Source organism: Toxotes jaculatrix, chromosome 3 (genome assembly GCF_017976425.1).
Source record: "Toxotes jaculatrix isolate fToxJac2 chromosome 3, fToxJac2.pri, whole genome shotgun sequence".
Taxonomy (NCBI): domain Eukaryota; kingdom Metazoa; phylum Chordata; class Actinopteri; family Toxotidae; genus Toxotes; species Toxotes jaculatrix.
In genome coordinates this window covers 9,570,766-9,696,070 of record NC_054396.1, presented here as the reverse complement: position 1 = coordinate 9,696,070, position 125,305 = coordinate 9,570,766, and the positions used below count along the sequence as shown (strand labels likewise).

Genomic DNA, 125,305 nt, shown 5'->3' with positions numbered 1-125,305 from the left:
GCCAGCTGAACCCCCCATCCTACCTTTTACATTTGTTCAACATTTGTGCTGCTCTCTCGCCTTCTTATCGTAAGACTCACATTGCCTTCCCAGGGAGACTAGCCTCTGTACAGGCACATCAGCGGCCAGGGCCGAGTCCCACCAGCTGTACTCTGGTGACAGCACACAGGTCGGCCTGTGGTCGATCAGGTAGCGGTTCAGGTAGCTCTCCTCAAGGCCCCTTGCCACTACTCCATTGGCCTGGTCCTCCAGAATGAGCAAAGAGCAGGCGCGAGCCAGTCTGTACATATCAGAAACCAACCCACCATACAACTCTGAGGTGTAGTAGTAGTCTCCTTCATCTTCCTCCACACAAGCAGATGAGACTTCTTCAACTTCATAAGGAAATGTATTTCGTGGCATCCCATAGAGCTCAGGGTGTAACGTGGCCACCAGGTCTCCTAGGATTTCCTGTCCCACAGGGGCCACAAACTCCTGGTCAACGTCAGCGCAGAAAATGTATTCAACCTCGCTGCTGATTGGCTCTTTGATGGCATCAGCAAGCAGGGCCATACGACGATGGGCCAGTCTGTCCCACCCAGGCAGCTCTGCGACAGGAACCACCTTCAGCTCTCGTTCTGGCCCCAACTCGATGGGGGGATCCAGAGAATGGGGACTGTCTGTGAGAATGTAGTAGGTTACCATCTGACCTGGGAGAAAGTAGGTTTCAGCTGAAGAGAGGAAGCGTCGGACAAAGTGGCTGTAAGTTCCCACAACGAGGGTCAGCAGACCTGTACGGATTCCCTGTTGTGCGAATTTAGCTCTGCGCCAGGCCGAGTTGCGGGTGCCACCCCACACTAAAGGAGCACCCCATGGTGTCTCCATAGGAGTTTGTGGTACCGCTGGCTTGACAACTGTCATTTCTCCTCCCCTATCCATTCCCAAGGCATGAAAGATAGGGTGAGGTGACTTCCCACTGGCAGTGCCTTTACGTCCATGGAGAAAGTCTGAGGAGGCAAAACATGATTTTTTTTTTTTCTTTTTATCTCAACATCAGACTGGTTTCTCTTCAGGAGAAATAGCAGGAAGTGATACTTTTTGTGAAGTACACTTTTGAGAAGCTGGAGAAAAAATATTTCCAGTTCAGTCAAATTGAGCACAACTGACCTTATTTAAACTACATTTTAACTTTCACCACATGTCTGTGCCTGGAACATTTAGAAAAGATATTACATGTTTTATAATAATCTGTCACAATCAAGACAAAATATAAAGAACAGACCTTTCTGAACATGACAGGATGGGAACTGCTTAGCATGCAGTCCAAACAAAAGGGTTCTGTTTTATATTTACTGGGCCACAAGATTTTTTTTTCAAAGTGCATTTAGTCCTGGGACAAAGTGTTAGAGTAGAAGAAATTCTTCTGTACACTTACATATGATAAGACACAGGAGGAAACAATACAGGACTAGCTGTATTCTGGTCACTCTGACAGATCCTGTGTGAAGGACAAACACACACATCTCAATTTAATGTAACCAGTACCAGTTGCTGTACTCCCCCAGTGAGCATGTGATAATTATTAATGTCATTTTAAGCCCTGATAGGTAAAAAAAAGCCTGATCTCACAGGAAAGAAAAGGAATGCACCGCTAAAGAAACATTTCTCTTTGGAAAGGTAGCAACCTGTGATTGCTCAAATAATGTAATCTCTGAAGTAAATGAAATACTTATGTGCTTTACACTGTAGCCCATTTAATGGAACAATCACAGTACAAAGTCCTGTTCTGAATTTGAGAAAGTTTAGGAAAAAGACACAAAACATGTAACAACTCAAATAAACAAGCAGTTGCAACTGGGATTTACAACATAGTAAAATCTTGTCGTCTAAGTGAGCAAAAAAAAAAAAAAAGAAAAGAAAGAGTTATGACGAGAGACTGGTTCAGAACCAAAAGTTACCCATAATTGCATGAGAGAGAATATAAGCAGAGGCTTAAGTAAGTGAGTGTAGAAGTTTATCTTCATGTTCTCCTGTGATATGCATGCTCTTCCTAAAAAGATTTAGGGGAAAGACACAGGAGTTCTTGAAATAATTTTCTTGCCTTTTTTTTCCTTCCTGGACCTATTTTAAGCATCAGGTCGCTCACAGAAAACCTCTAACAGCTTTAACAATCTTTGGCGTTTGCACTTAATCCTTGCTGGCTCAATCCAAAATCTGCTTGTCTCAAAAGCAACCAAGCTTTCACTGAGCATGTACAAGTACAGCAGTCACAAATCAATGACAAGTGAGGGGAAAACAACCACTTGTGGCATGAGCAGAAGAGGTGGAGCAGTGGCTGAGGTTATACTGACCTGTGGGCGTCTTGCAGAACGGAAACAACGCCATACTGTGACCTGTTGATGGATAAACACAGAAACCTTTGTCTGAGGCTACTATTTTTGCTACTATTAAAAAAAAATCTCTGCCTCTCTCTCTGTTCCTCTCCTGCTCACTCTGTCTATTCCTGGAAATTTGCTGTTTAACTCACTGCTTTCCGTCAGTGATTAGTTTCTTACCTTGCCCCCTCTTTCTCTCTGTTCTTGTTGCTTTTATAATATTTTCCGCTCACTTTTCTTCACATATCTTCGTTCTTGCTCCCCCCCCTTCACTCTCCCCCCTCAGGCTTTTGCAGTATTCAGTTCTGGAGCAAACCCAAAGCAACCAGATGTGTGGGGAATCTGGGCGAATGGGAGGAGTTGAGAAGTGGAGGATAAGACACAAACAGGGAGAGAAAAGATTTAAAATGTTATACTGTCAGCAAAGAGAGAAGTGGACTAACATTCTTTCCTCCTACGCATGTTGGAAGCATGACAATGAACTGTGGGCTATGAAGGGACAATAAAAAAAACTCTGGAAGAACGTCAGAACCCTCCAGGACATTAAGTAGGAAGTAGAAAGACTGTGTATTAAACCAACCTCAGTTCATATCAGCAGGGTGTTGTACTCTCGCTGTCCACAAGGTGGAGGCATTCAACAGGAAACACAATTGAAGAGGCTCCTGCATGTCAACAGTCAAGATAAAGAGACAGTATACTTTAAAGTGCTTGTAATATCTTTTGTGAAGCAATGAGTCTAGTCAAGGCCCAGAAATACTGCATGCTGCCAGGGACTCAGACGGACTCAAGAGGTCACTTTGCAGTTTATTACGTTAAATCTCATTGTTTTTTTTTTTTTTTGTACATCCATACAGAAATTGCAACATAATATTGGTTTGTGTAAACAGCTTTGGACTGAAGCATCAGTCAAAAACAAAAACATAAAGAAAACAGCACAGGCTACTCTAAAGAATGGATAAATTACAGGGTGTATGTAAAGCGTTGTCCCAAACATTTTCTTTTTCCCTTTGTCACTCTGTTGGCAGAGAAGCGGGGCAGGCAGCTCTGAGCTGGAGGATAAAGACTCTGCATAGAGGCTTCATACCTATTCGTGTCATAAACACTTGGACTAGCATCTATAAGTTGATCTACACCATGTGGAGATGAGTACACACATTTATTATAGCATATATTAAGGCGTTTAAGATGAATCTGATTGAAGATTGCAGTGCAGAGCCCCTATACTACAGATTTTCCGGTCAGCTGTGATAGGTCCTTTAATACCAAATAAATAATACCAGAGAAGTGGTACAGCTGAAAACAATGAAGCAATAATCTGTCAAGGATTTAAAGAACTGTTTGTGGTTGTCATGTTACCGGTGATGAACAAACAACATGTTAGCCATTTGCACAACCACTGAATACACCGAAGCTTTTCCACAGCAAAAAATTTTGGCAGTGTTTATTGGTAGTTATGATAACTACGCTGACTTTGCAGTTAATGAGAGAACTGCACCACGAGAAAATAAACCGTTCACGGGTTTGATACTGTATATATTATTTCCATAAACTATGAGGATCCTTAGAAAAATATTTCATTTAATGCAGCATTGTACTTATACAAAATTAAACAAATTGCACAAGAAGAAGATCAATCTGTTATTTTCTTCATTTTGAATGTGTCTCCACCTGAAAGACTTTCCAGTGCTCCTTCTGTCATTCATTATTAGCAAAGTCGAGGTTTTTATAGTATATTGGTACAACTGTCTCATCTGCATACTTTTGTAGTAAATAATCTTTCACAATAAATATATTTCTCTTAATACTTACAGCCCAGAATACAATTCTTCTGCTCTCTTTAGTGTTGTTGACACCCTGAGATTAAATCTTTTGTCAACACGTTTAAACTTTTAAAAAATTTGGTCAATTTAAATTTTTTATTTTGTTTTGAATGTATGCTGATTCTAATTTAATGACTTCATGTCTGTTTCTTAAGAATCAATTTGTCATCTGAAGTGAATAAAGTGTGTAGGTGTCTGATACAAGAGTGAAACATTTTGAAAGAAAAAAGAAAAACATGAAAAAGCAAAACTATAAATAGAAACTGGATTTTTGAAAGTGGAGATTTTAGATGTCAAGTGTTTTCGAAACCATATTACAATCATTGTCTTTGTATAATATATAATTAATATATAGAGACTAATACAAAACTTATATTCTAAAGGCGGCATGCTTGAGCAGGCAGTGAAGAGAAGAGACACAAGGCTTTCCCTGACTTTTCTTACAATTTAAATGCTTTCACTTTTACTACATGGAGATAGAGTTTGTAGCAGAGAGGCTCAACAACAAATCCATGTTTTGAATCATATGTAGACTCTGTAAATCTCCCGAGACTGAATGAAAGGAATAATTAATGAATGGTGATTGGCAGATGAATGTGAAGAGAACAGATGTGCAGCATTTTGGGGGAAAACTGAAAACTGAGTGGAAGAGTAGGAGTTTTCTTTCCTGTGTTTCTTCTCTTCTCCTAAACTCCAACGCCTCATCCCATCCCTTTGCTTTCTCTCTTCTCTTTGCCTTGTTCCTCTGCTCCCCAACCAACACATAACCATGCTTCTCCCTTATCTTATATATGTCTCCTCTGTTCTCCTCTCCTCTCCTCTCTTCTCTTCTCTTCTCTTCTCCTCTCCTCTCCTCTCGTCTTCACTTGCGGTCATCATCTAACATTTCAAACAGGGCCTGCAGCAGTCGGTCATCTCTGTGCCTGTATGGCTTGGTGCTGTAGAAGCCATCGCTGTAGTCACTGTAGACACTGTCCTCAGGGCCCTGGTACTTGTTGATCAAGTCCAGAGCCTGGTACAGCTTCTGAGCGGGGAGTTTTGTTGTAGGTGGAGAGAGACTCCTGTCCAGCTGTTGCTGATTTCTCCAGATGGAGGAGGAGGATCTGGCTATGGCCGGGGGCTGCGCCTGGACTGGAATCTGCCTGTTGAAGGCTGTCTGCAGGAGGCGCAGAAGGGCCAGAGAGGGGGAGTAGGGTGAATTCAGAGGCTTTTTGGGCTCCTTTTCTGGGTCGGAAGAGGGAGAAGCATGTGCAGTTTCTGTCTTAGGAGGTGGATGGGCCTGTGTGGGCTCCTGAATCAGCAGACAGACAGAGAGGAGACATGTTAGTGGTGCGTGACGCACACTGTGAGACAAAAATGATCCTCAGCATGTGCATCTAAATATAGGCCACAGAACAGTGTTCCAATTTGTTTAGCTCCAAGAGAGATTGTACATTAGCTTGGAATTACAGTTTCACAATTTGTGTTTAAAAAAATCACTTGGACTTTGAAGTGTGTGTTGGCTCTGTACTCCAGCATGACAGATCTGGAATTAAACGTAGACTCTTCTTGTACTCTTGCACTGTGATAAAATTGCTGGGATAAAAGGAGTTGTGTTTTATGTCCTCTTAGACAGCTTTGCTTTGGGTTTTCAAGAGAAACTTCAGACACTACAATCAGCCTAACACTTGCACTCATCCCTTTCCTTTAACATCCATCTTCGTAGACATTCACATGTAGCTTTGCACTCACCTCCATCATGTCGTCCATATGTTCCACACCACGCCTGTCATTCTGCACAGCGTTGTAGGGAATGTACACTCTAGGTTTCTTCATGTGCTCTGGCTTCTCTGACGTTCCATGAAGAATCAACTTCCAATTCAAGATACGGCCCTCGTTCTCCATACGACCAGACTGAGAGAAAATGATCTTTAAATCTCAGAAAAACTAACACAAACTCAGCACATTGCTTATAGTAATACTTACATGCAGCATAAACAAGATGTTTATCCTTATGGACATTTTTTTGCAAGCTTAAATACTTAATTTAAATGTTTATCACTGCATTTGTATGCAATAGTTTAATTCTTGCTTCAGCTGCATGCAGAAATATGAAGCTAGTTTAAAATTACAGCTGAGAAACGGTGTTTCATCTCTAAATCATGTCTGTAACTCACAGTGTCTGTGATCTTCAGCGTCCATGTACCAGCAGGGTCTTCTCCCCATGTATGAACAGACATGAAGTCCCAGTTTCTGAAGCCGTTAGAGGACGTGTCCCTCTCTCGCTCAGCCAGAAGCACTGTATTGGTACCTGAGGGAAAATCAGATGTGTCCAAACAGATAGATCAATTGAGGGCTTTGTTATTGCACTCGCACATGCATGATTGTGTGTGCGTGTGTGTGTGTGTGTGTGTGTACACATCTCTAACCGGCAGGGGAGGTGAGTGTGATGTGAAGATCTCCTCTCCTGGTGTATTCAATGCTGGCCTCCACCTGCACATGCTCCAATGAGCGGACTGTGTTCTCCTGCCCCGCACAGGCTTTGGTTGGAATCTCTATAGTGATCTCCCCTGCTGCTTTCAGCTCCCTGTGGGATGTATTAAAATAGCAGGGAATGAGACAAACAAACAGCTCTCCATGACAACAGAAGTCTATCATATGTGCCATGTAGTTCCCTGACATGTTCTCATTACTGCACGTAGGTCTGGGAAACTGCAGCAGGATGGAAAAAACACCTAACAGCTGCACGTACTGCAGGCAACACATATTATCCTGTGATAATTCGACAACAATCCCAAATTTGGGAAATATTTTGTTCATCACACACATACATAAGATGCATTGACAGATTTGGATGCCTTTGGTCATTCATTTGCAAAAACAGTTAATCCCCATCTCTCCCAGACATGAATGAAAGGATTTCCGTGTTCAAGCTGGCATACAGCTGGAGGGGGTTGTAGACCACTAAGCAGTGACGGAAATGCAGAGCCAAATCCTCTGGATTAAACAGGGATGTAGCAAGGTGATGGGGAAACTGGGTGTCAGTGCTATTGAGTCCCGTAATCCAAAGCAAATGGCAAAATGGACACTTGAAGGAACTCAGACCTCAGCTGGCCTTAGCTGCTGGCCTCAGCTGCTGGCCTTAGCTGCTGGCCTTAGCTGCTGGCCTTAGCTGCTGGCGGTGGTACAATATGAAGAGGAAAAAGTTTTTTTTCAAGTTCAGAGTACAGCAACTAATCTTTATCCCTCGATTTTCTTGAGTTGTTAATCCAAAAAGGAACACAAAACAAAACATCTGGTTAGACAACAGCTGGAGGTATTCTTTCCTCTGAGTTTCAGTCCGCGCTTGGCGGATTTCTATTTGGATATTTAATCCCATTTTTTTTTAGAAATTAGTAAACAAATCACAAACTGTCAATAGTTGATGACTGACCTCAAATTTCAATGATCACATCTGTCATGGTGAAAAAAACAAGCTCTTTTTAATTAATTTCGATTCATTTTCATGGCTCTGAAAGCCCTCCCAAGCTTAGGATTTGTTGTTGTCACCACCCCACTCGAATAAAGCAACAGATGCGTCTTTAATAACACAGATGGTTTTATCTGTTTGCTTGTCATGACATTAGCAAATCTAACTCTCTCCCTCTTTCTCTTACTTGAATTAGATACTTTGCCAAAATGTCATGTCGTCTACCACAGTGATCTTTTAGACAGTATAGAGCAGCTAGGGTTGTCACAAACTCTGTGCCACTGGCAAAGCAAAAAACAGAAACTACAGAGATAACATGCTAAACAAAAAGCAAAAGGTAAATGAGAGATAGAGATACCTGGGCTGGAAAGAATCATCCCTGACGATACATTGCTTCTTTTCAGGCACATGCTTCCAGGTGGCCGGGTCAGCGAGGTCCACCAGGGCTTTAGCATTCAGGAGGCCAAAGCCAAAGCGGCTGTTGACCATCAGTCCTGCTCCGTTCCTTTTCCAACCTGGATTATTGGCCAAAGGATCGAACTCAGATGTCCAGACTACGATGTGCTGCAGGTCTCTCCAGGTTAGGTCTGGGCTAAAAGCAGGGAATGTGGACAAGGAGGCAGACCAGTGAGTATTTACTGATGTGTGTATATATGTATATATAAAAATGCCAAATGACTTGGAACGTTGTATTAAAATATCATATACAGATTGTGTCAGTAACAGATGTGTCATTTGCAGTAATGCATACTTTTGTTCCAGTGCCAGGGCAAATATTCCAGCGGCCAGCGGGGCAGAGGCCGACGTTCCAGTGTGAGTCTGAGTGCACTCATTGTGTAGATCAGCACTTGTCTGAAAGTAAGTGGCCAATGTGTAACATGGAAAATAAATTCATAGATTAACATGACATATCCATTGAACAAACATTAACTACCATGAATATAACGTGACACAACACTGCAAAGGTGGTTACTTACGATCCTCTGGTCGGTGTAGTCTCCACTGCTGTACGCTGTAGCCAGAGTGGAGGAGCACTTCTCAGCGTACCAAGGGGACAGGCCCTGCTGGGAGGCACTGCTGATTGAGATTGTGTAGATGCTGTCCGTGTAGCCGTCACAGTCACAGTTATCTCCCTGACGGCCACCATTACCTGATGCCCAAACAAAGATAGAGCCTTTCCCACCACGGCCCTGCAGAAGGCACGACAGAGAAAAGAAATGCTAGATGCGTTGTGCTATCTGATCTGGCCTTGTTGCTTACACTGCAAACACATTTTATATACCAAACATGCTATAATGCTGTATAGAAATTATCATACTTTAACCTATTTTAAACTGAAATAGAAACATAAATGTTTTCTGACAACTATGACCAATAGCATGTTGTCATTAGAAGCTTTATTCCCAGCAGCAGACAACATTGTCCTTATTGATTCTGTTCTATCTGATTCCCGTCACTGCTGCAGATAATAGCTCCCACTAGGAACCTCAGTCTGAGTTCACACCAGCTGACTGTGAGTGAAAACTGCCCGTCTTATCATTTACCTTCTGGATACCGTATTCAAAAGCCTTCTGGGCCAGGCGGCCAGGGCCCTCCACTGTCTTGCCATCATCATTGGGTCCCCAGCTGGCACTGTAGATGTCCACATGGTCTGGATTGAACCCAATAGAACTGGCCTCGATGGCATCAGTCACAATCCCATCCAGCATGCGAATCCCTAAGCAGAGAGAGAGGAACGGGGAAATTTTAGGACAGGATATTCAAAGGTAGAAAACAAAGAAAGTATCACATTTCACTCCCTAATCCCTAAATAAACAAAAATATTAGAAAGAAAAAATATCAAGTCCTTTACTTAATTTAATGTTATGAATACAATGCTTTGATTTCAAGGCAATGAACTGTATCATGTTCTCATTTCAAGATTTAGGTACCTCTGGGGCACTATAAGAACCCACTGACCACCCTGGCCCCTCAGATGTTGCAGCCCTAATATGCAAACCATTGTTTAGGTGGATTGGAGCTGAGTAATTTTAGAGAGTGACATTACGCAACCATCTGGTATAAAAATCAGGTCTCCAACAGGAAATCTTCCCTCCCTGCTGGCTATAAATAAAATAAATAAAAATCCATGTTTGCAGCCATGGTACCTAAAGGTGAAATGATGTCGTCAATTAATGCTCTTCATGTCCTGAACTTTACTGTCTTGTTAAACAAGCATGGTTACACCTACCAGACATGTCCTTACTGTATTCAAGAATAACATATGAATACTATCATCTACTTTTTATAGAATAATTTCTGATTATTTCTGAACTGATAAAATCACTATCATTTACATTAAATCCCACAAAAGCTGCAGAGACAGCAACAACAACCAGAGCTGTAAAAAGGTTTTACCTCCAACCTTGGAGTTAAATGCTACTCCAACCCCACATTTATTGTTGTCTGCCTGCATAGCAATTTCCCCAGCACACCTGGTCCCATGCCTGCGAAGAAAAAACAGATTTAATATACATTTAATTTAAACACTCACTTGTGTTTTTGTAAAATTTAAAAAATAACACGTTACAGGACAGGACATTGACAGGAATTTCACTGCATTATTTTTCCCTAATGGTTGTTTTCAACTGTATTACCTGCCCTTATTACTTGAGAGAATGCAAAACTTATTACAGGAGGCCACTTGACCGCTTGGTTACATAACATTCTCTCTTAAAATGTCATGTTTAGAGCAGAAAATAATGATCGTGAGGAGAGGGTCATTTGCGTCATCTGAAAATGGAGGACCTCTGTATGTACAGCCCTGCAATTATTCATCTGCTTTGAACTGTGGAGTATTCTGATAACAAAAGAGCACAATGTTGTTGGCGGAGAGAAGTGTGTGTGTGTGTGTGTGTGTGTGTGTGTGTGTGTGTGTGTGTGTGTGTGTGTGTGTGTGTGTGTGTGTGTGTGTGTGTGTGTGTGTGTGCGTGTGTGCGTGCGTGAGACAGCTGGCACACGGTAAGCCATTAACTTCAGGTATGGTCTGAGAAACACTTGCAGAGGAAAAGCAGGGGAGGAAGTAAACTGAATCCAGTGAAACAAGTGTCTTCCCACCCTCTGGCAGAGTCTGCTTTCAGTATGTTCAGCCAGTTCTTGCCTACTTTATGTTTATTTATTATTAGATTAGGATGCAACTTGTAATAATCAGTCTTCCCATGAGAACAGTTCACTGAAGTCAAAGAAACCAAAGGAAGAGGTCTCACCAAACTAGGGACAAGCTTGTTCCAGTTTCATAAAATTAAGAAAGGTATAGTAATTTTAGTCTCAGCAGTGAACTCACTTGTTTTCATTAGTGGAGTCGTATCTGGGGAAGGGGTCGGGGTCATTGTCATTGAAATCGTAGCTGGCCGCTGGATCCTTTAAAAACAGAAACAGACAGAAAACAATCAGACTCGTCTTTTTAAAAGCAGGGATGACGTCAGTGTGCATCAGTGACGGAGGCTTGTCCGGACCACTCTGCTGTTATGGAGACGTGTATGATTTGATGACAAGTGGAGAGAGTGATGTGAGCAAATAGTGAAACAACACATATTGAAAGACTCCGCAGATGAAGGAGTACGTGGCAACAGCTATCTGCTATTTGCTGAAACCTTCTGACTGCTTGACAATGCTGCTCCTGCCTGAGGGGTGTGTCATGGGTCGACAAACTGCAGTTTAAACGCTACACTGTGTGTGGTATAAGTCATGTCTGTTTTTCTCTTTACTGTCATTCAAGTACAATTTGTGCATATAATAAAATGCAAAAATTGTATTCTTATTAAATAGGAAATTAAACCGATTTGTTATTTTAAAGCTTCCTCACAGCAACAGGTTTAATATTTAATAAGATTTCTATCAGATGCCTGCGCCTGTCATTTTAAAATTACTGCTATTAAGTTATGCAAATGCACCCCGCTCATATGCCTTGATTGTTAAGGATGAGCGTCTCGGTTGATTGAGACTCTTTGATTAATCTGCGTTAACTTAATTACAGTGGGAGTTGTTTCCATCAGCCCTCTTGTCATACATCATTTCTTTCTCTCCCTCCCTCAGTCCCTCTCTTTCCCTCTCGTTCTGTGCAGTGGTGAGGAAGTGGCGGCTGGCTTCTGAGACTGACAGCACTGTTTGAAACCAAACCACAGATGGGGCTTTTTAAGGCTTTTAGAGTTCCTGTCAACAGGAGGAACTATGCCAAAATGAAACCCCACTGAGCTCCAATTCAGTCACGCTTGCTTTCATTGGCTTGCAATTATCATCATCAACGCGCAGGCTGTCAAAACATTACTGGAGGAATTAAGATTATTTTCAAATTCTCCATCCCTAAATACAAGGAGCACAGTCATTCACTTCAGTATCACCATTACAGAATCCAGACAATAAAACCCCAAAAGCTCCTTGGAGGTAGACATTATCATATAGAAGACTTATTACTGTCTTCATGATTTGCCTTGTAAGGTGTCACCAGCTGCGTTGCTACGGCAACGGCAGACCCAGACGACAGAGGCTGTCTCCATGGAAACGGTGTCTTACGTAGTTGGAGTAGATGTCTGTGTGGTTCCACTCCAGCCCGTCATCCAGAACGGTGATGACCACTCCTTTTCCTGTGATGCCTTTCTGCCACACGGGGATCACGTGCAGGTCCAGCTTCGGCAGCGAGGAGGACGTCCGTGTATCTTGCTGGAAGACAGGGACAGGGGGTTATTTGTTATGGTGTGAACATTTTGCATCATGTGTTACAAATAGGGCTGCTGTTGACTGTTGGGCGGCTGCTGTTTGTTTTGCAAAATGACACATCTCTAATTCACACTAAATTGAAATGATCATTTCATCTAAACAGGCTCTTAAAGTGTTCCGTTGTTAAAAAGGTCAACTAAAGTAGAGTCTGCCAGCTCTCTGAGTCTGCCTGTTCTTCCACTGACCTTTGCAGAAATTCATCACTGGATTGTTGGCTTTTCCTTTATCGGGGCTTGAGTCCAGTTCTGTAATATGGCCACTTGTAGGCAGATTGCTCCCAGAGGGTCATGATGAGGCTTTTGTGTTGTCCAAGCTCTACTGATTAATTTAACCCTTAAGATGCCTCACAGCATCAAGAGATGTGCTGTATCTGAAGCCACACTTCTTCTGGCTCGACTCACAGTCAATCCCCCAGTCGGATTATTTTAGAAATCCATCTCTGAGGCAATGTAATATCACACAGTGTGAGGGTGTGTGTTTTAAATGGAAAATCAGCAGGGAATGGGGGAAGAGAGAGCTGGACCCATGCCTGCCTGCCTGCCTGCCTGCCTGCCTGCCCGGGGAAGAGTATGATTCAGAGCTGGAGACAGCTAAGACTAAAAAAAGAACTCACATTGCTCTTTCGCTCTTTGCGCATTATGCACAGACACTGCAGAACGCCACCCCAAGATGTGACTCATCCCTGTGATGTATCGCCTTTTTTCTCTCCCTCTTTGATTCCCTGTTTTCACCCCATCCTCTCACTAGGAACTCTTTACTGTACCTTTCTGTCTTTGGACAGCATCAGAATCAGCTGACAGTGAATAGAGGAACTCAAATCTCAATGTAAATACACAGCAGATGTCCTACTTACACACAATGTGTTTTTTCTTTTTATAGTAATTTGCTCACAAGGCTTTTTACTCCCGACCAGCTCATATCTACAGTTTGCTTGTTTTGGTGTAACACCAAATGACTCACTTGTTGATGCTGGTAGCAGCTGAGGGGGCTGTCAGTGGCCAGCCATGCACACACTTTAATGGTACACAGCAAATACACACAGTAGCTTATAAAACGAGTGAGTGGACACGCACACGCCAGAGATCGCACAAAGAGATCCCTCCATGCACGAGTAACACAGACTGACAGTGGCTCAGCCATGGATGCACACACTCCCTCTCTCTCTTACTTTCTTGCTCTCTCTGTCACACACACACAGCCATGCAGGCAAGAGGAATTTCAAGCTACAAGTATGAGTCACTCCCTGATTAAATTATCAGGCAGTCACCCACTCTTGAAAGATAAAGACACTCATCCGCTTCCCAGGCCCAGCTCTCCCCCTCTGCCAGCACATCAACCTCTACCCTCGTCACACAGCTCCGCCCTCACTAATGCCAGTAATCATCAGGTCTGTCTTTGACCATCTCATTATCATATGTGTTTCTTCATTTGCAAAAAAAAAAAAAAAAAAAGACATTATAGCATAGTGGGTGATGTAAAGAATGACACCTGAAACCCTTTCTCTTTCCACTGTTTTACCTATTCCTGCATAGCTTTGTCCTTTGCTGAATGGACGAGGTGAATGAATCACGATGCATCAGACGGAGTGTAACGTGGCCCTTGCAGTGACACAGACATGGGCTCATGTGGAAATACACTAAGTGGCACTTTAAGGCCAATTCCATTAGAGTCATCATCCCTGATCGGCAAAAATGATTCGTCTCAATTTATTTCCTTATTCCCTGTAAGCGTGTGAGTCATGCTCAGTTAGTGCAGGTGTGGAGAAGTGGAAGCTGAGGAAAGGTAATATGAATCCCTGCTCTTCTCTCTCTCTCTCTCTCTCTCTCTCTTTATCTCTGAAAAGCAAACGCAAACACTGATGCAACACACATTAACATACACTTCCTTGTTTTCTGGCAAAGCAGGGACAAACAAATGATGGCGACTGAGCTAAAGATGATTCAGTGACTTGGTCATCTTGGACTTTTTGAATTGTAATGGTCATTTTTTTGTACTGTTTTCTCATGTTTTATAGACAAAATGATTAATCAGTCAACATGGAAAATAATTGATCAATTGATCATAAAATAATTGTTAGCTGCAGCCCTAACCAAGTAACTAGTTAATGCATTCGGTGGTTTGACCTGGATGATTCCCTCCCAGGCCCCATTCAACCACTGTTACACCTTCATATGTGCTGTGGTCAGTGGGACAATTCATTCTAATCTTATGGATCAAAATAAGCAAAGATGTCTTCACAGAGGTGATGTGGGGGTCAGCCTGCGGTCAGGATAAAGTCAGCGTGTCGGTAATGGTTAGGGAAGGGGATGCACAGCTGTGACAATCTCGTGTTCACTGCTGCTACTTGGCCTCAATGGGCTAAAACATCCCATTCAGGGTAAATGCATGGTGCTCTACTCTACTCCATCCTGCTGGATTATAGTCTCTCCACCCCTCTCATCTCCACATGGACTGTGTTACCAATTAAGCAAATGGCTCTTTTGGTTAGAACTGCTTGATAACATGCTATTATTTCATTGTTTTCATGTTTTTTCCCCTCTGTTTTTTTTTTTTTTTTTTGGACACTGTTTATGGGAAAGCACTGATTGTTCACTGTTTGTATCTTTTGCATTCACGCAAGCCACATTCATGCCCACGAGCAAACGTGTATGTACACACACATACACACTGCACACATACACTCAATAACCTTCTGCCATAAGCAAGAGGGCCCTGTGAGGACAGAGGGCAGTCCACAGTGTGGAGCTGTCCAGCACCCGCAAGGCTTCAGTACGTCTCTGGGGGACGATCAGACCATCTGAATGCGAACAGACATCCCAACCAGACGCAAAGTGCACAACACATGACCAGCAGGATGGCTGTCAACCTAGTTCTGTGGTTTATGGGGCACTGGGAAGCACACAGCGTTCAGATATTTTCAGCATGAACTGGATGAATTGTTAACTCACTTGCTTGAATTTCTCATTTGCATTTTCTCAACCAGAGCTGTGGCAGACAAGCTTAATTCACTCTTGTGTGTGTTTTCGTGTGATGTTCAAGCCCGACTGGAGACTCACCAGGTACCACTGCTGATTCCACATGGGATCATCAAACAGCTTATCCACGGGGCAATCCCTGCAACCCCCGAGGGACGCTCGCTTGCTGCGACGTTTCTTGTACTGCTGTTCTGCCCAAAGCACCTATACGCAGACAGGTGGAGACGTTTGGTCTATTCAGTCTGTTAAAACGGGGACACGGTGATCTTGAGCTGACGGGGACAAGATAGCAGCTAAAAGAGACCACTCACCCGATCATCCTCAGACAGCTGCCTGGTGATGTGGCTGGCGCTCCGTTTCATTCTGCTAGGATGACTGCGGTGTTTGAACAAGAAATGGTCTTGCAGGGCCCCAATCTGCAGAGAGCAAGACATGACATGAGACAAGATGAATATTTTATAGGAAATGACATAATACCTGCCATCTGGTCGCTGAAGCCTGTCGTGCAGGTGTAGAAACATTATTATCTCTCAACAAAAGCCTCAGGAATTCAGTTTTGGGGGAAAACAAGCTGAAAACTGTTTCCTCATCCAGATAGTAAATGATTTAAAACACGACTCTGGTGCTACATCTCAATTTCTGCCCTTCATTTTGTCTGTGTTACAGAGTCATTTTCTCACCCACAGGTGTGTCTGCTTTTCTGTGGCTGCATTGCATGGATCTGTAGGGACACCAAGGCATGTAATATCCTCATTAATGTCAATGACTGATGTTTAATGCTTTGAGTAAAGTCATAAAATGTTAGTCCATTCCACAGTTGACATCTGGCGCTTATTTCTATGGAGGTTGAACGCATGTGTTTTTAACATCTCTGGACAAACATGTCCTCTAAATGAATATAATGTTGTATAAAGAAGAAGACAGACAAGCATACAGTGTGTCTCAGTATCCATGACACATGAAAGCTCAGTTAATCATTGACCAGCATTACTCAGGGCTACAGGTTTCATATGCATTGATGAACCGGCTTAATAAGTCCGACTAGACCGAATGTTTCTGGATTGTAGAAGACAGCATTAGTCAGTCTGACATACTGGGAAAGACGGGGATGTACTGAGCTGGGAAATGAAAACCTGAGTCCCCCGTTGTGGGTTATCAGAAATGTGTAAACAGTGAGTCATAAATCAATTGAAATCCTCCTCCTTTAATTTAGCAGCGTTCTGAAAATGCAATGTGTGCTTTTGGGCTATCATAAAAGCAATGAGTTTCCAGTCTAATGGCCTTATCATGCAAAGCAGAATAACTGATACAGCTGTTACAACACAGTCCACAGCTTATACTGTAGGCTGCAGGCTTAATTAACATCCCGTGATTCATCAGGCTTTTATGGTTCCTGTTTGGTGGCTGTTAAACTAGACGTTTGATATTAAAATGGGATTGCATTAGAGCTTTAATGTCACGCCAAATAAATAACAGCCACTAAAAGCAGCCAGCGCACGCCTCATTTTTTAGAGTGATTTGATTCCTTATGTGTAAACTAGCGTTTCGCTCCGGGGCGTTGGTGCCTACCTGTCGGACCAGTTCGTAGTCCAGCTCCCTGGCGATCGCCTCCGCAGCGGCCAGTCCGCCTGGGATCTCCACTGCCCACTCGTTCAGGTACTGTCTGTCCACGTAAGACGACCCCAGCGACCGGGGAACCACAGCGCAGAGGATGGCAAAAACACAACACATCACCGCTGGACGACATCTCACTTCCATCTCAGAGGAAATTCAACCAGATGAGAAAAAAAAAACGTGTGCGCGTGTGTAGATATATAAATATATATGTATACAAACAGCTTAGATCCTCCCAATAAAAGCAGCCAAAACTCCAAGATGTATAAATCTAGTGTAGTGATAATAAAGCAACGTCCTTGTTTTCTGTTAATTCCTCGGCACGGTATTTGTCCGTCAAGGAGTGGAGATACTGGTGATTGGGAGGGCTGGTTTGTGCGCTGTGAGCGTTTGGGGGGGCGGGTAGTGGGGTGTGGGGGGGCGGTGTTCACACGTCAAATTACGGGTGCTCTGACGTCAGTTTGGCGTCTACCTTTGGTAAGATGTGAGTTCGAGTCCCTGAAGGAGAAAGTCTGAACGGGAGGAGTGTGTGTGTGTGTGTGTGTGTGTGTGTGTGTGTGTGTGTGTGTGTGTGTGCGTGTGTGTCTCAGGGTGGGGGATCCGACTAAAAATATCCCACTGTTTGTCCCCCGAAGGGAGAGGAGGGGGAGGATGAGGAGACATGGAGAAGAAACATATATGAAACGTATATAAATCTATAAAACAATAAATGGTACATGAGCCTATAAGCGTGCTCATACATGTTTATCGTCATGAGGCGGACATCGTGCAGCATCTATCTCCCGCATCCTCCATTCTCTGTTAATCCGTGAGTGAGACAATACGTATGACATTATCATGTTTCACCAAACCAAGGAGCGATCGGGCTTTTCTTCTAAAAAGGTTATCGATAAAAGAAATCTGTCTCAAACGATAAACCATCTCTTTGTCTGTCCTCAAGCTGTGGTCACGTCACCCGGAGACAGAGAGACAGAGGTGGATGGAGAGGTTTCAGCACCGCGGACAGCTCCTCGTCCACACCGCAGATTCCCATCAGGACATGGGATGGAACTGAAACCAGACACAGGGGTGTGTGTCTCCAGCAGCTGAGGACACTATTACAACATCACGTTTAGACGAAAAACAACACACACACACACACACACACACACACACACACACACACACACACACACACACACACACACACACACACACACACACACACACAGATTCAAAATGTGACTTAGTATTATTCTCTGTATCAGATATAAAACAGCCTATTGTGCAGCAGAATGATCCCTGTTCATGTGAAATTTGTGAAATCATACATCATATTTTATAAACTGACCATTTGTCATTTATGACAAATTTGAAACAACACATCTGTCTTAAAATAATGTAAAATAATAGTCAGGTGCCCACATGAACACAAGCAGAAGCAGGTTTTGCTCGCTGTAACCATTTCTCCCATTCATTCTGGCCCCAAAGGCTTCCCCACCCAATGTGCTTTCAGTGCGAGTGACCGGGGACACAATCCCCTCTCCTGGCTCTTTGATGTGAAGCTTCAGCAGTCTGAATTAGATAAATCAAGTGTGCATCTTCCAAAAGGACGTGTTTTTTTTTCCTGTGCTGAGCTGCAGTGAAAATATGGGAGGATTTTGTACTAGAAAGATTGGAAGGCTGGAACTGTGGCATTTGATTTGTCAAACTCAGACTGCTGAAGCCTCATATCAGCTTTAGATCAAACGTAGATTGTGTTTTTACACAGACTGTGGATTCCAAAGATTTTCCAGTTTGGCCTGTTCTTTTGGTAAGACTCACTGATATGATCACATGGCTTCATAAGACGTATGGTTCATTGCTGTAAAATTATCAGCTGTATTCATAGTTCTAGTATTGAGACACATCTACAACATCTGTGGCTGCTCTTATACAATATGTTGAACTGTTTCCATAGTTTAAATCAGAGGAAAGAAGCATGCAGGTAAGTATGCCAACAAGCTAACAATGTTTCTTGATAAACAGATATGTTTACTGAAGTCTTTTTTTTTTTTTTTTTTGCAATTGCGGTTCACATTATCAGATGTATCAGATGGGTGTGACACACTGCATGAATACAAAAATATGTAATATTTCCTGATGTAAAATATAATTTACAAGTGAAATGGTATTCAAAACAGAAATGTGGCAAATTGAAGACAAAATACGCAGAGATGACACACTCATTCACTTTCTCATGTAAGTTGCTGTGCTAAAAATATTCATCTACTGAGTGTGAAATGAGAGTGATAATTATAAGCCAAGGATAATATTAACACAGGGTTTTTAAAGAGGGAATCACGCAGCACTGGGTGTTGTGGATCATGGTTTTTGGTGTCTCCTGGACTGTTACCAAAATCATACAAAGCTCCTTTAATCTGCACTGTGTCCTGAATGAATGCTGTTGTGTCCAACTGATGCTCAGAATGAATTAAAAAAAAAAAAAAAAAAACTAAATGAAAACTGACTCCAGACTAAAATAGTGGCAGTAACCACATCTCCTGTGATATCTAGTTAAACAACACCAGGGTTGGCAGATTTACAAGGGACATGAACTTACCAGCTTTATAAAACTATACTATTTCCACACATGCTGGTAAATAATAATAAAACTTATTTTACATTACATTATATGGATTTGGAAATGTTGTCCTTCATCCAGAAACATTATTTCTATTTAAGAAATGATTGTGTTTTGTAATTTTTCTTGCTCTGTCAAACAGCGTTTGCAGGAAGTTATTCTTGACATTGCCTACCTGAGGTACGGGTCAAGTTGTTTACTGATGGAAACAGTGGATGTACACTGATCAAGAGATAAGGGTGTTATAAGTAACACAATGGTGGTTATGTAGGTACAGTTCATGTAGGACAGACTGTTTAAATTAAGAGCAAGCGCTATTATGCACAATGACTGTTTTTATTCAGATGTACAGTGTTTGTATAAAACTAGAACAGGCTTGTTAGTCATTGTGAGTTAACTGATGATGACTGATACCTTGGTTCATCAGGCTGTGTGCAAACAGGTCTGCACCTGATCTGCAGTATAATCCACCTTTACCTAGCAACAGCTGTTTGCTCTGACCAAAGCCCTCACTGAGCGACACAGAGACACACACACAGGCTGAAGAGCCGCGAAATATTAGCAAGATGGACAGTTAGTTTCAGGCGGTCATCGTTTCAATACAGAGATCTGAACCTTTGACGGTTTTCATTGATTCTCAACATCCTCTGTCCTTGTGTCTGAGCTGTGTGGGTGTGTGTGTTTCACCACAGTGACCTGAGATCACTCATCCGGTCTTCCTTATTGCACTGAGAGAACACACACATACACACACACACACACACACACCAGCAACACAAAGCCAATACACACCAATCACACCATGAGTTTCGTTGAATGAGGTCAGAAGTCTAACCGTGTTTCGTCAGCTAATTATTTTTCCAGCTCCAGAGACACACAGTAAAGGAAAGCAACTGCTTTTAGCTGGAGGATGACGCAGATGAAGCCGAAGTGACTGCTGAGAGCAACCTCAACAGGCAGTAATTCAACCAAAATCAATTAGGTGTGGCAAATAGATGCGAAGACTTCAGCTGCACTTCCTACTCATCTCAGAGTACAGTTTATGGATCAGTGACATTTTGTGGTATCACGTGGCTTTTTTTTGGGTACAATTTTCACAGTTGTGTACAGAGAAGTTATTGTCTGATTTTGTGTGTTTATGATACAGCATATACTTTTTGAAGACACAATGCATCCCATTAAAATGGTTTGAAATTAAAATCTAAAGTATATTGACCGGAAGTCTGTCATGCAGCACAACACTGTAGTCTAATACAATCATGAGACACACCATTGTGAAGCGAAAGAGACTCATTATACCCGTGCACAGGATCAATATACTCCCATGTCATTCAGTGGGCCTGAGAAATCTGCAGCCTGTAGTCAACATAGGCTGATAGTCAACATCCCAAAGATTATGAAACGTTATTAATTATCATTATGAATTTTGTGGAGATGTACAGAACAAGGAATTCTATTACATATGAATCATACAAAATATATTTATAAATATGTTTACATCACAAACACATCATAATTTAATACCTCATTATTTCTGTCTAAAGCCTATTTATTGCTCTGATAGTTTTACTTTACTGAACAGCTGTGAGCTGTAACAGTGGATTTTGTTGTGAAAAATCAGCAGAAGCTAATCCAGTCTGCAACACTTCATTGTGTGTAGAATAACTCAGTGTATGAAAGGTTGAGAATCTGTTTCATTCATTCATGTCACCAAAGCTCAGCCAACGTTGTACAAATGTCACCTGTTATCAGAGGATGCTGTAAAAATGTCCATCCGGTGTCAGCCAGATTGGCATCACTCTGCAGGTGATAGACTGAGGAAACAGTTCACTGATGTGGGGGACGTTCATACTGTTATCGGGAATCGTGAATGTCACACGGACTTTGTCTCTGAAGGGCATCAGAGTGATGGGCACCGCTGGCGCTCAGACATGCAAGTCATCACTTCTTCCACCCTGTATCGCTGACATCAAGGCCGACCAGCACTAAAAAACAGACACAAATGACTGTGGAACAGCCTGTGTGTTCACAGGAGGCAGATCAGACAGGGAACACATGTCAGTGATTAATTCATTTTGGTTTTGTGTCTCCTTTTTGTCAACCCACAATGATATGTTTTCATGTCATTCAAATCAGTGTTGTTGTTCTGACAGTTTCTTGTAAAAACCATTGTTTGTCTTCGTATATTGTGGCAGGATTACTGTTGCATGGCTGTGAAGAGCATCTTTATCTTACCATCCCTTAACCTAATGCACATGAATGTACATGCTATCTTGCACTTTTTAGCATGATGTGTCATTTTTATCATCATCAGTATCAGGGATCATTGAGAGCAATCATCAGCCTAAATCAGACAGAAACCGGTTTGCAGAGTTTATGAACGATTGCACTGGACATGTGACCAGCACCTTGCTGAGTGCATTTAAAGATCAAGCTGCAAAATGGGCTCCTGCTAACACATTTTTTCATGATCAGATAATCAGGAGATTATTTTCTTGATCACTGATTGATTGTTTGGTCTGTAATATGTCAGGAAAGTGTGGGAAATGCCCATCACGGCTTCAGATTGCATCTTAAGTCCAGTCAACAGTCCAAATATATTCAATTTACAATAAAATAAAAAGAAATGAGCAGCTCATTAAAATGATGCAGTTCATCTTATCAGATGCTGTTTTACCTCGGATAGAATGACCCCCAGATGCTGCATATTCCGGCCTGCTCTGGCTGTGTTGACTCAGACAATCCATCTTTTACCCACTAGAGGTCAGGATTGGTTTTCCTCCAGCTCACTGAGAGGAAAAGGAAAACAGCGGTGAGTCAACTCTTCCCTGAACTGTGGGGTGTGTCCTGTCATGCCAAACTCCATAGAGTGCGTTCTTGCATAAACCAAGCGTTGCATGTCTGTTTGCAGCACAAAATTGCGTTCATATCTCTAAATCTGCACTGAATCACACAATCGGTATAATTCACAAGAACCTATTTCACAAATCATCCTCTTACAATTCATGTCATGAACTTTGTATCAGTCTATTTTTTTGTGAATGACAATGTCTGGACCAGCCAGTAATGAACATCATATTGAAATGAGAGACCTGACAAATAAAATACAAGACCTTACGTGCTGCAACTTCATCTCAAAGACACACACACACACACACGCACACACGCATATTGCTAAAACAGTTTGTTTAAGCCAACTAATTCCATCAATCATCAAAGTCAAAAGTTTTCTCCGCGGGAGGGGCACCGTAATTTGCTCCAAGGGGCAGATCAGTCTGTTTTTTTTTTGACTGTGATTTCTAACAGAGATCTGAGGGCGCACAGGGAACTGTAAAAGTTCAGCTATTCGTGTTTTTAAAGATGCCACACAAGAAGAGAAGCCATGGTCACCATAAAAACACAAAGGAGGCAAAGGAGGTAAGTTTCCGTTTTCATTGCATCGCAGATGCAGACGCAGAAATGGCTCCTTCATCTCAGAACATGTTCCGAATAAGTTCCGAAATACTCAAATGGTTTGTCTGAGTCTGCACCGCCACTCTTTCTTTTAAGAAGATATGACTGGTGCAGATACATCCTGATTCTCTGTCATTCATGCGAACGACTGGGAAACACTTTCTCTGCGTATTTTCCATGTGACATGTAGGCCTATTTGTGCGGAACTGTTGCGCAGGATGTTGCTGCTCTCATGCGATAAATTCAGATGCGCTACAGAGCATCGACCAGCATTGTCTATAGTTCAGCATCATCGGTCGATCGATAATTAGTCTTTGCCAGTGGCTGAAAATGTTTCCGTAGCCGGATTTGCATCGGTTTTCGTGTCCACAGCTGCAACCACAGACACATCAAACCAAACTCTATGGCCAAACCCCCAGCTGAGCGCGGTTTTCCTGGGAATAGTGTCAATGGTAGTCTCTTAATTTCCTTCTTTGGAAATCTGTGTGTGTGTGTGTGTGTGTGTGTGTGTGGTAATGGCAGTAAGGAGGTGGTATACACTATGTGCAAGTCAGTTCAATGCTTGATTATTCTTTGGTTATGCGGAAGAGCCAATGATCCCACTGGAAGAGAGTGATTTTTTTTTTTTTTTTTCTATTTCTGCCACATCTCACTGAGTCAGAAGAATGCTTCAGTACAGGCACCTCTGTGTGATAATCAGCTGAAGTAAGTGTGCGGGGAGTGGCACACACACTGTTTGGGGAGGCATGAGATTGAAGATCTTGCGGTGAGGACAGGAGAGAGTGGCAGTGCAGGGTGGAACTTTTATTTCAGATTAGTCTTCTCCGCTCCTGGTTTCCCTCATGGCGTACGCAGCATACTGGATGAGTCGTGTGAGTATATCTGCCTCTTTTCTCCCCCTCCCTCCTCTCTTTGACCCTCTGGCGATTAAATTGAACAGCTCTTAAGTCAAGCTTGGCACCTATAGAGACGCTGTAAATGTGCTCTCCCTGCAGAAAACCAGCACAACTTGTCTCTAAGTAGATGAGCTCTGCTGAATGCTCTTTAAACTTGGCATAGCCAACTTTAGCATAGATAATCTTTGAATTGAAATAAACTATTGTTAGGGCTTTGCCCATGTTCTGTCACACACTATTTATATAGGAGGGTGTGCGACTGTTTGACCTGAGATAAGCTTCAGTACCACACTCAGTTTTCAATTAGTCCCAGTAGGTGAGGATCAGATGGAAAAGACATGGCAGTGTCTTGTAACTGTTTCAGCTCATTTCTAATCAGTTTATTCGCTCATTTCTAATTCTAATATTTCTAATTGATTCAGTCAATGGTAAACATTTTGTAACATCAAAATGTGTTACCTGACATACAGTTATAACTGTGCAGTTAGTACGTTTACATAAAATTGTTAAAAAGAAAGAGGAGGGATAAGATTCCACGACGTATACATGGGACATTTGTCGTCAGATGTTAAATGAATAATCCACCAACACAATAGACTGAAATGACTGCATCCTGTACAGGCATTCCTTTGAATTTAGTGCTAAAAACGTCTTAAGCCTTCAAAGCCTTTTCACCTACAATAACAAGCTTGTGTGTGTGTGTGTTTGTGTGTGTAGCAAAAAGGAGGAGCTGCTTCCCCACTCGGTGTCCAGCATAGTAGCAAGCCGTCAGTCTACTATTCCACGACAGGGTCCTACTATGGCAAGGTACAGCCTTTACCTCCTCCAGCTGTCTCACTGATGCAGGCAGAATCTCTGCTGAACTAATGAAAAAAAAAGAAATGTTTATTTTGGCTTAAATGTGCCCACTGAGTTCCAGTTTTGATTTTCTTCAGTTCCTTTTGATCACTTCGCTGAAAAATGTAGGACTGGAATGTGTTAATATTATGCAATAACATGAAAGCCTGCAGTTTCTCAACCTTGGAATCACTTGATGAGGCCAATAGTTTATGTGGTGTATATGTCAGAGACTAACTTATTTGTTTTATATAGTTTTCATTACAAAATGTTTACAAAAATTACAAAATTTTTCATAATATCCACATGATAATAAATCTCTGTAGGGGCTCAAATGTGGCCACAGGTCAGGAATGTATAACATACTTTAACGTTACTGTTGATGAGTGCATATCGTACTCAGGTAAAATACCTGTGCTGGACAGCAGTATAGGTGGGAAGGAAAATCTATTTGCATTTGTCTCCCTCTTTTGAGTGTGGTCACGCCTGACCTCACAAATGCTGATTCCTCAGATAAGAGCTGCAGCTTGTGTGTGAACCTCCTGCCTGAGAAAGTTGTTTCTGCTCACTCTTTTTTTGATACCAATATCAAACCCCTGTGATCTTGTTAATCTGAGTTAATGATGACCTAGCTCAGTGTCATCTGTAGCTCTGTTATTAACCTACTATATTGAGCACTTGGAAAATTAGTCCTCACTCTGACTCTTGAACTCATTTGTCCTCCCAGAAATTCTTGAGCACCTTTTATCTTTATTAGTAAAGCTTTAATCGTTACTTGGAATCATGTTTATCTTTACAAGGAATTTGTCTTTGTCATTATTACTTTACAGAGCTGCACCACTAGAACCAACTCTTACCTGACCTGAGATGTTGATATATATGATATATATATATTTTTTTTACAATGATGTAAAAGTTTATGGTTATTTATCTGCAAACTTCTGTGTAGTTGTTAATCATTCCTACATTTCCCAGTTAGCCTGTGTACAAGTGCTGCTTTTCTCTCTAGGAATATAACCCAGTGTAGGTGAAGCAGTGTGTGATGGGCTGAGTTTGTAGATGAGTGTGGTTGTAGACCGTAATGGAGATAGTGGTGGCTGTAGTATGACATGGGTCTAAATATAAAGATGAGCACCAGCTTTAGCAGAGGAGTCCAGTTACACGGACCTACTCATGTTCAAACACTGTTACACAAACATGTTGGTTGATGATAACATCTAGTATTTCCTCATTCATTAATACTATTAGATATACTGAGCTTATCGCTATCAGTTGTTCTGTCAGCAGTCTGAACCTTTTTGTGCAAAAAAGAAAATTACACCACCACATGCCACGCAAATAACATAAGTTCATCTAGGTCCTTGGGAGGTTATACTACAAGGCATCGTGTATTGTTTCCCATGGTGCGCCAGCTAGTTTTACGGGCTGGGTCAGTTGGCACTTCACATTGCCAAAGGTGTGTCTGTCTGACAGGAAATGTACCATGCTGTGGGTTTTGTGGAAGAGTCAGTGTGTACATGTGTACACACATGTATAAGCATGATAATTTGCTTAAGTGCATGTGCACTGCAACATGTAAAATATGTACATATAGTGTATGTATGTGTCTGCGCTGTACATGCTTTGTTTGTATTTTTAAAGCTGACAGATGTGGGGCAAAATGATAATAATGCAGACTGACTTCATTCCACTGGTGACTGAACACTGTGGCTAATCTGATGGAACAGCAGAGGTTTTCAGAGTCTGACACTGTGAGCCTCCCCTCAGACAAATAGACCCCAAACTTGTCTCTACTTCCCCAGTTTAAAACTGTTTGAGTCTTTTGCCTGTATGTCCAGGTTCTCTGCAGAGCAGATAACTATATAAACAGGTGGAGGAGAGTATCAGCATTCCAGGAATATAGGAACCATGCTGATGAGACATTCTGAGCTTAGTTATGTAAATGTATATGCATAGACTATGTATATTTTTTCACGTTGTACTAAATATACAACATGACAATTATGTTTTTTTTCTTAGTCTTAGTTTTGTTTGGAGTATAATCCTGCTTAAAGCTATGGAGCAGTTCCCATAATGCTGTGGGGATTGCAAACAGGAAGTGTAATTTTGCATTGGCATCACTGAGTGAGCTGTGCTGACTGGGCCACAACTTGAGCCCAGTTTTTTTGAGTCCATATTTGTTAACAAAATGGCAGTAGTTCCTGTGTATAATGTACCCATGAATATACTGACAACTATCACTGAAGAAACTTAAAAATCTGATGATTCTCAGGAAAGTTATGGAGTTATAAGGAGTGTACTTTTTTTCTCTGACTTCTGAGCCGATTCATGAACATTTATGCAGAAGTAAATGCTGGAGATAAAAATATCCATGGAAAGTTTAAGTCACACTGAATTTTGAAATGTGTCTGTCATGTCTATGTGTTCAGACATGGGGGTTATGACTCAGAGAGGGCTTATCGTCCGTAGGAAGTCTTTATCGCTTAATTAATGTCAAAAAATGGAACAGAGATGTGGTTTCTTGCCTTTCACTTTCAGCATCATATTGTACCTTCGGTGATGTTACAGGTTGTAATGCCTGTGAATTAAACTGAAAGCGACAGCTCACATCTAACCCTCCTGGACATGTAGTTTTAGTGACCATTCAACCTGTGTGCTGCACAAACAGGAGTTTCATGTCAGGCTGGTTTAAGCATTATTTTCATGTTTTGCTGAGGTGTGCTGCTAAAACACTCGTAAGTGAAAGGCTTGGCTGTCAGACTGATTCACTCAAAGGCGGTATTGTTCACTCCACCCAAGACCCAAGAATACTCCCAAGTCATAGGTGAAGCAAAGCGTCAGTGATATGACTGTAATTGCACTTTACGCCTTTAAATGGCATGAAAACAATGGGAACAATAATGGCTTCAATAATACTGGGAGGTCCTATAGACTTCAGCCTTTCCGCTTTTACAGTTTGCTGAATAAGTTGTTCAAATGAAGTTTGATTTAAAACATCTGTCCCAAAAAAGATACTGTCGCTGAGGGTTCACAGAGCCAACACCCATGCCTTAAGCTTTAGCAAATCTATTAGTCATGTGCTCTGTAGAAACACTCCCTACATTCCTGATTCTTAAATACACCTTTTGCTGTCATCCAGTCGGTTTAGCTGCACAAAATCATGATGAAATCCGCTCCTTTGGCCACAGACAGTTTTTCTTTGACTCAGCCAGTGGCTATTGATTGCTAGTTAACATTTTGAACAGGTGACCACATGTTGAAATAACAAGGGTCTAATCAATATCACTCCCTGCTATTAACCTTAAGAGGTTAAATTACTTAGGATCAGGACTGAAAGTTTTCAGGTCAGTCTGATTTCTCTTGGCAGGTAGTTGATGCAGATGAAATATAAAACTAAAGTCTGGCCCCTCCCTTTATTCTCATAGGTAATTAGGCAGCTGGGATAGTTGCACAAGCTGTGTTTTATTGCTGCGTGCACAAAAGAATTGTGTATGTAACTGTGTGTATGTCTCTATAGCCTGTATGTGTTCAAGGCCAGTAATTCATCATAAATCTGGGTGTGTGCTTGTTGATAAGCAGCTTGTATAGTGTCTCAGATAAAACTGAAGTTGTTTTAGGTACACTGTAAAGAAAAAAAAAAGCTTTTATGCATGTGTGGCCTTATGTGTGTTTTAAAGCAGTATCCGTTTCCCTGAGAAGTAGCTCAGATGTGGCCCCTCATAAGGTGGGTGTCAGTCCACGGTCAGCACACTTCCCTTTATAGCCCAGAGAGTTACAGCCCGGCCTCTTGTGACTTCCACGTCTGAGCCTTCCCCCTGCCCCCTCTGCTCCCTGACCACGCCCCCCTTCAGTCGCTCTGCCCTCCCTCTCTTTCACTCTCTCTCTCTCTCTGCCCCGTTCCCTTCCCTGCATGTTGGAAACATGCTGAAAGCCGACAGACAGGGTAGAGGCTGACAGACACGCACACACACACTCTCTCTGAGGCACTTTAAGCCAACATGGGACAGATACTGAGCTGGATCCGAGGCCCACGGGACGCCCCGGCCCTGCAGGATGTGGCTGTGGAGGAGCAGGTGTGTGCAGATGTGTGTATGTCTATGTGTGTGTGTGAGTGCTTGTGCCATGGTATGTGGTGAGCAACTAATCCAAAAGTATCCACGTGTGTTTTGTTTTGTTAACGTAAGTCATCCCGCAAATATAAAAGTATGTTTGCTGTTGTTGTTGGTTGTGTTAAACTGGTTTGTACTGTATGTTTTACAAAGGACTTATAGGGGAAACACACATAAGGAGGAAAACTATCTTGGCTCCAACCCAAGTCAGATCTCTCTCTCTCTCTCTCTCTCTCTCTCTCTCTCTCTCTCTCTCTCTCTCTCTCTCTCTCTCTCTCTCTCTGCTGGAATGTGAGAGTGTCCTGGTCAGCCTCTGCGAGTTCAATGTGTGCTGTGTAGTAGTCAGATATTAAACCAAGGCTGGGGCAATGCCTGCAGTGCTTGTTGCTGGTTGCTACAAGCACCAAACCAGATGTTGATATTGTTTTTAAGCTGATAGGTGTGTGTGTGTGTGTGTGTCTGTGTACAGTGTGTGCTGAGAATATGCTGATCTTATTTTCATAAAAAGAAGAAGATGAAGTTTTGTTTGGGAACCCTCACGGGAAAAGGTTTTGATTTTTGTGTCTCGCCCAAATAGCATTCTCCTGTGATAATCTGCAGCAGCAGATGGAGCAACCTCAAAGGGTGTGTAGCTGGAATAAGTGTTAAGTGTTCTTTTCTTTCTTTGCATTACTTAAAATTGTATCTACTGCAGGTCATATCCTCTGGCCTCTGCGTCATTATCATTTGTTACGTTTTCACATGTCTGGCAGAGAAAGCGACTGCGTGCTGATATGTGACAGGTCTACACCGGCTGTCCTGATGTCACTACTTTGTTATCAGGGCTGTGTTAGTTTGCTCTGAGTCACTTTATGTGTTAAAGGTTAAATAGCAAATGTGTTCAGGGAGGAGTTTGGTGCACAGATAGGCCTTCAGATTTTTGTTGGGAGCTTTCTGGGGGGGTTTTGTGTTTTGGGCCTAATTTTCTCAGCTCTGGGCTGTAACATTATGCCTCCCCCACAACTTGCTGTCATCTGGCACCACAATCATCTGAATGACAGGAAATGGCCACTGGGAAAACATATCTTGACTTCACACGCGCATCCATCAGAACAAAGTCAAAAAATGACAAAAAGACAATGGTTGAACACTTACACACATGTCCAGTACACTTCCTTGCTGTCAAACACATCCATTACGAGTTGAGTGGATGACATTGACATCAGACACTTGCAGTAATGAACACATAGAGTGTAATTTTAACACTGCAGTGAGTTTATGATTGATTTTTTTATCATATATTATTACATATATTATTTTATCATATATTACAGTTAGAGACTAGCTGGTGAACATCATGGAGCCTTTAGCAGCTAATGAGTCAGATATTTCCCTCAGGAGTTGGCAGAGGCCGAAAACAGCAAAAAGAGTGAATATTAGACTTACAGACATCAGGTGTTCAGAAATATGACTCTAAATGAATGATCATCCTTGACTTCTGGATGCGTAAATAAGCCACTGTTCACTTGCTACAGGTTTACATAGCATAGTGGTGTCAGCAGTTTAGCAGTGCAGGATATGTATAATAGTCATTACTTATATTATTGGCTCATTATCATCTTTGCATTAATATGTAAACAACATTTCATTGTTGCTAAAGTGCATCAAAATTGTTCACAAGTCATAAACATTTACCTGTCACTGCATTTCTGGCGCCACTTAGCTAAAAAAAAAAGTTTGTGAATCTGAAAAACCAATAAAATGAAATGTTTCAGAAAGACCAAAGGCATGAGAGAAACAGCTGTATTGATGAGATGTTTCATTACGTGTAACACAACAATAAACCCTCAGGCTATGTGTTTGTTTGTGCCAGAAAGAGAGGGAGAGCGAGTTGTGTACATGCGACTGTAGATACTCAGACATTTTTGTTGACACATATCCTGCACAGCTAAATGTTATCCTCCCATTTCCTGTTGAGTGTGTTTTTAAACGTTAGTGTTTGTCCCATTGCCAGGATGTGTGTTATTTCCCAGCACTCATCAGGACTTGCGCTGTCAGATTTCTCACTTCGCTGTCAGTTTGGCTTTAGCTCGGCTGCTGAACCAAACATTGCTCTCAAGCTTCTGTCATGTCAGTTATATAAAACTCTTCCAGAGTTTCCAAGCCTCTGGGCTCACCTGAGAATGTGCTTCAGTGAGGCGTTGTTGTTGTTCAGCACCAAACTCGTTTTGTACATTTGTTCTGCTGCCTGTTTACATCTGCAATGCTTGAGAAAGAGCTGATGCTCGTAGCCACATGATGTTTGTCCCGACAAGTAAGGATAGGTAATGAAGATCCAGCAGCCTGACGCTTACTGGAAGTTGTAATGTGATATAATGATTTAGATTCTTGGTATTACTTCACATACACACATGAAAGCAGAAAGCTAAAGTTGATGATGACATGTTTCCAAGCTTGTGATTTTTATGTGCCAGTTTTCAAAAGCTGACAAGTCCCAACTAAATCCTCAAGATATTACAGTTCTTGTACTCCAAAAAATTATTCTGTCATGTAGCAGTTCAAAACAGCTGAAGGATTATTTACTCTGTGGTGTAAATGTAAACCTTAGCACTAAGCAGGCGAAGTTCAATAGTTTCTCGTGCGTGTTTCTAGTGTGGGTCAACAAAGCAGGGGGAAAGTGCAGTGCTAAATTTAGAGAAAGTGTGTGGACATACAAGAGCATAGGACATCTATAGTTTACTGTAAGTGTGGGGGGACACAGATGCACACAGGGAAACCAGAGAAGGAGAGTTTCTCTGTCTGTATTTGTACCTAAATACCAATATGAAACTGATGAGAACTTTTTGATTTTTCATAATTGTTACCTTTGATATACTGAGGCACTGAAGTTATTGCTCCACATTCATGTGTTATAATGATTAAAAAAATAATTGCTGCTAAACAGTGATTTTTAATGAATAGAGCTGTCAGATTCATATTATCCTTGTTATCATGGTTGTGTATGTTCTCTGTGTTTGATTTTGATTTTAGGTTGTAAATGCAGACAGTCCTGTTTGCCAGCCAACTCCCATGTCTCAGATTTCCGAGCATCTCATCAGCACCTAAACATATCATAAGTCAGCATTAGTTCAGATAAGCTCAGACTTAAACTTAATCAGTGGTGTAAGGTATTTCCTGGCAGAAAGGACCTAAGAATAGAAAGTTTCCTCCCATTTTTACAAGCACCCAACCATGCTGGGATCTTATAAGCAATACAGCTTCAAGGGCCACTGCCATGGGTGTTGTTCTTTCACACAGGATTCATATTACTGAATATAAAACTGATCCATTCAGAGACTGATATCACTGGTCATTTCCTTGCAGATCACATTCACAAGATATCTTTTTAGCTCTCTCTCTTTTTTATAGCTGCATGAACTCCTCAGCAAGAGAATGCTTTTGGGCACCAGATGAATGTGAGTCCTTTTAGTTCTGTTGATGGTCTCTTAACGCCTGGAAAAGTAGTTTGAGTTTATCACTACGTGTTAATTTTACTTGTTTCTACCTGTTGATTGGTGATAGGCGATAAGCTGCTGCTTGAACTATGGTTATGGTTGAGAGACTGAACCATACTAGTTTTTGATGTGCTGGATTTATAGTTTTTCGCACTCCCTTTTCCTCTGGTGTGGTCTATTTCTACTAACTCCTGAGAAAAATATTTTGGTCTTTAGCTCATCAGTTTCTTCACCAGCTAGCTGCTATCTGTGTCTGCTTATCATGTGTGCCGGCCAAAAAGTATATATAGTATATATAGTAAATGTTTCAGTCTGCTTGCTGAAACATTTAGCCTGCTGCCACTGGAAACAGGTGTGGTGAGAGCTATGAGACTCAGCCATACAAACAATGAGCTTAAACAGGCTAATAAGCTCTGTGGGTTCATCTCTGCCAGTGACCCCTTTCACAGCACACACAGTAATTTGATTAATTGTTACAAACTCAGATCGACTGCCAACTTTAATCAGGGTGTCACTGCCTTTCTTGAAGGAGTCTGGTTTGTCATCACAGCTGTTCCTCTCTCCTCGTCATTATTCCTGTTTCTGCACAGTCGGCTTACACACTAACAACAGCTCTTTCGTTTACAGGTTTAGAAACACACATTTTACTATATACTGTTCATGTTAATGAGACCTAATTCACGCACTCCTCTATAACTTTCAGAAGCATTTGGCAAAACACTCTTGTGTTTCATTTCCCAGTTCTACCAGTATGTTTATATTGTAAAATGGTTTTCACTGTGATCGCCTGCCATCAAAAGTTATACAGCATTAGTGATGTGTTTTCCCACAGTCGTAGTTTAAGAAACATGATGCTATAAAGCCTCCCACTTAGAGTTGCCCTGTTAACTCCCTAGACCCCCACCCCCCGTTTACGGCTTCAGGATTCGGATTGGTCGATCCCTGTGGATGGGTGGGTCTGCTTTAGCTCATTAGTTGTCAGCAAAGATAAGTGTTACCAGGGGTTACCAAGTAAGGCATTTGGATGATTTCCTACAGAAACATGCCTCTCTCTCTCTCTCTCTCTCTCTCTCTCTCTCTCTCTCTCACACACACACACTCACAGTCAAAGACACAAACGCCTCTTGTGGCTCTGTTGTGTTTTTGGAGTCACTCAGGGGTAAATCTATTTGAAAAGTTATTTTGAAAGGTCCCTAAACAGACACAAATATTTTTTTGCCAGAGGTTAGATTGGTAGAGACTCTGCAGCAAATCGTAGAGATATCTGCTGTCCGACTATTTGTCCTTTTAAAGATAACAACAGTCCTTTTAAAGACACACTGTTGCTCTCGAAGAATAGCAGTGATACATCAACCACATTCATCTCTGAGCTCTTTATATAGTCAAGATGAAAATCCTGTTTTGTAATCATCAGTTTGCATTGGCTGACGTTTGAGCAGGTCTATTCATGTTCAGGACAGAAATGCTTCCAAGAAAAAAAAATCTTGTAACTAGAGTTTATTATGAGGTCATATAAAAGGGAAAGCTCTCTACTAAATACGGAGTGAATATCAGAAAACAGCAATGAAACCTTTTCTTTTTCCTTTGTTTCATCATTTCCAATATAGCTGTGAAACTGTAACTTTAAAAAGCATCACATAGCTCTGCTCATATCCAAGAACAGTTTTCTTAATCATGGCAAAAATCTATATGATGTACAAAAATACCAAATATTACAGTGCAGACAAAACAAACCTGACACACATACAGTACATATATGCTAGTCTTGTGTTCATGCAGCATAAAACAACAGATGCACAAGCTTACAGACACACAATGAGCCTACACAGCAGTTTCAGATGACTCACACAGTCCTCCATTCATTCTCACCTAAGTGCTATGAGTATTTTTAGACACAAGATGGTGCTGTTTTTATTTCCAAAGCCGTCCCCTGTTAAAATGTTTTACGTGTTTTGTGGTGCAGAGAGCTTTATCTGCATTTAATCAAAAGTCTTTAGATTAACTTTAGGAAGTACTGGACTATCAACTAATCAATGCTGTGAACAGTGTGTATGTGCAAAAAAGGGAAAAGGCAAAAAAGGGTTACACTGCTATGTTTTTTAAAATTCTTACATAACCTCTGGCTGATGTCCAGATGTTGTGCTTCCTGTCTGCTCCTTTGTCCAGGGGACTACTTTGAAGACCCACGAAGGCCAGATAAAACATGTCTGAACTTGTTTTGATGACCAACTTGTTTTATTGTATATTCCTTCCAACTGTGTCTTTATTTAATTTTCAGTTTTTCTTTCCCTCTGCTCAAGCTGTGTCTTTGGGTGTGGTTTGGACTACATGTGATGTTATTCCCCCTCCCTTTCTTCTTTTCTTTCCAACCACACACACACACACACACACGCACTCTGTCTCAGCTATTTGAGTGGCTCTGCAGTCTAGATTCCTAAGCAATGAGTCTTTCAGACACACCCGACCAAACAACACTGCTGCACCAAATCCCCTTCTGCCCCTCTTAACTGCTTCTTGCTTCAACTCTGCCTCCATAATAACTCTTCCTGCAAACACCTCGCTGTGGGCCATCATGTGTGTTATCAAACTGCAACATCCCTCCTTACAAAGTCTGCACTGACCCAGCCCAAAGTTTCCCCCAAGATGACTTCTGTTTTTCTTTCCTGGCAAGCAGTGAGCAGTGGGCGGGGTCTGTGTGTGTCCGACTGTCCAATCTGACTGAGCCTGCTCTGCTGCCTTGTGGCTGAGGAGGTGGAGCCTGAGCAGCACAGGCTCGCTGTGCTTCTTCCAAGAGGGGCGGTGCAGCGAGTTTTTCACTGGGTGTGTGTGTGTCTGTATGTGTGTTTACATGTGTGCGTGTGCATGTGTATGTGCTTGACATACAGTGTGGATTTAAGTGTTTCCACGGCGGGAATCTAAGGTGAACCAGCGTCAAGAGAGCATCTTGGTAGTATACACAGCAGCATTTACAGAGGACACACACTCTCAATCAAACCTATGGTATGTATCTGTACGGTACGCTCGCTCCTTTGTAAATGCCTGTGTCTAGATGGACTTCCTGTTCGATACCTGTCAAACTGTCTATGACAGCTGTGGCAGAGCAGTGGTTAGGATCAGGTGGTTAGAGACTTATTGTTCATGTGTCAACATTCTACAGCAGCTCACCGCGTTCGGTGTGTGCTGTGTGAGCGGCAGCTTGTGCCCTTTACGTGTCATGTTAAGGAAAGTTGGCAAAGCCCTAAAGATTTCTTTGCTAGTGTTACTGGAACTTTTATGGATCCCGAGAGCAGTTGTTGCCAAGGTAACAACAAAAAGGATCAAATAAACAGTAAACAACCACCAGTGTATGTATACTGAGGGACACTGCACTCAAGTCACTGCTTTACTTATTTGCTTGAAACTGAACTTAAACTAGATCCTCTGAAATCATCCAGACTTTTTAAAATTGGGCTTTCTTTCTTATTGTGGGTAAAAGAGAAAAAAAAACTTGTGACTGATAGACAGACATAGTACAAATGCAAAATACAAGATCAGCGCTTCTGCTCTTTGTCTTTTTATCTGATTGAGAGCCAACTAACTTTAAATTCCTCTGGATATTTAGCTGCACCTGTGCAGTCTGGTAAGGTGTGTATTAGTTTGTAACAGAGGGCTGAGAGGATAAAACAGAATAGTGAGAAAAAACATAAATTAATCTTGTGTAAAATGTGGCAGACAGCAGTGAGATAAACTGACTGGAACCAGAAACGTGCTGTAAAAGTGCTGTGGTTGTCTTTCTCTAGCCTGACTTTGATATGACAATAAAGCGTATCGATAGCACAATATCAGCACAGACACACTGCTACATCAGGTTTGACTAATGACATCACTGTTGAGTTTGCCCAGCTGTCTGTTTGCTCATGAAATCTTCCCCACAGCCATGTTATTCATCCTCATTCAGCTCTGCTCTGAAACTGCAGTCGAACCTCAGCACTTAGCTTCGTTGCTGCTTTTACACCTCTGCTCCACATTCTTGCCTTGTAACACTGATTGCAGCTTCTGTCATTTCCACCACTGAGCTGAGATGATCCGCATTATCACTACTGACCATTCACACACGTTGCCAGTGCTATTTTAAAGCGGTGGCAGCGGCTAGCTCAGGAGCCGTTTTCAGCCAGATTCACATGTGCGTGTTTGTGGTTCTCGGGTGGCGCCCAGTATTAGTCATCAGTTTTCATAGCAGGGCCTAGCTACTGCTCTTGTTGGTTAAAGCCTATGTATGTGGCATTGTTTCTTCGATTTTGACAGACAAGTACATTGTGAGTTGTGTGCTTCTTGCTTCTGGCGCTTGTTGTGTTTTGGGCCTGGACGATCTGACTTTTAACTGATGGTTTGAGGACTCAAGCGGCAAACCTCGAGCTCATCGACAGTTTCTGTCTGAGGACGATGTGTCGAAGTGAAAGACTGTCAGTTTGAAATGGTTTCAAATTGCACCATAGTGCCATAATCCATATTAGCTCACTGCACTGTCATTGGTGTTCTCGAGTCGTGTGGTAGAAACACTTCAGCTCTAAAGTCCTGTGTCTAATCTTGGCCACACTCACATGGGGTTCAGCCAGCACTGTGCCCAGCCGTCTCAGAATAACCACAATGTTGATATCAATGTACCTTCACCAGCTACGTCACTCAGTGTAGTCCTCACTCGAAATTGCCCCAGCAGCTACAGTTTTTTGGTTCTGTCTATGTGTGTGTACAGTCTTTGTGTGTGTGAGTTGTGTGTCTAACCACAGGCACTATGGTTGAGCATCAGCGTGAGTGACCTCCAACAGAGTGGGCTTGTTGGTTTGTAAGTTTCTGTCTGAGTTACACAGATTTTCATTGTAGATCACCACTGCTTTTGACAAAAGAATCCCAGTTTGCAGCTGGCATTCGCACAAACTGTTTGTTGTGTCTACTGGTGTCATAGCTTAAAACTTTGTAATGGCAGCCTGTTGATAGAGATGCTGGGCTCTATGTTCGTATGTGAAGTTATCATGTGTGCTTATATGCACTGTTGTCAGTCTGCAACTGAACTGATTCCCTTTGTCTCTCTGTGTCTGTGAGTTGTGATCTTCTATTTAATCACCTCAATATTTCCTTTGTGAAACAGATATATGGCAACTATCGTCCACTCCCCTTACCCCGACAAAATTTCAATCAGGTACAGCTGTATGAAATGTCTACCGTCTGCATACTCTGATCTTGTCTGCGTACAGGACTGGACAGAATAACAGGAACACTGTAACACATTTTACAATCTACAAAAATTTCTGCACTGTTGAATTGATTGTCACAGTCTCAACAAAAATGTAATTGTCTCAAAAAGGTAGTATTTGTATCAAGGACATATTAGATTTTAAGGTGTTCCTGTTACCTTGTCCTCCCTGTTTATGGCCAGATGTGTGATAAAAATCCAGTGTAAAACTTGGGGCTAGCTTTAGTTCCCTGAAAAGGTCTCTTAGATTTTTGGAAATAGCCAACATGACTCAGTGGTTTTCTGTCCAAATTCAAAGGTCAGTCAATATCTATTGATGTGCTGGCTAACAAAAAGTAGCCACTGAAATGTAATAATTGTTGCTGTGCAGCACAATAGTAGATAATCTTTCATCTTAGAATCTGGGTAGAAAACTCAGTGTCATGTTTCTGCTTTTCCGGAAAAACAAACTATGGAAAAATATGTTAAAGATCACAGGCTAGCCTACAGGAACTTTAGCTATCCTTTGTACAGTAACACCACCAGGATTCATTTTTTTAATGCTGCCTGTAGTCACGTGTGCTATTGATGAAAGTGGCAATCAGCATGGCATAATGTGTGAGGCATGTGCTTTTTAAACGCAGCTTGTGCTGTGTGTGTACTTGTTTACAGTGAGCGTCTTCTATCTGTAAGCAGAGAGCAGTCAGCTGTGCAGCAGGCATGAGGAATGTAGGAATGCTGCATTTTGGAGTCACAGCAGACATAAAACTCACAAAGCGTTTGGGTGGGTCTCAGGTGAGCACAAAAAGTTCAGTCTGGTGACATAACAAACCTCTGCTTCAGAATTTAGCCATTCATCTGAAACTCAGGGACAAGTTAAGGAGTATTCATCTTTTTTTCCCCCCATATTTTAAAATGGCAGTGAGGTGATATCACCTTTTTGACAGTACACTTCACGGACGAGATCAGCAGGAGTCATCTTATAAACATGCTGAGTACATAGTCCCCTTAATGTCTTTTATACAGTGCATTCTTTCCTTTTAATGGACTATGAATGATATAAGCAGCCTGTTTGTTTGCCTGTAGAAAAAGCATCTGGGTGGTTCACTGTATGTGCTGCCAAACCTGTCCTTGTTAAGTGGCATGTGTCAAACAGTGAAGGTAGGGCTGGTGGTACACTTGTGCAATGGTTTTGATGTCAGACTGAGCCTTGAGGGGAGAATACTTTGTGTATGGTTTGAAAGCATGGTTTCAAAATAAGTACCCTCCCTGAGAACAATGCAAATGCAAATGGATGCTAATTTACTCAGTGAAACAAACATGTGTCCTGACTCCTTGTAGTAGAATGTAACTTACTGGATACTGACTATTACCTTGAGATCAGAAGGTAGCACGTTCCTGCAGGACTCATGCTTCCATGGTTTTGGTCCAGCTCTTTGTTTGTGTACTGCTCTCACATGAAATGAGTCACTGAATCCTTTCGGCTCACTTCTTGTGATTTCCTCTGAAGCATTTAAGGTTTGTATAACACAAGAGAGTTCTAAACTTATTGAGGATGTGATTTTAGAGAGCCTTGGGTTTGTTATAATATGCATTCATTTTCTTGAGTTTAAGTGAAAGCACTTTCAACTGCATGCAGGCTGTGGCTAATTGTAGAAAAATGTACTTATATTCAATATCAACCTGAGTCATCAAAATGTGACGCATGTATAGTTTGATCACAGTTTTCCATTGCGGGCCTTTGAAAGTGTTGCACAATTGAAAGCCTCAACATTTCTGACTTTAGCTTCATAATTGAAGCTTCAAAAATTATTTTAGCTGGTGGATTTTTGTTTCAGTGTTCTGCAAAACACACCTGACACACCATGAATTACCACCCAACACACTGGATCACTCTTGTTTCCTATTTTCAGCTACTGAATTTTTTTTTGTGGTAACGTAGCAACAATTTAATATTTATAGCGGTAACAAGAGCAACATGACTTCCCCTGTGGCAGGGGGATGCCTTGGCTGCTTGTGACCTGACTCCTTCCTGTGTGCCATTTCCTCCTTATTCATTCTCTAAACAGCATTACGTTACCTCTCCCAACTGACAGTCAGTCAACAACAAATGACGGACAGTTTATAATAATAGATAATAACTTATAATCCTAAAAACATGTCAACAGATAAAAAGGAACTAGTATATGACAGGTAGGGGGTATGTCCCTTTACTGACATCATTTATCTGTACTTAGAATAAGATTTTTCAAATAAATATTGAGGGTTTGAGGGAAAATTTGTGAGTAAGCACTGTATGTGATTCACACGCGCTAACCCTGAGCTAGTTTGTGATCTTATTTCTGTCAAATGTAACACCAGTGTGTTAGGCAATCAGTGACACTGATGAGCTGCAATCGTTACTAAATCAGAGGTCCCAGATTGCAGATGGTTCAGAGTGGTGCAATCCACTATGTGCTCTGTCTTTCTGTGTCTCTTTCCCTCCTGTTGTTCATCTCTTTGTTTTCCTTCACTTGCTACAGTCATTCACAGACATACAACCTGTCTTCACCCTCCATCCTGCCCACTCAGCATAACCACAAAACCTGGTGCCTAGCACGGTGCATATGCAATTTTGTTGTCACAGGAATCTACAGTATCTGTCAAGAATACTTTGAAATGTATAATTACCGGTGTAAAAACAGTGTAACAGTATAAAAATTGTGATTGACAGCCTGTGTGTGAATATCCGAATGATCTCACAACCCTCTATGATAAGTGTGAAGAAACAGAGAAGCAGAGAAATGTTCACAAACAGCCTGGCTTAGATCAGATCCAACTGGGTTGGATGTGGAACTAACAGCAGTTGATCCTGGCCTGGTGTCAGTGGGGTGGAGGCTCTGTGCTCTTTATTCACACCACCTGAAAGAACAGGGCTGGGCTCTGCAGCTTACAGGACTCCACCTGGACACCGCTGCATGCACAGCTGCAGCTCACTCTTAGCAGACTTTTGTAAAACTAAGCATGCATGCCCCTCAGTTCTCCCTCCACACACAGACACTGGATGAGAGAGTGATACCAGTGGAAACGCTGGATACTTAGATCTTTTGCAGGTTATCAAATCAGCTTATTGCAGGTGGCTCAGTTGCAGCTCATTGCTTTTGCTGGGTTTTACACTTCAGGGGCCTCTATCACTAAGCACGTTCAACATACTCAGGATATTTTTTGTTATCTGGCTTCGCTAACCCTAATGTCCTGAGGCCTGTACTTAAAAAACAGCTTTGTGTTACTTTGTCAGTCAGTCCAGAAACAGAGGGACTGCACATCAGCTCTCTGCCTTGCTCTAAAGCCATTAGAATGGCATACAGCTCTACTCTATCCATGTTTAGAAAGTCTGACATTCGCTTAACCATTTCAAATTTGTAGCATGGGACTAGTGCAGCTGTTCCTGTTGCATTTGTGACTGGATCCTTCGATCCATTAATGTAGACATGCATATCTACTCTCCACATACTGATAAAACTCACTTACTAAATCAACACTATTATTTCTTTCCTTCATTTTTAGTAACTGCAAATCCAATTCAGATGTCTCAAGCATCTACATTGGAACTGGAGGCCATAACACATTTGGACTGACATACTTGTCATACACTCCCATGCTTCTCGCCACTCTGTCCCCGCTCCACCCAAAACTTGACTTTTGAGCTCTGTCCTTTTCCCAGCATGCATTTAATACTGTTTTTGTTGAGTGTTTGTTTCCATGCCCTGTCAGATTCAACCAGTAATTGCCTAGCAGCTGCTCCCTCCACACACACAGCTGTACCTCTCCTGTCTCAACCTGAATTGTGCACACTGGACATGATTTTACAGCCCCAATACAGATTCAAAGAGCCTGGGCCTGAATAATATCTGATCCTGCAAGTACTGTTGTTGATGCAGATCTGTACACAACACAAGCATGGATGTAATTAGAGCTATATATCTGTATTTTGAGGCAGCAATGTGTGCTCCCTACTCTACTCCCAAGACATCTCATTATGTCTACAACTTTTTTACATTTTGTCACAATACTCCTTATGTGTGGCTTAACCAAAATTAATTCCCCCAAAGAAAACAACACGAATCAAATCGCTCTCGGTTATTTCTACAAAATTTCACTCAGATATTCTCCCTCAGAGTCAGAGACAATGATCATGATACTGGGCTCAACATCTTGATCACACTTCCAACACCACTGCAAACACAGCGAAAAACATGATCAAAGTGGTTTAACAGTTGAGGCAAATTGAAGGAGGTTTGTTGCGTAGCTGGTAAACCAGGTTGAAGTACTTTGTTGCTAGTGCTCAAAATCAAAGGGAAGAAGCTCATTACACAAGACTGTATAAAAGATCAGGGATCTGTATACAGTCATTTATTTTTTAGCAACATTTAGGAACTACGTTAAATTTGTGTAAGATACATTTAACTTGCTTCTACCACTAATCTAAACTTGATTTAAGCATAAAAATTTGTCATACTCCTACTGATTACAGTTTTGCTACTGGTTAATGTATCATAAATCATACTGGAGGTCATCTCAGAAAAGCTTTTAGTCTTAGGTTAAGTCTTCAGGTCTTTGGGTCTTTACGTCTCAGGTCTTAGTTCAACAAGAACAGTAGTATGAATGACAAGAAGACAAACTGGATCTTTGGCATGACTGGTGATAACAGAAAAGAGATTCAGCTGCAGAAACTCATCACATCTTATCAGGAGGAAATCAGCACCAGTGTGATTTAAAGATGATGAGTGAGGAAGTGCAGCGTGTGTGAACATGAAAAATGGCTGCGTCAAAGTCAAAGGCTGACCTCAGTGGGTCTCTTTGACGATACATGTGAATGAGCACACTGTTCATTTTACGCTCTGTGATGTCAGCTGAAGAGTAACGTATGTATTGTCCATTCGTTGCTGTGGCGACCACAGAAAACAATAATACTTGGTGTTTTTGCTCTGTTCTGACAAACAGTCACACCCCACAGTGTGGAATGTAGTGTCTGAATCTACCACCTCTGACTGCAGGGTGATGGATGGGTTTGTGGACATTTTCCAGTACATTACTGCACTGTTGTAGATGTGTATCGAAGGTGTCTCTCTTTACCTCTCTCTTTCTTCCTGCCTCTGTCTTAAACATACAGTTTGAAGCTGTGGTGACATCCATCCATCTAGAAATGAGCTGCATGGAATGTTTGGTTTTCCCACAAATCTTGCCTCTTGTGAAACTGAGATGTTGTTCAGTGTGAATCTTGAAATGATTATGATGGTTTCTTGTTGGAGTTTTTGCTGCACTTGTGTAACGTTTGTGTCTTTGTCTCTTTCTATCTGCAGTCGCAGCCTAGCCAGGCCACACCCAAACCGGCAGCTCAGGTCTCCACCGTGAAGCCTGCACAGTTTGAGGTATTAAACATTCCTGTGATACCATTTAACCACTTCTCTCCCTGTCTCTCTCTAAGGAAACTCATTTGTTTACTCTGTTTAATATGTCTGGCTGACCCGCTGACCCTCCTCCATTATCTGGACTTACACAGTAAAGAAAACGTTTCTCTTCCTTCCATTCAAACACAAGAAACGTTAACACCCAGTTTCTTAGCCAGTGGGAAGCAGTTTTAACCTCTTAATGCTGCTTTAAACAATGGATCAAAGTGATTGTCCCCTCATGGACCAATTTCCAGATGCAAAGCTAGTTAATGAACTTAAAGAAGTGGACATTTAAAAATAATTTAACAGTTTTTTGTTTTTTTATCAGGAACTCTGCAGTTATACATGGAATAACTACATATCAGTTTTGTAGTTTTATTTTAAGGATCTTGGTTGATGTGTGTTGCTAGAAAACAGCTGGCAAACTTCAACAGCATAAACTGCATTTTATTAAATGTCTGTCCAGTTTGGTTTATGTGAGACAACATCAGGACAGACTGGTCTCCTTGGCCTAAATAAGTCTTAAAAAAGTCTATTTCTTTCCACTCTCTGCTGCTTTTTAGTCAAAGTACTGAAAGTCTCCTGATGGCTAGTTTTTATTTTCACTGGAACACTGTCTTCAACCTCTTCTTGGCTTTGTCCATTGTCTGATTGTCTTTCAGTGTTGTAGTATTTCCTTCTTTAAGGCCAGACAGTGTTTTGACAGAACAAGCCAACAGTACCAGCCTGAGTTTTCATTTGGCCTTCAACACTTGGGTTTAGAAATTGTCTATTTTGGTGTCTGGCCTGCAGAGAAAGGCTTTGGTAGGATATTTAGAAGTGGCTGTGTGCAGAAGATAGGTCTAATAGTTAAATTAGTAATTCATCATAATGTAAAAGTAATACAGGTTTTAAACTTACAGAGTTGTTTATAGACTAAGATTGTATTACTGAGCCATTAACCTTCAGCTATAAGTGACTCTTGTTAGGAGCTGACCTTGTTGCCCCTTTTTATACCTCTTGGTTGGCTCTGCCATAATTGGCTACAGCTACTCAAGTGTCAGTGGCAGTGTTTAAGAGCAGTGCAGTGCAGCAGGATATGTGCACACAGTGTACTACACTGTAAAAACTATTACTTAGATTCAACTTTAAAAAATGAAGGCAACATTTTCCAACTACTTTTTGCAAGTTTAGTGAAATTCTTGGTATTTTGAGTTGGTAAAAAACCAGTATTATGTATTTTACTGTATGCTAAAAAATGAAGTAGAGTTCACAAGAAAAAGTAAAATATTTGAGTTTTACCATTGTGACAAATAGCAGGATAATGACCCCATCACACTTAATTAAAATAAGTCACATTTAAAATATAAATTTTTGATTTGAATTAATTTCCTCTCATTAGACAAATTATTTCTGCAATCCACTTCAAATAATTAGTTAGCATTTCCATAACTTTAATAGATAAGGAAAGAGTTATTCGTTTCCAACATTCATTACTGTGTAACAGCTGCCATATACAAACAACTAGGTTTCTGTAATCAATCTTAATAAGTCCTTTATCAATCCCTAAAGCTGGGGAATTTTACCCATACCAAGTGAATAAAACACACACACAAGCACGCACATGCACTCGAGACGCTGGGGCAGGGGGCTTCCCTAGTGAGGAGCCCGGGGAGCTGGGGTCACAAAGGTTGGGGGGGGAGATGCGTCTCCTTCACCACCACCCATATCAAGAAGGAATCAAACCAGCGACCCTCCGATCTCCAGGCAGTCCAAAGTCCAAAAGCCACACTCTTAACTTGCTGCGCCACGACCGCCGCAAATGTTAATTTGTAAACATTAATGTTGTAAACATTTTAACATTAAAAATTACAGAAACTTCTCACCTGATCTTTAAGTGCAACACAGAACACCTTCAAAGTACAATCTACACTGTATACTCTTAAAACATTAAATTAAAACACAGGGACACCTGACCACAGCATTTGACATGAAAGAACTCACTGCTGTTGCTGGCCTGCATTAACTCGCTCATCAAATCTGAGGCTGCAGCAGCAGCAGCAGCTCTCACTTGTTCTTTGGAGGCCAGTAGCTCCTGAACACCCTCTCTACATACCATGCTCATGGACATATCTTTTTCTGCCATCAAATAGATTATTGGACTTTATTTATTATTGTTGTTTAACTTATATTATCAGAGGTAGGGCTGCTCGATTATGGCAAAAATCATAATCACGATTATTATGATTCATATTGAAATCACGATTATTCAAAACAATTATTCATTGATTTTAGAATTTGCTTTTATTGAACTTGAAACAGTTTTTTTCTGTTTAACGCAATGAGTAATGTTTAATTACAGCTAAACTGACAAAAATGAATTAAAACAAAGTGAAAAAATATAGAAATAATATATATGCAAATAATAAATAAAAATAAATATTAAAAACTATGTGGTAGTGTACTCAATGCCACAACAAACTCCAGTGCAAGAAGTTTCAGCTTCTTCTGTGTCTCGGCCAGCTCCCTCTTTGTTCTCCAGCTGTAGGAGAAGATGCTGACCAGTTTCTTGCAGAGGCCCATTGCACGGGTGATCCTGGGATCCTTCATTGCATTCTCTAAGATTACAAAAATATATGTATTAACACATTATCATGATGATCAAAAAATTTGATCAATTTATCATGATGATCATTATCAATTTATCATAGCTGTGAAGTAGGAAGACTTGACTGTAATTTGGCTGTGTGTGTGGAGGGATGACAGAGAAGCTCACATGTAATAGCCTATCTTCATTACATTTTTTGTTATTAATTATTAATTAATCACACAATCAGGAGAAAGAGAACCTACTCACCTATGGTCAAGTGGAGCCTGTGGCCGAAGCACTGCAGCCTCGTCCAGCCATTGATTTCAGCCGCCAGTCTTGCGTTTGAGGCATTGTGTGTGGTAATACAGACGAGGTTCTCCTCCTTTAAATCCCACGCAGCCATCACTTGCCTCAGGCCATGTTTTGCCCCGTGGTCTTCGGGAAAGACACCTTGTCTTCAGGGTGACGTCCGTGTCTACATAATGTAGCGTGAGGCTTGACCACAGGTCTGTTGTAGTGGCGAAATATTCTGTTGTATGAACATCTTGTGCAACTTTCTCACGACAATCATGAAAAAGTGCAGGCAATGCAACTCTGCTGAAATGGTGACGCGATGGCAGTGTGTAACGCTTGTCCGAAGTAGTCACCAATTTCTTGAATCCCGGGTTGCTAACTATTGATGAGGCTAAACTACTGTTTGTGTTCGGGGGCGGGGTGCAGCGCATCGCTGTAAAAGGTAGTGTGCGCTTCTACGTTAACGTCACAGGACAGAATGAGAGCAACACGGGAGCAAGGCATACGGCACAGTGATCGTTTTATGTCAATTATCTTTTTTTCACAATCGTGGGAAGCCAAAATCGAAATCGAATTTCAATTAATCGCCCAGCCCTAACCAGAGGGTCAAAATTCTTATTAGTGGTCAACAGTTAATTATTAATATCAACAGTAACCCCCCATCCCCACAAACTGTTTTAGACACCTTAATTCCTCTAAATGACACATAACAGATAAAAACAAACCTCTGAAACATTTACCTCAGTTCCATCAAGAGCTTAGCTACTCCATGAACTGCTCCTCCCAGTGGATCTGATGGTCCTCTGAAGAAGCAACACAAATGAAAGAAGAGTTTATTTATGAAAATATCAGGATAATTGATGTCACTGCAATGCAAAAGAAAAAGTTTAATCTTTTTACTTGAACAAATGGTTTCAAAATATTTCAACAAATTTCAGACAAATATATCCACAGATTAAGTTAAGACATGCAATTCATTTGCAACCAACAATTACTGAGAATATTTAATTTAATCATGTACTATATAGTAGTATGTAATGGTCATACGTTTTTGTGTAGCAGTCACATTAAAACCAATAGTCTCTGAAAAAATATTTTTAACTAGCCCTTGTTATTTGATGACAGTGAGAAAGTACTCCTTTAAAAAAAAAGAAAATATTTAAGACCTTACTGCACATGAAAAAATATCAATAATCGCATGCTTAAGACTATTTAACACCTTATTAAAAGCCAATACACATGTGAAATTAAGAAAATCAAGCTGATCATCTCTACATCTCTACTTTCACTCAGTGTAAATGTTCTGTTAGGCCTACTTTGACATTACTCTGCCTTCTAAAATCCAGGTATTGCTGCCACAGTAAGAATGGCCGATTAATTATAACGTTGGACTCGTTAAACGAACAAGAGGAAGATGTTTGTTTGTTTGTTTTTTAAGTCCGCAAACTAAGTAGAAACAGTATTTGGCAATATATCTCACACATACCTATCCTACATTAACGTTAGCGATAGCTGTTTGAATTTAACGGTAATGTTAGACCTTCCGTGAAGCCCCGTGGCACCTGCATAATTAGCAAACTTAACGTTACTGGGCGACACCTGGCGACGCTTTTGCATTTTATAGTGCAATACATGCGTGCTCATTCAGCTAAAACCTAACTTTAAGCGTTTTAAGCGATGTAAATAGTTACTTACATGTGTTGCGCGTTGTATGTAGCCCTCAAAGAGTCCACACAAATCCGAAAAAAATGGCACTGGTCCGGTTCAGGTGACAACGAGAAAAGGTCTCGTTCTCCTGCTACTGCATGTGACCTGGTCGTGACCTGGTCGTGACCCGGACGTGACGTTTTACTTTGGACATAAACTCTTAAATGGAGTTTTGCACAAACAATTTATTGTGAAGTTCAGTAAAGTCCATTTTATGATAGATAATAATAAGTTACAAAAACATTCACACTTTTTACTTATGTGTAACTAAAATTTAAAATCAAAAAGAAAAGGGAATTAATTTATTGGAGGAAATATACTTTTTAAAATAAATTCCTATAGACAGCATTATTGAAGGACTTTTTTACACTGTATACATCATATTCAGTCACAGGAAGACACGGATATGTATGGTACATTAGTATAGGCAATTTTCTTTTCTCCAAAGAAAAAGATAGATACATTAAAAAAAAAAGGTGGTCAATGTAGAAGTAACAGTCCATGATATCCTGGGTTTTAGTCTCTAGTATCGTCCAAGCTCTAAAATCACCATTTCCTACATTTCCCATCATGCAACCAGCAGCATCATTTCGTTTGACCCTGCCTGCCTGGCACCCACACCTAAAAAAGTCACACTCATCTGTTCCAAAAACGGTGCCCCCAGTTTGTAACTTAGGCTTTGATTCATAAAGTTGTTTCATATGTGCCCAAGTCGAGATGACCCTAATGATGTCACGATGATGTCATGATGATGTCACCAGGGTTATACAGGCTGAGTAGTTCTTCTAATGATGGGTAAACTGCATTGCAGAAGGCATCAACGGGTTCCGCCATGGCTACAAAGCCTGGGGTGGCTGCCACAGGGGGAGCCATAGGAAGTGGCGTTGCGGCGGGAGGAAGTGCTTCAGTTGGGACAGCAGGGAAAGCCAAGCCAGAGGTACACGAACTCTGGATGCCTAAATGAAAGTGGAGGGGGCTTTCGACTGTTTGGTGCGATGTAACATGAATCACCGCTGCTTCTTTTGGTCTCAACACTCAACATGAGGCAGCTCACATTTCTTCACTGGCTTCATCTTCTTTTCATCTTGCACAAATATTTTTTTTAATCTTTTTTTTTTACCTCTTTACCTCCATTTTTACCTCCATATGCACTCTTATCTCTCTGGCTCGGCCGTCCACGCATCTGGATCTGAACACTTGTTGCTTCACATTAATAAGCTCTCATATCGTCACGCTTGGGATGTTTGCTCTTTACAAGCTGTGGAGCTGACTTCATCTATAACGTTCTCATGGCTTTCTTTAAACACATGCTTCTTGGTTTGTAGACTAACACTACGTCGGCAGGTGCTACTGTTATTGACATGTTGTCCGCTGGGGCTACTGTTGTTGACATGACATCAGCAGCTGCGAGGGGCGGTCCTAAAGAGATGCCACAGGTAACGATGTCATGATGCCTGAAGCGCTGGTCGGTGCTTTTTCTTGCTTTAACCTGAATAGCATTTTAACTATAAAAAACAATGTTTTTACAACACTGCTGAGCATTTTCATTTTAGCTTTTAGATTGATTTCATACCAAGTGAATGTAAATCAGTGTAATAAACGTAAACAGAAGATCAAAGTAGAATGTTAGAAAAGGTTCAGTGTGAAAAAGCACCAGCGTTTAAACATGAACTGCTCAATGGTCAGATTAGTCTCAATCCTGAATCCCAGCAGATCTGAATGGAAAAGAACTGATTTGAAATTATTTTTGTATTTTTGGACAACAGATCTGACCAGTGATCATTGTACATTTCCTCCTTTTCTGTTTTCACTAACATGGTTAAAATGCTTTACACATACTATGTCTTTCCAACATGTGTCTGCTTTAGAAGTGCAGTGTATCTGTCGCCCTTGTATTTGTAATAATCACTTTTGGCTACATGTTTGTAGACTGCACCTGTCTCCCAAGTCAAAGCCACAGCTACAGTTCCTTCTCCGGCCGCTGGAGCAGCTGCAGCCGCTGGCACGGCAGCGACCACTTCTGTGGCCAAACCTAAAGAGTCATCCAAAGACACAGCCAAGGTAGACTGGACTGCTACAGGCTTCTCAGACCCTTTAATGCCTCCATGACTGTTTGAGGCTTGCTTCGGTCTTTGCTTTATTTCTTTATTTTTTTTTTTGGAAATCTTATCTGGGTATTTGTCGCAGCCTTTTCCTGAAAACTCTCAGATACTTGCTTTGGACATTTCTCGCTTTGGGAGTTTATTTGAAAACAAATCATCGCTCTGTCCTTCCCTTTCTCCTTCTACCTTCTTCTCTGGAGATGAGATGACAAGTTTCTTGATATTGTACTTGCTCATTGTTCACACTGGTCCACTTGCACCACAAGTACATGAGAAACCTGAGCCGCCCAGAGGATGCACAAGGAGAGGAGAGGCCTACAGTTTATCACTAGTTCTAAACTAATGGCTCACCAGTGATCAAGTTGGTGGAGGCTTTCTTCTGCTGAAATCTGTTCCACGCCACTGTGCCTTTTATTTATTTGGATATATGACTGACTTTGTACCTGCACTTTCCCAAAATTCACTGTATTTTAGCATACCACAGCCACCAACACAGTCAAAGATGATGTGTCTAAAGCTGATCCTGCTAAAACAGTGGCAGCAGCCACGGCTCTGAAGCAGGAGACAGAAGAAGCTAAACTGACCCAAACGAAAGGAGATGAACCTGAAACCAATGGGGATGGAGGCTGTCTGATACTTTTCTCCTCTGTATTTTCTGTAGAATATTAATGGATGTGATTGATTCTCATGGTGCTCACTGTCACTTCTCTGCACTGGACTGGACAGACCACTAAATTTGCTTAGGAGGTGCCTTCGGGGCCTGCAGGGATTTTTCTTTCTTTCGTCGATTTTGGGAAAACGTCTTGGGTTTTAAGAAATGATCAAACCTCACGATTTATTTTCTTCCTGGGGTGAAATTACTATGAGGAAATGAGTTGGTTCAGCCTTGCATACACTGATCTATTAGCAGTTAATCGGAACAGGAGGAACTGCACTATTTTTTAACACGTATATTCCACCATGAAAACAAATTTGTCATGTTTCACATTGAAAGTGTCCTGACTTTGGGTCCGTTTTACAGGTGCAGGTAGAGGTTCCTTCCACAGCAGCTAAAGGAGCCAAAGAGGTAAAGACTTACTAAAGCTGTGTGGGCTAGCTTTGAAAAGCATGTTGCTTGCTTCACTGTGCTGACTTGTAATGCATGCGCAGGCACCAGCGTTGGATCCACTTGATGCCCTGGCCAGCATACTGCCATCGGCTGATCCTGTCACGCCTCCACAGCCTGTATTCACCGGGCCAGAGGTCAAAGAGGTAGAGCATAACCACAGTGTACATGCATGTGTGTGTGTGAGCAGATGCACTGAGCTGAAGCATGGATCTGGTGCAAGTAACCGTGTGTGTTGCATGTGTCACAGCATGGCATCACCTCTGAGAAGGCTCAGAAGTGTGGAGAACGAGACGACACGCTGCCTCCAGGTTACAGATTTAAAGATATGGTTAGTTCTCTCCTCTTCATCACCTCCTCTGATTTACTACCTAGTTTTGTCACACTGCCAGTTGGGCCAGACCGCACGGTCAACTGGTTATCACTGCTATGTAAACTATTCACAGTGAGGTCTGTGGATTACACAGAGCGATCCAAAATTTAAAACATCATCTTTCACTGCTGTGAGATGAACTGGGCTCGGTATCGACCCTCATCATTTTCTATGGTACCAACTGAAATGTGTTTGCAGCTTCAAGCATCAAAAACTGTTAGATGCCGAAAGCTGGGTTCAGCATTTGGTCATATTCATCCTCTGGTAAAGTTTTTGTGGCTTTGCTTGTAATCAGACAACATTTAGCCTAACATTTGAGAAGTTAAAAGTTTTTGTTAAACTAAAGAAATAGTTTAATAGAAAAATATGTTACTTCTCAATTAGTTAAAAAAAACAACAACAACAACAACCCTCAAGCATCATATAAGAAGAGCCCTAGAGCCAGATAACACAAATCAAAGCTATCTGCATGGCCAGATATCAGCAGATCAGACAATGGGCAAATAATTTGAACTGAGCCTTTAAGGCCACATTTGTTGACTCGTTGAATTATTTATACAGCATTTGGATATTTTTCTTTCTGGTCTAAACTTAATCTGTGTTTTCTAGGCTCCAGTTCCTGCAGATGTTAAACCTAAGGAAGTTCCTGTAAGTGAAACCTTTATAACTCGCATCTGGTGAAGTCATAACCTCCTACATTCAGCTCACTTTGCTCCAGATAAAGTTCAGAGAGAGACTCACTCTTTGTTAACTTTTTCCAACATGTGTCAGCAAATGATCAGCCACTCACATTACACACACACACACACACACACACACACACACACATACAGACACATATACAGGAAGCATTGTTGCCACTCTATGATCTGCTGGTTCCTCTAGCGTGGGGAATGTTTCATTGCAGCATCAGTGGGTGTTGTCTGAGCAAAGAGCACAAGACCCACCTTCTCTGTTCGAACTCGTTGGCTCTTGTCCGACCAAACCCAAACACGACCACGTAGATACACACACACACACACACACACACACACACACACACACACACAAACGCACTGATACATCTGTTACACACTTTGATATCCACCCATATGTAGGTTACTATTTACTCACCCTCTAACACACCCACATTTGCATCATAGTCAACTCCCACTTGGTCATCTTGTCTACCAAAAGTCCTCTTTGGTTTTGTGTCTCATGATCTGATCCCACCCAGGCACATCTCCCTCCGGTGTGAGTTTTGTGATTTTAGTTTTTGTGTTTATGGTATTTTTTGCTAAACCAGCATAGTTTTATTTGTCAAATGCATACTTTTAGGGTGTTTATTTGTACTTTATTTGTCTCTATGGAATCTGTGGAAGGGTGTGTCTGTACTTTTCTTTCCGTACTGGTACATGCAGTCTGGCTTCCATAATTTTGCCCCTTTGCCTTTTTGACTTGGTCATACATGCCCTCTAGTGGAGGATCGTGTGGCTGATAGGGAGCAGGATTTGGAGTAATTCCTCTTAAAATCTGCCAGCAAAGGTTATCTTTTAGGTTTTTGTAGAAAAAAAAAAGGATAAGAATAGACTTTGTGTCATAATCTGGTGGTGATGCACGCTCTGTTTTTCCTCTCAGAAACCACTGAGCACAGACGAGGCCCTGAATTCCCTTTCAGCTGGATTCATGACGTCCACTGCTCCAGCTGTACCCAGCAAGCAAGAGGTCAGAGTCTTCAAAGCAAAACTGTAAAGCATGTAGCACTCAGTTGCTTGTCCATCCTCTACCTTTACACTCCATTTACCCTCTTGACAAAAGTCCATATTTAAAATTCCTGTTGTAGATGGTATTAGCTCTGAGTGTACCCTTAAATTCCTCTGTGGAATTGAAGACATATGTTTTTGTAGTTTCAAAAGTTTAACCCATCCCCACCTTCTTTGTTTTTCTACATGAAATATGTAGAACAAAGGTCATGCAGGCATCGTCAGTGCCTCATCTGCTGGCCCTGCTAGCTTTGCACCACCTCCTGTGAAGGTAAAGAAAAAATTCTTCTGGTCTCTGTGATCCCAGTACAGTGGCATCTAACTGAGGAAGCTAAGACTTTCACTGTCTTGTGCCATCTCCGCTGCAGAAAGGTGAAACTACTGCACCAGTTCCCCCTGTGGCTGTGTGTCCTGCTCCTCCTGCTGACAAGAAAGCCAAGATGGAGAAAGATGCTTTCTCTCTGGAGGCTGGACTTCCCTCTGCTCCTGTCACGGTACTTTTCATGCAAGGGTGTCTTGGCTGCTCAGATCCCTGTCTTAGAATGAACAGAAACACTTTGCTGAAAACTTTAGGAGGTGCTGAAAGGTGCTCAAATGCCCCATTTTAACAGACAGTGATACAATTCCACTAAGTGAAATATTTAACTACTTAAAAATGATATTTGCTATTATTATCTTTACTTAATTATATCATCCATTTTATTTCATGTTGGCTGTTGTAGAAATCAGCTGCTCCTCCTGCTGATAAAAAAGCCAAGATGGAGCAAACCGCTTCTGATTTCTCTCTGAAGGCTGGACCGGGCACCAAGCCCAAGACCAATGAGGTGAGATTTATAGGACATGAAGTGGACAAAATACTCTGTGCCACTGTAACAATTTGCTCTTCTTATTTCTGTAATCAAACAACATATAACACATGAGGAGAACATGAATTTCTTCCCCTGTCCTCTCCTCAGGGAGGCTCCATGTCTCTGGATGCTCTCAGTGCTCTTGGCGACACGTTGGCAGCAGACGTACCAAAACCTGAATCCCCCAAACTCAGGCCCGAGGACATCGTCTCGGTAAAAGCACAAACACTGTCTTGTCCTTATGCTGTCTCTCAGACGTTGATGGTTTCTCCAGTGGAGCGTGCAGTGAAGACACATCTCAATGTCCAAGAAAAAACAATTACTGAAAAATTTCCTTTCAGATAGTATCTTATTTCCTCGTCTTTTCTTTTTTATAGGAGGACAAATTCAAGAAGGAGAAGGGTGTGCGTGTTGGAGAGAGGGACGACACACTTCCTCCAGAGTATAGGTTTAAAAAGGAGGATCTTGAAAAACTGCCTGCTCCTAAACCTGAGGTGACGGACAAATTAAAGTATCACTGTGATATAAACACAGTAATAAAAGCGTGATATTGATTGATCCTTCCCTGTCTCCTCCTGCAGCCCACCATGGGCACAGGTGAGGCTCTGGACATTTTGTCTGGAGACTTCATGAGCTCCTCAGCAGCTCCTGCCGTCCAGGCTCCTGTTGTCGCCCCCCCAGCTCCTTCTGTACAGGTACACAGTTGACCTATAGCTGCTTGCAACAGACAAAAAAAAAAATAACACAAGCAACGACACAGTATCTAATATTTCATCTCTCCGTTGATTGTTGTAGAAAGCCCCAGTGGTTCCCCCTGTGGCTGTGTGTCCTCCTGCTGATAAGAAACCCAAGACGGAGAAAGTCTCGGGTGATTTCTCTCTGGAAGCTGGACTTTCAGCTTCTACTGCCAAGGTACAATACAACAAGCTCACACCTCCTCTTTTGTTGAATCTACAGCAGTGTGGATAAGTTTTAAGTTCTGCTGTCGGTGGAACAATTTCTAACTAAACGATTAAAGGATAACAATATTTTTGTAACAGGTATAAAAAGCATCTGATTTTTAGCTGAATATTTGAATCTGTTTGACACAATTTGAAACTCACTCTTTCACCCTTTACAGTGTTAGCATGATTTCTAGTGTTCATCGAGGATGAACATCCATAAATCCATCCACAAAGCTTTTCATAGAAAAAATTGCCCCTTAAACCTCAGATCTTGCCTGTCGAAATGATCAGATTCAGACTTTTTCTTCTGTACACAGGTGACTGTTGTCTGTACAGGAAGTGCTACCTGCCAGAACAGAATGACTTTCTATGAAGCAGATTTGCCCACATGTAAACAAATAGGCTGTAGGCTGAAAATAAAGCTCTAAGTAGTTAATTTAATTTGAACATTCGGACATTCAGAGCTCTTGTTCATTGCAGTAATCTTTTGCACAGAAAATTAAGCAGTCTAGATGAGTTCTAACAGCTTTCACTGTAGGCCCACCTGGTCCCAGTATAAACTTGCAGATACAAATACAGATGTTTCTATGGAATACACAAATTAAGCTACAGATGTTAGACTCGTGTCCCACCCCAGAGTTTTTCATTTCAATTCTAACCATCAACCGATTACAAGAAATGACACTACTTAGAAAATACTGATATTGTAAGTTATGTCAAAGATTTGTGCTGCAGTAAAAAGAGGTTGTATAAACATATAATCAACTCAATTAAGTTATTACTATGACGTTTAATGCCAGCTGTGTTGTCTGTCGTAGAAAGTTGAATCCTCTGCAGTTCCCCCTGCTGAGAAGAAGGGCAAAGCAGAGAAAGCTGCTGCTAAAAAAGACACCACTGAGGCCAAGCCCAAGACTGAGCAGGTGAGATACAGATTTACAGAATCTTTTTCTCCATGTTGCCTTGGAGAGACATTTTATTTCCAGGTAAACTAGAAAGGTATGATATATCAATAGAGCACAATCTCCTGCTCTCTCCTCAGGGAGGCTCCATGTCTCTGGATGCTCTCAGCGCTCTCGGTGGCACGTTGCCAGCAGATGCACCAAAACCCGAATCCCCCAAACTCAGGCCTGAGGACATTGTCTCGGTATGGGACACACAATCTCTCACCAATATATAAACAGCCTATCAAATTGTCCTCTCACTGGCACAGAAAACCTCCTGATGTTGGCGGATCAGTTGCATTTGTGTTTCAACTCCTCACAGAATTGTTTTCTTACCAGTTGATGCCTTATTTCCTCCTGTTTTCTTTTTTATAGGAGGACAAAGCTAAGAAGGAGAAGGGTGTGCGTGTAGGAGAGAGGGACGACACACTTCCTCCAGAGTACAGGTTTAAAAAGGAGGAACTTGAAAAGCTGCCTGCTCCTAAACCTGAGGTGAGACTCTGACAAATTCATTTATAAGCAACATAAGCTGCTTTTTATGATTAGAGGATGAGCTTGATGATGAAGTTGCAGGTTGGTTTTTAAGCTCTCCTTCATATGATATTTCTGGGGAAAAAAAATCTACCTTATTTGTATTAACGGGGCAAAGACCTTATACATATTCCATTTTAAAACAGCTAAAACTGTGTCTCATGAACATATAATATTCACAGTTCTCGTCAAGGCTCTTTAAATTATATTTTATGGTGCTGAGCTCTTACAGATTATGTACAAAAGTGAACTAAACAGATCAATAGATGCATGATATTGACTGAATCTTTCCTTGTCTCGTCCTGCAGCCCACCATGGGCACGGGTGAGGCTCTGGACATTTTGTCTGGAGACTTCATGAGCTCCTCAGCAGCTCCTGCAGTCCAGGCTCCTGGTGTCACCCCCTCAGCTCCTCCTGCACAGGTACACAGTCACTCTGTTATTTATATTGTTACCTGAAGCCAGAATCAGGGTGATATGCAGATAAATTTTTCCAACAGAGATATGCCCCTGGACAGAGCCAGGCTACCTGTTGCCTCCTTTTTCTTGTCTTTACATGCACTAGGCTAAGCTAGCTGTCTATTAGCTTTATAACTTTAGCTTGATATTTAATGTACAGTTAATTTCAAGACTGTGTTTAAATAGAGATGCTTTTTTAAAAATTTCCTTATGACAGTGTAATCTATGTGTTATCAATAACAGCTCTTGTCCCTGTTTTCCAGACCAAGGTAGAGGATTTGTCAGCTTTGGATGTACTTTCTGGAGATTTTGTGGCTCCAGCTAAAGCTTCTGGAGTTCAGGCACCTGTCCCTCCATCTAGCAAGAAGGCACCAGAGGTAAAGCTATAGCTGTGGATGTGTGTGTTTGTGTGTTTGCATATCTGTGAACTATTTCGTCCTTCTATAGTACTGTATATGTCTCCTTTAAAGTTAACAAACTGAATGGAAAGAATTCTGTTTCTGCTTTTATCTATGTGTGCCTGTCCTTGCGTCCTGTAGCACCCCATGTCTTTTTTAGTCTACATGTCCCACAGCATGTCCCTGTGTCTATGCAGAGAACAGTTTGTCCTCTGGAGCAGCCCTGCCCAATGGATGTTATTCCCGCACAGCCACAACACGGAAAACCCAAGATTGAGAAGGTAACTGTGAAGATACAAGTGACTTTCTGCCTGAAATGCTTTGTTTTTACTTTTTACAATCACAGTTTCTAATAGAATAACTTTTTTTTGGTTTTGTATTGTCTTTCTATTTGTTTAACTTTACTACTACTTTACAATTTTTTTTAGACTAGCCTGAGTTGACTATCAGAACTGACACAGATAAATTACAATCGCCTGCTCTCTCCTCAGGGAGGCTCCATGTCTCTGGATGCTCTCAGTGCTCTTGGCGACACGTTGGCAGCAGACGTACCAAAACCTGAATCCCCCAAACTCAGACCCGAGGACATTGTCTCGGTATGGAACACACAATCTCTCACCAACATGCACACACCTTATGAAATTATTTTAGAGAGTCATGGTGGCATGATGCTTTTCTTTTGTTCATTTCTGTTTCCGAGTTTGGGACCAAAAAATGGATTCTGAAAATTTTCTTTTTCTTTTCCCTTTTCATAGGAGGACAAACTCAAGAAGGAAAAGGGTGTGCGTGTAGGAGAGAGGGACGACACACTTCCTCCAGAGTACAGGTTTAATAAGGAGGAACTCAAAAAACTGCCTGCTCCTAAACCTGAGGTGAGACTCTGTTCCATATTAAAACTGCTAAAACAGTGTTTCATGAACATATAATAATCACAGATTCTCATAATTTTCTTTCCTCCATGTCCCTCCTCCCTCAGCCCACCATGGGCACTGGTGAGGCTCTGGACATTTTGTCTGGAGACTTCATGAGCTCCTCAGCAGCTCCTGCCGTCCAGGCTCCTGTTGTCGCCCCCTCAGCTCCTCCTGCACAGGTACACTATTGATTTGAAGAAGTAATAATAGTAAAACAATTCCTGCCTACACAGACTTTATACATTTCATTGTGTCTCTCCCTCAGCCCTCTGCAGACTTTGCTCTGGATGCCTTGGCCGGAGACTTTGTTGCCTCCACCGCTGCTCCGACAGTGAAGTCTGCTGCTCCGGTTCCCACAGGAACCGAATCGCAGGTAAACACACAAGCACACAAGGCCTTTTCAGCTACTTAGTCTTTAAAACCCTGCAGTTACATCAGAATCTTTCTTTTTTTTCAGCTGGGAGCAGGAGCAGACAGTGCCCTGGATGTTCTGTCAGACACCCTGAAGGATATCGCACCCGCCCCTCAGCCCGCCCCAGTTCCTGCAAAAGACATTGTCAAGGTAGCCACTGTGCTTGGCCATGCATGGCCTGCATGGGAGAGAATATTTTCAATTTCAGAGCGTTCCTCAGAAGATAAAGTCTGCCGGTCACTCCAGCTGTCCTGATTTGTTTTGGTTGTTGCAGGAGAAGAAGGTTGTTGAGGAGAAGCTGATTAAAATGGGAGAGAGAGACGACACGCTGCCACCAGAGTATCAACCTACTGCAGAAGATCTTAAAGTAAACTGACCTCTGCATTTATACATTATGAAGACTGTGTGCTTTATTATTGAAACCTAACAGATAGAGATGTTTCCTGCCACTGTATGACTTTTATTCTTTTTTTTATTGTTCTGCACAGATACAATTGTAAAACACAAATTAAGGTGTGAAGATGTTAACTTAAATGTTTACTGGGATATGCTCATTTACAGTATGTAGATCATTATTGTTTTACTGTGTGTCTAATGTACATCCATTTCATCTTAAAGAAAATGAAAGAAGCAAAGACAAAAGCAGCTGCAGCACCCAAGGAGGTAAGGCCATCACAGAACAGAATAATGGCAAAATGATAAAAAGATAGAATGTGCAGGCGGGATTTAATTTCCTGTCTACTTCGACCCCGTAGAAGACCATGGATGATAAGACAGCCTTGGACCTGCTGTCCAGTGATTTCTCTGCTGCGCCCAAGCCTGCAGCACCAGTCACATCATCTGCAGACACAACAAAGCTGGAACCTCCTGTGCTGGACTCAGAGCCCTTGAAGGTATCACAGAAAATAAACTGCAACAATTACCTTTCTACCTCGTCCTTATACAACACGTGGTGCCGTTTGTACACTGGAATATGTTGTTAGCTTCCAGCGCTGGGGTTTTAAGAACAGCAGGGTTTAATAGTTTTTGCATATAATTAGCATTTGAAAGCAAGTTGGAAATTTGTTTATAGAAAAATGTTTTTAACCTAAACTACTGTGGGTTGTTGCATTTAGTACATGAAGTGATTATGAGCTGATCATGTTTGATACCTTTGTTGATCTGTTTTTTTCTCCTAGCCAATGCCTGGCCCTGTTCTGGACTCCATGGCCAGCACCCTGCTCCCAGACGTCCCAGAGTTCAAATCCAAAACAGACAAACCAAAGGTAAAAAGAACATCAGTGTGAGATCAGGATGGAAGATTGCTCCATCAGTTCACATCATTTATTACTCTTTAGTAACTGAAGACCACTTAATAAATCTACTACTGACTAATATCAGTTCATAAGTACAGTATGTTACTGATGTTAGACACTTCCAGTTATCATTGTTACATGGCGCCCTCTATGGGCTGTTTACTAGCATTTACTGTGTCAGTGGTCGCCGCCTCCTGGAGCAATGTGAAGCTGATGAGCTTAACCGAGGTGTTGACTTTGTTACAGGGCAAGAGCAAGTCAAAGTCAAAGTCAAAAGTAAGCAAACTGTCTGCTGCATGAAGACCAGAATTAAGCTGGATATGCACCATTATGGACAAAATCAACCTGTGCACTTATAATTAATAACATTCCAGTCCAAAAAAAACAAAACAAAACAATCAGTGGAGTCTATCTGCTCCTGCTGCCTGCACACAGCTGCATGTGATGCACTCTCCTCTTTCTGCTTTGCTTATGTTCATTTCCCCAAATAATTTCATTAAATCTATGCAATTGTTGCATGCAAAGGTGCAACGTCTTCTTTTTCCTGCCACGTATTTTTTTTTTAAATATTATAACCTTATGTTTCAGAAACACCACGCAGAGGAGCCGTCTGCCACTGACCAGCTATCAGCTCAGCTAAGCTCAGACGTTGTACCAACATCTGCAAAGCAGGGAGGCAAGAGCTAGAGCACTAGGTAAGGTTTGTTCTCATCCTTTACACAATTTTACCCGATAAACGATGTAACACGCCAAACAGGGTGAGGAGTAATTCACTGACAGCTGAATGTGTCACGTGTTGTTGCAGGTTGTCGGTGCAATTTGTCTGCAAGGCCACAGGGATGCATCAGTGAGGGAGCAGCTGGATCATGATTATATTTTTCTAAATCGTCAAGAATGTATACTGGATGAAAGACAAGCCTAAATGTACCCATAACACTTGCTCACCACACACACACACACACACACACGCGCACACACACACACACACGCACACGCACACACACACACACGCACACGCACACACACACATCTGCGTGCAGCACCTTTCTTGTTCGGTTTCATATGTATTCAAGGATGAAGAGCTTTTGTTTTTTGTCTTTGGAAGAAATGAAAAGAAGACTTTTTAAAACAAGGTGGATGTAAAGAATGAGTGATGAACAGACAAAGCAAGGAGGGAAACTGTGGGGGAAGAGAAGAGTTTAAGACACGTAAAAAAAAAACAAAAAAACAAACAAATCATTTTGCTGGTCGCTTTGTTGAGCGCGTTGCAGGAAGGAAGGTGTTGCCCGTCAGAGTCCTGTACATCATGTACACCTCAGCTGACAGTTTCTGTTTTGTCAATGATACACTGCACCGCTGGTTTTTTTTTAAACCTGGTGATATTGTGACTTTGGTTGTGGGGGTGGTGACTGTCAGCTTGTGTGGGAGTAGTACGGAGTGGAGTGTATAGTATCGGGATGTTTGTGCAATCTTGATGTACACAGAAAAGCCAATTCTTTTTTTACCCCGATGTGGTCAGATGCCATTAAGACACTAGTGTACAGCTTAGTTTGCCTATATTTTGGACAACACATAGTTTACAATGCTAATAAATATGTGGAGGATTTTCAGGAGGTGTTCTGCTTAATTCTGTATCTGAGAGCTTCTTGCGAATGCCTTTTACTTTCTGTAGAGAAATATTTGTCAAAAGAAGGGTCTGTTTTTTATTTTCTTGGCCTTGTAGTAAAAAACAAACAAACAAACAAACAAAAAGATTACTCTGCGTCCAGAAGTGCACTTAGTGACCCGAGGTAGTTACAAGCTTTGTAAACTGCCATTTTGTATACTGTAAAAAAAAAAAAAAAAAAAAAAAGATTTTTGTTCTATATAATACAACACTGTATAATTTACAAAGGGCTTTCAACTGTAAAGTCACTATAATTTCCCCAAGGGTATTTTTTCTTCACGTCAAAGGTTTTGTGTGGGTGTGAGTCAAAAGATGTGAGAGATATTTTAGATGTGGGAATACTAATGAAATAAATGTACAAATTAGAATGGTGTTATGCGAGAGTCTGGTTTCTCCAATTTGTGCCTTAAATAAGAAATTAAAGTGAACAGTTGTTAAAAAAAAAAAATAAAAAAACAACTAAAATTCAATATCGAATCAACAAACACTGTTTTCTTACAGGTGCAAGGGAAATGTGTATGTGTCAAACTGAACGGGAAGAGAATCGCCTCTGAAAGTATTTCTTCTCTCGACTTAGTGGTTTTTCACTCTGCGTACTGTCATAGCAGCCCACTTCCTTTTGACTTCGGGGGGCTTACAACAAACCAAATGTCTTTAGCTCAAACTTTATATATTTGTTCCAAGACCCTGAATGACTGATGGGAATGCAAATGAGTGGGTTTGATGTGTAAAAAAAAAATTAATCAATAAATAAATAAGAAACCTAAATAAAGACTAATACAATTTGTTGCAGTCAACAAAGAATGTTTGTCTGAGTGGTATTGCATTTTATTTTTTATTTATGTAGTTATTTTTATAATATTTCAAGTCACAGAAATTTGGACTGTGAGATTTCTCTAAAATACTATACATCCATTTTTAAAAAAGTAAAATACTATATATATATATATTTAATGTGTGTTCCTCATTACTTTGAAACCCATTTGAAATCTAGAGCTATGAGAAATGGTACTTTGGAGGAAAAAAAACTAAGCATAGCTTAACTAATTCAAATTTTAAAAAAGGATCTAAGCCTCTAAAACTTTCAACATTTCAAGTCAGCCTCCTGCTGGAAATACCAAGCAAAGCAAATCATTTTCTTAACGGTTATTTAATTTTTTGAAGGCTCAAGGCAAATTAAATCATTAAACCAGAGGACAGTACAGTGATTGTCAAAAATCAATGGAGGGAGACTATGCTGAAAAAGTAAAGTAAAAACTGGGTTTCAAACAAAGTCACACAAAGGCAAAAATTAATTATATACAATTGCTTCACAATATTTTAATAAGAAATGAACGAATCAGAGTTCTGAATTCTTGGATTCTATTTACGGGCCATTACTTGTTTCTGTATTTATGAAGCTTCATGACGATTGGATAAATATACATTTCATACCATGTTATTTCATTAAAAGAGTTCAGTCTGAATGCGACAGAGCCGCATTATCAGCTGTCAAAGCTCACTGCAGTATTTGATGCGTTTAATACCTGAACCACTTTAAACACCTTTTGTATTTTCTGTCAGACACAGTGAGAACGTTTTAACTTGCCGACAAATTATTCACCATGAAATGATCATGAAACTGTAAATGAGATGAAGAATTATTTCTGCAGCAATAACACAAATAATTGCAGTTGAAAGAAATGCCAGTGAAATTGCACCATTCAGATTACATGTGTCTGCTGGTCATCATTTGTTTCTCAGGAGCCATCGTCCGCTTCCTATTCGAGATAAAGAAAAGCATTTAGAAATAATAACAATGAACAGCTTATTTCAGTGACGCAGTTGTGTGATAAGGGAAACTGGGCCGTAGCTACTGCTGAGTACAGTGAGATCAGATTTCTTTGTATGTTATTTGGAAATTTCTGGGATTTTGTAACTGGGAAAAATTATGTTCTACAGTAAAATAACAAACAAAAAAACATGGTAGGTATTTTGAAACGTTTAAATTTTATAGCATATGACAATATCTTCAACAAATGCATAAAATATTAACTTTCTCTGCCAATACTGTATTCCTGGCTGCATAGAAAAGACTTTGAAACAGCATGAAGACCTTCACGTTGGGAAATTTTACAATCTGAATAATCTTCTACGAAGATTACAGGAAAGAACTATGTACTAATTACAGAGAAAATAGAAACAAGGTTCTAACAGTCATTTGAGTAACAGTTTGTTGAAATAACTTAAAATAACTGCCCTATTTAATTAATGCTTGTTAACAAATATCACTGAACATCTAAGTCAGTGAGTAAATATGAAAAAAAGAAAACAATAATTACAAAAGAAATTAGAGACTTTCATTGTGATATCTGGGATAGGATAGGTGGACTTGAACTAATGACCTCTGTATTTCTAAAATCCTGGCTAAGGTCCTTAGTTTAAAGTCAATATTAGATTTTTTAAAAAAAAGATAAATGAAAAACTTACTTTCTTTTGTTATGGTGTGGGCACCTCCGTGTCCTTACATCTGTGAATCAAAAGTGTGATTAAAAACTGTGCAAATCATTGCAAACATAGTACAGTAAAATTAACCAAGTTTAAATCAAGAAAAGCTGAAAAAAAAAATAGAAACAAAAACAAACTGAAATTTTCAGGGAGAAAATTTAGAATTTAAACAACAAATTTCAGCTTTCCAAAGCACAGACATTTATTGACTGCTTATTAAACATCTTTCAAGAAAATAACATGCAACTGGGTAGATGAGGGCTTTACTTTCAGGTTTAAGGTATCAGATGAACTTACGATTGCAGTACACAATAGTGATGATGAGGAGCAGAAGAAGAAGGCCACAGCCACCAGCCAGTGGGCCCAGAATCGTTAGAGAGCAAAGCGTGGAAAGACTGGCTTCCCCTACAAAACATGTGCTCATTTACCACTTGTTTTTTTTTTTTCTTTTTTCTACAAAGGATTGTAACTTCAAATCACATAGTAAGAAGTGATGTGTTAATGTTTTAATGCACTGTTAACTGTCAACATTTACCATTCTTATTGGTGTAGGAACAAACACAGGCGGTGGTAGTTGTGGGTAGATTTTGTTTGGCGTTGGTGATCAGTGGTGCTCTTGTTGTGACTTTAACTTTTTCTTGAGAAAGAGGAAAGATATGATGGGAAGTGTTGCTGAAAAGCATCCATCATGTCAGAAAAAGACCACACTCAGTAAAACAAAACTCACCTCCAGTCAGTCGGGTTACCTTGCCAAATTTCAGTGTGTTACTCTGAATGCTTGCACAGCCATAGACGCCGCTGTCCTGAGCTTTTTTGAAGGATTTCAGTGTTAGGATATGTTGTTTTATCTTTGTGGCACTGAAGGCTTGCGGGAGGGGAATACTGGGTGTCTTTAATGTGCCATCTCTGCTAAAAGAGGCAATGAATTCCATTCCTGAATTGTCCTGAACTCGAAACCACATGACCATGCTGAACGGGTCAGCAGGCTGGCAATGGATCTCAACTGGCTCCCCGTCTCTTACTGTTCTGTCACCAGTGCCTGAAGTCATTTCTAAAAGACGTGACAAAATGGGAACATTAATATAAATCGCCTCTCTGTTTTCAGGTATCCAAAAGCAAAAGACTGAGAAAAAGACATTTTAAAGCTGTCACAAGGTAGTAAATAGATTTATCAGAAAAAAAAAATTGGTTAAACTTACTTTGATAAAACAGTAGAATCACCAGAACCTGAATCCATTTCTGGTCCATTTTAATCTCGCAGACAACAATAGCTACTAAACAGGTTCTTTGTGGTGCTTGCTGGAACCTGCCAAGAGATAATTCAGTGAGATATCAAACCACGCCCCACCTGTAACCTTCTTCTCTGCTGTGTCAAATGGGATCATTGCAGCAGAGTGTTGCAGAGACCTACTGCAACATGGTCGTGGTCTGCGAGATGTTTTGAAGTGGAGCCCACCGATCTGCGCTGTTACTCCTCTGCCTCTGGTTTGAAGCATTGAACAGCCCTACTTCATCAACAAGCTACTGACACACAAATGCAATGCTGCACAGAATGTAGGCTGAAAGGGACGAGGTAGGAAGTGTAAAAAAACAGCTCACAGAGCAAGCGTTATCAAGTCTTTGTAGCAGCTCACTTTAGGCAAAACACCACACTGTTTCTGTAAAAATCAAATGGTGGATTTTAAGAAGTAGAAACTCGTCTTAATATTAAAATGTATGTTAAAAAAAAAACTGCTGAAGTATCTTCAAACAAGAATCTGACCTAGGCTTGACCTTGACCTTTGACCTCCAAAATTACTTTGATGATCTTCCTGGTGAAACACACATATATGAAACATAATGTATATTGTATTAGTCTCTGTTAGTATAAGCCCATAATACATTTTATTTTGTACCTTTATTTACGTGTTATTTATTATGTGTTACAGTTTGTGGCGGTGCTTTACAGGCAGTATTTTGAAGATTTGTTTTGTTGAGATCGTTCTTATGGTGATTATATCACACCGATGGACTTCACTGAAATAAAGCTGTTAAATTAAAGCATCACCTATGATATAAATAACATCATCATAACATAACTATACCATCACATATGATTTAAAACATGACAATGTCACACTAATTTTAAAAAAAAAGTTTCCTCTATGTTGCACAGCTACCCATTTCAACTGCCCAATGCAATACTGTTTATATCAAGGATTAGATCACAGCAGCCAGGGGAAACCTTTAACCACTAGATGGCAGCAGAAGCAGGATTTATAGGTCTTTCATTGTATAAATAGCAAATCAGTGACTCATAAGTCACAGAACTGCTGCTGCTCTCCTCTGCCAACACAGAAACTTTAATGTGTTTTGCATTACTGGCCATCGTCCCAATCAGTGATGCACACAGTAGGAGTTTTACGTCTGACAGCTGAAAAAAAAGAAGAAAAAAGAAAACCAGAGCTGATGGAAAACACCTGCTGTGACATCAATAGTTGGGGTGTGGCTAGAGACAGAGAGCAGAGCTGCAGCCTTTTGACGTCTCAGTTTTTTTCGGTGATCATCTTCTTACAGTGGGAGAGGTCACAATGTCAAATGGCCCTCAAACCCATTATTATTTATTGGAAATGAAACCACTTTGACTTGGACTTACATTATATAAGATGTAATGTAAAAACTACATTAGGTTACACAACTGTGTTCAGATAACTGGCTGTTTAAACCTTGTCTGAGAGCTTGTGTTGTGTTGAATTAAGTAAAAATGTTAACAAGGCTTATGTATCTATTATGACCCAAGTTGTAAGGCAGTATTTTCCATTAACAACAACGCTTCGAGGACAGAGCAACAATTAAGCATAATGTCACCTGTCACTTGATGTGAAAGCCGGTCTAACAGTTGTAGGGAAATGAAACCCCCTTCTGATGAACTGAGGGGAGCTACAGCAGCTATGGCGTAACTCAGAGCCCGTCTTATTTCCTGTTCAGTGATGGAAAGTAATGCACCGATTTAGTAATGGGCAACAATTGCTGACATTTGACTCTCTTGTGGGCGATTTATCTGTTCCATTGGTGGGTGGAGATAGGCAGTGAGAAACAAACAGAGAGGGAGAATTAAATTACAGACAGGGAGAGATAATATTGTGTCTTATCAACCTGTGATGTGTAACTTTTTTTTAAATTTTAACCCTGTAAATGCAGATGCTTTATGGTTAACTTTGATGTTAAATTACCTTGACATTTGTTGCAAATGAAACCATGATGGAAACCATGTTGGCTTCAGGTTTTGCGTCGTTTTCAGTAAGCAGGGGATTCTGTTGATGCTCTGTCTGAGAGGGAAGACCCAGTCAAAATGATCTCAGTTTGCCCACTTCACCTTTCCATACTTCTGTTTCAGGGTTGAGTCAGTCACAAAGACACCTGCTGCATGGGCTTCCCTGTCTTAGTCACACAGGGGGGTATCCAACCTGAAACCTGAATGTGTGTGTGTATCTATGTGTGTGTGTGTGCATGTAGTGGGTGACCAGGGAAAGCCAGTGAGAGAGCACCCTGTACTGCAGCGCTGCTTAGCTTGACATTCAAATGCAGTCAGAAAAGACATCCTTATATTCTGAAAATAGCTGCACGCTCAACATCAGTAAATGAACATCAATGCTCCTTCATCAGTCCTTCACCTGTTTGCTCACGTGTCACCGCTCTGTTTGCTGTATATGACGTTGTGAAAAGGAAGCCAATATCAACAAGAAGAGTAAGTAGAAATGGAGAGCTCCAAAATGGAGGAATTGAACGCACGCAGATGTCTGTACACATGTATGTGCTTGTTCATCATTTCTTATGTTACCAGGACTTCCTGTTAGGATCATATGTGTGGGTTTGGAAATTGATTTCTGTATTTAAATCTTAACTTTTTGGCTTTTGACAAGACAGCTGACACTGTTTTGATGAATTGGGGGTTTTTTATGGTTAATGTACAAAATGTGACATGGAATAGATGAACAAAATTCACTGTTACATAATGAATGTACTGGGTGCTCATCCAGTGGACTCTCTCGTGTTCAGTTTAAGACTTTGATTGTTAAATTAGACAGATTAAACGTATGGTCACATCTGACCTTTAGAAAGCTACAACTCTTACAGTATCCTGCGAATATAGCTTAAGTCAGCTGATCCTGTAAAGTGTGAGTTGGCATATTACACATGTCACATGGTATTTGTAAGATACAACTTCAGCACTTTACATTTACATATTTGAAATCAGACATTTTACCATTCATGACTGACTTAATATTACGATTGTGTGAATTCTTTTGTATAATTTAAACATAATGTAAAATTGTTGTAGTTTACTGATCAGTGATGTAGGGCATGCTTGTATGTCTTTGACATGTATTATTCATTCTCATGAACACATATGAACCATCTCATGCAAAAAAAAAGTCAGAACTGGCATATGTAATGTACAATGTCGTTACATGCAATCATACTTCGGTTCAACATCTTCCACATATTGTTTTGTTTGTTTGACTGTATTCAGTTGAAATTGAGACAGAAATTAAAGTTACAAGGTATATTTGGAGAAACTATACAATTTATAGCTGACAAGAATCTGATTTGTGTAAGGTGTATTGATTACATTACATTTAAACACTAAGATAACTATATATTAGAGTTTCTCTCTGAAGCTTTATAATTTAATCTGACAATCATACTTGACATATAGTAGGTAGTGACAGCAAAAAAAAAAAAGAACAGCAGTTAGTTGTAACTATCAAAGCAAGATGCAGGATACAATACACACAAATGGTCGACAAAATATATTGTGTAGTTTATCATCTTCACATCTTCACTCTTTGTTTTAAATATACAAACATTATCTGTCATAGGAAACCAGCTGAGGTAAATCCTCTGCATTAGACATCCTCCAAATCTACAGCTGCCATCAGCATTCATTCATGTTTCCTGGAACTGATAGACGTGAATAAATTTCCTGAAACAGCTACAAAGAATGATAATAATATACTGTACACGCAGTTACTTGTTCATCATGTACACCTAGCTAAAACTACAGCTGTCTAATAAAACAGCCCTGTGTTAAATCCTCCCTTTGTGAAGTTTATAATATTCAGTTTTCTTGAAAGTGTTCAACGTTGTCATCTTTTTGGAGGATGTCTTTTGTGGTGCTGGTGAACTGTATGGTGCAACACTGAGAGGTGTTCTTATTAAACTGGCAGCTGAATGTAATCTTAGTCTGCTTTGCTTTGATTATAAATGTAATACAGAACAAAGGCAACAGTATGAAATACCGAAGAAAGCTGATGCAGCAGGTTTGATTTTTTTTTTCCTGTATTCACAGGAATTTATCAAACGTGTTCCCGCACTGTCCTTTAAATTTATTATAAAATAATCTGATGAATTAATAAATAAACACCCCTGCCCCACCTTCACACAAACACAGACCCACACACACATGCATCGTTAATTAAGATGTACACTGCATTCAAAGAAGTGTATTGTATTGTGTTGCATCCGATTAAACACACTGCGATAAGAAGTTGTCTTAAAGTTTTCATAAAAGTTATTTTTTCTCCTAAGAGTATTTTCATTTCAACACTGTAACGCTCTTTCTTTCTGTCTTTCTCTCTCACTGTCTCTGTCACTGCTTGTGGTTCGCTCTGTGGTATTTTTGCGGTCTTTTTGTTTCAGACTAGATGAAGAGCTCAAAGCTGAGCGAAGCGATAGTATCTCAGCGAAGACGGTTCTGTCTCTCCTCTTTCTCCAGCACACAGGAAAGGGTCGCGCACACTCCCTGAGACCTGAAAAACCATCAACTCAGTTGTTTCTTTGCACCCCTCAATCGCACAGGTGTGCATGCGTGTTGCCTGCGTGTGTGTGAGATCAGCTTATCAGCTTTAGAGAGAGAGAGAGAGAGACAGCAAGAGATGCACACTTTGCCATAAAATGACTTTGGAATTTAAGATTGTAACTATAAAGCTTGTTGCCACATACTGGAGGTAGTTCAAGAATGTGATGCAAGCTTACACATCAAAAGTGAATGAAGAAACCAAACCCTGTCACTCACCTACTCAACTTCCGTCTAACACAATATTGACAATGGAAGTATGACACCCACATCCAAACCTCTCTTTCTCTTTCTCTCCCATACACATGTACGCAACACTTTTAGATGTACAACACACCTAGCGTTTGACCTCAAGGTAATACCTGTTTCATGCCTGCTGTTGCAAAAGTGCACTTGAGCAAGGCACTAAACCCCAAAGTGCCATTAGTCTCTGGGTGACACTGCCTTTTGGCTCTTATCTGTGTGTACAGGAGAAATTGTGAATTGTTGTCAAAAAGAAAAACTTGTTTCCAGAAATGTTTAACAGACAAAACAGATCACACAATAACTTTTCACACCCATATAAAGAAGAGAGCCACCACTGCTGATAACTGGAAACATGCAGTTTTATTGATTTCACAGATTTATGCTGATAGAACAATCAACGTAACAGTGCTGTTTTCTTCAAGATGGATGTTTGAACATTATCACTTAAAAATACTGTGAAAGACAAAAACACAAATAAATACCGAAGACAGCAAAAAGCAAGTGAGCAAAATACTGCATATCTATTCAGCTGGGTTTTTTTTTTTTTTTGCATGTAAATAAACAGATTAGGTTTCTGTGTTAAGGTACACAACACATTTGTATCACAAAAGTGCTGCTGTGTTTTGTCCTGATTTTTAATAATAAAAATATTACAAAGAAACAAAGCTACCGATCACAAACCCGCTGAATTGAAAACACACCTTGGATGGTGTGATGATGTGACCTGCATATTGATATCAAGGATGAAAAGTCAATGCACGGGTGGAATCAAAACTTGGTAGAGCTCTGCCCTAAAATATGTAACAAAAATAAATCACTATATCACAATATATTACATGGCTGCTGGTGTTGTCGATTTTCAGGGTGAATCATGTCCTTCATGCTCCGCTGGACGTCAACTTAAGTGAAGCACTTCAACCACTGCGATCACAGAAGTCTGTGTTAGTGTAACTGAAAGGTCTTTAATAATCAGTATTAACAACCTAGGAGTTGTATTTCATAGCAGTTTTACTTAAACCTGAAAACACTTTGGATGGTGACAAATACCACACATGCAAATAAATGTTCTATATATGAATATATAAAATTACACACACAAGATACATACTTTCAGTCTCATATAAGCTGTAGATGCAGTGCTTTATGGCATCTGTCTCTTTCTCTTCCTGGAGAAAAACAAAAAAAGAAGTATTGTTAAAGTGTTTCAGTACACATGGTTGCAGAAACAAAATTAAACAAGGAATGTGTATCATCTATATTTTTTTTGTTATACACAAAAAACCCAGTAGTAATCTACTTACTTCTCAAAGTGATGGCGGCATTTTTTGGGTAGCCCTGTAAGCAAGAATGAGTTTGACCAAAAGTAAAACAATCAGACACACACACACACACACACACAAATTCAACTCAAACATTTAGATTTTAAAGCTGTGAGCATAATTTGTTGTATTGCTTGGCATGAATCCCTGCAACTGGTGTGCTTTCCCCTACCTGATCTCGCATTTTTTAGTGCAATAATCTGTAGGAAAACTCACGGCTGAAGTAGTACAGTGTGCAGATGATAGCTAGAGCCAGGCCCGCAGCAAGTCCAACCAATGGCCACAACACCACAGAGCCGCAACCACCTAGAGCAAATACACAAAATATGTGTGTGTGTTTGTGTGTATATACATATATATACATATATAGGGTTTTCTTTAAATTTGATACTTACTCCTTTGGTTACTTTATCTGGTACAATACACAAAGATTTGTAACCTCTTTAACTTTACAAAGTGCTTACACATCATAACACACATTTAAACACAAATTTGTAATGAGCAGAGCATCATACAAGTTACGCACTGCCACAAACTAGCGGCTTTTCTCCTTTAATGAAAAATCCTGAGTAACTTACCCTGTGGAGGTTTCTTCTTAGGGCAGCGACAGAGTGATTTGACTGGTGGTTTGCGTTTTGTTGGTGGAGGTAATGTTGGAGGGGTCACTGTCAGGATAAAGACCAAACAACCATAAAGACCAGTGATAACTAAATATATGCAGTGAAGAATTTTTTCAGGAGAGATTAAAGGGCACCCAGCAATTCTTGAACCCGTCCTACTTTGTCAATCTCTATACACAAAAAAGAAATGATTCGGACAGGGATCTCATCCAACAACACAAATATTCTCTACAAATACATCATGTATGTTGTTTGCCTGCGTGTGACTCTCCAGTGCTGTCCTATTAGGTCAGTGGACAGTTTTTCTTCAAAAAATTCTCCTTTCCAGCTTAAAGACATTCACATAATGATGAATGAACTCCACATCTATGTCTAGATAGATATGATACCTTTTGTGAACACATCATTTTCATTTTATCTGGAAACCTCCGACGGCTGATTTCACTTCACATTAAATTGCCGCTCACGTGGAGGCAGGCAGCACTGGCTGGTCACAAAGAAAAGCAATAACAGGAGCCTCTGTGATGAGTGCTACTAAAGTCTGGAGTGTCCTCTAACTGTGTTTGTATTAGGCCGCCACATCCAGATAAGTAAGGCTATTAGAGAGTAAACTATTAGAAGCTTGATAACATAGATTTTGGTCAAAACTAATGACTCTAAAGAAAAAGGATAAATACAGAGTCCAGTGACATAAAAGTCACATTTTATGATATCGTTTGATTTGTGAGAGTTACATATGTGACGGTGGAGAGTTAAACAACAGGAAACACAAGAAGAGAGGGGCAAAGTTCCCTCGACGAACTCAAACTGGGTACATCGCACTTACATGCTACGTAGTGGCACATCATTTTTTTTAAGTCTAAATCTTCATTGTACTATAAAATTTATTATATAGTGTTAAATTTCATGCTGAACCAGATTAAATGCAGAAGTTTGTTTCAGATTTGCTTTTCGCCACTTAAATCACTACCCCACCTGCCACCTGAATTCAGACAGATGTGTTGAAACTCTCACAGCCGCTTGATAATAAACACTTGATATTTAACTGCTGTAAATAAAGCACGAGATTTCAGCATACAAACCTCCTGGCAGAAGAAGACTCCCAGGCTTCCACACTTCTTTATTGGTCTTGTCCTTTAGGACACAGGAATAAATCCCTGTGTCCTCTTGTGTCACACTGACAATGCGCAGCACAAAACACGAACCACTTCTTTTGCTGAATTTAAACTGTGACTCTTCCACACCAGTTCCATAGTTAGAACGATCAGCGTTGTTGTATTTGCCTATGAACTGTACTGCGCTGTTGCTAGCAGTAATACGGAACCAATAGACAGAGTCACAGGAGATGTCAGCGCAGTCACACTCAATAGTCTCTGAAGCGGAGATCTTAGGATAAAGAACTTTGACGGGTTCTTGTCCCACGATCTGGCTTGCACCTAGGAGTAGAAACAGAGGGAAATTAAAGATTTCAGTAGACACACCTTTGTATTACAGCTCCCACATTCTAAAATGGGGTTTACGGTTATATGTCATTGAGATTTGAGGCTCTAAAACACTACAGCAAAGTCAAGGCCAGACACCCGTACTTGCAAAAATCACGGATTTTCTAAAAATGGCTGCCCGGTCTGGTTTTGATGTTTCATCATTTGGTGTTCAGAAAGGTTTGAGGTAAAGCCATCAGCAATGGTGCATGCACAGCCTCTCTTAACAAAATTAAGACTAACTGAAAAGTTAAAGCACATGCAAGTGATCATCCTCCGAGGAAGGCAGAAGAACGAACAAGCATAAGCGGCAATATGGAAACACTACAACTGTGAAATAAAGTGTCACAATAATGGAAATGAAATGAAGTGAAGAAACCTCTTGTATATATTTAAACTTGTGAAGGTGACATTTTGATTTTGATTTAGCGTTTATGCAATGTTTAAGGGATGCCTTCGTCAGAGGAGCTATTTCATCTCATTTTAGAATCAGTTCCAATGCCTGTTTTGAGTGTTTTCAAGTCAGGTATGTAGGCACACACCTGTTGCAATCACTAGTCTTATGAAATAGCTCAAGGTAAGCGACAATTCAAAGGCCGCCTATGTGGGAGAGGTTAAGGCTCATTAGTTCTTAAGCCTGTTGGATTCTTGCCACATAAATGAAATGCACGAATTATATGGCGTTTAAGGATACACCAAACTGATGTGGTCTTTATCCTGTGAGTTGAGCTATACAGTAATTCATTTCAATGCCTTGGTAAAACTACTATATAAAAAACAGGGTCACATTTTATGCAATAACTAACATATGTACTACTGTATAAATCCTGTATGCTGGTATCATTGTTCATTTCTAAGTTTTCTTAATTCTAAATCACGTAGCCCGCACAGCAGTTTGACAATCACAGTTTTAACAAATGAACAACAAATCAATCAAAGGCTACTGTGTTTATACTTGTACTGTCCGAGTCATCTGTTGGACCCTTAAAAACAAAGTTCACCTTTTAGCACAAACTATGGCGAGGAACATCTTAGACATAACTTCAAGCAAAACACCAGACACACCTCAGTTTGAGTAGACGACAACACATCCCTCGCTTCAGGCCCCTGAGTTATGATGTCCAGAGTACTGGAGGCTCAAGAAACAACAAACGGAGGAATGTAGTGATCTTACCTGCTGTCCACAGCGATACTATCCACAGTGTCCATGCCAGTGGCAGCGAGATCATTTTGTCTGGTCGCCAGTGTGTGTACGCGTGTGTGTATCTTAAGTGGTAGCTGAGGGAAGGTGCTGATACTTTCTTTTCCTGCTATCTATCTGTCAGAGATGATGGGAGGAACTGAGCTGACAGGGCCCCGAGTCGTCAAGGTAACACCCCAATGTGACACAAACAGGGCCTATCAGAGAGGGCCATACACCAGCAAAGGGACTTAACATAACAGAGACACATGCACACTCACACACTGCTGAATAAAAAACATCACTTAAACTGAAATGTGCATAAAACATAGCAAAAAATGCTAACAGCTAATCATGTGATCCTGACATTCTCAGCTCTGTTCACTGTAAAAAAGTATGTACCCGACAAGTAACGACTGTTTTCACCTCAGGAATGTGGGCTGTTAAAGGAGACACATGAAGTATCATACTGTATATCACATGTATCATGACAAACAGCTGAAAACGTGTGGTGATGTTTCATCAGAGCTGACATGATGCCACATATCAAGCCATAAAAGAGTTTATATCCACAGAGCAGCAGTTTGCAGTGCTGTGGTCTCTCCCCAGGTGCGTGACCTAGAGCTCAGCAGAGTCCTACATATGCAGCTTCACGCCTCACTGCAGAGCACGGCAAGGGAATACCAGTGTACAGAGCCCTGAACTTCAGGCGGTACCTGGAAACAAAGAGTCAGCGATACAAGCCCTGTTCCACAATGGAACAAGGTTATTATTGTTGAGTATTCACTGATGTGTGAATACAACAACTTCAGTTCTTTCACATAACTTACTTCTTTAACTTCGGGGTGCAAAGCAAGACACACATTAAGAAGAAGTAACACGAAACCCAGTGAGGTTCGTGCATGTGCATGCTATTTTGCACAACAAATCATATAAATTCTGAATATTCTCACAATTGCCTGTGAAAAAGATGTTTCAGTTATTTCGATTAGTTATAGTTATTATTCTCAGTTATTTATAACTGAGTATGTTTTGATATTTAGTTGGGCATTTTAAGTTCAGTTTGCATTTCAAAGTTTCAGCCGTTGACTTGAATTGTTCTCAGCCCAGTTCTTTCTTGTGATATGGACGTTAAATAATTAGCAGTTTAAATCAAAATTAAATCGTTAATAAAATGGAGATCAAATGGAGATATTTACTTTCTAAATTTTCTAATGCCAAAGAAGTGCCTCTCCGTACAGGTCAACAGAAGACTCCCAGCAAAAAAACTATGAAAAAGTGAAAATACAGGGGCAACAGACGGACTGGTGTGCTGCTTCACTGTCAGATATGCGCAGATATGTTGCATGAAAAGACGACATTAAAGATTCAGTTTGTAATGTACTTTGTTCTGAGTCAGTTAAAGCCACAGCTACTAATTATTTTCAGCATTGACTAATTTGTCTATTAATCGATTTTATCATTTTATCTATAAAATGTCATGGTCATTTTATAGAAAGTCATAAGAGCCTAAGTTATCCTCTTCAATGTAATTTTTTTCCCCCCCAAATATTAGTCCAGTATCCAAAGGTACTTCATTTATGATGATATAAAACAAAGAAAAACTGGAACTAATGAATGACAGGGATTTTTGCTTTTCTATTCATTCATCAGCCCCAGATCATACCTCTCATCAGACTCTCGATATTGCCATTTTATGATACCATGTTCTCAGTACATTTTTCCACATATTAAAGGTAATATATCCCATTGACTGGCATTTATGTATTACTTTGGTGAAGCTAAAAAAAAAAAAAACAAGGACAGATTGATCAAATGTCAAATGTCTTATTATCCACAGAGATCTTCTTGATAAAACTGAAGATCCCTTAAATCATACGTGGTGTCTGTGGATTGTTTTGTGTGTGGGAGAAAGGTTAGGGTGGAGAACAGTCTGGTGGGGGTCTTAAAATGAGAGGATGTGGGAACCCTATAGCTCTACGGGGGTCGAAGATTCGAGCGAGACAGGGAACGAGACCACAGGATTCTTTGAAAACAGGAGATCTCAGGGGGGCTTCAGAGCTGCTCTTTACGCATCGCTGAGCTATAAACCCTTTGTTGGTCTCTCTGCTCCGATGCTTTAAGTCAAAGCCTGCCGTGCTGAGTTGTTGTTTGCCTCTCATGTCATTTCTCTTTTCCCATCATCAGCCAATTTTATTAAAAGTTTAGTTTACAACCATACAATTGTGTGTGTCACATCTTGTATGTGTTGTTCACATTTTTCATTTGCTATCAGCACTGGTACCTTGAGCAGTAATGAAGCTGACGTCTAAGTCTGTACGATGATAATTTAACTTCTACCAAGCTGTTTTCGATTCACAACATGACTTTGGCTTGAATCCTGTGATACATTATTCTGATTTTCCAACAAGCCACATGCTGTGCACCACTCTGCTCCAAGGACCCTGATACAATCAATTATCTGTTATACAGAAATGAACAAACTTCAAAGATAGTCCTTTTACTGTACCTTCAAAACTTCTTAAACAACTTTCTATTTTTTATAAGAGTAGTTTGTAAATATTAGACTTCAGTCTGACGTTTTCTCAGAGTTCATAGTGCCTGCAAACCTATACCCTTTTCCTAGAAATCTAGTCTTTAACAAAGCCAAACTGGCCATAATGGCATAAAGCTGCCTGAGATAAAAAAAAAAATTTGCGTAGAAGTTACAGATAGAAGACAGAAGTTTTGCAGTGTTGCTTAAAAACCTACCAGTTGATATTTTGAAAAAAAAAAAGAGAACTCAAGAACAGAGTCGTGTAAGCACAATAAGAGTGTCGTTTTATGAACGAATGAGAGTGTTGGGCCCAAAAGATCAAACAGATGCTCAGCAAGGTATTTTACTATATTCTATACTTGTGGATCCTTATGAATCAAGAGGACAAGTGGAAATTGGAATAAACTGCAGAAAACCTCACTTTTCCTCTTTTCTGTCACCTTCAAATATTATAAACTGCTTCTATTCAACTGATCAAACACTGCATCTGAACATGACCTTTGAAGTTTGTAAAGAGCTGTGCTCATCTGAGGTTTTGCACCTGTCTGACCCAAAACACTTTATGTGCTATTTACACAACACATGCACATGCACATGATGCTCTCTAGACTAGGGCACCATCTCAGCACTATTTTGGTTTTTTGGTTTGTTTTCTCTAACATTTTTAACAGTATTTCTTGTACATTTATCATTACCATTGCATTAAAAGTACGCTGAACCTCTCTACACCTCTAATTGCCTTCTTTCAGCCTATATGTGCCCCTGAGTGAAAGCAGACATAGCTTCAAAGGAAACAAAATGACTAAGCTTCCAACATCTGTTTGCTTTTATTTGCTTTACCGATGCTCTAAATGAAGCTCAACAGCACCAACCACAGGCTGCTAAAGAGATCACAATCTAACACATCCTTGCCAGTAGCACAGATACACAATCGGACATAATTTAAGTTACTGATGCAATAAGAAGTCAAGGACTTCTTGATCTTTTAAAATGATGGGCAAGAAAATAACAGGGATCTTAAATCTGTCAGAATTCATGTAATCATGAATTTAATTAAAGATATTATCAAGTGTGATAGTGAAAAATAAAGCTATTGTAGCTGTGGATATGTGAGAGAAACCCCACCAAACACACTAAAATAACATTCATTCCTTACAAACACAAATCGACTAAGCATGGCTAGCCAGCTAGCACACCAACGGAGAACAACACTTTTTGGGCCATCAGAGAAGGTGGTGGTGAAAATTGCTTTGTTAACTTCTACCAAAAATTATTTGAATACTTAATTTTAATAGTACATTTTCAAATTCATGCTCATGATGACTTTGTGTTTTGCCTAAACGTCAGCAGGTCAGGAGACACAGTTCAGCTGGTCCTGCTGAGTTTAACAGCCCAGAATGGAGTCATCCCACAGCTTCTCCTCTTCTGTCCTTGTGTCTGCTTTCTCTTTCATTTTCTTCTTCTCTTTCCTGTATTTGGATTTGGCCTGCTCATCCTGCCCACCCTCCCCCTGCTCAACATTAATTTCAGCCTGAATATGCACTTCAGTATATTTTCTATTGTCCATGGTGTCTTTTGGCTTTAAATTGTCCATCACCCTTTCCCCTCCTTCCTCCTCAAAGTCATCGTCCCGGGATTTTTTTTCTTTTTGTCTCTGCTTGCTATGTTTCTTTTGCTTTTTCCCCCTCCTCTCTTGCTCTGACTCTCCAGATTCCCCTCTTTTTCTCTCCTCTAAGTCATTTTCTCGTTCCCTCCTCTGCCGTTTTCTCCTCCTCTCTCCTTTGTCCAAACCCTCATCTCTTGCCCTCCTAGCTCGCTCCTTCCTGGATTTTCTAATCCTCCTCCATTCTCTTCGCTTATATTCACTGTCGTCACTGTCACTTGTGCTGCTGCTGTAGGATGAGGAATATGAGGAGGAATAAGATGATGAGGTAGTATACGAGGAGGAGCTTGACTGCTTTCTGCGCCTCCTCCTCTTTATGGGCCCACTGGTGAACTGTGGAGAGCCTGAGCCTGGGAGGACTGGAGGAGGGCAGTTGTAGTCCCAGCGATGAGGAGGCCAGGGAGGGACCTGATATGGAGGACGCCATCCTCCAGCTGGATAGTAACAACCAGGGTGTGATTGATGAGGAGGGTCAGACGTGGGAGTAACGTTGGGCATTGGATTGTTCAGCTCTGTGATTTGCCCCTTGTTTAATACTTCCTGTACTTCCTCTTCACCTTCCTCATCCTCCTTTTGTGTGTCACCCTGAAGGACCTGACTGGTCTTGGGGGTAATTCCACGAGCTTTCTGAACCTGAATGTAATCTGCCAGTTCATCTGCAAATGTGCTGTAGACTTTTTGTTGGGATTTGCACAGGTCAACGACCTTCTTCTCCCTGGTCAGAAGCACATGAACAGGAATTAAGTTGCTATGCAATCAGGTAATCAATGCTGATGTCAAGTTAAAGGCCCATTAACCATTCCCTGCTTGTACAAACAGCAGACACAATATGACCATCCACAGATGTTGTATATATGATAAAAACAGAGGTAGTTTGCATGCTGAATACTGGAGGAAAAATTAATGATGAAACTTTTCAGCCTTCAAGGTCTTCATCAGGCAAATGTTCACAGTCACATCAAACATTTAATATTCAGTGTGCGGACTAACTTCTCATGATATTTTTGTCCTGCATCCTCAATTGTGTATTTAAGAGAGACATGGGACTCAGCCACAAACCTGGTTGAAAACCAAAGCATAAGCAAAAAACAGATAAAAGCTACACAGAGCTGCCGGGGTTGAGAGACCAAATTCAGTATTGGTACACTAAAAAACCCTTAATGGAGCTTTAATGTTGCCAAAGTCCTGTCACAATGACAGAGGACATGGTGTTTCTGTCAGAACATTCGTGATCTTACCTAATCTGGTGCTTGTTTCCCTGAATGTGTGCCTGGTACATCTCCACAGAGTTAAACTGCACTCCACACATCTGACACATCAGGGAGTTGGCTGTAGACGACAGAGAGAGCGGGTGAGGGAGTAAAGGAGGGAAAGGCGGCATAAATGATCAAACAGTGGCTTCTAACCAGTCAGATACACCGCTTCCTTTGCTTTGTTCAATTCTAGTTAAAACATTAAAAAAAAGCAATTTAAAAAAGTGAATATAAAAATCACACAAAACCTGTGGATAACATGCCGAGCACTTTGATCAATATTTGTTGTTTTTAAACGTGCTTTGTAAATAAACTGATTTGACTTGACATTCTTTGCAACAACTGCAAACAGGTGCTAACTAACCGAAACTCTGCTTTATTACTGTTTAAGAGAAGCACAGTTAACTCACATAAAGCTAAGACCTACCTGCTAATCTCCCACCTACCTGCTGCCTATGATGGAATGAAATCTTCATGGCTGAGCAGACTTTCCATTTCAAATATCACTGTTATTTTAGGAAGCTTAGCAGAAAATTCATCTGGGTTTTTCACTTCACATTCCTGTGCACTGATCTGTTTTTTTTTTCTATTTTTCATTTTATCTTGATCATTTATGTGCTGGTTTCAGGCTGTCGTGCTGCTGCAAACGTCTACTGATTTTATCTGTCACCTTACATTGCAGCTAGATCAAAGGACACGTACATATAGAGAGCCTACTAAAGAAAAAAAAACACATTTCTATCTAAAAATACATGAAAAATAACAAGGTGCAACAGATTAAATATTAATTTAATTCCCTCTGTTTGATGCCCCTTGTATTATCCTGCCTGTGTTACCTTGTTGGACATCATCTCCCAGCTCTTTGATCAGCTCCTGTCTGGCCTGATTCCTCTGGTGTTTGCGTCCACCGTAGTGCTGCAAAGCCATTTGGGGATTGTTGAAGGAGGCAGTGCACAGAGCACAGTACTTGTTAGGGTCCTTCAGATCCACCTCTGTGCTGGGGGTAGTTGTGGTGGCTGCTGGGTCAACAAGACGCTCCATACCACTCACTGAGTCTGATTTGTGGTCAGCATTATCAAGATCCCGAGTCAGCCTCTGTGCAGTACTCACCTCTGTGTATCTGTTTATAACTACAATGAGAAATGATCAATTTAAGGTCATTTGTGTTTGACCTGCAGTTGAATCATAATGGCAACAAAATTTACACATTTTAAAATTCAAATCTCTGAATTAATTTTCCATCACACAACCAATACTTGCCTGGGGGCTGAAGACCTTGTTTACGAAGATTTTTTGCATGGACTTTGCCTTCATAGTGTGATTTTGCCACCAAGTGGGAACTAAACACCATATTACACAGCTCACAGAAACGATCCTTATCAACAGTCATGGTCCGCTGCAAAAAACAAGCACACGAATGGCTGGTCAGCATACAGATATATGCTTCCTGACATTAAATGTGAACAAAATAAACAAAGTAGTATATAAGGAAAATATCTTAGACCAGTTCTAACACTTCAAACCTTTTGTATATAATTTCCACTGCTACTTGTGTCTGCTTTTATTTAATCACAAATGCTTGTGCTGGCATCCACAGATGGGACTTGGCCCCTCCAAACCTACACAGCACTCTGTGCTCTGCATTCCTCCACTACACTAACTCTCCCAGCTGTTGGATTTCTTTTATGTGCACCACTCTCTTACATGATGATGATGCTGTATTGAGAGGGGTATTATAAGTGCACTAAATTTAAGATTCCTTACAGCTGGGTGTGTGGCTTCAGTTCACTGTTACACTCATTGTTCTATGTTAAATATAAAGTATGTAAAAAGTAAAATCTATAAATGAGTGCTAACCTGGGGTGCTGTGGACTCTTTGTTTCTCTTCTCGTCTTTCTTGGCCTGCAGGTAGACCTTGAGTTTCTGAGCATGTTTCTTTCCCTGCAGTTGGGGGATACATGACATGATTATAAAGGATCTGACCTTGTGAGGCCAAGACAACTGTACCACAATTCTGTGACTAGTGTTTGGAAAACTGCACACACCTCATAGTGGGACAGCCGCTGAGATTCAAACAGCAGCACAGCCTCACACACATAGCAGTAGTTGTCAGTGAGGAGACCCTTTAGTAGCTCCTCTTCATTCTTGTCTCCTGTGTGGCAGAGTATACTGTCACTGTTACAGTTAAGCCTCAGTGAACAATTTTTGTTCACTGTACAGTTTTTGTTGTATAATAAAGGTCTAATCCAAAATCAAATAAAAAGCTGTCTGTTTTTGTCAGCTAGGAATTAATCACAGCACAACATCAATAAAAACAACTAATCCAAGATGCACCCTCATCTTCATCACGTATTTAAAGTCAGATGTTATCCATTGTATGACATTTTATGTGTTATTATATGGATTCTTTGGGACAGTGGCTAACTAGGAGGTCCATCCACCCATATATGATTAAAAACAAAACAAAAAAGCTACGATGTGAGAAAGACATGGTTTCATGCTTGACTGCATTCATGTTCACTGTTCACTGCACCTTTGCAGCCATGCAACCTTTGAATGCAACAATAATACGGATGAGTTCTAGTCATAACAGCTCAACCGTTTGGGCAAAGATGTGGTTTAGAATGTGATTTCCATTTTTTGTGACTATTAAAATTAAATCAATAAAAAGGAACTGATGTATTATTGTGAAAGTAAATTGCATCCTGATAACAGTTCATTAATGTCTACAAAATTTAACAAGCATATTTGTGATTTATGTCCTATGATTACCCCAATACGCTTTTATGACTGGTGGTGAATGAGATGTGTAACTGCAGCTGACGTAATCAGTCTATTACTCAATTACGTTATAAAAAAAAAAAAGGTTTTAAAACAATTACCATATCATTAATTCACTGTTTAAAATATTTGTTAGAGTCTCAACTGCAAAGATGTGCTCACTCTTCTACTATGCATACACTATAATTGTAAATTTAATTATTTATGTTTATATCAATGAGCTGTCACTGAATAAATCATTGACTAAATTATCAAAACATAACTGCTATAAATAATCCATGCTGATAATGACCATTGCAGCCCTGTCAGGTGTGAAGCTGAGGTTAAGAAAAATAAGGCACTGGAATTATTGACTATAGAATACTTTAAATACGTTTCAAGCCCAAATCCTGAAAATCTACATGGTGTGCTGGCAGAACTTTAACTTGCCAACTTCTGCAATGTAACGCAATGAAATAATTATATCCTGAATTACAGCATTTCTCTCTGTATTTAAGATAAATAGTATCTACATCTCAAAACAGCATATACACACTTTGATCATTTCTGTCCCAAATATCCATGTGTGCTGATACATTTCAAATATTGTACTTACCAAATGATAATCACAGTAGAAGTTAACAAGAGAACAAGAATGTAGGCACTATATCTAAAAGCATGTGTACTGTGTTTGAACAGGAGAAAATGTTTACCCTCATCTTTAAAGCGTTTTTATTCTACTGCTGAGCCACCAAGTGAGGTACATTTGGCCATTTTTGATGACAACTCAGCTGATGGGGTCTGAGATCCCTAAAACTCACAGCCTACCTGAGACCCCTAACTTTTAACACAATTACAATTCACTACCGTAAATTTTTACACTAGCTACAGTATTGCTTTATTGCATCTAAGTACATTGCTTTGACTGCTTCAGTAAGTATGAACTTGTTACCTTGAATTGACTGAGAGAGGATACAGTTAATGTCACCCACTAAAAGGTATAAAGTTACTTTGTGGCGTTCGTTACCAAACCCTGTTAGCTGCCCAACCAGCTAACCTGTGCTACCGGTATGTGGCTAGCGTAAATGGTCAGAAAGGCCGTCTGGGTTGGGGGACTGCTAGATAATTAGCAACTGACCAGCCACTTACAGACCTGTGAACACGAGCAACATCTTAACTTTGTGTGGTTTAACTATCAGGCCGGCCTAAAGATTTAAAGGGACCGATATAACACACTGAGCAATCCCCAAACGCTTCAGTTAACGTTAGACGGCCTATTTAGCTAAGGAGCTAGCTCACTCGACTGTTGAAGGCTAGCCAGTTAGCTAAAGCGCTAACGTTGGCTCGGCAGGTAGGACGCCATACGGCAGAATTTTTACATTCCAGACAAAACTCACCTTCAACCTGGGAACTATCTATTTTAGTGTTTATTACTTTGCCAGCATCTGTGACAGAAGCCGCGTTAGGGGTACTAGTTGTGTTATTTTGAGCGTCTGACTCCGCAAGCAGCGGAGTACTGACACTTACGTCGTCCATCTTTTTCTCTAGCTGTTTGGTGCATGCGCAGTGACGTGCGAGTACTAATGCGTTGCCTTGTTTGCTTTGATAATCCTCAGAAAATAAAATTTTAATGTTAAAATGATACTATAAATATAATGACAATTCTCCTAAATCACACTCAGTCTTTAAGCTTACGGGGCCACTCTGTATATTATAAGCATTTGATTTCATGTGCTTAGTCCACTTCTAACTCTGAACAGCTGTTATATTTGCAAAATGGTAAATACAGTGTTAAAAGCATTGTATATTTTTAAGAAAGAATTTTTTAAAGAACCCTTTACTTTAATGTTGAACTGTGGCCTCCTCCTGAAAAAAAAAATTGAAAAAAAAAAACCAAATCAATTTCTGTTGTAGATTCTTTAAGTTTTTGTTCATTTACTATTCACACCTTGTGCCATAGACAATTTTGGACACCAGACATGGGGAAAAAAAAGTTAATATCAAAATAGATATTTATTATGGGGCATTATAATTTCAACATTTGTACGCCACAGGGAAAATTCATGTAATGCTGAAAAACAAATTTACTGACAAATATAACAAAGACACAAGATCAGAGGACAAACATAAAGTTGTTTTGTGCCAAGACAAAGACACTGATGAAGAGGGTCACCAGGTAGAAAAGCACTGTAGGGTGGAAAGCTGTCACTTTCTCTTCTGGAGCTCTCTGGCTAAGGCATCCAACTGTGGAGAGAGTTGTTTAGGTTAGATTAAGACACACTACAGGTAGGCATATGTAGGTGTGTAAGGTACATCTATAATACAGCTTTTAGTAGATGATGCATTAACTGTTGATCAGTTAATGATCTCACTACTGATTATAGTATAAACTCCTGTGATTACAGTGGGACATTACGGTTTAAACAGCACTACACATGGTACTGTTGGACTCAGTTTTGTCTCAGTCTACTTACAAGAATATTTCTGAGAATGCCCCTCCTCTGGGGTCTCAAGTAGCTGCATTCCCCTGCCTCACACAGCTTAATCTCCTCTGAAATCTGAGAATGAGAAAGAGAGGGAATATGAGAGAAAACCAAAGAGGTAAAGAATTTCTCCATTCTCAGCAGAGAATGCTCAGTGAATGAGAAATTGCTGCACACACACACTAGTCCTGACCTCTGACGTGCCGAAAGAGTCCAGCTCCCTCTTGCCTCCGGGGTACCAACCATGAGACCAGTGCTGGGCATTGGACAGCTGAGCCCCCACACATAGAAGCAGCCCCAGCAGTAATACCAGCCGAGATACACACATGATATTTCTACCTACGGGCAAAGACAGATATTCAGAGGCCTCACAATAAGAGGCTGTTATCTTTGATTTTTTTACTGTCTGGTATAGAAACAAAGTTAATGTCTTAACAAATTCCATAATGTTTCAGTAAATACAAATATACTGCAATAAAACCTTAAAAGATTACAAGATACTGTATACGGTTTCGAGGTGTTTGTTATTTTTGCAATGATATCAGGACACTTGGGCTGAGATACAGTAATGCTGTGAGTTTAAATATTTGGACTGAACCCCAAAAAAACTGTGATATTTTACTGCAAATTACAGTTTTGCAATGTCTTTTTTCTTTTTTGACAACAGTAAAAAAATGTAATCATTCCATTATACCTGGAGCTCCAACAACCTTCACTGTGACGTTTATAGTAACATTTACTCATTTTGGTTTAGACAGAGTACAGTAAAGAAGCATTCTTACCTTTGTGTCAACTCTCACAACTTTATCACCACAGGTGTCCTTTATTGTCTCTCCAGAAGCTTGCTCTGCTTGTCCTGCTGTCCCGTGTCCTCACAGTTTCACAGGTGTATTACTACAGAGATTCTCTTCACTCTCATCCTCTTCCTCACTATATGTACTGATCCAAAAGGCCGCCCTCCCAAGACACATCTCTACTATCTTTGGCTATGTGTCCCACCCATCATTGACCCTGTTGCTCCCTCTGTTCCCAGTGGTGAAATGAATGACCCCAGAGGAAAAGAGGTGCAGAACACCGGGTCATTTCCAATTATCATCTGCAAACAGCACGGACACCCCTGGGATACTCATTTACTCTCAGACCCACTTTCAAATACTAGCACTCTGGCTGAATGACAGATTCAAGTCATTAAATTAAGTAATACATATGGCCAGCATTATTCAAGCCTATTTTTTGAAGACTTTTGGTGCACACAGGATTAGGAGAATGGCTAAAAATGTCCCTCAGTGTAAATACTGTTTTCAATAGGGTCAATAGGGACGACTTGAACATAACTCATCGAAAGTTATGCACAAGAAGAGTTGAAACTGCTCAATATAAAAGCTTTATATTATAGGGCATTATTACTGGGGTCTAACACAAAACCACTGCACTTCTGGCTTCTACAGACGAGGCCCTGACCAACAGTTTTCTTTGACTAAGAGCACTTAGATGTATTTCCTAGATCAAAGTACAGTAGATAATACATATAATAATATCTTCCATTTCCTTTTTTTTTTTTGCTCCTGTTCTGAGCACAGTGACCCATCACACATCCTCCCTCTGACCCCGCTGACCCCTCAGTCAGGGGAAACTCAGGGGTGTCAGATGACAAGAGGAACAAACACTGTGGATTCATGACCAGGCCATAGATGACATCTCTCTCAATTAGAGGCAGATGGTTTTCAGGAAGTGACAGTGTGACTGATGTGGCTGTTGACTCAGTTGATCTGCAAACTCAAGCATTGTGACACAAGACTGTTTGGTGCAAGAGATTGGTCGAAGCAAAATGACTCCATGGTGAGTCACTGATTAGACGTGATCCCTGCTCCCAGACTTGCCTGCCAGTGTGAGGCAGGTAGATATGGGTGGCTATATTGCTGTCTTCTAGGTGATGTGCAGCTGATGTAGTGTTTTTATTTGTTATTTTATTTTTTATGAGTGCAAGGTTGCAAGATTCTACTGACAAAGGATTGTTAAAAACCTGGATTATTAAAAAAAAAAACAACACCACATTTTTCAGATGTTTGCAGTTCATGATCTTTAAAGTTCATCAACAGGTTATCTGAATATCTAACCTGCAGTATGGCTGCTTTGTACTTGTAGACTGAGACTGTCAGCTATGTTAACGTGCTTGTCAACAGAGGTTACATATTATGGCTTTGTTGCTGTTTCAGTTGGCAGCAGGCAGTGGTAGAAGAAGTATTCAGATCGTTAACTAAAAGTAGCAATGGTAAAATGTTAAGGTACCAGAATACAAATAAAAGTCCTGCAGTGAAAATATCATGTAAGTATAATTATGTAAACATACCTCTTTGACTAGTATGCTGTTGTAGGTTATATTATTTGATTATTGTTAGCACTGTAGAAATATACAAGTTATTATTTACTGAGTGGTTGAGGTGTAGCAAATTTTACCCATACTTTACAGACTGTTGGGTAGTTTAATTTATAACTGCATGATATTGTATAAGTCTTGTTGTTTGTTAAACTTTAATCTGTGAAGTACCTACTAAAGCTAAGCTTTTAGATAAACAACATGGTAAAAAGAACAATATATCCCTATAAACTGTAGTGACTGAAGTAGCCTGAAATGAAATCAAAGTGCAGTTCTTGAGTAAATGTACTCAGTGGTAGCAAGAGCATCTGACTTAATATTTTTCTGAGCTTTAGTCTAGTATTATTTCTTGGCAACAGTGTTTGTAAAGACAGCCCGGTATTGTATTTTTAAAATATAAACTATTATTTTCATGTTCTGTCATTTTTTATGGTGGATTGTAGGACAGCTTTTGCTCTGACCCTTGCTGCTCAACGAGAGGCTCAACAGTTACAAAACCCCCAAAACACTGTAGGCCCACAAGACCACAACACACCATTCAGTTGTGATACAACCTAAATGTAATCATAATGTGTCCTGATATTCATTGCAGGTATTGCTGTTCACTCTTTCCACACAAACATTTCAACAGCAACACTAAATGATTCACAGATTAATAATTGATTGGTGCAAAAAGCACATGAATATTTGATTGGGGTGAAGGGTTAAACACTGATCCAAGACCCTTTCAGACCAACACTCAAGAGGACTGCCTGATCTATAAGGTACACGAACGATTGGCAATTATTTTGCACCACTGTACCATTAGTCTTCATTGAGAAGTGAGCTGTAATGAGCATCAGGTTTTTGTGTGTTGAAACGAGCAAAAACAATGAGCTGTCTGACACATGACATAACTGCACTGTGATTTGCATTATTTTTAAAGACAGAAATACAGACATGTTAAAATCTCAAGCACTTTATTAGGTTTGAACAGTATCTTGCTTAGAAAGGCCATTTGGCATTATATAATTATATATAATTTTATCATATATATAATTATATATACATATATTCAAATGTTGAATAACAAAACACTAGAAACAAACAGGCAAATTAAAAAATAGGATTTGCTTAAGACAATTATACCAAATTAAAAATGGCCAAAACAAAACATCTCTAATACATTTCAAAATGGTCCCGATACAGTTCAATATACATCTTTTTTTTTTTTTTTTTTTTTTAAAGAAGGGGGGAGAAGAAAGTAAGATAAGCAAGGCAGCAGACAGGAATGAAATATAAATAACCTTACATTATATGTACAAAAAGGGAGTGGACATTGACCACTGTGAAAGAATGGTCCCAGGACAAAGTGAAAGAGGGAAAGGAAGCAATGAGAGGATAGCAGTGAGTGGAGTTAGACAGGAGACATAAAGGACATAAAGATGGAGAGAAGAAGAGGGAAGCTGGAGTCCGGTCGTCCTCTCTAGAAATGGAGACATATCTTAAATCTCCAGGGCATTCAAAATGCTCCAGGAGCAAAGGGATGTGAAACAGGGAACACTGGTTTCCCTCGGTGATAATACATAATGCAATTGTATCTGTTGTGAGAATTTCTGTTCAAAGTTCGGGTACCCACAATTGATTACTTGTCATGGATCCCCATTCAACTGATATGGAATGAGATGAAGCCATTAAATCGAGATGGAATTTAATTAAAAAAGGGACCTCAATCTTAGTTTGATCTGCAAAATCAAGGAATCAAGGTATTTTCGACTCAAGGGAATGTGAAAGGAAGGATGACTGACCCAGTCTTGGTTTTGGCCCTATTGATTCATCAAACAAAGAGGTTTGTCATTGGTCTGCAGGTAAGGTTTGGATAGTACATGCAAGTTGGGAAAATCCAAAGGACAGCCTTGAGGATGGCGATGGTTCCACCACCATATTTTAGGTAAAGTTGAGAAAATTAATTTGTTTTGAAAACCTATTAGCGAGGCACTTTTTTAGTTCGCTATAATTGCAAAACAGTGGGTCTCAAGGGTTGGCACAGTGTCATGTTTTGTTGTCAAATTGCAGAGAGACAGTTATCACTTGATCCAAAAACACACAACAAACCCATGTATTTTAAGCACAGACAGAACAGTCAAACAAGAAAGAAATCCCCTCTTCCATTAATTAAAAGAACCAATAGGTGACAAACTAGAAGAAAATGGCACCTAACTAATAGTGCGGGCACTTGTGATGCTTTGGAATGAAACAAGACCTGAAATGACAATGATGATGCACAAACAATTTCAGTGACTGGTCAATTAAAATATCTGCTACTTAAAATCCCTGCAGGGGCCTTACAGAAGGCTTAACCTGGGGTTTTGAGACCTGAAAGAGTTCAAATGTAATTCCCATATTCCAATATAAAGGCCAAATCATCTTTCTGACCTTATCTCTCATTTGGTTCTGTACATTTAAGGGCTTTGCTTTTGGTGCAAATAGTGCATGAGTGTTCAAACAATCAACATTGACACAACCACCCTTCCTGAAAATTCAGCATGTACTTTTAATGACGTCCATAATCAATAAATTCAATTTGATTGTGCTCCTTCCTTTAGTAAAAGCAATGCATGTGAGTGCGATGTAAATTATGTACAAGCATGGGGCTATTTTCAGTTAAAACCTACATTAAAAAAAAAGATTGAAATAGCTTAAAAACCTCTAAAAGAAATATCATTTTTAATATCATGACATTAAAACCTGGATGAGGCTTGACATCTGAATTAGTCCTCCTATGGGAGTTCAAACCATTTGAACATGAGTCAGGTTTGGAGATGAACTCTAGCTCAGATTTGCTCAGTTTGTAAATTTAAACAATCCTGGCATCAGTCATTTCCTGAGCTGAAATAAGGACTGACCTGAAGCCCTGTGTTTAACTGACATCATTCATCTTTCAGTACAATCATAAAGGGTATGCTCTCAATTGTGACCTTATTTAAAAAAAAACAAAACAAAAAAAAAAAAAACCCCACTGAATTTCAAGCCTGAGTGTCCTCACAGGATATCCATTTGAAAAAAAGAAATCATTGCAAATATTTCATGGCACACCTCCACTATTAAAAGTAACAATGCATCCATCTTTGAGGAATATGTTAGCAACAGCATCTCAATAAAGGGGAACATTCTTCAGTATCAGTGTTCATGGTGGGAAATAGAAGGGAATCATTCTTGAAAACAGTGAACAGCACAGCGTAGTGATGTGAGGCTGATAAAAAAAAACAACAAAACAACCCAATAAAATAAGAAATGACAGTTAATTCAGGCAGACTCAAAGGAAGCCCATACAGAAAAGAAATGTATCAATACAATCTACAAGAAATACTGATGTATGTCTGTAAACAAGAAAAAAGAAATATGCTGGGTAAATAACATTTGTTGATTTCTATGATGCAATAATGGAGTTACTTCTGATTGTTTTGTTTGAGATTTGGTTTGCCAACATGACGGGCATTGCTGCTGATACTGTAACAGACCTTAAAATCAAATCAAAATCATTTAAAAGCTTGACCAATTCTCCTAACTTTTATATTTATTTATATTTCTATACTACATTTTCTACTTTCCCAAATCCTTGTTATAGTCTGGGAATGTGTTGGTTGCTGATCCTTAAACAGTAAAGTAGCTTTCTTGTACTGAATGTCTAAACACGGTTGGTAGAGCCTCAGACTTTAGAGCTGCACAACCAAGTTAGTGAAGGACTTTGGCACTCAGCAGACAGAAGACAGAGATGTGAAACACACTGTGTCCTCGCTGCCAGCTTATGCTCCAGCTCAAACAAACACACACACACACACGCAGATGCTCAAAAGACATGAATGCTTCTGGTAATAAATGTGTATGCTGATGTTTGTATTTGTGTGTGTGTGTGTCAACCTGAGACTTTGAGCGGCGTCACAGAGATTCTGATCTCCAATCGTTTTCACTTGTAAGTGGCTTGAAAAATGTTTTGGTCAAGTAGATGCACCCAATTCTGCATGAAGAAAAATGGCTCTGACTGTGTGTGTGGCTGAGCATGAATGTCTGGGAGTGAAAACAATCCAGGTTCTGTCAGTAAATGTAGGAACTCCTGGGTTCTGCTACCACACACATGTCGCTACAGCGTGGCTCAGGCAACACCAAAAATGTCTTAAGTCTCTGTCCCTATGAAGTTAAAAAAAAAACTTTACATTAGCCTCCAAAGCATCAGATTTATATTCTATATATATTTATATATTTATATATATACCAATAAAATACATTACAGGTGCCACCCGAAAATGCAGCCAAACTCAAAACTGTGTCTGAAACCAAAGTAATAAGATGCAACACAGTAATTATATATACATATGGGGGGGAGAGATGGGAAGGAAATAGGGGTGAAGGGCTGTATTAACAAGACCAATATTACAAAATATTCAAGAAGGCATCTCAGTTATTTTCTCTGTCCGACTGCACTGCCCTGTCTTCTGGGCCGAGACATCTGTTCCCTTTTCCTCCAGGCAGTTCATCCCATCCACAGATCAAGTTGTGATGAGTCAATTTATTTTTTCTTAAAAATCCATCAGATGGGAATATGCAGCTTCCTGCATGGTAACGTATGTGTGTGTAGGTTCTGGTGCTTGTTTGTGTAAAGTGTATGCCCACATCCATCCATCCATCTATCCATCCATCCATCCATCCATCCATCCATCCAACCACCCATGGCAGGTCCCTACTTGAAGTTGGCATAGTCAGAAAAGGCATCGATATACTCCTGGACCACTTTGTAGCAGAACTCGTACTGCTCCTGAGGAGGGAGGGATGGGACAAACAGCCACGTCAGCTGAGAAACTAAACAAGCAACACTACGATCACACTATAATTACCTGTGAATCAAGTATAGCATCTTCATTTTAAACACTGAAGTCTCTGACCTCTTGTATAATGGCTGAGTGATTGTACGGCTTTTATGTTTATTACAAAAAGCAGTACAGAGTACAATCACAGCTGTAGCCTGAGTACTGATGAGCAGTGAAAGTTCATAAAACTTTGTTTTGTGTAGGAATAGTTCAACATTTTGGGTAATGCACTTATTCCCTTTCCTGCTGAGAGCTGGATGGAAAGACTGATACCACTCTCATGCCTGTGTTGTAACGTGGCAGTATAACCCTATTTGCAGCTGGAGCCAGCAGCTGATGGGCTTAGCTTGGCATAAAGACTGGAAACAGGTGAACACAGAAAGCTTAGAGGTGCTGGTAGGTTTATTTTGTTACATTCTTACAGAACCAAGCTAGCTGTTTTCCACTCTACCATGAGTGGAAATAAATTCTTAGCAGTGCTACTAAATCAAGCTGTTTGTTTATTAATTCAGTCTTAACTAGCTGTTTGCTTACTGAGAGAAAAAAGCTAAACAGGTGGAGTTTTGAGATCGTTCCCATTGTCACAGATTCTTGACATCAAGCCTGAAGAAAGCAAAGTTCGCACTTGTCCACTTCACTTCTTTCAAGGACTAACTAATTAAGTCGTTTTTAAGCACTATAACAAAGTAATGTTTAAAAATTAAGATTCAAAGGGTCCTTACCAGTGTCTGCACCATGTGGGGTCTCTGCAGTCTGAGGCTCTTGACTGTCTGGAAGACATCCAGGATGCCCTCTGCCTTCACCCTCTCCAGGACTGTACTCAATGCACAGAAAGTCCCTGTCCGGCCAGCGCCAGCACTGTAAACACACACACACACACACACACACACACGGGCAGAAATGCAAACTTCAATTTAGTGGAGTGACCCTGTGCAGAAATAAGACCCAAGAGATTTTGTTGTGAGTGTACATTTTAGAGAAGAGGCACAGCAACAGTTCAGTAGGGAGCGGTTAAAATGTCACAAGGAAGAAGAGAACAATTCTTCTGAGATGTTTTTTTTCCTGTTTTAGTAGCTGCAACAATCAATGTAATTATATTTATGTGGAGTATTTTCCACATTTTTCTTACTGTGGTACATACAGGTTAAAACAGCAACATACTGAGTGAAGCTGAAGTGTGTGTGTGTGTGTGTGTTTGTGCGTGTCTTACCTGCAGTGCACAGTGATGGGGTGGTTGCCAGACTGCTGCTGTTGTTTCTGCACCGCAGCAATTATATTGATCATGCCTTTTCCGTCAGTGGGGATGCCCACCTCTGGCCAGCCATGGAAATGGAACTGACGCACTGCTCGAGCCTTGTTCTCCTGGAAACGAGGAGGAGGGCGAAAAGAAGATGTTAGGGTATGTTTTATTGGTTGTATTGCAAGGATTGTTGTTGATGTATTAGCTAATCTTAGGCTTTAAAAAGTGCAGTATTAATTGATAATATTTCTGTCATCTGTTAGAACCTCCAGCGTGTTTGGTTTTGGAGCATCTGCTTATTTCAATGAGTCCTTTCTTACCCTGTTATTGGTGACCAGGAGGTCACGCACCGTGTAGCTCTCACTCTCCTCCTCCCTTTTTAGCTCGATGGAGATGTCCCCATAGACCACCACTCCATCACTGGGCCAATACTGAGCACACTTTTCCTGCAGGTCACAAGATGGACATGGTCAAATAACATCATCATCTTAGGATACTGAACATTTCAAGGAATTCTAATATCTCAGTTATCCAAACCTCTAGAGAGTGATTTTTATTTTGTGTATGCGAGACATTCAGTTTTCCAGATGTCTAAACAGTACAGTCTATTAAAGAAAGACACTTATTACAGTTCATTGGTCATCAATTATATGAACAAAGAAGGAAACAGACACCAAGTCCTCCATGTTTGCTGGAAACAAATGGATTTTAAACTTCCAATTCTGCCCATTAAATATGATTTCCTGATATGACCGTTCGGCTTCAGTTATTATTTTACTCTTTGTTAGGTCTAATATTAAACCATCTGGACAACTTGACTACTACTAATTTATATCACATTTTATTAAAGCTCTGACATGAAGATATGTTAGAAAACACTGTTAGTCTTGTTGTATACAAGACCGGTGGCGTCCAGTTAACTTGGAGTAAATGATCTAATATCAATATTCTATTTCAGCCTGTTATTGACCTGATATCTAATATGAGTGTTTGTATCATCACACACATATATGCACACACACCTGCCCTCTCTCTTCCAGCTCAGTGAGCATGACTATGGAGCAGCTTCTCCACTCCCAGATCATCCTCCAGAAGTCCTCTATGGTGTGCTGCAGGGGGCCCTGACTCGCCATGTAGGAGTCCTTCTGACGGTAGCCCTGTACGGAAAGGAGAGAGGATAAGTGTTACAAAATAAACAGTAGCAGTGAGAAAGAAAGGAAGACTTCCAACACTTGATCGATTCCTTGCATGAATGAATTGAAATGATCCGCTCTAACCCAGGTGCTTTTACACTCACATCAATGAAAGAGGCATTGACGTAGTCGGTGTTCTCCTCTCCTCGTTTGACTGGAATGATCACTCTGTTGAACTCATCTGTCAGGAGCAAGGACAGGCATTCATCTTGACTGATGGAAAGCTTGAAGAGTTGACACAAGGACTATACACCTGCAATTTCACTATGTGATTCAAGGCATTCATCAGGAACAATAACACTGTATAAACCCACACCTCACGTCTACAACTCACATGGAATGATCTGTAGGACTCTGTTCTTCTTCATGTTGGCGGGCAGGTTGCCTGTTCTCATCTTGTCATTCTGGATCTTGATGGATGTCAGTTTCTAGAAGTTATGTGGTTCAAATATTAACACATGGACTTCACATGTCAGTAGTTTTACAAAATGTAAAAAAAAAATGTTTTATTGGAATGAAACTGTTTGGTGCGACAAATGAGGGGCCACAGAGAGTCGCGACACACACAAACAGACCTTGAATTCAGCCTCCAGGCCACTGCAGCCAGCTCCAGGTGAGGGGGTGTAGAGTTTGGCCAGGTGGGACTCCAGAGAGGTCACCTCCAGCTCTGTGTCTCCATACAGGTAGTGCTCTAACAATGCCTGGAAGATGAACACATACTGCATCTGTGGGAGAGAGGGTAGAAGGGACAAGTTTAAAAAAAAAAAGAAAAATCACTGGACTAAAAACACTGCATCATGGGAGAGGATGAGTTCACGTGAACAGAATTTGGGATGTGTTTTCATTAGTGTGTCCAGGGTGGAGCGTGCCAACACTGGACTTACATCAGTCTGGACCATCTGACAGCGCTGGGCTCTGATCCTGGTGACGAAGCCAAATACGTCCACCTTCCTCTCAGCGATCATCATGTCCAACATGGCATCGATCACAACGAAGGTACCTGTCCTCCCCACACCCGCACTGACGGACACAAATATGACAATATGACCCTTGTGAGTTGTGTGTGACATTCATACAAAGACACAACAAAAACAGGCAAAAATCAGAGCTTAAGCTTTGATCCCCTTACCTACAATGGACCACAATGGGCCCGGCATACTGGGGGTTGCAAGTCTTTACTTTCTTGAGGAACTTGAGCATGCCAATGGGGGTGAAGGGCACCCCAAAGTCTGGCCAGCTGGTGAAGTGGAACTGGGTGACGAGCCTCTGAGGCTTTTTCCCAGACACATCTCCCACCTGAGACGCAAATAAAACCAGCTCATAGACCAACATAGAGCAAGCAGTGTTTTTAAAATTTGCTAGTGTTCATCGGCTGTTCACTCAGCAATGGTGCATCATAAAAAGAAGACTACCACTACTATGGAAAATGAGTATGCTTCATATTGATCTCCCTGTATAAGGATAATCTCATGCTTAGAAAAAAATGTATGGTTTATGGTACCTGTTGGATGCAGAACTTGCGGATGGTGTAGTCCACCAAAACCATTGTGTCTTCTACAGATACGCGGATGTTCCCGTATGTCCAACAGCCCTGGTCCGGCCAGTACTGGGCACACTTACACTGAAAAACAGAGAGTGATTTAACACTGAGAACACTGACAGCTTTAAAAAAAAAAAACGGGGCATGCAAATGAGGTTGTCCAAATTAACCATAACCTAACTATGCTACATGTTTGACAGAATGAGTATAGTGAAAGCCAAAGAGATATTAAGGCAAAGTCCTGATTTGAGGGCTGGTCAAGCATGCCCTGGTGCTCACATGAGGACTCACAAGGGGGTTTAAACAGTGCACTGTTTAACTAACTTTACAGATGAAAAATTAACTTTGCAAATAAAGACATGTTCAACATAAAACTAGTGTTTTGAGTGACAGATTTTGGTCCCTTGTGCTTTTATGCAAGTTTATTCAGTTCCCATCTTAGCTGTACAAAATACATAAATGTGTCTTTTGAAGCTGTCGTATGATCTTATAAAACATAGCACCCAAACACAAGCATCAACATCACCCCTACTGCTGCAGCTTCTCCTACCTCCTTTCTCTCCTTCAGATTGGTCACCATGACAATGGTCGCTGTGTTCTGCTCCCAGATCATTCGCCAGAAGTCATTGACTGTTTCCTCCTTTGGCCCTGAGAGTCCAAGACAGATCAAGAATTCAAGAGGACAAGTGTTGAGCTAATAATCATTTAGTTTGTTTCTTAGATGAACAGCACCGCAGAATACTCTCTGCTTCAACGCAGGCACAACCCTTACCTTGAGCTGCAATAAACTTATTCTTCTCTTGGTAACCCTGCAAAGGAGAGGCCAGAAAGAGATGTTAGGATGAGGCAAAATAAGAGTCTATTATATTTAGAGCAGAATTGTTTCTTTTGTGGGAAAAGTGCTGCACTTGTACAAACATTTATAAAGGAGGCGTTGATGAAGTCAGAGTCGGGGACTCCCTCCAGAGGTGAGAGATGCACCCTGGAGTGATCATCTGAGACAGAGAGAGAAAGCAGGAGACATGGAGAGAAAGAGCAAATGAAGAGGTGGAGCAGCACAGTAAGAGAGGGAATTTTAATTACACACGGTACACAACAAAATTACCACCCTAAACACAAGCATAACTCAGTAAATCACTTTGTAAAGTGCCTTCGACTTTCAACTGTCTGATGCTTACTGTCATTGCACTGATAAAAGCTTGAATTGGTAGAGAATAAGTCAGACACACTGGTTTCTGCACTGCTAATATCCGACAGTGTCACAGTGTAAGGCTTGTTGTCACTCACATGGCAAGATGTTGACATATCTGTTCTTTTCTTTATTCTCTTCCTTGGAAGCAGCGTCACATGATGCCTGTATGGGGCAGACTGGCAGTGCCTAAACAGAAAAAAATACATTTAGAAGTAAATGGGAAGGTTCGGGTCTCGATTAAGTTTCATTCTGAATTACTTGCTGCCAAATTTGAGCAAAAATGTCAAAACCAACCACAGTGTATACGTGTGGTTACCAGCTGTTTTACTCTGACCTACCCCCCACATCCCTATTAGATGAGCTGAAGTGCCCCCTCATCAGCACCACTCGTAAAGGTGTAAATATGTTCACTTCAACAGATTTTTAGGTGGATGTTATATAACACTGCAAAACTGGATATGGTTACAATATTTCTTTCATACCACTAAATTGTCAGTTTAGATCAGTTTGGTCAAGTTCACATTCCTGCTACCTTTGACCCTTTATCTATGAATACATTACTTTTAGCAAACTATTTTTATCTATTACCTTCAGCTAATTATTTCCCCTGCTTAACCATAACTTTTAGCTAACTATTTCAATTGCTCATTTACTTGTTTTAGCTAACAATTTTAATTGTTTACACATTATTTTTAGTTCATTATTGTAGTGGCATTTTAGCCAGTTTAGATCAGTTTGGTCAAGTTCACATTCCTGCTACTTTTGACCCTCTATCTATTTAAACATTACTTACAGCGAACTATTTTGCATTTAACTTTTACTTTTAGCTAACTATATCAACTCGCCCTCTAGTTTTAATGCACTCTCAATTGCACCATGTGGCTTTACAGTCTTACTGCGGTGTTACTACTTACTTAGTAACACAGCATACCTGCAACCAACCAACCAGGTTGCTTGCAGGTATGTGCTGTACAGTTAGCCTTTGGTAACTGGTAGCTTAGCTTAAAAATAACTTCACTCAAGCTCAGCATCATGCCTATTATCCAATTTGGATGGTTTCTTCCCTCTTTGAAATCTTTTCCTGTACCCCCAAGACCTGCCGAAATACCACCTGATGCACAAGCGCCCCTGGATGGGAAGCACTTCTCTAGGCTACGGGGATGTGGGACTAATATTATTAAAGGGTGTGTGCTTGAGTGTGTCATACATTAAACTCCTCCCTGAAGAGTTTGTTGTCATCAGCCATGCGACGGTTCATTTCTTCCTCTAGCTTGTCGACAGGAAGGGGCGGGTACTTCCTGTTTGTGCTGGGTGAACGGGCCAATAGCGGGACGCTCTGGAGTTCTGCGAAGGCGAGCAGGAAGGAAGGAGGCAGAAGTGTGGAGAGGAGGGAAGGAACGGGAGGGGTGAGACAGGTAGAGATAAAGACATGGGAGACGGGGTAAGAACACGAGAGTGGAACTGTCTTGCACCAAGTAACAGACTGTCTTTTCTAAAGGTGCCCACCAGAGGGCGATGTGACTCAGCGCTGTAACATAGTGTATGAAGAGGCTAACTGCAGCACTGTTGGTTAGGTAATCAGTGAACAAAAGCCTCCACGAGTGAAATGTTATCGGTTAGGGGAGCAAGATCAATCAAGTCTTATCAAAAGAAACTCAGAGTAACAAGTTTGGTCAAGCGTGCTGTACATATTTGCTGATACGACCCAAAACAAATAAATGAGCATTCACTGGGTAGGCAGTCATATCTGCTGACAAAGACAAAGCGTGCACACACATGCGAGCGCGCACACGCACGCACAATAATGCACATTTGGCTGTTTTACCTGTATCATCCGATCTACCGTTGGTCAGCCTGAAGGAGTTTGAATGGCTTCCCGCCTGCTTGTACTTCTTAAACCTGTCAATCAAGAAAAGATCAAAGTGCATATTAATACACACAGAGCCACACACTGTCTCACGCATACACACAAATAAACACACACTGCTTTAGCCACACAGCAGAATGCCAATCAGCCGTTGCCATGGTAACGGCAGCACCTCAGGCCCTTCACCACAGGTCTCTGGCTGGTCTTGTTTAAAGAATATCAACAGCACATCACCAACCTGAGCATGTAGAGGACGATGATGATGAAGATGATGACCAGCAGGGAGGACAGGGCCACCATCACGGCTATGATTGGCATGTCATCAGACTGGTTCTTGTCTACATCACAGACAGAAAGAAAAAAGGGTGGTGGATAAATGATTTGTACCATGCATGATTAAGGAAAAAAAAAAAAATCAAAAATGTGTCTCAATACTTGAGGTGTGTCAGTGTTTTGGATCGACGCACATGCCAAATTCCATTGCCATTACCAAACTATTCTCACATTTCACTATTTCACATAAGCTTGATGTGTTAAATATGGATGTTTTCATTATTTTATTAATTGTTAAATGTGACACATTTGATCAAATTATAAAATATTAAAATATTATGTATTGTGATACAAAACTTGGAAGACATAACATATCAACACAAACTAATTTGAAAGCAGTTGGTGATATAATGAAATTCTTTGATCAGCAGTGCCAAATCTAAAACCAGTGTTCATTTTATTATCATAGAAGACCAAATATTCTCCACTGAGTGGCTAGAATCAACAGAACTTTGGAAACTTTGGAAAAATCAAAGTTAAAAAACTGTTCAACATTTTGGGAAATATGCTTCTTCGCCCTCTGGCAGTGAGTTAGATGAAAAGACTGATACCTCCCTGATATCTGTCTCTTAAATATACAGCTACAGTCAGCAGCCACAGGGAATTAGCTTGCCTGACTCAGTCCAACGGTAACAAAATCAGAACATGCTACATCTTCTTTGTTTAATCTGTATAAAAACCGAAGCCACTTAAGGTAGAACCTGTGATGTGATGGTATACAAATTTTGTCTATCACTTATCAAAATACTTCCTGCTGTTATTTTTCTTCGAACTATTCGCTTAAGCAGCTAATCAGTTACCAAAACTGTTGCATATTAATTTTCAGTTGATAAGATAATGAATTAATCTGCTTATTGTTTCATGGGATTTGATGGATACTGTTAAGAGAAGTCTAGCGGCTGTTTAATGTCTCAAAAATCAGTTTTCCTTTACCTTCACACAAGACAATTTTACAGCTTGTTAACATGCTAGGATGTCTGTAAAAAAAAATAAGCCAAGGTCACAAGGTGACCTCTGCCTCTTTCAACACCAGCCTGTATCTTCACTTTCCATAATGGTTGTTCACGTTAATATTTCAGTGGCTTTCAGAGGGGGAAAAAAAACAAACACAAATGGAGAGTGCAACAGACTGTCCTTTGGAGTGAGCAGATAAATCACAGTTTAACTGAGAGGGTCGACCTTTGGTTTCTATATCTGGTTATACCCAGGATGACAGCAGCCAGAGAATGACAGTATAAAATACTTAAACATTTAGGACGTTTGCTGTGAATTTTCTGTGAATTATTCAGAGTGTAACTACTAAATGCTTTCTATGTGTCCTAAACCAGAAAGAATGTGGGCCTACTGTGATGCTACTGCCTGGTGAAAAAGGATTGTGTTCACATAGGCTCAACATTATGAATTAGGCATTACATGGGCCAAGTTATTTATTCTTTGTGATGCATCCTGTAGACTACAATGGCTGACCAATTTGTATATGTTTCCACCACGCACATGAACCAGCGGTTGAAGGCAATCCTGTAGTCTTCCTGGTGACCTTTCACTGCCGCCGTTAGCACAAAAGACGTGACATTTGAACAACAACAACAACAACAGGAGTTTGGTGTTCAAAAAAAAAAAAAACTGGCTGCCATTTGTGTGCTGATGACTGGTTTGTAAGACACATTAGGCCACAACAAAAGAAGAGATTTTTCTAGAAACCTGCATGGTGGGGGTGACAATGCAATGACAAAATCAGCTGTTCCACGGACTGACTCAAAATTCAAGAAAGCTCTTAACGCTACGGTCAAAAATATGCTACAAAGAATGCATCATTTGACCTCATGCTCCATATGCGCTTTCTGGGGGAAAGTAGTTTGGAACGCCGCCCAATTATGCTGCATTTTCGTGCCCATTTCCCAGGACTTTTCAGTGTTCTCCCTCAGACAAGGTGTACATTGAACAGAGCAGGAGCACAACAAGCTGTGGGTATCATGTGGAACTGACACAGGCTTGACTGATCTAATGCCATCTAGAACTGCTCACAGCTCAGCACACAAGGCCCACAGACAGCCAGAGGGAGACAATGGAGCAATTACATAACACCTATGAACCCAAAGTGATTATGTTATATAATAGAAATACCATATAGTGCAACACAGCAACATCTGTTGCATTTATGCTGACTGGGCGCGTATATGCTTATCAGAACCTTCTAGTGTTTTTCTACCAGAACCAGTTTCAGTTTCAGCTTCATTTACTCCAGGATGATTCAGAACATACCTGCTGCTATTATAGTTGATAATAAAAAACATCTTTCTATATTAACGAGTGACATTTGATAGTGATTTGTGTATATCTATAGTCATGTAATATGAATAATTAATGTAAAAGAAAATGGTGGGGGTGTCATGTTTCACTAACAAGGATGGTCTGCACAGAGACTCAAAGCTGCTCAAGTGTGTTCTTCAACACATCAAAAGCAGCATTTAATGAAATGAAGATAGAGAGAAATCCTCCCTCGACACTCTTTGTTTTTATATCAAAATAACAGACACTACAGACACAGTGTCTGGGTCATGCAGTTTTGGTGGTATCCTGATTCTCGTGGATGACTGGTCAAATGCAGGTATGTCACGTAAAGATATTTCCAGCACAGCTACAATGGAGACTAAAAGCAGAAAAATGTTCAACTATCTAAAATATTAAAGGTTAACTCTTGACCAGAGAGCACACTTGCTTGCCTTTTCGCTTTTATGGTCTCCATGAATAACACACAATTAGATGGAATGAAAAAGAATGCCATGTATCTGAGATGTTTATGTATTCCAGGAGTTATTCTGCTGAAATTAAAAATGCGTCTCAGGTGATATGATGACAAGCAGGATGCCTGAATGCACCTGAAATGCACTGAGACTAAACTGGGGTCAACAGGAGGAACAAAAGCAGGAAAAACCAGTCTCCACAGAACAGTCACCAAGTCACTTTTTTTTGGTTTAGCAGCAGCTGAATTGTGTCATTGATAAAATCAAATGTGACTAACAAAGAAAAATCCAATCGTAATACAAGCTGCAAATATCTGGGTTCAACACACAGGACCTGAGCAGTCTGATCATGACTTCCCACGCTTCTCTGTTGGTGGAGGACTTATCCTATACCATGGATTTGTCCCAGTGTCACTGTTGAAAGGTGCTGACCAATGATAATGACTTTAGACAGAATCCGCTGTTCCATAACTTTGAGGATAATGTTTCAGGGTGGATATTTTCTCCAAAGAAGTGATGAGAGGTTGAACTGTGTCTTTTTTTTTTTTTAACAACCTGGGTTTCGTTTCCATAGTTGTGGCCATCATTTCTTCTTTCTTCATTAGGATAACACTGTACTCACTAATTGCTGAGACCTGGGAATGTGGTGTAATTGCCACAACAAACTGTACGCCCACAACTACAATAAACATTTATGCTTAAACTCTGAATAAGCTCATAGTTAGACCTAGGAAGCTGCTCAGTAAACTGTAGATTTATTTTCTGCAATGCTGACTTGTTCCCTGATGTTAGCATTTACTTCTTGAGTACAACCTCATTAACACTGATAGGAACGATGGCAGCCACTATAGAAATAAAACCCAAGTTGTAATAATTTGAAATTATCCTTCAAGTATCCGCACACTAAATTGATTCTGGAGAGAAGAGAGTCTTCACAATCTTAGGACAATACTAAAACACAGACGCACAGTGCCCTGCACAGGCATCAACACTCACCCTGTGGGCTGGAGTGTGAGGTGAACTCCCTTCCAGGTTTTGTGGTGGTCTCTGTCTCCGTGGAGGATATATAGTCATCAGTCTCTGCAGTTGGGCTGTCTGGAGTCAAGGCTGCAGTCTCGTTTTCTCCCCCTGCTGGGGTGGGGGGAGGGGGAGGGGGAGGATCGGTGCTCGGTGGTGCCTGAGGGGCATCCGTTGGAGCTGGGGATGGGGGAGGAGGAACTGGTAAAATTCTTAGGGTGTCATTGGGACCCCCAGGTTGTACATCCTCATCACCAGGTGGGCGTGTGGTTGTGGTGGTGGTGGTTGTTGTTGTCATCACTGGGCCAAGCGTTGTGGGTGGGCCTGGGTGGGCCGGTGTACGTGCGACTGTAACGCTGAGGGAGGGTGCAGTAGGGGGGTCTGTGGGTTTGGCAGTGATATTTGGAGGACCTGGAAAAAAAGAGAAAACAAGAATAAGGAAAGTATTCTGAAAAAATTTACTGCAAACTTAAGAAGGTGGGTAAGTGAAGATATTTGTTATAACAGGGCATGGTTCTTACTTGTGACGGGGGCATGATCCTGGGCCGAGGCCACAAGGGCTAGACCGAGCAGCAGGAGCAGGGGACACACACCCATTCTGCCCTAAATGGACGATGTATAACAAAAGGGACAAAAAAGGTATTAGTGAAAAACAACCTCCTTAAATCTCATTGAAAAGATAGTGAACCCAAAAATGTTTCAATAAGGCCAAGAGAATGAGGGTTTATGTGTTGTATAATCCACTATATCTATCTGTCTATACACAAACACACACACACACACACATATAGAGAGAGATAGATAGATAGATAGAAATAATCTTTTATCCTAATCCCACATACTGATTTTTAGAAGGCAATACTCTTAAATTTGAAATGAAAATGAAATTCTTGCATAATGTTTGTCTGTGTGTGATAAATGTTGTTTACCTGAAGAAGCGAAGTTGGCATCAATCACTCATTCGCACAGCGTGGTCCTAGAAAGCAAACGGAAGACATTTAGCCTGACTGGATTTCATTACTGTTGTGTACATAATCTAACTTTTCTTTGTTTTTTTAAACTAAAACTTGCTCCTTGCAGTATACTTCTGTAAGTGTCAAGAGGAATGAATCAGACAGCATTATTATGAATGATAGTGAGGTACCAGGAGGAGACAGAATCTAAAATTCCAAGAAATTCTTATTAGGTTATTGGGCAATAATTTTGTTTTGTTAACTTCCAGTGGAACTGCACCTTGTTGCTCAAAGCATATTATTAATTACTACACGGAAATTGTAGGGAAAACTACCAAAATTAGTTACTGTTGATAAGTTACTGTTTTTGTTTTACACACCAGAAATTATTAGTCAATTGATAGGCAATTAACCAATTACCAAAATAGCTGCTGATGGAACATTTTAATTTAATAACATGTTTTTTTTGTGAAAAACAAAAATCTCAAATTCTTAGGTTCCAGCTTCTCTAATGTCAGGATGTGCAGCTTTTCTCCGTATTTCATTATTGTAAACTGGAATTCTTTGGGTTTGGGGCTATTTCAGACAAAACAAGTCTATTAAGGACATCACCTTGAGCTCTGGGAAACTGAGAGGGACATTTTTCCCAGCCCTTTATATGTTCGCTTGCATCCGAGTTTCATCACAAAAATGTGTTTTGTCCAACCAACAATTATCTGTTGCTGAGCATTCATCACCAGGAGCATGACCAAAACAGAATTAGTGTCACATTTAAATTCCTGCAGTGACAGTGAATCAGCACTCAACAACACTCTTCACCCACTAATATGGGGATGAGTGAGTGAGTGAGTGGGGACCAGAGGACAGACAGACTTGGAGATAGCATGACAGAGGCTGGGTGGTCGGCCTGGCTGACTGTCAGTCTTTTGTATAATCCCAGAGGCCAACAAGGCTGTTGTCTCCCCGACTGAGCTGTGATAATCCCTGGACCTAATCCCATGGTCCTGACCCTGGAATAATCCAGCCCGTCTGCCTCTGCTTACAGAGATACTTCAGAGCTGCACCGAGCCAAACACTGCAGCGCTACCGCACAGAAACTGATGCTTTACATCACGGATTATTGCATCAGTGGGCAGAGGATAAATTGGGCGCTAAAAGCTTCAATAGTGCCAGTTGCCAATCTTCTGCTGTTTTGAGCTGAGCTCATTCATCGCAGTACTTACATTCTGGTTTCAGCACAGCACTGTTTGGCTCTGGCTGCAGCCTGAAATGGGGCATGATGAGCAAGTTATGTGGTCAATGAGGATGCTATTAACCTACAAATCCAATTGTTGCTCCCCTTCTCTCTCTCTCTCTCTGTCACCCATCCTTGCCTCCATTTATCCAGCAAACATCTGTTTCCAAAACACGATTCATGCCCCTGGAAAAATGGAAAACGTCAACCAAACAATTTTAAACTTAGTTTCTTTTATAGATATAAGACAAGATGTGTCTCTGTCCTATCTATTAATGTTTCTAAATTTGACAGGAGGTTCCTCCATCACACATCTCTCTTTACCTCAGAAATGACTAACTGAATTTGATCATATGTGTGAATGTAGTCTGTTATGTTCTCATTATCGTCCTTATTATTCCGCTTACATTCCTAGATGACTAAGGAAAGATGCTGGAAACGGAAAATGTTGGAATTTTCTATTTGAAGCAAATTGAATAAAAACGATTATTGAAAAAAAGTTGGCATTTGATTTCCTGTTGATCAACTAATTGATTTAGAGATGCAACTAAGGATTATATTCATAACTGATTGATCTGCACATTATTTTCTAGAAGTGAAAAATGCTCAGCATTGTTCCCCAGAGCTCAAAGTAATCCTTATTTTGCCTGGACAACAGTCCAAAACCCAAAAGATTATTGATTTAATATCATATATGACCAGAACAAGCAGCAAATCCTCACATTTGAGAAGCTGGAACCAGTAAATGTTGACATTGATATGACATGACAGTTTTTTGCCTGAAAAAATTACTAAACCGATTAATTATCAAAATAGTTAGACATTGGATTTCTTTCTATTCTAAAGCTCTAATTATGTATATAGCAACCCAAAGACAAAAAAAAAGTCTTTATTACATCCATGGTACTTCTCATAGTTCTCAAACACATCAATACCCTGCCCAGACTGTACTTTATATTCATAAAATACCAGATATTTAAATTCTGCCAGTGAGTGACGACTGCGTGCAAGAATGTATTGACGGTGTGCACTATATCTGCTAGACTGTGTTTCTTTGCACCTACAGTTTGTCCAGATGTCAGTAAAGTCATAAATCAAAGTGCTTCCTTCCTCTCCTATTGCAGATTTTTATAGACATCAAAATCCCTTGTTAACCCAAAAACCACATTAAAACCCTAAACCACTACCTCTACCATCCTCCCCTTCAGTACTCATTAAAAGGAGTGACTCAGCTATAATGGCCGAGCTCAGCAATTGGTACTATTTAGTGTGAATTAGTCTTATACAGCATCTGGCATGTGAATTAGGCTAAATTCGATGTGATAGACAAAGGTTACTAATGGGTATGTTCAAATCAACAAGCCTTTTTTTAGTAACTTTTTCTTAATGAAGCATGAGTCATTGTTTTTTTTGCGTGCCATCCAGGGTGGGTGGAGGCTGGGTGACGTGTCAGTGTGTTGGTGTAAGTGATATCAGCCTGCCCCTGTTGCTAACCGTCACTTCACAGATGCTGCAGGAGCCCGAGAGGGTTTTATCTAGAGACTGTGTGTAGACCCATGAGTGCAACTCCCCAGAGATGAATCTTAATGTGTTTTATCCTCCTGAGAAGCAGCAGTCTTCCTGTGTGTGTGTGTGGGATTCTTTTCTGAGACTTAAGTGTTGGTAGAGGACATCATTAATTTAAGAGGTACTGGCAAAGTGTTTCTATTTGTGCCATTCTTAGGTTTTGTGCTGTCATTGCTCTCTGCTCTGACAGGTGACAGGTTGGTGCAATTCACACTCAAATGATGGAGAATGCACGACACATCACAAAGAGCTATCAGTGTCCAATTATTTGGTTGCTTGTGTAATTACATTATTAGAAAGGACATTACCATTACAACATTAAAGTACGTCACTCTTGTTTAGTGTCCTGACCAGGCTCTAATAATGTTCCAACAATGGCTGATAGACATTTTCTTGCTGAACAGGCTAATACTGCAACACCTTTGCTGACATCCTTTTTCTCACTACCTACGTTTACAGATTTGATCTCATGTTTCATGAACAGATTCAATTCTTAAAGCACTTTTCTTCAGTCTGTTTTCTTTCAACCCAGTCTCCTGCTCTGCACTGTGCTCCAGCCAAATATGAAAAGTTCCACCGGTTTCGTCACGCTGTTCCCGGCAGGAGAAACATGTACATGCTCATCTATTGGTGAATGAATGTACTCAAAAGGTAGTCATGCATCTCACACTGTCCTGACTTTGGGCTCGTGTTGTGCAACCATGTGAATATTTTTCAGACAAGGCCGAGCACTTAGAGCAAGTCCTTTACAGCAGTCAGTGCTGGGGATGAGCCGCCCTATGGCGAAGTGCAAAGCTGCCACTATGACAAGCAACAAGCTACAAATCAATGGTCTGCCTGGAGGGAATAAGAAACACACAGCACAGAAATGTGACAACGTTTGCTTCCTTTTTGATGGAAATCAAAAGTGACTATGGTTTCTTCTGTTTCCACCCTTTTAAACCCCCCTTTATTATTATTATAAGCTTACTTGCAGTGTCAGAGCCTCCTGCACTGGCTTATGTACTGTTAGTAACACTGGAAATACAAAAGGACTGGGTGTCAAACTAAGGTTCCACAAACCTTAATACCTGTTGAGTAACAACTAAAATCTCTCCATAGCATTGAGTCTCAAGAAGTGTCAAGTATCAAGCATTGGCATCGAATGCTTGGGTAGATTCTTTGGCTTGTTTACATATTCTCTGATATTTCCTGGACTAAACTGGGAAACATTTATAATTTTAGACTGTATTTTAAGTTCTTTATTTAATACTGATGCATTCAGCAGTTTGGAATGTTTTATTAAATGAAAAATGCTGCATTGTTTAGGCATCTGTACCAAAATTTTGGTATATGCATCGAGGTCAAATTGGTTAATACACAGAGTAGTAAACAAAGTCCCACTGCCTTAGAAAACGTTCATTTCTGATTGGTAGGTGTCTAGTGAAGTAACGAATCAGGACAACTCAAAAATAGTTCAAGTAAAGAATTAAATCAGTTTTAAATGGGGTATATCAGACTGTAGACATCTGACTAAAAAAACATTTTTAAGTTAGAGGACTATTCAAATACAGCCTTTCTTTTTCTTTGATAAGTGTCAGTGGTAATTCTAATAATTTATTACATTAGCGATCATTAGTTGGTGGTCATACCAGACCAGGTAAGGCTGTAGCAGCAAAACCAAAAAGTGTATTAAATAATGTAAGTGGATGTATTGTTGCTTATAATTTCAACTTTTCATTTGTAAGAAAAGCTATTTTTCCTTTCAAAATCTGTACAGCCTCACTTTAACTGTAGTTACTCATGTCTATCAAATCTCTATGGCATTTCTGTTTCTTTCATTTGAGCCTGTTTGATCAAACATGCTTAGAATAAAGAAAACCTGAAGATCTTGCCTAGCGTATCTTAGTGACACCCAAAAAAAACAATACAAAATAAAACGAAACAACACATTAAAATACAACGTACACAATATTTTCATTACAGAAATCTAAATATCTTATATCCAGTCATGTAAGACAACATAGCAAACTTTAAAATCCGTCTTACATTGTGTTAAAGTCGACAGCATTGTGCAGAATTCGGGTGGTGAGCCTGACTGGCTAACTAACGAAGACAGTTGCCTCTCTGCCTGTGGCCAACTGCAGACCTCATAGGGTTGCAATCACACAGTTGTGAAAGGGCTGGGCTGTTCCCATGCCATTTCATTCACACAGTGAAAGGAACACTTATAGGTGGAATATAAAGGAAGTCCAATTACATCTCCATGACAACCAAGGGCCAAGACGTAAGATCAATGCAAGGTAGTCATTTAATATGGAGAGTTCCCACTCAACTGTGGTTTTCACTGATGCTTTTGCATTTACCTGTGACCTTAGATGAAGTAATGAGTATCTTTTCCGACGGCATGGATATGAATTAATGAATAGCTCAACATGCAGATGGATTTTTGGAAAGCGATCTCTCGGGGGAAGAAAATACTTTGGCCTCAGACAAGAATCCTTAGTAGTTGCTGCTATTTCCTCAGTTTATTATCTGTTGCTCAAACTAGATTTGACTGAAACCCAACAACAAATGTGGCCAAAGAATACAGCTACTAACACTGCAGGAATCCTCAATGTTTAGTATTATTCATAAAACCCAACAAATCCTATTATTGATTCACAGAAGACATCCCGAGGCAAATGAGTGAGCAGGAAACCAAACAGGCACAAACCCTACAGGCCTCGCTGACATGACACCAGCAGTATCGTGGTCAAGGGGACTTCACCATTCATGCAGAGAAATATTTCCCTCTGGCTTTTCTACAAGGCATCCTGCTTCGCTGGTCGCTGCAGCGCTAGATAATGCTTGTCTGTCTGTCTCCATTCATGGCATATTAATACTGTTTCTATGTCTTGAGAGGGAGGGAGGGGGTCCGGAGCAACAGGAATACTGTGAATGCTTCTCTTCACAGGAGACTGAAGTAGGCCTAACTCAGGGCCGCTAGGACTCTTGCTCTGAAACAGACCACAGATTATATGTCCCCAGTGCCACATACAACAGCCACAATCCTCTGGACTTCCCTTTCTGAGGGATACTACTCCCTGCTGGTGTGGTTTGTGTTCCTGTTGGGTTCATTCATGAGCCGGGTGAGTTGATGAAAAGACGAATAGAAGCCCGGGATTACTATTCTGGCTAATCATACGGGCAAGAGTGAACCGCTGTGTCTGTTATTAAGCCTGTAATGATGATTTGGTTCCATCAGGCTGGACGGATCGAGAAAACTCACTCGTTTCAATGAGTGAAAGTGGTGAGTCAGTGAAGCTCTGCTCTGCGTCTGCTTCGTTGTGGGGTTTCTCACAGAGCATGCCAGGGGCCTCTCAAGCTTTCCCACATTGGACACAGAGAGGATGTGGAGGCGCAAAGCATGGCCTCCCCACAGAAGCCACTGTGACCTTGAAGCGTGGTGTGGGGCCAAACGGGCAGCTGAAGGGCCACAACGAAACCCGACTCACTATCACCTCTGCCATTTGAGACTTTAATACTAAAACTGATTTCTACATCCAGCATGCAGCTGAGGCTGGGCATCGACACAAATGTGTAGCAGTATCAAACACTGCCAAGCTCCGAAAGTTGGCACCCAATACCTGCTCAGATTCTTAGCCTTGTCTGCTTATACTTTAATAAGACACTTACTGATTTTAATTATCATTTTGATAATTTTAGACTTTAGAAGTTCTTGCACAACTCTGATCTTTAGACATTACTCAATATTTTAAAGTTTTGCTTGTTTAAACCCAAAACAGGTTTTTATTAAGGTACAAAATACAAGGGGCTAAAAAAATAGATTTTTATGGTATTAGTATTAGTGCTCAACACTAATATCCGGGGGTGAAGGAAATTTACTTATCTTACCTTTAAACCAATAACCATTCATCTTACCATTAACACACAAGTAACAGTAAACTATGATTATTACTGATTTTCTAAAGTGTGAGTAGAATTTTACTCCTGTTGTTGGCCGGGGTGCATCTAATCTAATCTTGATTAGTAAACTGACCTGTATCTGATCACTGACACATAATGTAGAAGAATAAAAGGTACAATATTTACTTCTGAAATGTATTGGAGTACGAGCATAAAGTGGCATAAAATGTACATACTCAAAGTACACATACTTTAAATTTATACCTAAATGCAGAACTCTGACCACAGGAAATACATTTCAAACGACATCCAGCTCCTCATACGGCAGAAAGACAGACAACTGGAACTGCACCACTGCACTTTTAATCTTTCCTTTACAACCCATTTAGGCTCTGTAACAGATCCCAAAGTGAAGCTTCTCATACCTGACATGAGCATCCTACTGCACTCATACCCTCCTCTTCCTCTGAACGACAGGAAACCCGTCCAAGATGAAGAGACAATCATCTGAGGCTTGACTTCACAGCAGTGTCGTGATACTGCTTCTCCAGAACGCCCCGTCTTCTATGTCCATTTTCATGTTGTGGATTGAAAGACTACTCAGGCATGTTGACAAGTCCTTTGGACATCTTTTCACAGCAGGGCAAGAAAAGTCTTGCCGGCTCGAAGGCCGATGCCAAGGGCAGATATAAATATTTATAACTTCGGCTCTCAACTGGTTTTTGAATATGAACTACGTTTGACTTCAGCTGTGAAGGCATTGTTTAAAAAAGCACATCCAAGTTTTTTCTGTAGGAGGGAAAACTGACTAAAATACAATAACACAACATGATTTAATTTCTGCTTTTCTGTTAACAACGGGAGAACATATGGATTTTAAGTACACAAAACAGTGAATGGTGGCTGCATTAACACAGCTGTCTCCATTTTCAAGACGTAGAGTATAACAATCAAAGAATTTATGTACCTCTAGCTGTGGTGTGGAGGTGAAGCCTGTTAATATACTGACTTCTGCCAAACCCACCTGCCCTCAACCCATAACTCCAACATTTAGTACTATTATCCCACCCGACAGTAACAGGAAACCAGTGCCCCCATTAAAATAAACTGCAATGAAGGATTACAGAGGTGGCAAACAGATTTTGATTGATGTGGATCACACGTGAGTTTACAAGATTAAAAGAAACTTCTCACATATCTAAAATACTTCATAAACACAAAATCCCATCTAGTCTTCGAAGTTCAGTGAAAAGAAATAAACTTTCATCCATATCCATCACGGTCGTGGTGAACCAGAAACATCAATCATCCCACATCAGGAGGATGTAAAATAAAGATTTACTCAGTAATATGAAGGGATTACATAATTACTGCGACACAGCTACAGAAGGACGGAATAAAACAATATGTCTCCTGGTGAAGTCTTCCCCCGTGAGGCAAGGTATGTGATTTATAAATTCTTAGTCATCACATTGGTTAATTTCCTGTGTTGCGAAATAAATGTCATTGAGGCTGAATGACATATCACATGTAGCTGCAATCAGGCTCCATAATGCTTCATAATCCTCTAAATGTAGCTGTGTTTATCCTGGCAGAAGCTGAATTACAGTGCTCTTCCACAGTAAAACACGGTGGAACAGGTGGAAACAAAAATATACCTCCAACCCCACCCAAACAGCCAGCTCATAATATTGTGTCAGCAGCCTGAAATTGTCAAATTTCACAACATGGAGTTAATTTCAAAGATCCACCCATCGAAACTTCATGCAAAGTCCCCACGGGGCAATTTCAAGCTGTACTTTATTCGTATTTTTAGAAACTAGGCCAATCATGAAAAGTGTGGTGTGAGGATCACTCTAGCACTTCAGCTAAAACCCAAGACAGAAATAACTACTTCTTCTTAAAATAGGCTGGAGAAGATACAGACAGAGTGAGCACGATGATAACAGCTCTGCTTTTCTCTGATGTATTGCCATGTTTTTTTCTTTTCCTTCCATAGTTTGATGAGATGGGGCTGCCTGACAACCAGAGATGGTTCTGCAGCTTTTTGGGTCAGAGGTGGACGTGTCCAGGCCTGACAAACAGAGGTCAAGGTAGGCCTGTTGGTACACTGCGGGGCTACACTGGAGTTTTGCACTTGAACGGCCCTAACACGATATGATCACCTCAGTGATGTGGAAAGCAAGTTGTGGAACTGGCACTGAGGCTGAGGTATGGTGGATATATGCTGCAGTTCAGTGAATCGGTCCAGACGTGATGAGTCAAGCTCCTTGCAGACGTAGCAGGGATTTTTTTTTTCTTTCCCCCAGATAAGACAGGCTGGGCGATACTTCTCTCGGCTCGCACTTTCCAGCATTTAACATGACTTTTCCTGGACCAGTGGTCTTGTAGTTGATGATTTGCTCAAATGAAGCAGCGGCTGTATTCAGTCAATGAAATCAATTAATCAATTTTTTAAAAAAGGTTTCCTCTATTTCTCATGACAAACAAGCCATTAAAGGAATAATCCATACTCTAATAAGCTAAGAAATTGTAATTTAGGAGTCCAAGTGAAAAAGTTAATAAAAAAAAAAAAACTCAACACCCACAAGACTCAAATGGTATGCTCGGTTACACCCAACAGAAAGAGAGGAGAATATTAATCATTACAGAAGAAACTTTGGGAGAGGTTGTAAAGGGGAATTGCACACACACACGAGACTCGGTGTCAAGAGAGCAGAAGAAGAAACACAAAGCAGCCGCTGTGATTTGACAGACCATACGTGTTAATGTTAGGGCGACCTAATTCCTGTTATGGGTCGCATGAAGCCCCCCCTTTGCTCCTCCACCCACCCACCAACCCATCCAGCCATCCAGCCAGCCAGCACCCCACCCTCTCGGAACGTGTAATAACAAAGCGTTGATCAATAAAGTGTACTTTCCAGTGAGGCAGGACAGACCTGGACGCCCCCCCCTAAACACCAGTCTTTGTTCCACTGCCAGTGCAACAGCATCTGTGTTGGCACAACAAGCCCAGGTTACAACCTCTGACTCCTAAAATGTTGTCGCACTCATCTCAAAGCCCCCTCTCGTTTTCTTGAGAGCCCCTTCGCCAAAAAAAAAAAAAAAAAAAAATCCCTCCCTGCCTCCGAGCTACTTCTGAAATGTTCAAGCATTACAAGGAGGCTTACAACTACTGAACACAACCCTACTCCTTGCATAAGCCTGGGTTTATCTCCGCCATGAGATAGATAATCGTGTAATGTGGCCTGTGAGACTGAATGTGGGGGACAAAGTGTGTGTTTGTGGGTGACACAATGTTACAGCGAGAGGAAACATGCTGCTACAGCGACATTGTAACAAGTGTGATTCGGGCTTTGCGCAACAAAAACAAGAAAACTCACCACAACTCCTGTAGCACCCAGAGGAAACCCGAGGAGGGATGGGGGGAAAAAATCAAACCCAAGCAGGAATTTATCCGCTCTTTCGCTTCCACGTTTCTCAACCCCGGCCCCCGTCTCCACACCCCAGGAACCGAGAGTGTGTGAGCGGGGTGGGGGGACCTGGGTGATAGCAGAGGAGGGAAGCACGATCTGGGACACACAGTCAACACTTCGCGGGCAGTTTATCTGCTAAATCCAAGGTAGGGAAGGGAGGCCCCCCCCCTCCACCAAAAATCCTCACTTCGCCCTAACGCAGCGTCCCTTCACAGGGTACTTTCTTGGTCTTCCTGGATATTAAATCCCACGGTTTATCCGCTGTATCCGGGCGCGTCGGCCGACTATTCTAGTCCGCCATGTTGTGTGTCTGTCTGCATAGGAAGAATGGGAAGCGAGCAGCAAATTCCCAGGCCAGGCCCCGTCTCTTCTCCACTCCGTGTCTGCATAACCCGCGGCGACACCTGCTGGCCGAGATGAATATTACACGGTCCTGACTCTCAGCCACTGCAGCTGTGGAGTTTGATGCTCCCTACACTGAGGTCCGAGGACCTCCAAAGGGTCCACGAAGGGCCCCCGATTCAACTTCACGGTTCCCTTCAGTTTGAGCAATTTTGAGGAACTTGTAATTGTTTATTTTCGTTTTATTCTATTTTATACTTTTACTCCACTAGATTTAAGGAGGAAATATTTAGTTTTTACCACAGTACAAGCATTCAGCACCCTATTGTTAGTTGCTACTTTTCAGATTAAGAACACAGTATATAAAAAACCCAGATTATAAAATAGGATATACTGCTAAGATTAAACCATTCAACAGTACGGAAGCAGCTAAAATGGCATCCACCCCAACCAAATGCAGCATTTAAGGCACAGCTCATGTTAATGCATTGTTCATAATGACACAGTAACTTAATGATATAACAATGTCATTCTGCAGTGCTTTTATTTTTGAAAATTTTGAGTGCAGGGTCTTTTTATTTTTACTAGTGTATTTCAGTATTGTGAATGTGTTACTTTTACACAGGTAAATAATCTGAATACTTCTGTTAATGGATGAAGGTTTGTGAAATTGCCTCTTTTCAAAGGACGTTAATGGTCCATAGTGACAGTGTGTTGTAGTTTATTGTAAGAAGAGCAAATCAAGAACCTTAACTGAAGAAAAGAGCTTAACAATTATAACAAGTTCAGTTCAGGAAAGGCCTCTTGACATAAAAATTCAAAGACTTTAATTTCAGTAGTATCCTGTAATTAGTTTCAAACAGTATCAGAAATTATTTTGTCAGTGGTTCTACTTTTTCTATTGTTAAATTAAATGAGATGTTAAATCTTGCTCCATCTGGAACAGTGATGAGAGGACTATATTACAAGTCTGCTTACTGACTAATAAAATACATTTTTTTGTTGTTGTTGTTGTTTTTGTTTTAAACAAACATACCAAAAAATGTTGAATGTTCTGACACTTCAAATGATCAAATATCATCATCATCATCAGTCCACCATATGCTTGACACAGCTGGACAGACTCATACTTTCTTTATTCCTCCTCCTGACTTGCATATGTTTGGACACAGGGAGGGCCTTGGCTCGGATTCAAGTTCCTCATGCTGTGAGGTGATGCGTGCTGACCAAGCCACCGGCAGCACTGATAAACTTTTAATAACACTTAATACTTAATCAGTCTCCCATTAACATTCACACATTTTTTCATTCATTGCACACAAGATTTCATATCTCATTCATTCTTTATTATTCATATCTCATATTAAATGAGGAAGCAATAAAGCTAAAACCTGGCAGTTAATAAATAATATGAAAGTATACATACATCATACTTTGACAGCAGTTAATGTACAGACATTAAACCATTAAGCAGAAATTAAAGAAGCTTGCCAGAGAACTGAATGTGAGTGGTTAATGTAATGTAATAACCAGTGTAACAGCATGTACAAATGCTTTGTGCTGATTATAAGACTTTGCATCTTCAACCCACTTCTTTTTTCTTCTTCTTTTTTTGACCTTATCATGTTTAATGGTTGTGCTCAACTGCAAACAGGAGTTTGTGGATATCATAGCTCTGCTTTTCATCTGCATGTCACTGTGGACAATGTGTGTAAGCTGTTGCTGGAATCTATTGTGCAGTGTGTGCACAATCAGTCAAGACATCAGTTTAACAGGAGGTAAATTAAAACGTGTATGTGCGTCTCAGCAGCTGACAGATTTGCAAATACAATGCTTAGACTGCCAGATTAGCAATGACAGCCCGGGTGAACTCGTCGCTTGTCGCATAGCCCCCCAGGTCTCCAGTGCGCACCTGTTGCAAACATAAGGACAGTGTGTTACTATGTGCACAGCTGCAGCAACACATGTCCACATACAGTATCACGGCCAGTGTGTTAGAGAGCCTTTAAAAACTGAACCCGCTGAAAGAACAAATAGTATGATCAGAGAGAGTTGTTGTTGTTGTTGGTCTGTTCAGAAACATACAGCTGAATCTTAACAATGAGAGAACACAATGCTGTTGTAAAACATGAACCTAGTCTTATCTTAATAATTAGTATTCAACCGCAGTAACGTCATTCAAAGAGAAGATGGAATGTTATTTATTCAATACCACATCACACTTGTGACCAGCTTTAATATGCAAGTATGAAATTTCCATTTAGAAATTGTGGTCAAAAGGGGAACAAAATCTGAGAAACACAAAACAAACAAACAAACAAGCAAACAAAAAATATGACACTGTTTACAGTGGTGGTGGTAAACATTCTCCATAATGACCTTTAACACTTTGATTATGCAAAAGGTTAAAACAAACAGTTACTATTATACTGCTTTATTTTTTATTATTTGTGGTTAACGGCTGACTGCGTATGAATTGCAGCACAGTAAGACAAAAAGCATGATGGATGAGGTGGTGAGACAGAGCAGTGTTTTAATTTCTTACAGCATCGGTGGCTTGAACAGTTCTGTGGAAATGAGCAGCACCATGTTAGGACAAAACTTGTCTCGTTAGTCCTCAGACACAATGTTTAAATATAAAAATGATGGCTTTGCCCATTTACTCACAAGACAAAAACCTAGACCATCCCATGAGGAGATTTTCTGCAGATCTTAAACTGTAGAAATATTATAAATCTTTCTAACACCTGAAAATGATTTCACAAACAATGGAGCAATACCTGAAAGCACTGTATATCTTGAGTCCAAATGTTTTTGGTTTTCTTGATTTTTGTTTTGGCAGAGTTGTTCATGATAAAATATTTCCTGTATTATTAATGTCACAGCAAGAAACATGAATTTTGCATTAAGATAGATTTGCTTTGGCTGTGCAGGAACAATTTCAGGCTTTAGCTGTGTTTATAGCACTGCAATGGCTGAACAAGGTTTTACTGAAACCATTAAGAAACTTGTTGGTCAGAAATGTTACGGTATTAGTGGGTCGTGATGCAGCAGTGATATGACACTAAATACTGAGATTCAGTAATATTCAGTCTTTAGATTGTTCAGTTCTGAGTGAGGAGGAAATCACACAAAGAAAAATGTGAAGTCAGTTGATGGTGAATTGTGAGACAAAAGTCAATTAGCGCATAAAGACAGTGTGGTTGTTGCACAGTTTCTGATAATGTGTGACAGCAGAGAGGTAGTCTACGTGGCCAACATGGCTGAAATACTAAGACGAGCAACAACCAAAAGCACATGATAATAAGTGGACAAAAAGATGACTGAAAAGATGATCCTACTCAGCCAAGTAAAAACTGAAAAAGCAAAAAGATGTAAAGTGATGGGAACTAACTACGAGGAAAAACTGGTGTCCATGAAGAGGGGCAACAGAAGATGAAACTGTGATGTGAAGGAGGCCTCTCGAGCTGCACATTTTTGGTGTTTGTCAAAACTGTGAAGCACCACTGTCATTTGGGAGTGAGAGGGGAAATGAGTCTTAACATGCGTCCAGTTCATGTTAAGACAATGTCCAGATTAAAAAAAAAAATGTCAGTGAGAAGGGTGACGGAACATCTAAACAGGTCGGTGACGCAGGTTTTCCACAACGGCACGCACAAAGTCGCCAGTGGTAGAGTACCCACCAAGGTCTCGTGTCCGTACCTGGGACGTGCACACAGATACAAACAAACACACACACACACACACACACACACACACAGGATAGTGGGGTACAAGGAGAGGAGGGATTTAAAGGAGAGGGAAGAGAGAGAGGAAGGGCACTTCAGACAACATTCACATTCACACAGCTGCCTCAAAGACAGCGTTATCCCAACTGAACAAAGTCATTTTGAGATGATATAGCTGAAATGTGATTTTCAGACCTGAACTGAACTGAACATGCAGTTTAGACAGCCGTCTGAGGGACGAAGGACGACCCACTTCATGCTAGTGTTTGCGTCAGTGTGAGTTAGTGTCAACAGGGATTGGGTGCAAAAGGCAGTTAAAAAGAAAAAAAAAATGTTTTCCTGGTGACAAATGCATTCAGCTTGCACAGTAAGGACAAATTAAGCAAGGGACAGAAATGCAAGAGAGAAGCTAAGACATACAGTTTCAAAAGTAGAGTAATCAAAGGCTCCCTAACACACTGTGTGTAGTGTAGTGTGCTAGTTTGTTAGATGAAGACATTTGTGGGTCAAGAACTGCTAGTATTACACTTAATGAGTTACTGTCATTGCTGCTATTTAATTGGTTTATATGACAAAGCTCTTTGGTTAGCTGTACAGGGCAGCATGCTGAAACTCTGTATGTGTGAGATTGCAGTTACAGACCCACAAAACCAGTGAGCGGCAGGTTAATTCGGAAACACAAGATGACAGGATTGGGGTAAAGGAGTCCTGCTGCCTTCACACATCCTCATTCTGCAGAATAACCCGCTGTTATTTTGCTCTAATGGTATTAGATGTAGAAAAGCTATCCCTTCTTTGGTGTTAGTGCTGTCTGACATGTTTATGTCATGGCTGGTGTCTCCACGTTGACAGGCCAGACCTGAACAATGGCTAAACAAGTGAAACACAATAGCGCGCACACACACACACACACACACACACACACACACACACACACACACACACACACACACACACACACACACACACACACACACACACACACACACACACACACACACACACACACACACACACACACTTACCTTGCCCTGTTTGATGACCCTCTTGACAGCATCTGACACCATTTGGGAGTGATATTCCAGACTGCAACACAATACAGAGACAATTAAGAGGTGACCAGGACTGTCTTGTACACATGTCCACATTCAGACCAGCAAGCACTTGAAGCTGTCTAAAGCTCAAGAAGTGCAGTAGACTAAGACAGAAGACACAAGAGTGCGATGTGAAACGTGGTGTACTTGTTACTACAAGGCCTAAGACGCTGACTCACTTGAGGTGCCTGAGCATGTTAGCAGCACTGAGCAACATGGCTGTGGGGTTGGCAATATTCCTCCCTACAGCTTGTGCAAACGGGTGGCGCGCACCCTGATAGAGAAAAGATACACGGCATGAATAACATGAGAATTACAGTCACAGAGAAGGGTTGTAGTATTCAACAGTCCACCAATAGTAATATAAATTCATAATGTTTTCTATAGTGCGTCATTATAATTTTCTCATCTAAACGTGTATAAATAGTAAACTCTAAACATAGTAAAGAGAGAATAAAAGAGGAAAACTAGAGAATGTCTGGACAGCTATACTTTGAAACACATGAAAGACAAATAAACCAGCGGGAAAAGGTCAGTGTAAACTCACAGTCTCAAACACAGCATACTCTGCACTGTAGCTTTCCCCAGGAACAACTCCTGCTCCTCCAACCAGCCCTGCTGCCAGGTTATCGATAATGTTACCGTACAAGTTTGGCATCACCAGCACGTCAAACTGGTACGGGTTCTGGACCAGCTGGAGACACACAACAAAAGTAATGCCAACTTTAAATGTGAAATGGAAAAGTGACACTGAAACCTAATCAGCTGTGTTTAGCCAGTCAGTAAACAAAGGATATTAGTAATTATTATGATCATTTACTATAGTAAAATTAAAGTGTAGCACTTCATACTGGTTCTATTTTTAATCAAGAGCAGCAAGAGAACTGTAACAAATACATATGGATCCAAAGTTTGTTTGACCATTAGGTATAAAATATAATATTAATGTATCACAACAAATCATTACCTGCATGCAACAGTTATCAATGATTATGTTCTCATATTTGATTTTGGGGTACAGCTGTGCCACCTCTGCACAGCTCTGCAGAAACAGGCCATCACCTAATTTCCTGTAATAAGACAAGGGATGAGGACAAGTGTTGCTATGGCTGTAAAAACAAATCATGACCCAAATTACCACAATTTCAAAGAATTAATAGAAGAATTAAACAGCAAAGGGGAAGTTTTTCTATTTCCTTACATGATGTTGGCTTTGTGAACAGCGGTGACCTTGTTTCGCCCCTTCTTGGTGGCGTAATCAAAGGCGAACTTGGCGATGCGCCGCGACTTCTCTCTGGTGATGATCTTCAAACATTCGATCACACCCGTCACACTCTGAAGAGCAAGAAAATGGCACATACATTTTAATACAGCCACTTTTATTGGAGGCTTGATAAATCCACAGGGCAAGAGCATGAAAATATATTACACCTTATACATTATACAGTGGATGCATTTTTCAGTTCATCTAATGTCTGACAGACCATATTCATTTACATTTTAATGAATGAAGCTGTCTTTACCGTAACTGCTCATATTTCACAAGTTTCATGCCTATTGCTAAAGTGTCTTTTCAGGCTTTAGGTTTATTACAGAGCACAGTGAAGATAAAATGCTAATAGTCAAGTTGCCAACAAACTAATGATAAAATGAGTCTACTGGACAAGTAAGATTCATTATGAGTAGCAATGAATGTTTACTCCCCAATATGACTGAGAAGTAGCTCAAAAGAAAACCTGAAGACACACACACACACACACACACACAAAAACAACGTACCATTTCATCATCTATGTCTGAGTGAGACATCTTTATTTTGATAGCCAGTTTAATGCTGTACAAATCTCTCAGTGTGCTCATGGGAAATCTCCCTCTTCAAAGGAAAAAAAAAAACATTTCCTTTTCACGTGGGTTGAAAACCACTGTTTATCCTGTGCCTGCAGTAAGGAGTAGGAGTGTTGTTTACCTCATGCTCCAACGAGCTGTACTCCCCCTCAGTCTGTTCGCGGATGATGACTAGGTCCAGGTTGTTGTGGCGAGTGCTGTAGCCCGGCAGGCTGTTCACATGAACCACATTAGCAAACAGGTCCAGTTTACGCCTGGGGAATTGACAGGGAGGGTTACTTAAAAAAAAATGAAGAAACAAAATGTAAACATGCAAATGAACAACTGACTTCCTAATTTTACCTCAGTCTCATCTCATATGAAGCCAACTCCCCTTTGAACTCCATGGGCGTATGAATCTTTCCTGGATAAACACACATGCCGCAAACACATTCGTTGGGTTCAGTTGATTCTCTTTAAAACCTCATTTACTGAATTTACTGTGCTTCATTTTCAACCATTTTAGTTTACTGCAATCTTTTAAATAACTCAAACAGTGCTAGTATGAAAACGAGATTAAAAAAAAGAAAAAAAGGAAAGCTACCTTTCATGGCCACTTTGTTGTTCTTCATAGAAGTCAACACTTGCTCCAGCTTCTCCTCACTGGCCATGTTCTGTACCTCACTCAGGTGGAACTCCTCGAATTCTACCGGGACATCTCCTGCCTGGAGAGGAGGCAGAAAGAAGACAGAATTTATTTATTTATTTATTTAAATCAGAAACCAACTTTAAGAGATACCATTTTTAAATATATATATGCCATACTTACATGTTATAAGTATGTCATACATTCTCTAAGCGCCTGCTTTTTTTTAGGATACTGCTAATGTCCAAGTTTATTGAAAAACATCCCAAAAACGTTACATTTGCTACATTAACAGTTGAAGATATATTTTTCCTAACTTTTTTTAGCTGTATTTTTTCCACTATTAAGGAAAAGTATATACATTTATGGATTTCATGCTACTGACACTTGTGCATTTCTTACTATTTAATTGCAAGAAGATTATTCAATAAAGTTATTAATAAATTTAACAAACTCTGGGAATTCAACTCTGTCCTTGTAAAATATACCTTAAAGACTTCCTTGACAGCAGTCATCAGCTCAGGTCCCACTCCATCCCCTGGAACCATTGTGACCTTGAAGATAGCATCTGCGCGGGCAGGTGGGGCTTCTGGACCACAGAGACCAGCAGATAAGCTCAGTGGTCGAGAGGCCAGCTGCTGCCACCGGGGGCCACTCAGGCCCTGAAGGATGGGGAGAAAAAAAAAAGACGTTGCCATATTGTAGTATCTCTCTATTATCTCTAATTATATTAGGGCAATGGTTCCCAACTTTCTTGGCTCGTGACCCCTTTAAAACAAAGTAGTGGCGACTTGTGACCCTGTGTCATAGTTTGGATACACTTATGAGATGTGAGTAGTTCCAAAGTTGATCCCTTCTTAGATTTATTCCATTTTTGAGTTTTGAAACAGAAAAATAATTTTGTATAGAGCTGAAACAATTGGTCAGTTTCTAACATTTTATATACAAAAGTTGACTGACAATAGTTGGCAGATTAATCAATAATGAACATGTGCATTACAACCCTAATTTTATGTTTTTGTTTCATTCCTTTAATCATCAGGGTCATTGTGGGCAATGTTACAAATGAATGACAAGTACTATATGAATTTTCTTTTATTGCAATACTGGATTTTTATTGTTTTTGCATCAGTTTCAATTTCAATTTAATTTGTTGGATTAGTCAAAAAGAGACACTCTTGTTTGGTCCCTTTCTTTCTTTATTGCCTCTACATTAAGAGCTTGTTAACCAATTTCCTGGAAAATGATCTATATCACAATGAGCATTGATATTATAATATAAAATTATATATATTGTGATAATCTGATGGAGTATTTTATTTGTATCATCCACTGCACAATGATGCCTATCTGATTAGATAATACTGAGGCAGGAAGAGATGAATGTGACTGTGTGTATGAAGAGTAGCCTGAATGGATAAATACATGGGAATAAATAAAATAAACTGTCATCTTTCAAAATGACGACTCAACCAACCACGACACCTGCAGATTTAACACATTTAGAGAGAAGTTAACTTCATATCTGTGGATTCCCACTGACATTTGAGAAAGCTAGAGAATTTGAGATTTAATTATCAAATCACAAGCACATTATCTGTAGAGGCAGTTCAGACTTCTTATCTGGTCTGCTCTTCTCATGCCGGTTAGCTAGTGGTGGGATAAGATGTGTGCTGTTGTTGCATAGTGTGACTGGTGGTTCATTAAGGACAGGGAGGTTACCATAGCAGGGTTAGCAGAGTCAGTTAGCCACTTTAGCTCCCAAAAAGATCTTAACTAATGAGGTTCCTTCTTGTTTGACGAGTATCTACTGACAACCAGAATTAACCGAGATTTGTTTCTCCCTAAAGCAACACAACCACAAAACAGTTCGTTTTAATCCTGAGACGACAGGACGTGTGTCAGTGAAGGAGGCTCGTGATTAGCAATAAGACACAGATGGAAGCTGTAAGTGTGTGTGTCCCTTGACAGTTAATAATAAAGTGCTTGTTGAGTTTAACAAAATACAACTTCAACGACAGCAGCTCTTTTCCTACCAAAATACTAACAAAACAAGCTTGTAAACATCTTCTGTACACTCACCTTGACCAATGTTACCAAGCTTCCCCTCAAGGCGGCCGCCATCGTCACTGACATGCAGCGAAGGAGCTGCTTCTTCTGTGGTGCAGCAGCAGTGTAGCGCTGACCACGGGACAACAACAGTGCCCCCAGGTGGATGGACGGAGCAGGTGTGGCAGACAACCGTGCAACGCCTGCTCCTCCTCCTCCTCTCTCCTTCCTACACTGGGAACTGTCTTATTCCAGGACACTTAGCAGACCAAATGGTAGGAAGCCAACCTGAGCATATCACATTGCAAATGTGTAACTTATAGCCTATTATCTTGAACTAAAACCTAGAAAAACCTGAGTTTGGGATGTTTGGGAATGACACCACAGAAAGCAGATGTTTTTCTTTGCATAAAATAATCTAAACAAAAGGCAAGATTTGAAGCCACATGGTGAGAATGATCTTCCTTCGGCTGTTGGATGTTGTCTGAGGAAGAAGATAAGTTTAAAACACAAAGTCTTCGCTTGTTACCTTACACCTCATGGATGAAAATGTTTGGCAGCACAATAATCTCATTGTCTCTTTGAAGGGGACAAAAACAAGTATAACAAAAGCACACACACACACACACACACACACACAAATCTGTATTATGTTATATTGGACAAAATGTTTATATCTGTAGCTAGAAACTGCATGAATGTAAAACCAAGACAAAACAATCCAAACAGGAAAAACGTCAGTGTACATAAGCAGGAAACAGTTGTTTGTAAAGACTTGTGCTCATTTTGGTTTAAGATCACTCTTCTGAAAAGTCTCCTTATTGCTGGAATGAGCTTTAATGAGGATGGCATACTGATACTGAAGATGGGGTATGACTGAAAGCAAGGATAGAAATGTTTGATGAAGTTATGAGGAGAATTCAGAAAGAGGTGAACAAAATAGTAAACAGGAAGACCTTGTTGTATTGTGGCATACAATCATGTAGCAATAAATACAGTCCTGCCGAAGCTTTAGTGT

General features: G+C 40.5%; 9 protein-coding genes across 44 annotated transcripts in view; 1 reads left to right on the top strand and 8 right to left on the bottom strand.

The window, feature by feature from the left end:
* LOC121179536 (globoside alpha-1,3-N-acetylgalactosaminyltransferase 1-like) overlaps positions 1–2,613 on the bottom strand; it is a 3,212-nt gene extending 599 nt beyond the window's left edge. The window contains exons 1-4 of one of the 3 annotated variants that reach the window (XM_041034429.1): positions 2,535–2,613; positions 2,331–2,372; positions 1,415–1,477; positions 1–986 (exon numbers count right to left, since the gene is read on the bottom strand). The exon at positions 1–986 is cut by the window's left edge and continues 599 nt beyond it. In XM_041034429.1, coding sequence (XP_040890363.1) covers positions 37–986; positions 1,415–1,477; positions 2,331–2,364 — 1,047 coding nt within the window. In that variant the 5' untranslated portion in view covers positions 2,365–2,372; positions 2,535–2,613 and the 3' untranslated portion in view covers positions 1–36. Of the gene's footprint in view, positions 987–1,414; positions 1,478–2,330; positions 2,427–2,534 lie in introns of those variants that run through there. The other 2 variants (XM_041034430.1, XM_041034431.1) reach the window with 2 other exon arrangements.
* A 2,423-nt stretch (positions 2,614–5,036) lies between these two features.
* On the bottom strand, positions 5,037–17,110 carry pcsk1 (proprotein convertase subtilisin/kexin type 1). Of its 2 annotated transcripts, none has more exons than XM_041034111.1 (14): positions 16,922–17,110; positions 15,664–15,768; positions 15,434–15,556; positions 12,174–12,320; positions 10,945–11,021; positions 10,020–10,108; positions 9,167–9,339; positions 8,600–8,812; positions 8,374–8,474; positions 7,981–8,214; positions 6,583–6,740; positions 6,331–6,464; positions 5,900–6,067; positions 5,037–5,465 (listed from the first exon to the last, which is right to left on the bottom strand). In XM_041034111.1, exons 1-14 carry the CDS (start codon positions 17,108–17,110, stop codon positions 5,037–5,039), a joined length of 2,340 nt encoding a protein of 779 aa, XP_040890045.1. The 2 variants fall into 2 exon arrangements, with proteins under 2 accessions (XP_040890045.1, XP_040890044.1); XM_041034110.1 differs by having other exon boundaries at positions 5,906–6,067.
* A 5,749-nt stretch (positions 17,111–22,859) lies between these two features.
* Positions 22,860–61,477, top strand: cast (calpastatin). Of its 30 annotated transcripts, none has more exons than XM_041034975.1 (36): positions 22,903–22,985; positions 24,635–24,724; positions 42,888–42,956; positions 48,359–48,484; positions 48,873–48,983; positions 49,477–49,608; positions 50,671–50,715; positions 50,799–50,900; positions 51,005–51,085; positions 51,737–51,775; positions 52,745–52,831; positions 53,069–53,140; positions 53,238–53,363; positions 53,592–53,693; positions 53,826–53,930; positions 54,095–54,211; positions 54,299–54,412; positions 54,513–54,629; positions 55,480–55,581; positions 55,701–55,805; positions 55,978–56,094; positions 56,442–56,555; positions 56,855–56,968; positions 57,187–57,270; positions 57,481–57,585; positions 57,745–57,861; positions 57,966–58,079; positions 58,166–58,273; positions 58,358–58,462; positions 58,587–58,679; positions 58,931–58,975; positions 59,068–59,205; positions 59,491–59,577; positions 59,854–59,883; positions 60,196–60,302; positions 60,413–61,477. In XM_041034975.1, the coding sequence occupies exons 1-35, from the start codon at positions 22,929–22,931 to the stop codon at positions 60,292–60,294; spliced, it is 3,369 nt and encodes a 1,122-aa protein (XP_040890909.1). In that variant the 5' UTR covers positions 22,903–22,928; the 3' UTR covers positions 60,295–60,302; positions 60,413–61,477. The 30 variants fall into 30 exon arrangements, with proteins under 30 accessions (XP_040890915.1, XP_040890931.1, XP_040890938.1 ...); XM_041034977.1 differs by lacking the exon at positions 22,903–22,985 and adding an exon at positions 23,701–23,893; XM_041034976.1 differs by lacking the exons at positions 22,903–22,985; positions 24,635–24,724 and adding exons at positions 28,662–28,827; positions 37,462–37,512.
* Positions 61,478–62,412: 935 nt separating this feature from the next.
* On the bottom strand, positions 62,413–65,306 carry cd8a (CD8a molecule). The gene is made up of 7 exons (XM_041035006.1): positions 65,172–65,306; positions 64,960–65,066; positions 64,488–64,811; positions 64,296–64,397; positions 64,058–64,165; positions 63,743–63,782; positions 62,413–63,033 (listed from the first exon to the last, which is right to left on the bottom strand). The coding sequence occupies exons 1-7, from the start codon at positions 65,177–65,179 to the stop codon at positions 62,982–62,984; spliced, it is 741 nt and encodes a 246-aa protein (XP_040890940.1). The 5' UTR covers positions 65,180–65,306; the 3' UTR covers positions 62,413–62,981.
* A 5,020-nt stretch (positions 65,307–70,326) lies between these two features.
* cd8b (cd8 beta) lies at positions 70,327–74,612 on the bottom strand. Of its 2 annotated transcripts, none has more exons than XM_041032982.1 (7): positions 74,440–74,612; positions 72,867–73,220; positions 71,743–71,829; positions 71,381–71,470; positions 71,147–71,180; positions 70,954–71,011; positions 70,327–70,744 (listed from the first exon to the last, which is right to left on the bottom strand). In XM_041032982.1, the coding sequence occupies exons 1-6, from the start codon at positions 74,492–74,494 to the stop codon at positions 70,987–70,989; spliced, it is 645 nt and encodes a 214-aa protein (XP_040888916.1). In that variant the 5' UTR covers positions 74,495–74,612; the 3' UTR covers positions 70,327–70,744; positions 70,954–70,986. The 2 variants fall into 2 exon arrangements, with proteins under 2 accessions (XP_040888916.1, XP_040888915.1); XM_041032981.1 differs by having other exon boundaries at positions 70,327–70,766; positions 74,440–74,611.
* Positions 74,613–77,792: 3,180 nt separating this feature from the next.
* Positions 77,793–84,193, bottom strand: zmat1 (zinc finger matrin-type 1). 2 transcript variants are annotated; one of them, XM_041032987.1, is made up of 7 exons: positions 84,055–84,193; positions 81,943–82,049; positions 81,755–81,838; positions 81,158–81,293; positions 80,734–81,027; positions 79,883–79,973; positions 77,793–79,359 (listed from the first exon to the last, which is right to left on the bottom strand). In XM_041032987.1, the coding sequence occupies exons 1-7, from the start codon at positions 84,191–84,193 to the stop codon at positions 78,366–78,368; spliced, it is 1,845 nt and encodes a 614-aa protein (XP_040888921.1). In that variant the 3' UTR covers positions 77,793–78,365. The 2 variants fall into 2 exon arrangements, with proteins under 2 accessions (XP_040888921.1, XP_040888922.1); XM_041032988.1 differs by lacking the exon at positions 84,055–84,193 and adding an exon at positions 83,274–83,399.
* Positions 84,194–84,717: 524 nt separating this feature from the next.
* Positions 84,718–85,468, bottom strand: gnrh2 (gonadotropin-releasing hormone 2). Its single transcript, XM_041034000.1, has 3 exons — positions 85,334–85,468; positions 85,132–85,215; positions 84,718–84,901 (listed from the first exon to the last, which is right to left on the bottom strand). Exons 1-3 carry the CDS (start codon positions 85,466–85,468, stop codon positions 84,863–84,865), a joined length of 258 nt encoding a protein of 85 aa, XP_040889934.1. The 3' UTR covers positions 84,718–84,862.
* Positions 85,469–90,190: 4,722 nt separating this feature from the next.
* ptpra (protein tyrosine phosphatase receptor type A) lies at positions 90,191–114,911 on the bottom strand. The gene is made up of 22 exons (XM_041034871.1): positions 114,512–114,911; positions 104,417–104,463; positions 104,009–104,090; positions 103,467–103,898; positions 99,632–99,731; positions 99,352–99,425; positions 98,734–98,870; positions 97,622–97,712; positions 97,253–97,329; positions 97,107–97,143; positions 96,885–96,982; positions 96,296–96,415; positions 95,924–96,090; positions 95,679–95,814; positions 95,370–95,519; positions 95,129–95,222; positions 94,899–94,975; positions 94,624–94,758; positions 93,922–94,047; positions 93,572–93,723; positions 93,084–93,219; positions 90,191–92,309 (listed from the first exon to the last, which is right to left on the bottom strand). The coding sequence occupies exons 2-22, from the start codon at positions 104,435–104,437 to the stop codon at positions 92,235–92,237; spliced, it is 2,517 nt and encodes an 838-aa protein (XP_040890805.1). The 5' UTR covers positions 104,438–104,463; positions 114,512–114,911; the 3' UTR covers positions 90,191–92,234.
* A 1,366-nt stretch (positions 114,912–116,277) lies between these two features.
* On the bottom strand, positions 116,278–124,395 carry idh3b (isocitrate dehydrogenase (NAD(+)) 3 non-catalytic subunit beta). 2 transcript variants are annotated; one of them, XM_041034873.1, is made up of 11 exons: positions 124,321–124,395; positions 122,727–122,900; positions 122,197–122,317; positions 121,956–122,016; positions 121,735–121,867; positions 120,970–121,103; positions 120,736–120,838; positions 120,316–120,462; positions 119,948–120,042; positions 119,700–119,760; positions 116,278–116,858 (listed from the first exon to the last, which is right to left on the bottom strand). In XM_041034873.1, the coding sequence occupies exons 1-11, from the start codon at positions 124,372–124,374 to the stop codon at positions 116,781–116,783; spliced, it is 1,161 nt and encodes a 386-aa protein (XP_040890807.1). In that variant the 5' UTR covers positions 124,375–124,395; the 3' UTR covers positions 116,278–116,780. The 2 variants fall into 2 exon arrangements, with proteins under 2 accessions (XP_040890807.1, XP_040890806.1); XM_041034872.1 differs by lacking the exon at positions 116,278–116,858 and adding an exon at positions 117,124–118,648.
* Between the last annotated feature and the right edge of the window lie 910 nt (positions 124,396–125,305).

Bases quoted from the DNA above. Each gene is read 5' to 3' on its own strand.
- pcsk1 (XM_041034111.1), bottom strand. From the start codon at position 17,110: ATGGAAGTGAGATGTCGTCCAGCGGTGATGTGTTGTGTTTTTGCCATC. The intron at 15,557-15,663 runs GTGAGTGGTCTC...GTCTGCGTATAG, and splicing joins AGCTGTCTGAGGATGATCGG to GTGCTTTGGGCAGAACAGCA. The intron at 10,109-10,944 runs GTGAGTTCACTG...TTTTCTTCGCAG, and splicing joins GACTCCACTAATGAAAACAA to GCATGGGACCAGGTGTGCTG.
- cast (XM_041034975.1), top strand. From the start codon at position 22,929: ATGCCACACAAGAAGAGAAGCCATGGTCACCATAAAAACACAAAGGAG. The intron at 58,080-58,165 runs GTACACTATTGA...TCTCTCCCTCAG, and splicing joins CCTCAGCTCCTCCTGCACAG to CCCTCTGCAGACTTTGCTCT. The intron at 59,578-59,853 runs GTAAAAAGAACA...ACTTTGTTACAG, and splicing joins CCAAAACAGACAAACCAAAG to GGCAAGAGCAAGTCAAAGTC.
- cd8a (XM_041035006.1), bottom strand. The intron at 64,398-64,487 runs GTGAGTTTTGTT...CTCTTTCTCAAG, and splicing joins GGTAACCCGACTGACTGGAG to AAAAAGTTAAAGTCACAACA. The intron at 63,034-63,742 runs GTAAGTTTTTCA...TATCTCGAATAG, and splicing joins CCACACCATAACAAAAGAAA to GAAGCGGACGATGGCTCCTG.
- cd8b (XM_041032982.1), bottom strand. From the start codon at position 74,494: ATGATCTCGCTGCCACTGGCATGGACACTGTGGATAGTATCGCTGTGG. The intron at 71,830-72,866 runs GTTTGTATGCTG...TTATCCTGACAG, and splicing joins GAGTCTTCTTCTGCCAGGAG to TGACCCCTCCAACATTACCT. The intron at 71,012-71,146 runs GTAAGTAGATTA...GTTTTTCTCCAG, and splicing joins TGCCGCCATCACTTTGAGAA to GAAGAGAAAGAGACAGATGC.
- zmat1 (XM_041032987.1), bottom strand. From the start codon at position 84,193: ATGGACGACGTAAGTGTCAGTACTCCGCTGCTTGCGGAGTCAGACGCT. The intron at 81,028-81,157 runs GCAAGTATTGGT...TTCTCATTGTAG, and splicing joins ACAAGGTCTTCAGCCCCCAG to TTATAAACAGATACACAGAG. The intron at 79,360-79,882 runs GTAAGATCACGA...GCTTCTGACCAG, and splicing joins GGAAACAAGCACCAGATTAG to GGAGAAGAAGGTCGTTGACC.
- gnrh2 (XM_041034000.1), bottom strand. From the start codon at position 85,468: ATGTGTGTATCTCGGCTGGTATTACTGCTGGGGCTGCTTCTATGTGTG. The intron at 85,216-85,333 runs GTCAGGACTAGT...TCTCATTCTCAG, and splicing joins ACTCTTTCGGCACGTCAGAG to ATTTCAGAGGAGATTAAGCT. The intron at 84,902-85,131 runs GTAAGTAGACTG...CTCTCTCCACAG, and splicing joins GCATTCTCAGAAATATTCTT to TTGGATGCCTTAGCCAGAGA.
- ptpra (XM_041034871.1), bottom strand. From the start codon at position 104,437: ATGCCAACTTCGCTTCTTCAG. The intron at 99,732-103,466 runs GTGAGTGTTGAT...TCTGTGATGTAG, and splicing joins CTCACACTCCAGCCCACAGG to ACAAGAACCAGTCTGATGAC. The intron at 95,520-95,678 runs GTAAGTCCAGTG...TCTCTCCCACAG, and splicing joins GTCAGATGGTCCAGACTGAT to ATGCAGTATGTGTTCATCTT.
- idh3b (XM_041034872.1), bottom strand. From the start codon at position 124,374: ATGTCAGTGACGATGGCGGCCGCCTTGAGGGGAAGCTTGGTAACATTG. The intron at 120,839-120,969 runs GTAAGGAAATAG...GTCTTATTACAG, and splicing joins GTTCACAAAGCCAACATCAT to GAAATTAGGTGATGGCCTGT. The intron at 120,043-120,315 runs GTGAGTTTACAC...TTTCTCTATCAG, and splicing joins AGTATGCTGTGTTTGAGACT to GGTGCGCGCCACCCGTTTGC.